The sequence below is a fragment of the Eumetopias jubatus genome, unplaced genomic scaffold (genome assembly GCF_037043125.1).
Source record: "Eumetopias jubatus isolate StellerSeaLion01/CBP00866 unplaced genomic scaffold, mEumJub1_p1.0 scaffold_11, whole genome shotgun sequence".
Taxonomy (NCBI): Eukaryota; Metazoa; Chordata; class Mammalia; order Carnivora; family Otariidae; genus Eumetopias; species Eumetopias jubatus.
Window position 1 is genome coordinate 101,167,379 of NW_028274817.1, and position 144,179 is coordinate 101,311,557.

At 40.5% G+C, this 144,179-nt stretch overlaps 1 protein-coding gene, 1 non-coding gene and 1 pseudogene across 5 annotated transcripts; 1 reads left to right on the top strand and 2 right to left on the bottom strand.

Moving 5' to 3' along the window:
• Positions 1-16,557: 16,557 nt before the first annotated feature.
• Positions 16,558-89,897, bottom strand: GK (glycerol kinase). 4 transcript variants are annotated; one of them, XM_088028844.1, is made up of 20 exons: positions 89,703-89,897; positions 79,099-79,172; positions 76,875-76,981; positions 67,740-67,817; positions 54,698-54,774; positions 52,625-52,762; positions 49,858-49,967; positions 49,338-49,404; positions 46,516-46,551; positions 46,076-46,143; positions 41,038-41,080; positions 40,482-40,562; positions 27,557-27,635; positions 26,501-26,597; positions 25,891-25,975; positions 24,993-25,113; positions 24,738-24,881; positions 22,523-22,600; positions 18,646-18,732; positions 16,558-16,745 (listed from the first exon to the last, which is right to left on the bottom strand). In XM_088028844.1, exons 1-20 carry the CDS (start codon positions 89,778-89,780, stop codon positions 16,735-16,737), a joined length of 1,659 nt encoding a protein of 552 aa, XP_087884970.1. In that variant the 5' UTR covers positions 89,781-89,897; the 3' UTR covers positions 16,558-16,734. The 4 variants fall into 4 exon arrangements, with proteins under 4 accessions (XP_087884970.1, XP_087884969.1, XP_087884972.1 ...); XM_088028843.1 differs by having other exon boundaries at positions 22,520-22,600; XM_088028846.1 differs by lacking the exon at positions 18,646-18,732 and having other exon boundaries at positions 89,703-89,896.
• A 31,619-nt stretch (positions 89,898-121,516) lies between these two features.
• Positions 121,517-121,620, top strand: LOC114197611 (U6 spliceosomal RNA). Its single transcript, XR_003606928.1, has one exon. It is a non-coding gene; the product is annotated as a U6 spliceosomal RNA (small nuclear RNA).
• A 9,840-nt stretch (positions 121,621-131,460) lies between these two features.
• On the bottom strand, positions 131,461-131,972 carry LOC114197584 (translationally-controlled tumor protein-like; annotated as a pseudogene).
• Between the last annotated feature and the right edge of the window lie 12,207 nt (positions 131,973-144,179).

Consider the following 144,179-nt stretch of genomic DNA (forward strand, 5'->3'; position numbering starts at 1 on the left):
AGCTGTTCGCCACCTCAGAAGCTCTCCCAACACCTGCCTTTTGGGTTTTTGTGGAGGCTTCAGGACGCAGGTGGAATTGATTAAATCATTGGCCATTGGTGATGGAGCTCGATCTCCAGTCCGCTCCCCTCCCTGGAGGTCTGGGGGTGGGGCTGGAAGCTCCAACCCTTTAAGAACATGATTGGTTCCAATGGCAACCCCATCTTCAAGGGTTTTCCCCCAAATCGCCTCATTAACATAACAAAAGACACCTTGACCACTCTCCTCACAGCAAGTTCCAAGGGTTTAAGGAGCTCTGTGCCAGGAACCAAACATATTTGTCTTATTATAAATCACAATATCACACTACTGACTTGTGAGAGAGGGAAACAAGACACTTTGTTTTACATAAGACTTGCCAAGGCAATCCGGGAGGAGGCTGATGTGGTGTATCTGTAAGCTTTTGCTGGGTCATAAACCATCCCCCCCACCCCCCACCCCCAACATAATGGCTTAAAACAACAATCATGTATGGACTCACAATTCTGAAGTTTGGCAGTCTGGGCTATGCTCAGATGGGTGGCTCCTCTCCTGCTGCGGTCTGGGCTGTCGCTGGTCAGCTAACTAACAGCCCTCAGCTGAGGTGACTTGCTAACAGTCCCACGTGCTCTCCTCTCCTGTAGGCAAGCCCGCCTGGTTGACATGGTAGTCTCAGGGCTCCAAGCCAAAACAAGAGAAGATATCCCAAAGTACTATCACTTTGGGAGCTTTTACTTGCTCCCCATTTACTCTTGTCTCATGGGTGAAAGAAGTGACATGTCAAGCCCAGAGTCATGGTCCAAGAGGATCACTCAGGGGCGTGGATAGAGGGAGCTGGAACCAAGCTGGTGGCCAAGTCCTGAAACAGACAGCTACGTGCGGTTTGGAAGGGAATGAGAAATTCTTTCTCTACCCTCAAGGTCTTCCAGCTGTAGTAAGAATTAAATGTACACGACATGCATTAACAGGGGAAAAAATCCCCAAGTTTTATTAAGTGTGCACGGAGGCCCAAGAATGAAATTGAGACCTAAATAAATGACCAAGGCAGGCAGTTTTTATACTTTGTAGAGAAAGACACAATAAATCTGTGAGAAATTGACAGAACAAAGAAAGCTTAACTTTGGGAGTGTCAATTAGCCAGGAATTCCAAACAGAATTTGGACTGCGGTAGTAAATTAGTAAAAAGTAACCAGGGTTGTTTATACAGCCTCTGGACTCTAAATTCCCCATGTCTGGCAATAAGGATGTCTCTTTACCTCCCAGTACAGGGGTGGCACCTTTCACATGGAAGACTTATTTCCTGCTTTCCTGGGACAGAGGAGGGTCTGAGTGTCCTTCCTGCATAGGCTGTCTCCTCAGTAACTTTTATTTAAAATCATCAAGGGGCGCCTGGGTGGCTCAGTCAGTTAAGTGCCTGCCTCTGGCTTGGGTTATGGTCTCGGGGTCTTGAGATTGAGCCCTGTCGGGCTCCCTGCTCAGGGGGGAGGCTGCTTCTCCCTTGCCCTCTGCCTCTCCCCCTGCTTGCTCTCTCTGTCTCTCTCTCTCTCTGAAATAAATAAATAAAATCTTTAAAAAAAAAGAGAGAGAGACGCTCAACTGAGTCTCTCAGGTGCCCCTGCTTGTTTTTTCATTTGCTTCTCTATCCCCCACTCTCTTTCTCAATCTTTGTCTCTCCTTCCCTCTCTCCCCTTTTGCGTTTAAAATGTGGTTTTTAAAGTCTTAAGACACAGTAAATTATTTCTTTGGCTTATTTTCATTTTTTTCCCTGAATGTTGTTTATATGAGATGCCTTTTTTTGATCCATTCGTATATTTATGAAATTCATAGAGATATTTTAGCTTGTTTATTATTTCCACACTCGTCACTTGCCAGAACAGGTGGGTAAGAAATTTGTACACCAAACTAAGTTATCAAGTGGGTCACTCACTGTGCCCTTTTTATCCCAAGTATATCAAGACATTCTTTCCTTTTCTGGTATTATTATTCACAGAGGAATGATCACCATCTGTCTTTAACTTGAAATGAAAGTTCTAGACATTTATCAAATATCCAGCACTTTCAAAGGCTGCTCAGGCTATTTTGCCAGTTATCTGAGAAGCAATGGCCATGAAAAGAGGCTCTGAAATCCCCCCAGAGAATCAGTGATAAAAAAAAATGAATTACTCCTGGAACCAATAAATCTTCTGCAGTTGATGGGCTAGGAATTTGCTAATTTAGGGTCACCTACTTAGGTCTAATTATGTGTGCTTTATGGATTAATAATAAATATTAATGGCAGAGGTTACTAAAGTAGAAAACAAACACTTGCAAGTAAATACACTTGAAAATAGTCATCATGGCGACTTTATAGAGTGAAAGTGGAAACAAGCCTGTGTCATAGATTAGAATGTGGAATCAAAGCTAACCCAGTAGGAGTTCAGGGCAGACAGCTGAATTGCACATGACTGTCTCCTGTGCCACTACCATTTCTTGAACGTATACATTAACCAGTTTGGGGGTCCAGAAATGCATATGGCAGGACAGCAGTTCATCATGACCGGAAGAAAGTGAACGATGTTAAGAAGTCTGATAGAGTGGTGAAGAGCTTTGGCTTTGCAGCCTGACACACTTGGGCTTGAATCTCAGTTCTTTTTTTTAAAGAAGTGAATGCATTTCTTTTACATTTTATTTATTTATTTGTCAGAGAGAGAGCGCACGAGCGGGGGGAAGGGCAGAGGGAGAAGCAGGCTCCCTGCTGAGCAAGGAGCTGGATGCAGGACTTGATCCCAGGACCCTGGAATCACGACCTGAGCCAGAGGCAGACATCCAACCAACCGAGCCACCCAGGCGTCCCTTGAATCTCAGTTGTTACACATTTGCTCTTTGACCTTGGGCAAAGCATTCAACATCTCTGGCTGCCTCTAGGGATTTGGGAAGCTTGTCTAAGAGACTCACTCACTACCTACTCCTTGCCACACCTGCTCACCTACAAGGCTTCTGAAGTTTTCTCCCCAAATCTTGGTAGGGAGAAGAGCCTGAGTCTCCCCTCTTGTGGAGATTCGGGGCTTGGCCCCCTAGGTTTCCTTTCTTTCCTCACTGGCCTTAGAAGCACTTAGATCTTTCTCCTCCTCCTGAGCCTAAAGCCCTCCAATCATTAAAAGGAAAAAAGCGTACAGCAGGGAGGAAACACACTCTGATAGCTCAATAAATTATCTAGTAGAATGGAAGTAGTATAAACTAACTTAAAGGGTATTTTTGAGACTTAAATGTGATAATGTATGCTAAAAGATGTAAAGCACTTAGTAAGCTGGATATATAGTAACAACTCAATCATCATCATCATCATCATTCTTGTTGCCTGCCTGTCATCATCATCCCATGTGAGCAACATTTTATAAACCAGAAGGTCAATATTTTATATTAAACCTCTTAGGCATTTTGCCTTAAAGGAAGACAGATCTAGATTCAAATTCTGGCTCCTCTTTTTTTTAAGGACATGCAATATTTTTCAGGCTTTGGTGACCCACCTCCCAAGAGCGTCTGAATTTAAAGTAGTCTATTCTTAGGTCCCCGGTGTCTATTTCATGTGAGTTGGATTATGCTGATGAAGATATTGCAACAGGGGCTGTCGATTCCCCTATGGCAGCAACCCCCATTCAGGCAACGTCTGTAGTCTTTCTACAGAGCTCTGTCTTTCCCAGCTTGCTCTCCTTCTTCCCTCTTTATATTTCTTGGCTGGCCTCTGCGGACATTTGACATTTTGAGATGGGCCCAGGGCATGAAGGGACCCTCTTCTTTTGTAGACCCTCCTGCTTTTGTAACATCTTATCATTACTATTTTCCCTTTAAAAATAAATGATCATACCAGTTAACATTTATTGTGCCGTCGTTCTGTGACACCCTTGTTCTAAGCAATGTGTATGTATTATTTAACTTAATCCTCATAACTCTAGGAAGTGGGGATTGTTATCTTTATTTTCTAGATGAGGGAATGATGCAAACAAGTTAAACAACGAGACGAAGCCCACACGACTCATTACTGTTCGTCAAACCCAGGCAGAGAGCCCAAGACCTTAGCCACTATGTTCTTTCCCCCATTGATTTCCTCTGATGTTTTCAGGATGTATTTTCTTTTTCTTCAAAATTCCTGCAAATTTTGATTTGCTTTCAATTTGTTCTCTGTAGTTGTAATTCTTTACTAAACCTTTTAAAAAAAGTCTAACAATAGGGGGCACCTGGGTGGCTCAGTCATTAGGCATCTGCCTTAGGCTCGGGTCATGATCCCGGGGTCCTGGGATCGAGCCCCGCATCGGGCTCCCCGCTCGGCGGGAAGCCTGCTTCTCCCTCTCCCACTCCCCCTGCTTGTGTTCCCTCTCTCGCTGTGTCTCTCTCTGTCAAATAAATAAATCTTAAAAAAAAAAAAGAGGTCTAACAATACATATGTATATCCAGTAGAAGTGAAAAGTCCCTGTTCCCATAGTCCAGTAGGAAAGCACTGTTAATAGTGTGGTGTAGGGCGCTTGGGTGGCTCAGTTCTTAAGGCGTCTGCCTTCAGCTCAGGTCATGATCCCGGGTCCTGGGATCGAGTCCCGAATCGGGCTCCCTGCTCAGTGGGGAGTCTGCTTCTCCCTCTGCCCCCATGCCCGCTCATGCCCCCCCAAATAAATAAAATCTTAAAAAATTATTAAAAAATAGTGTAGTGTAGACCTTTCTTAGGAACCTCAATAGTATTCTCACATGGTCACAGCAGGAGAAAATCAGTATCATGGAGTTTATAAGAGGATGACTGTAATATGCTGGAGCTATGTCCCAGAATTGCTCTGAGTTGTGGTAATTTCTGTTAACCTTTCTCACTTTACCTCAACCTTTAAGGAAAATGCATAAGCAGAAAAGTGACAGCAAAGGCAACTCCTAGGATATAAAATGGCCAACGGGCCATCCTACTCACCAAACTCCGTGGGAAGCTCAACACTCCAGTGACTGATCACCAGATACATGATGAAAAATCATTATCTAAGCCACCAGGAGGCCCATCATTCATAAAGTGGCATTCTAAAATGGCCATTCACAAACCACCAGAACAGTCTCTCTTGCAGCAAAAGGTTAATTCTTAGAATGCTATTCATTCATTCACTGATTCAACACATACATATTCAGCACCCATTACACTTCTAGGCACGGAGGATTAAAAAGTAAACAAATAACAAAAATCCTGTGTTCATGAAAAATATATTCCAGATGCAGGTAAGGGAACTAGACGACAAAGTCATTTCATAAAATCCATAATGTGTCAAATGGTGGTAAGTGCTATGGACGAAACATAGCAGGGAAGAGAGTGAGAGTGTTGGATAGGCTTGTGATTTTGCTCTTGTACTTTTCTTCCTCATTTAAGGTATTTTCATCCATGGTCTCTGTTAGATATTTTATATGTTTAGCCCGTTTTATTGTGAGATATGATTTATATGCAGAAGAGTATATAAAACATAATATGTAGTTGAAGTAGCTACGTATTATTATAAAGTGAACACCCATGTACCCATCATGAGCTAGAATGGCCATCAACCTGTAAGCTTCCTGTATCATACCATCTGCCATACACTGAATGCTTGTGTCCCTCCCAAATTTATAGGTTGAAGCCTAATCCCCAGTGTGATGGTGTTTGGACGAGGGGCTTTGGGGAAGTGATTAGGTCACGAGGGCGGAGCCTTCATGAATGGGATTAGTGCCCTAATAAAAGAGATCCGGGAGCTTCCTTGCCCCTTCTGCCTTTTGAAGACACAGTGAGAAGTATCTAGGAACCAGGAAGCAGGCCCTCTCTAGACACCGATTCTGCCAGTGGGTGCCTTGATCTTGGACTTCCTGGCCTCCAGAACTGTGAGAAATAGATGTTTGTTGTTGAAGTCACCAGTCTATGATATTTTTGTTATAGCAGCCTGAATGAACTAAAGACATTGCTCAACCATACCCTCTCCACACGCTCTCAGATGTAACCACTAATCTGACCTCTATGGTAATCATTCCCTTGCATTTTTAAGTTTTACTACCTATATATGCTTCCCTAAAAAAGAGAGTATAGCTTTTTGGATTTCCTCTTCGGTAGTCTCCCATGCAGCCATGGATATCTGATATACCCAGCTCACTATCAAAACCTGCAACTACCCTAACTGAAATATTCACACTGAAAACATCACTAACTGAATTGTTTGTTATTCACGATTTTGAGAAGATATTTATGTACATTTTGGTAATAATCTAAGTATGTTTTACATTACTAACCAAATATTTAATGGCAGAATTGGATTTGAATTCTTCCCTTTGATGTCAGAAACATCTTTAAGCCTATGTGGCTAGAATGGCCAAGTTCACCTGCTTATTCTAAAGTCAATAGATGACTCAAGCCTGGTAGGAAAAACCACACCTGCCTTTCTCTACACCTTTCTCCAAGGGTACTAAAGTGAGCTCCACTAAAAACAATTTTAGAAACAAAACTCATTATTCCTTAACCTAGAAACCTGAGTGCAGAGATAGGAATAACATAGCTCTAAGGCCATTCACTTTATTTCAAGTTAACATTCTACTCACCCGGTTTGGATAAAAACCTTTTTAATGTCTTTCTATAGCAGAGCTCCAAAAAAGAGCGCTGGCGTCAGTCTTTTGCTATGTTTTCCTGCTTATGCATTTTTAGCATCTATACACCCCCAACGAAGTTTCTAATAGGACAACGCAAAGCAAAATACCATTACTTCTCGAAGCTAAAAATTAATTTGGATTATGTGATTCCAAAGTTGTTTATGATTCTTCTTAAAGTAGTATATTCACAGAAATTTCTTTTAAAAATGTCTTATTTTAGGGGCACTTAGTTGATTCAGTCAGTAGAGCATGCGACTCTCTCTCTCTTTTTTTTTTTTATCATTAGACTCTTAATCTCAGGGTTGTGAGTTCAAGGCCCATGTTGTGTGTGCATCCTACTAAAAAAAATTAAAAATGCCTTATTTTATATAAAAATATTTCAATTTAAAATATACTTTACTCGGGACACCTGGCTGGCTCAGTCAGTGAAACATGAGACTCTTGATCTCAGGGTCCTGAGTTCAAACCTCACACTGGGTACAGAGATTACTTACATAAATAAAATTTAAAACAACAAAAAAATACACTTTACTCAAAAGATGCCAAGGAATTAGGGTGTTAAAATTGTTGGCTCGGGGCGCCTGGGTGGCTCAGATGGTTAAGTGCCTTCAGCTCAGGTTGTGATCCCAGGCTCCTGGGATTGAGCCCGTTAGGCTCCCGACTCAGCAGGGAGTCTGCTTCTTCCTCTGCCTCTCTCCCCTGCTCATGCCCTCTCTCTCTCTCCCAAATGAATAAATAAAATCTTTTAAAAAAATAAAATTGTTGGCTCAATAAATGTTTTGTGATTAAAGGAATTTAATCCTATTTGTAGCTGATTAACATTGATATGAATCTATTGATTGCTTTTTCTTTGTCTCATACAACTCGGAAAAGTTTTTGTTTTTTGCTACAAAATATTCTATAAATTAGATTTTTCACAATTTTCTATAGTAGTTAAGTTTTATTTTATTTGGATGCTAAAGTGCTTATGGTGCTTAGAACATATGATCTAAATGCTGATGGATTGTAGTAAGATTATTTTCTTCATAACTTTGTAAAGCTCAATATGTAAAAAGCTAATGACAACCATAAGAGTTAAAAAAGGTTTGGTATTGAGACAATAATCATATCAACATATGGCACAATCAACAAAATTTTGTCTTGATTTGATCATGTTTGTGGACTGTTATGAGATTATTTCTTTATACTTTTCTAGAACCAAACAGGTGTAAGACAAAAACAATAGAAAAAAAAAGTAATTTGGTTGGTCCTGGGAAAAGGGGGCACAATTTTGTTTGGGAACTGGTTGCTTCTACCATGTCATCCCAAAAGTCAGTTATGAACCAATGTGTTTAAAAATAGCTTTCAGGGGCACCTGGGTGGCTCAGTCAGGCCACCTACTCTTGATTTCTGTTCAGGTCATGATCTTAGGGTCCTGAGATTGAGCCCCGTGTTGGCTCCACACTCAGCGGGGAGTCTGCTTGAGATTCTCTCTCCCTCTCCCTCTGCCCCTCCCCCCCCCACTCAAGCTTGGACTCTCTCTAAAATAAATACATAAATCTAAAGAAAAAAATACCTTTAAAGAAAACAGGCTGTAACCTAAGATCTTTTTTGAATAAATTTAGAAAAGCATATAATGTGTAATTACCAGAGCTATTCCAGTTTTTAAATAATTGATAAATGTTAAAGTATAGATTGTGAAGGGAATAATAAGTCTAATTTTATGATGACCTGAAAAAACTAAGGAAAATCAAAACTGCAGGCAAGTGTAAATGCATTTTTTTTTAAGTGTAAATGAATTTATGGCTTCGTTTAAGCCTTTGGTTTTTATGATCCTCGCATGAAGGCATCATGGACATCTCCCAAGATCACCACAATGCTTTTATTTAACTAGGATTACGAGCAACGAGCAACGAGTACCCCAGCAACTTGGGCCGGACATTACAACAGATGGGAAAGATGCCTGAGATGACAGAAAAGCCTGACTGTGGATAGCAGCGCCACCTAGTGGTTAAATTTGTTTCTAAAAAGAAACCAGCTTTGCAAGAGATAGCCAGGTTACTGGATCCTGTTCTACATGGTTTTTAGCAACGTGATGAAAGATGTGACTACAAGTGATGGACTTGGAAGAGATAAAGGAATCTTGTATGGTACACATGGCTTCGTAAATTGTGATTGGATGTTTGAAACATTTCAGCAGAAATGGTTCAGCCTCTATCCGTGTTAGAATCACTTAATGTTGGCATTATGGTGTCTAAAATATAACTCAATAAAAACTCGTTATATTTGAAATCCTGCCTACTAAGATCAGGTGAAAGAAGTCGATGTTAACACTTGTAGCCTCACCAGTTGTTATTCCAGTTGTGGGAAACAAATCTTTGGCTTGAACTGAACAATTGCTTGGCTCAACCAAAGAACCTGGGGTTGCCTACGAAGACAGGATTTTCTTTCCTTGGTTTTGAAAGGCAACCTTCTTTCTGGGACGCCCATGCAGTTACCAGGGAGTGCAGTTCAGTTAGCCAGAGTCACTGAAGTTAATTAGGAAGCAGTAATAAGCTGCAACAGGCTTCAGAGCATACAAAGTCCTGTGTACTATACTCACGGCCCCGTCCAGGCCTGGCATCTATTTGTGCCTCTCTCTGAGGGAAGAAAAGGGCTTGGAGTAGTTGTGCCAGAAGATCGGTAAGACTTCAGCCCTTTTAAGTGGGAAGTCTTTCAGGATAAACAAAATTGTACTAACAGACAGTGAGGGATGGGCTTAAGCATGCACAATTGGGAGAGCGATATGCCTTATCTTTCTATTATGAAATATTTCAAACACAGAGAAGATAGTAAATACATGTGTATCACCACTCAGAAGTGTCAGATCTTAAGATTTTGCTATATTGGCTTTAGCTCTTTTAATTTTTTGAAGAAACACAACTTTTCACGTTCTCTGATTCCACCGTCTCCCTTCCAGGGGTGACCACCATCCTGAACTTGGTATTTATCATCCCTATGCAAGTGTTATACTTCTAGTTCACCTGTATGTGTCCATACACATGACACCTCATGTTGTTTTGTGTGTTAACGTTTTTACATCAAGTTTATGAACATTCAAGATCTATGAAAACACTCCCTTAAAGTTTGGGAAAAAAATAAAAATAACCACAGACATCAGTTTAGGATTATGTATTAGTTTCTACTCTTCTTTCTAAGCTATTTTCCAATTTTTCTAACAGCAGTATTATTCTTACCTATTTCCAAAAATAACTATTTGATCTGAAAAAAAAAAGCACAGGAATGCTCGGGTTTTTTTGTTTTTTGCTTTTTAAGATTTTATTTATTTGAGAGAGAGAGAGAGAGAGAGAGAGAGAGAGCACGCATGAGGAGCACAAGCAGGGGGAGTGGCAGAGGGAGAGGGAGGAGCAGGCTCTCCACTGAGCAGGGAGCCTGACAGCCTGATGCAAGGCTCAATCCCAGGAACTTGGGAGCATGACCTGAGCCGAAGGCAGACGCTTAAACAACTGAGCCACCCAGGCACCTGTTTTTGTTTTGTTTTTAAAAGCAAGTACTAGGCTCAACTTAGAGCTTGAACTTGGGACCCCGAGATCGAGTCGCATGCTCTACCAACTGAGTCAGCCAGGTGCCCCAAGTAATGGTCATTTTAAAAAGAGCTCCCTGGGAGGTACCTGGCTGGCTGAGTCAGTAGAGGACGTGACTCTTGATCTCAAGGGTCATGAGTTTGAGCCCCACGTTGGGTGTAGAGTTTAGTTTAAAAAAAAAAAAAAAAGAGCTCCCTGAGCTGGGAAACCAGTGAGTGGAGACTGTGAACTGGCAAATATTCACTGTCCTTTGGATTTGATTTACAATTAATTGAAGAGGTAGATTACAAACAGACCTATTGTTTCTTCAAGAAAAATGTGGTGGTAAATTAGTAAAGGGCTGAAGCTTTAAAGTTTGCAGAGAAAGAGGATAATGAACATATGAAATTAAAACTGTTTAGAACCTGGGGCTCGTGGGTGGCACAATCGGTTGAGTATCCGACTCTTAAGTTTCAGGTCATGATCTCAGGGCCATGAGGTTGGGCTCTGAGCTCAGTGCGGAGTCTGCTTAAGACTCTCTCCCTCCCCCCTTCCCCTCCCCTCTGCACTCTTTCTCTCGAATAAATCTTTTTTTTTTTTTTTTAAGAACTATTTAGAACCTTAAGAAATGACACAAAGGGTTCCACTTAGAGAAAAATCAAGTTACTGGTAATTATGGTAATATATTTTGGGTAACACTTTTGGAAGACTGCTTTGGGGCAAACAGGTTAGATGCATCCTTTAATATTAGTAGAGAGTATATTCTATTGGACAGACCATGGAAACCTCTGGGAAGGTGAATGGAAGGCCAGATCTTTCGTTTCATCATAGTCTTTTATGTATTAGTGACTAAAGCATTTCCCTTATTTCCAATATTAGATGCTTAAAAAAGTTAATGAAAGTGGAATAAAAAGGAGTTAAATTTATTAATCTCCATTTTTTCAAGGAGCCTTCCTTCCGAGGGCTCATTTCAGAGATTACAAACTCACATGCCATCAGGGACTGGTCATAGGCTGACTTTACATTAATGCAAATTAAAAATAATATTGTTATTTTAAACAAGCCTGTGGGCTGAATTTGGTCTGTGGGTAACTAACTTATGACATCTGAGTTCTTAAAGTTATATATTTTATTGAGATATAATACATATGCCATAAATGCACCCCTTTAAAGTGTATAATTCAGTGGTTTTTAGTATATTCACAAAGTTGTACAACCATTACCACTAATTCCACAACATTTTAATCACCCCCCAAAAAACCTCATACCCATTAGCAGTTACTTCTCATTTCCCCTCTCCCCCCAGCCCAGACTCAAGCAAACATCTTTCCTTCTATGAATTTGCCTATTCTGGACATTTCTGATAAATGGAATCATACAATATGTGGCTTTTGTGTCTATCTTTTTTCACTTTGTACAGTTTCCAAGGTACAGTCATGTTACAACATGGATGTATCAGTGCTTTATTCATTTTTATAGCTAAATAATAATATTCCACTGTGTGGATATACCACCTTTGGTTTGTCCATTCATCAACATAGACATTTGTTCGTTTCCTCTTTTTGGCTATTATGAATAATGCTGCTATGAACATTCATGTACAATGACCTTTGAACTTAAATTCAAAAATTTTAAATTAGATTTTTTTTAGGTAGGCTCCACACCCAGCATGGAGCCCAATGTGGGGCCTAAACTCACCACCCCGAGATCAAGACCTGAGCTGAGACCAGGCACCCCTTAAATTAGATTTATAAACAGCTAATACATTAACACGGTTCAAGATTACATACGCTAACAATTAATGTAGTTTAAATGTATATAAACAGTGAAAAGGTTTTTCTCACCCTTGTCTCCCATATGCCCAATTATCACTGCTTTCTGTCCCACTAAGTAAACACTATTAACAGCTCCTTAGGTATCCTCGTTTTCTTTCTTTTTTTAAATAGAAAGAGAGCACACTTAATGCACTCCTCTGCACCTTGCTCTTTCATTTTTCCTAGATAGGTTTCCATGTTTCTACAGTATTCTTTTCTAAAGCCACACATCTTCTGTTATGTGGTTGTACCAGTTTATTGTTAAACATCTTAAAGTAATTTTTATACCCAACATGGGGCTCGAACTCACAGTCCTAACATTAAGAGACGCACATTCCACCAACTGAGCCAGCCAGGCACCCCTTGAGCAACTTGTTTTGACCATACCTTCTGCTTCTCAGAGTATTTATCTTTATAGTCCCCACATGTAATTTAATGGGTCATTTTCACTAAATGTGATGAAAGGAAAACTTCAGGAAATACTTTTGAGGGTTTTTTCTCTATGGTGTTTGGCACATCTAATATTTTATCATAAAACCAGAATTAAGATACATACCTATAGGGGCGCCTGGGTGGCTCAGTCGTTAAGCATCTGCCTTCGGCTCAGGTCATGATCCCAGGGTCCAGGGATCGAGCCCCGCATCGCGGTCCCTGCTCAGTGGGAAGCCTGCTTCTCCCTCTCCTGCTCCCCCTGCTGTGTTCCCTCTCTTGCTATGTCTCTGTCAAATAAATAAGTAAAATCTTAAAAAAAAAAAAGATATGTACCTATATAAAGTACAGGCCAAGTAGCAATGAAGTTGATTTAAAGGTCCATTTTCAGGGTGCCTGGCTGGCTCAATCGGTGAAGCGTGTGACTCTTGATCTCAGGGTTGTGAGTTTGAGCCTCACACTGGGTGTACAGATTACTTAAAAAAAAACACAATCTTTAAAAAAAGAGGTTTTTTTTTTTTACAATTATTTATTTTTTTTAAGTAAGCTCTATGCCCAATGTGGGGCTCAAACTCATAACCCCAAGATCAAGAGCTGCATGCTCTGCCAACTGAGCCAGCCAGGCACCCTGAAAGTCACCCAGTTTTCTAACTATTATGTGACCTTATGAAAGTTTCAGGAAAAAAAAAGTTATTAGGTTGCAAAATAAAGGATCAAGTAGACTTCATTATTTAAGTATTTTTAGTTAAAATAAGCTATTAAAATTAGTCAAAAAATAATTTTGGGAACCCTTGTACACTGTTGGTAGGAATGTAAAATGGTGCAGTCACTACAGAAAACAGTATGGAGATTCCTTAAAAAATTAAAAATAGAATTACTACATGACTCAATAATCCCACTTCTGGGTATTTATACAGAAGAATGGAAATCAGGATCTCTAAGAAATATCTACACTCCCATGTTCACCGCAGCACTATTCACAACATCCAAGATATGGAAACAAAGCAAAAGTCCATCGACAGATGAATGGATTAAAAAAATGTGGATGGATTAAAAAAAGGAAGAAACCCGACCATTTGCAACAATATCACTGGACCTGGAAGACATTATGCTAAGTGAAATAAGCCAGACACGGAAAGACAAATACTACATGATCTCACTTATATGTGGAATCTAAAAAAGAAACAAAAATGTCAAACTCATATAACATAGAATAGATTGGTGGTTACCAGGGGTTGGGGAAATGGGGAGTTGCTGTTCAATGGGTTTAGTTAGTTATACAAGAAGAATAAGTTCAAGAGATCTGCTGTCTAATGTACTGCCTATAGTTAACAACACGGTGCTGTGCACTTAAAAATTTGTTAAGAGGGTAGATCTCATGTTAAGCATTCTTACCACACACACACACACACACACACACACACACACACACACACAGCTAAGGGACACAAGGAAACGTGTGGAGGGGATGGCTATGTTTATTACCGTGACTGTGGTGATGGTATAATGGCTGTTTGCATATGTCCCAACTCCTCGAAGTGTTTACATTAAACATGTGCAGTTTTCTGTGTATGAATTTTATACCTCATTAAAGCTGTAAAAAATAATTTCTGTACTTCTATTTACTATTAGGTAGATACTATGAGTTAAACACTACCTACCATCAATGCTGTTAGTTTCTGTGCTATGACATCTTCTTTTGCTGGTTTCTCATAAATAGCCATCATTCTTCATTCCCAACATGATACAAAACACTCAGAAACCAAAGAATTAAGTTTGGGTGCTTCAAAAGAAACACTAAAAATTCTAAGATATTGTTACAGAAGCAAAGATGCATTTACTTTTTTTTACTGATTAAAGAACAAAAGATTGAGGTATTGGCATGAAATTGAGAGAACAATGGCACACTTGACTCCACCGGCCAACCCAGATAGAAGGAACAGAAAGAAACCAGTAGAAAGGCATGGCTAGCCATAAGAGACCCTAAGTGATCATGATTTCTGACCTCAGCGGGTATTTTCTGGATGCTGAGATGAAACAGTGTAGTCTTATCCAATAGAATGATTAAGGTGCTCATCATTACAGAAACTACTTCTTAGGCTCTTGGTTAATTCTTCAGAGTGTGCCTGATCAAGTGCTAACAGCTGAGTTACATCCTTCTGGATTTAACTTTGATCTTAAGTTCTAGCCTATAAATGAGAAATGCAAGTAAGAAACATCCTTCTGGATTTAACTTTGATCTTAAGTTCTAGTCTATAAATGAGAAATGCAAGTAAGAATGAGGGGTCAATTTATTTTAAGTCAATTTATCATTAAATACCAATGTGCACAGTTTCAAACATTTATAAATATCGCAATTTATAGAAAATTAATGGAATCTTAAAATTATTTTGAACAGTGATTTAACAATTATTTACAATTAACTCAACCTACTTTTGTAGAAACATAATTATGTTTAAAAGTACCCTCAACACAAAGTAATAATTTCACAGTACCTTTCTATAATATTTTTGTCACACAAGCAGCAGCTGCATCAATAAAACCCAAGTAGACTGAATAATTTAGGAACAGCACAATCAGAATTGCAAATGCAAGCTACCATTAATTCCAGACAAAACAACACCTTTTATACTAATATATAAATATTTTCCATTGTCAGCCCTGGTTGAAGAAAATATTAGGAGGCAGTATTTTCTTACTTGTAGTAAACAGAAATTAATTTTAAGATTTAAAAAAATTGACATTAAGTGCTAGATTAGGTAGGTTTTTATAACATGTAATACTAACCATTTCGAGAAATTCTTGGTTTCACTGGAAGCCATTTCTAATTGCAAACCTTTCTTCAGCTGTACTAGAACAGTAAGTGGACATAATTCTCTGTGATCCCAAATAGAAATTATACTTGCTTACCAGCAATTAATAACGTATTTGGATAGAAAGAGATTCTTGGCTTTATTCCTAAGGTTTTCTTCTACTTAAGTGTTTAACCTTTTTTGCTATTCCCTCAAAAAAATCCCTAATATGTCTAAATTATGTCAAAGGAAGACAACTTTATATGGACTAGTGCTTGTTTGAAAACAATATTTACCATAGTATTCCACAGTTTTGTCTTTTTCCTTTTTTTTAAAGACATATATCCAGCTAAAACAATTAAATAAAAAGATAAGGTATAAGAGATATAGTTGAAGTCACAATAAAGTACATTTTCTTTTATTGACATGGAACATATACTTAAGCTTTAAATGCTGGCTCTTTAAGAAAAAGTTTCTCCTTGTAAATATGCATAACCGTTGCCCAAAAATGTATACAGTGTTTTCCCCAAAATATTTATACACATAGTGGTCCACTTAAGACCAGCTCCGTTATAACCTACTGAATACAATGTGCTCTGAATTTATAAACGGGCTACCCTCTGTATATAAAATATATAGGCATGTATGTTATACATACAAAGTAAGAAATATAAAAAGGAGAGATGAAAAGAAAAAGGGTTCTTCCCTGTAAGATCCAGACAGAAATTCAGTGTAATTAGTGAGGTCATGTAAAATGTACTCTTAATTTATAAATGGGTTGCCCTCAGTATATAAAATATATATATAGCCATGTATGTTATACATACAAAGTGAAAAATATAAAAAGGAGAGATGAAAAAAGAAAGGAAAAAGCGTCCTTCCCTAGAAGACCCAGACAGCAATTCAGTGAATTAGTGAGACCATGTAAAATGTCCGACGAATTTCAGTTTTGGCAAATACCTTTCTGGAAAATATCTAAGTTTGAGAGTACTAAATTTCCATTTTAAGGATTTAGTAGAGGTGTCCATTTAAACATTCAGGGAAGATGTTGTGGTCTCCTTAATATGCAGAAAAGAGGACTTTTAGGGTCTATTAAAGAGAAACAAAAAGCCACTCATTTTTAGCTGGTTAGTAATCACCCCTTAGTCAAGTGTGTGCAGTGCAGAGAGTCAAATCCTAGACCATCAGCGTTTGAGTGTGTCTGATGAAAGATTCCAATGAAGGACCTGAATTCTTCCTAGATCTCAGAGGGAATGGGGCAGGACGCGATGGCAAAGGAGGGGTCAGCCCCCAAGGTGGCTGGTCCAATCTTAACTCTTGATGTTAAAAAACACACCAAATGTTTCTATAGCATTCTTTCTGCTGCATTGTCTTTATTTCAAGCCACAGGTCTACTTGGAGGGTCATGCAGCAAGTGGCTTATAAATAAAATCAGAGTCTACGAATAGTGTCATCACATTAAGAGACAATCGCTGGATTCTCTCATTAGGCAAAGAGCTTGCATCTTTGGAATCCATGAGTTGGTATCATTTATGGGATACCTAAAATGGGGGACAAAAACCACATATATCAGCAACAACATACACGCAATTTAGGAGTTAAGGCAACGAAGACTATTTAATCATTTGAGCTACACATTCCACATGATTTCTAAATACTGCTTCACAGTTAAAATGCAACAAATAAAACTAGGCCAATTCCAAAATTAGCAAATATTAACACTATTGCTAATTGTTTACCAAGGCAAGTGACTCCCACTGTTCTCAAATCTCAGCATATGTTACCAAGAGAGAGAACCTAAAGATGGTAGCCATATCCCTTTGGGAGTCTAGGAATTTAGACAAGTAATGTATCCCTTAGCTTAGAGATAAGCTGTATGTCTCAATTTTGACAGAGAGTAGGCCTTTCCCTCCTTCACAGTACCAAGGGGGAAACAGGAGAAAAAAAAAAATCAGTGAAAACATTCAGGTGCAGTATTTTCCCTCCTTTTCCAAACCATCGTCATGCAGCCAAAAAAACAAAAAACAAACAAAAAACAACAACAACAAAAAAACACCTCAGGATAATGAAAAAATGATATAACTTTTCCTAAAACAACTCATAAGTTTCTTTATAAATCTAAATGACTTATTTTTGGATTATCACAATATTTGGAAAATATTTTTGGATACCCATTTTGGGTATTTTGGAAAATTACAATATTTGGACTTTTCCACTAAACATTCCCAAGAAGCAGAAAGAAAACAGACATCTGTGAATTCTGTATAGACTTGTGTATACAGAAGCCCTTCATAAGGTGGAAAGCACTAATACCAAGATAAGGTATTGTTTTTATGAAAGCAGATTTGAATAAACTTATCCCAAATATGAAGGATACGGAAAATGGAAGTCTAGTTTTAAGTTCTCATGCAAGTAACTCATATTTTATCATTAAAAGATAATCTAATGTTCTGCTGATGTAAACGCTTTTCATTCCATATTTATATATAGCGCTAAACTAATGACGTCAAGCTGAGTTAAGGCTTGTCAGATTTCTACAATCAGATGCTCCCTCCATATCAATAAAGTTTACATTTTACATGTTAAACCCAGGTCAACATCTGATTAATTACAAGAAATAATTTAACTCTTTCCCTTGTTATGAAGATTTAAAAAAATTTTCACTTTCTTGGTAACATATGGAACAAGTCATTGCCATGTAGTCCCTTAAGCCTCAATTGGAAGAAAAATCGAGCTGTCATCAGGAATAGCTCCCCAAAACGATTATTACATTTAAATCATCACAGGTTATGCGATGTATTTCATAACATGCTGAGCAGTTTTATTTTTCTAAGAATAAGCAGAAGTTAATGTGCAAAAAAATAATTCGGTTTTAAGTTTGACTCCCCTTATTTTAGCAATAATTTTTAAAACTTCATCTCACAAAATATATTCTTTTAACTAAAATAAAAGCGACTATACATGTTGCCCAATTTTAGAGTTTTTCCAGACTCTGCTAACATACTCTGGTGGAAACTCTTAACTGAAATATTTAGACACGCATGGCAAGTTTTCTTGAGTATGAAGAACTTACATACGTTTGAAAGCCAATTGAATTAATGTCAAAAATTAGACTTTAGCATCCACCTGTCACCCTGAAAGTCCTCTCATGGAAGCTTTCACAGCACGCTACTTTCACTTCTGCTTCCTGCTGCGGCTGACAGCAGAACGTGGCCCCTCAAAGAAACTGTCATCTACCAACAATAAGAGAATTAAGCAGAGCCACAGGCCTCAATTCTGACTGCTCCGAAAGATTAATTGGTCTCACAAATTAGACCTTTCATGGATTTTCCAGGTTCCTCAGCACAGGAAGAACGAAAAACTCTAAACATTTTCTGCCAAGTTATACACAAATACATTAGTGCTAACTAATAAAATTGTCTAATTTAAAGAGTAACTGACCTGAGATGTACCTTGCTCCGATTAACATTACCATGCTACTCACTATAAAAAAGCCCAAGGGTAGACTACAGAAGATACTAGGGTCACCTGTGGTCATCCAAGTAGAAGGGAATTCCAGTCAAGCAAACCAAAAGAGAGACACATAATTACAATATTTGTGTTAAGAATCACATGACAGCAAAACAAAATTAAGTTATAAAAATAGTATATTCATAAAAGCTAGCAGAGTTATTACTTCAAATCAAAAATATAATCAATATTGAAGGCTTATGACAGTTAACAAACAATATGGGTAGCATGCCACAGGTAGCCAAGAACATAATACATATATAAACCCACATAAGCCTTCCACTGGCAAAGCTGAAGAGAGTTGATGGAGAACTTTTTGGGAGGCTGTTGATTTTAGCTTTTTTGATTCTTACCCCAAAGATACTAAAGGAGCAATCCAATTCCCCCAAGATTCAAGGTAGAGATCCTTTAGTTATCAGAGAAGAGTTATATTGGTCTACTAAAAATGAACTTCAAACCCTATTTTTGCTAAGATATTGGTTTTGTTTTCTTTTTTAAACAGAATTTGCTATGTAAGGAAATGCACCTCATAATTAATATTACTGTAATTTAAAAACTAAATTGTAAAGGGGCACCTGACTGGCTCAATCCGTGGAGCGTGGGACTTTTGATCTCGGGGTTGTGAGTTTGAGCCCCATGCTAAGTGCAGAGGTTACTTAAAAATAAAATCTTGAATAAACTGTATGAATCCATATATTTTTAAAAATATTTTATTTATTTATTTGAGAGACAGAGCACAAGCGGGGGGGGGGCAGAGGAAGAGGGAGAAGCAGATTCCCTGCTGAGCCCACGTGGAGTCCCATGCAGGGCTCCATCCTAGGACCCCAAGATCATGACCTGAGCCGAAGTCAGACGCTTAAATGACTGAGCCACCCAGGCAGCCCCATATTTTTTTTAATCTATGTATGTATGTAAACTCTACACCCAACGTGGGGCTCAAACTCACGACCCCAAGATCAAGAGTCGCAAGCTCTACCGACTAAGCTAGCCAGGTGCCCTGTGAATCCACATTTTTAAAAAATTGCCTGAGAATAAGGTTGTGTTGGTATTTTCTAACTAACTTCTGTCAAAATCCCTTCCTTTAAAGAATATTCTTTATATACATGTGCTTTTCTTGAATTTAAAAATTATGTATCTCCATTATTTAATGCTCTTTTAAAAAGAAACATATTCAAAATTAACCTCCAAGTTTTAAGAATATGCAACCACTGGATGAAAGGGCTTCACTGAAATGCAGCTAGTTAAATATTTGCTATGGGCATAGTTTTTGATATAATAAACTGACAACAGTCATTTATTTGCCTTTTTGGGAAAGGATTTTTTTTTTCCCTGCACCATATATTTCTTTCCCTTAGAAGGTAGATTAAAAGAGGGGTACAAACCATTTTCCTCCATTTTACCACTGCTTATGTTATTTTTCAGATAAAACCAAGGTTTCTTTTTGTTTCCATACTTGTGGAGACCACATTTTAATTTGATTTTAGGAAAGGGAACATATATTCTTGTTCTTTTAGAGCAAACCATCAGTTACACTAAGTTCTTTTTTTTTTTTTTTCCAGTTAGGCTAAGTTCTAATCACTAATTTCCTGATATGGCTACAGTGAGTTCTAGTTTGCAAAGAAGACCCTGAGGACTATCTGCATTTACAAGTCCTTACCAATTTAGGTGGCATTTATTTATTTATGTATTTATTTTTAATTTTATATTATATATATATTTTTTTTATTATGTTCAGTTAGCCAACAGGTGGCATTTATTTAATGAAAATATATCCCTTTTGGTCACACACACACACACTTACTTGTTATTTGATAGCTGTGCATTTTAAACCAATTTGACCTGTTTTCAAAATGTTGTTTTGGTGTGTCTGGAGTGCAAAGCCAAGCTTATCATTTATGATAAGCTCTCTCTAAAAAGTATCAAACTCCCAATCATTTCTGCATTTTAAACACATGTCAAAATGCATATTAAAAATTATAATATATTCAAATATAGTTAGAAATAAGAAAATAAATATGACTGCTTCAAAGTGGCAAACTGCTTTGGAGATGAAGCTAACATAATATTTTCCCCATAAACTAAAGCCATTTAAAGAGCATAAAGACCAGGTAGCAATTCTAATATCCTTTCAAGATTATTAAAATAGGATTCTATCTGTACTGCTACTATTATAGAGCTTATTGATATATAGTCACATATAGTTTATACTGCTTAAATAAATACAATTAGCATGTCACTAACTGAATATAATTCTGAGTTTATTACACAGCTTAGAGACTCAGTATTATACATTAGAGTGTGTTTCATAAATCTACTGGAAAACATCTTCAAACTCTTAAATGCATCGCAGTCTGAAACAAAAACAAAATGCGAAAAATCTAAACCTCTCAATAGCAGAAACTAAAGAAATCATGCAATTTTCTTTCATCAACTTTTTCTTATGTTTTAAATTCACTGACAGTGAGGTATTCAAACAAAGTGAAAATGATCAGTTGGTTTTATGGGAATTTTGCAATTAAAATTTGATCTTCAACTGCTTGCTAGTAAGATGTGTGTGTGTGTGTGTGTCACTGTGGTGCAGGGAGGGACAAAGGGATGACTGTGCCGTTTAAAAAAATCCAACAAGTCAGCGAAAACATAGGACTCAACTGCTCATTAGCCATTGATTAAGGGCAACTAGAAAATAAATCAGGGTCCACGTTGTTGTATCTTGCATAGCAACTAGCACCGGGCTAGGAAAACACTTATGATTGAGAAGTTTTGTTATAAAGGGTCTCAAAATCACAAAAGGTCTTAGTAAGAAAAGCTTTGCCACCATTTTGGAAAGAAAATGGAGTCTCAGAACAAAAGATTTAAAGAAAAAGGATATTAAGCTTATTTAGGAGGTAAAAAAGCTTCAGGTAGGAACCTCCAGGACTGAAAATACAGATCAGGGATCTGTGGTAACGGATGGTTCCAGAAGTGTCTCCTAAAAGCCAGATACATTAAAAGTAATTTTATATTCACTTTTGGCTTGGAAGGCAGGTAATATTCCATTTATAAACTCTTCTCCATTAAAGTGTATGCTTCAATATATTATTGGACATTGTTCTATTTATTATGTTCTAAATCTTCATTTAGCAAACAATTAATATATTATGGCATATCAAAGGCACGTTTAAGTCTGTCCAATTATCAAGTGCATAGTAAAGGCAGCTTAAGGCTGTCTATGACTGAATGGCTAACTTAAGCCCAATACCTTCCTACTTAAGTTTTCTATTTTCTGCCAAGAGCATTTCCCAATCGATTATGACACTTCTAATTTACTATTTGGTACATTTCTTCCTCTCTGATTCCAATGAGTTCTTAAAATGTACATTCACTAAGAACTTGGAATCAGCCTAGGAAGTAGAGAAATAGATTCTGAAATTCATGTAAGTTTTGGTTGGTTCAGGCCATGAAGACAGCCCCCCAAAAAGGTAAAAGGAGACACTTAAAAAAAATAAAGAAAAGGAAGACTCTAGTTGATTTTCTTTTTCATTGAGAAGAAAGAAATAATTTTACTTTTAGAAAGCTCAGTTACCCACTGAAGTACCAGGAAAAAACTAATAAGGAAAAGAGAGGGCAGGGTAGAATTAAGTACGTATCTATCTGATAATTTACATTTTATGTTTAGAACTTTAAAGTGTTTTCAAAATGTTAGAAACTCTGGACATATGATAATGCTTTTCTTCAGAGCAGCCTTGCTAAGTGTAAATAGTTAGATACTTAAATAAGTTATTTAACATACTAGGCAAAGCGGCAAGAATAATAAAAACATTTTTACCACTTTCCGAAGACTGAGTTGTAACCCAACCCACTGACTTCATCACAGCTTTCTTCCATGTAGAGTAACGAATTTCACTTTCTAGAAATAGAAGGTAGGAAAAACACACATCTGAGAAGTAGTTTACGGAGATAGTCCAAGCACTGTACTTATGTTCGCTCAGCATTTTCAACAAACTGTGACACATATTCAGCTGGCATGGGGCTTTACCAGAACTTGGATTTGGGAGAGATACCTGCTGGAAGGTGGAGGGGAAATTCAGCATGGTGTTCGGGGTGAAGGGAGACTGGGAGCCAGGCTACCTATGAAGACCAGGCCATTCACAAACAAGTGGTGATGAATTAGAAAGGCATTCACATTGGACCTGTTCTCTCTTTCTTGTGGGGAGGAAGCGGGGGAAGCTTGGGATATAGGGAAGGGGTGTACTGTGAATGTGGAAAGACTAGAAGGAGAATTGTTAGTCAGTCTAGCCAAAGGATTTAACAAGTACTGATTCTTCATAAGATTCAAATTGCATTCCTGTGATACAGGATTTTTTTTTTTACAATGGAAATCCACAGTAAGAGGACTAAACAAAAATGGGCACCACTGGTGCGTCCACCCACACGCACTCCTCCTAGTAATGGGGAGGCTTGCAGGAAGGTGTCCCTGTCGGGCCTCCTGGCCTTGCCACAGCACCTGAAGCCTATGACACCTGAGCGACACTGCTCAAGCATCACTTGCTTCAGAAAGTTTCCAGGGCCCCACTTCTGCCCCTCCTCCATCTTCCCACACCACCTCCCACACGTCTCAGGTGACCAGCCACCACAGTGAACTGTCATGGCTTTGTCTGCCTCTCCCAACATACATGAGTCTCCTGAGGGGCAAGGACTTCGTCTTAATCATCTCTATATCCCCACAACAGGACAATTTCTGGCCTGTACTCAGCTCTAAAAAAAGTTTGCTGGAGAATGAACTACTTATACCTAGATGCCTGTTACACATGTGCGCGTGCGCGTGTCCGTGTTGTGTGGGGAGGCGTGGGGCTGGGGAAGGGAAGGACGGCTGACATAACCGACCAACTCTGGGCTAAGGCCTTAAAAAATGGCAAAGAAGGCTGTCCTCAGAAAACAGAAAACCCTTTGCACAGAACTTCCTTGCTTTAAGAGTGGGATTAGCATCTCAAGACCATATATTCACTCTGAACGTTATTTATTTATTAAAAAATTGATTTTTTTCAGACGTAGACATTTTTTTGAGCCCCCATTTAATCCAATATTAACAAATAAAAATTACCTACAGATAGAATATCAGATTTTGAAACACATTTCTACATCAAGTTGCGTGGTATACTGACTATAAAATTACTAGTGTTACAATCCATTTTCTTGTATGTGAGAAGGAATAAAATTAAGAAGTGCTGGCTTAGTCTTCCAGAAAATTAAAGAGAAATGCATTTGAAAGCTTATTTCCCAGTAGTGCAAAATCTACTTTGATGCGATTTCATACATAGGTTTTTGAAAGGCTATAAAATCAAATTCAGTATATATAAAGCCTTATTTTTGTACTCACATTTATTTCAATTTAAGAGATGCACCACTGTATTTTAAAAAGGTGTTGGTCAGAGCCTGTGGCTTAGCTTAGCTGGTTAGGACAGTGAATCAGGTATTTGAGGCTCGCTTATTTACACTGTTGCCGCTTTTGTCAGGCTAGCTCTGCTGGGCTTCAAGGTTACCAGGATGTCCCTTAGGCCAGCTAATCATGTCCTAAAACTGGGCCACTGGCACCACAGATGGTCAGTTCCATGGCTGATCTATCTCCCTTCTCACTTTTAAAAAAGGCTATGTTAGCAAGTTAGAAGCAGTGTTATCCTTCTGCATGAAAGGACTGTAAACAGTAGAAGTAGATGGCAAAAAAAGTGATTTTAGAAGTTTTTTTTCTTATAATAAGGAACTTTTCCCCTCATTCAGACTCAGTGTACCCCAACATGCTTAGTAGCCAATCGAAAACAGTAGCATTTGCTATTTTGCTTAGTTTCTGAACTTACGAATAAACAGAAAGGCAAACTCTCTCTCTTTTCCATGTATACCATTAAATTTCATTTTAAAAGAAATTTTATCTTTAAGTAATGTCTACACCCAACGTGGAACTCAAACCGATGCCCGCAAGATCAAGAGTCATGTGTGCTCTACCGACTGAGTCAGCCGGACGCCCCTTAATTTTCATTTTCTAAACATACCCTCAGCATTGATCTGGGGTTCAAAGCGCTCCATTGTGACCGCGGACAGATCCTCGGGTTCGAGACTCCAAACGCCAACTCCTTCTGCGGCCCCTGCGGCCATGGCAGCTCCCAGGGCGGTTGTTTCGGGCATCGAGGGCTTCACTGAGGGAACACGGCAACATCAACATCTTTGCAGTTAGATATGCCTAAAAATACCAGTTCTTCCGAAAGAAATATTCCTCTCAGAATGCAAAGGAATGAAGGCTTACTGACCTACTGGGATATACAGAATGTCTGCTTGCAACTGCATAAGAATTTTGTTGTTGGTCATTCCTCCGTCTACCTGCAAATGACTGAGCGGAATTCCACAGTCGCGGTTCATGGCATCCAAAATCTTAAATGAACCAATGCAATGCACATAATTAAACTACTACTCCATAATGACATCTCTGAAAATGGCAGTCTTCTACGCAAAAACCCTCAAGAGCTTCCCAAAGCCTACAGAATCAAACTTAGATTTTTTTTAAATGCTTTTTTAAAGATGTATTTATTTATTTATTTGACACAGAAAGAGAGAGACAGAGAAAGAGGGAGAGCACAAGTAGGCAGAGTGGCAAGGAGAGGGAGAGGGAGAAGCAGGCTCCCTGCTGAGCTGGGAGCTCTATGCGGGGCTCGATCCCAGGACCCCGGGATCATGACCTGAGCTGAAGGCAGACGCTTAACCAACTGAGCCACCCAGGTGCCCCTCAAATTTAGATTTCTTATTCTCATCTTCCAAGCCTTCCTTCAGGGATCACACCAGCCTTTCTTCTCACTACACCTCTGCCCTCACCCGAAGAACCAGCCATGCCAAAAACCCCAACTTTGCACCCTGGTTTCCTGCCCTGATGCGTATACTTGTGCTATTTATGTCCTTTACCTAACATGTGCTACCTAACATCCTCCCAACTGTAAAACACTCAGCGCCTGGTGGATGACAGGAACTCAGAAGGTAATGACAGCTAACAAAAAGAGAAGAAACTTGTACTTATTAGAAGAGAGCTTAGGCGGGCTTAATTTTTGATTAGGTATTTAATAATGAAGCATTTAATAAATTTTCAGCATTAATATATAATTTGTTTGAAAGTGATACAAGTGGACGAAGTACAAGAAAAAAAGCCCTTATTATTACCTCCCGGGTTTGGAAACAAACAGCTTCCAATGCAGCAAAAGCAATATGGCATTTATTGGTGAACTGAGTGAGCCCACAGATGATCCTAAAAACACACACAAAGATTTTTAAGATTAGAGTGGAGTACACGAGTCAATCTGAAATGTCCTGAATATGGAAAGGTTGACCTTGGTAGACAGAGAAGTTCAGGGGAAAAATGCATATTAAAAAAAAAACGACATAAACAATGAGCAGCTTGGAAAGTCCTTATGGTCCAGAATCTTGCATCCGCATAGGGAAAAGTCCAGGATCCAAATGAACAGATGACAATAATTTAACACCAAATCAGAATTCATCTAGACAATGTCCCCTGGATACATAATTGGCAGAGGCCTTGAAGATAAAAGACCATAACACTGACATGGATGTGGCAGGGGCTTATTGTCAGATGATTTATAACTTCTTGCAATTTAAAGGTCCGGAAATTAATACTCTCCAAACAGAAAAGATTTCCTCAACACTTTAAGATCATTTGAAAATAGATAGGTAGGAAGCTAGAAACTATAAGCTATTAGCTAATTTAGTAAATAAATCAAGACCCGTAAAAGCATACCTCATATTCAATTCTTACCCTCTCGCACTGGGCTCCCAGTAAGGTGCGTATAACCCTGAGAACGCGGGGACGAAATAGCAGCCGTAAGAAGTACCTACTTCTTTAGCAAGTTTTTCTAATAATAATAAAAAAGAGAGAAACAAAAATCATTCTAAAATATTCTATTACTCTAGTCAATAAACACATCTGTATAAATTAGGATAGGGCTTTTGATTTCTTATTTACTAGTAGAGCAAATTTTCCGAATTAAAGATGTAAGCTGGGAGAAACAGAAACAAACTTCCCCACATTGAATACCTGCCACTACAATGTAACCCAGGCCAAGAAATAAAGGAACTGGATTAGTTTCATTAAGGTATTTTAACTCATTTCCACTATTTCTAAGGTGGTTGACTATGAGATGGAAAAGTAGCCTCCAGTGTGTCCCCAGTAAGAAATGTGCTTCTGATTGTCTCACCTTCAGGCTGAAGTAAACAAGTAGATTAAAGAGTGGGTAGATGAGTTCAAAAATAATTATCTGGGGGGCGCCTGGGTGGCTCAGTCGGTTAGGCGTCTGCCTTTGGCTCAGGTCATGATCCCAGGGTCCTGGGATCGAGCCCCAAGTCAGGCTCCCTGCTCAGCAAGGAGTCTGCTTCTCCCTCGCCCTCTGCCCCTGCTCTCCCTGCTTGTGTTCAAAAATAATTATCTGTACTGAAAATAGTCATATTAATAGTTAAATGATAGGCACTGGGGTTTCAATGCTCTAATCTAAGAGTTCAAGTTCTTTCTCATCAGGTAAATGTAACTGAACTACTTTACCTACAGATTCTGGCCATCTTTGCTGTTCGATTTTACACTTGGGTAATTTTTATGCCCTACCTTGCCAGTTTGTTAATAGCCACCACTAATTATGTCAATTTGTTGTTTTATAAATCTTCACAAAATAGTCTTTTCTATATACATCCAACTCGTAATAGGAATCCATATCATTTAATGTCACATATGGCTCAAAGTACAAGTATTAACAGACTGCAAAGGTAAAATATTAAAAATTTTCATTCTTTAGATTCTAGCGCTGTGTGAGAACATACTCACCAATTTCCTCTGAGGTCTGTATAATTCCAAGATTGTCTCTTAGCCAACGAATAACAGCACCGGCTATCGCTACAGAACCCTACGAAAGAAAAGGAAGCCCAGAGAGAATACATGTTATCACTATAAAAAGATGTCGTTGAGCATTTCTAAATGAATGACACTCCAAGATGGATACAATTTAAAACTATCGACTTTGGGGCTTTTACAAATATCATAAATGAGGTCTACTAATGCAAACATAGTTTTATCTAGGTCATTAGAGACGTTTTTTTCATGAGACAGGGCAAAGAAGTGAACCCTCCAGCACACCCTTGGACCTATCCAATCTGCTGTTCTATGGACTGCTGCTGAACTATGAGGTAGATTATCACCCAGAAAACATTCCCACCGTATCTCCCAAGTTATCAGGAAAGGCCACATTAAAAGTTTTTTTCAAAACCATTTCCTGTATCTAACAGCATATTAAATCAAGCAACAGTAACAAAAAAGCGAAGAAGCTAACTACAAAGTAATTATTCAACAAAATCACTAAGGGATGGGGAGGCAGGGAGGAGGCTGTGGCAATAAGGAAGAAAACGTATGATTTGGAGTCAGATGAACAGGCTGAGTCCAAGTTCTAGTTCTTAACTGCTATGTGATCTTAGGCCCATTAGTTAGGCTTAGTGAGTCTCCATTTCATGACCTATAAAATGGTGGTGACTATCCCAACACCTACTTAAACTACTATGAGGCTCAATATGAGCATGGAGGGGAAAGTTATTACCAAATGTAAATATTAGCTTCATTAGTTTTTTCTGTGTTGAAAAAGTATAATCCAAATTCCACTGACTGATGAATGGACAAATAAATATAGTATATTCACACAATGGAATATTATTTGATTACAGGAAAGAATGAAGTTCTGCTATAACGTGAACCTTGAAAATATTACGTTAAGTGAAAGGAGCCAGTCACAAAAGACCATCAAGTGCACCATTCCATTTATATGAAATGTCTGCAAAAAGCATATCCATAGAGAGAAAGAATAGATTAGTGGATGCTTAGAGTTGGGGTGGTGTGGTTATTCTTTGGGGTGATGAAAATGTTCTAATGTTAGGCTGTGGTGATGGTTGCATGACTGTGTATACTGAAAACCACTGAACTGTATACTTTAACAGGGTGAATCATGTGATATGTGAATTATGTCTCAATAAAGCTATTATAAAAAGATCCTGAGGAGAAAAAAAAAAGTACCAGCACAAACCATTAGGAATTTCAAAGGTTTTTTGGTTCTGATGTTTTATATTCATACAGATTATTAATGTAAATTACTTCCAGAGTCACCCCAAACCAAAACATCAGGTGAGATTAAGTACAGAAAGCAGAATGTTTTTTAATCTGTTGCCTACCTCCTTGTCTCCAATTCAATTCACTGAATTACAGATGGTCACCCCTTCTTGCTGTCAATTTCCAGGATATAACAAGCTAGATGTGGAATATGATGATTCATTCTATCATTCATAACTTCTATGAGAATAAGTCACTATATGTTACCGGAAAGCTGCAGACTACCACAATTGTTCTCTTTATACGGCAGCTTTTTGGCTATAAAAAATTACTAAGGAAGAGATCTGACATCACTGGGCAAATTTAACCAGGCTTTAAAAATGGGGAAAAACCCAATTCAACAAATACCTTGAAGGGACTCTAAACCCACTGTCTCTCTCTGGAGAAGTTTTCAGTACACTTCCTAACTTTGATATGTTATGTATTTAGGTACTTAGTGGAACCATCAAGGAAAACTAAAGACTTTAGAATTTTACTCTCAAATGTCCTTTGGAAGCAAACAATTTAAAGATGGTAGCTGTTAAAAACAAGTAAATGTGTAAGATTTTCTAGACCAGCACTGTTCAGTAGAAATATCATGTCAGCTACATACGTAATTTAAATTTTGTAGTTATCATATTAAAAAAGTAAAATGAGACAAGTTAAAGTAATTGCAATATATTGTGTTTACTCCAAAATATTAAAAATACTATCATTGCAACATGTAATCAATATAAAAATTATTGAGGTATGGGGATTTTTTGGTACTAGGTCTTTGAAATCAGGGGTATGTTTTACACTTACACCACATGTCAATTTGGACTAGCCACATGTTCCTAGTGGCTTACCATACTGGAGAGCACAATTCTAGACCTAATTAAAAAAACAGGTGTCCCTTTCTCCTTATATTCTCAAAAGACACTGGGCCTGAACTGCATCTAACCAAGAAATGCAAATATTTTCAATATTTTTAGGTGAGTAAACTGATACCTTCAAACAGCTGCTGGGCTAGAAGTCTGGTGGAATGGTTTTGTGGTTATCAGCTAGCGGAACTTTATACTTTGGGAAACCAAATGCTGATGAACCTCATTTCCATTGAAAAGTCAGTATGTTATAGGCTTAGATAAATTTTTTTTTTTTTTGGAGAGGAAACGATATTGTTTTAGCAAAAGGAGTATCAAGGTTTTCATGAAAAAGTAACTGGTTGTGAGCCAGAGGGCATTACTTTGATTGAAACAAAAGAAAAAAAAAATACAAAGCCACTCTCAAGGCTCCAGAAGAAAATTATTCTAAATGTGGTCATCAGGAGTATATAGGAGTGTTTGGTTGTAAGTGAAAAAATAAACTGAATATAAGAAAATAAAAGATACATTAAAAACACTCATCTGAAATAAGAATTTTGGTACCCAGATATAATACATGGTATTAGCTAGCCTTCTAAAAAATTAATAAAAGTGAAAGAAACCTCCAAATTCACAAAAGATGTGGTCTTCTGAATTCAGAGGCAGGGGATAAAGTGGAAAATGGCATAATGCTTTCAAGGTGGGCAGGAAAGAGTACAGGAATGGAAACCTAAAATGATAGAAGGTGATGGTCTACTTGCTATCAAAGAACTTATTATCAATTATATCCTAAATATAAAGATCCAATACTTCAGTGTATCGTCTACATATATGAATGAACTCTCATTCGAAGGCATGACCTATATGGGAAAGGCGCATGCAAGCTGAAGAGCTGTACTCTAAGAAAGACATAAGAGAAATGAGAAGGTATAAAGAAAAATAAATGAAATGATGAACAGGACAAGAGGAATAAATAATTTAAAAACTAGGGGTGCCTGGGTGGCTTAGCTGGTTAAGCATCTGCCTTCAGCTCAGGTCATGATCTCAGGGTCCTGGGATCAGGCACACATAGGGCTCCTTGCTCAGTGGGGAGTCTGCTTGTCTCTCTCTCTTTGCCCCTCCCCACCCCACTCGTGCTTTCTCTCTCTTTCGCAAATAAGGAAATAAAATCTTAAAAAAAACCCAACTAAATACATAGCCTGGTAATCGGAAGGCTAAGAAACAGGCTATGGGAAGAGCAGATTAAAACTAATGAAGTAGGGGGCACCTGGGTGGCTCAGTCAGTTAAGCGTCTGCCTTCGGCTCAGGTCATGATCTCAGGGTCCTGGGATCCAGTCCCGAATCGGGCTCCCTGCTCAGCGGGGAGCCTGCTTCTCTCCCTCTGCCTGCCGCTCCCCCTGCTTGTGTGCCCTTCCACGCAAATAAATAAAAATCTTTATAAAATAACAAAAAAAAGATTCTTTCTCTCCCTCTGCCCCTCCCCCCACCCCTGCTTATGCTTGTGCGTGTTCTCTCTAAAAAAAAAAATAAATAAATAATAAAGTAGATCTGATGTAATGTCATAGAAGACAAATATACTTTTCCTCAAGAGCTCCTTGCCATGAACAGTATCCATATAAAGGAGACATTTCAGGATGTGGGGTAGTTGTATGATACAAGGCAGTTACGGTTAAAATCAGTGGGTATGGAGAAAAATTATGTAAAATTAAGATTATCCTCAAATTGCTTAAAATCATCTATTAGGCACGGTAAACATAGCTTTGTGTATGTGACAGTAATATGCATCTCTGTGTATATAATTTATACTGTACTTAATTTGTGTAAGATTACAAATGCAAAATCTAACTCTATAGCATTTTTAATTGCATAGAAGAAAGAACAGAAACCTAGAGTTTAATTGGGCGAGCATTATTTTTAAAATGTAATCTATATTATCAATACTTCAGTTAACAAGTTAGGGAATTAAGATAAAAAGCATTTACTGCTCAGAAAGTATACTTTTCAGGAAAGTACATTACAAAAGTCCAAGAACAACGTTTACAAAGGCTGTGGCAGACAGATTCATAATTAAGGTGGCCTCCATGGTCCCCACCTCCTGGTGTTCGTGCCCATGTGGGATCCTCTCTCCTTGAGCACGGTGGGACTTAGGACTTGCTGCCAAGCAGCAGCACATGTCAAAGGTGATGGATGCACATGATGAAGTATACATGATTAAGCTACATAAGATTATCATGGCTGTTGTCTGGACTCTCTCTGTTCCTTGCTGGCTTTGAGAAAATAGAGGGGGTCCTCTGTTGGGGTCTTCATGTGAGAAGAAACTGCAGATGGCCTTGAGGAGCTGAGGGCAGCCTCTGAGCTGACAACTACCAAGAAACTGAAGACCTCGGTGCTACAACCACAAGGAAGTGAATTCAGCCAATAATCTGAGTGAGTGGGCCTGGAAGGAGATGGAGGATTGGATGAGACCACAGTCTTAGCCAACACCTTGACTGCAGCCTTGTGAGACAAGTGGTTGTAAGCCACTTACATGTGTGGTAAAACTGTTACACAGCAATAGATAACTAACACATAGGCTTATACCAAAAATGGAACATCTGGCTTAAGAAGGGTGAAAACCTCAGGGCGCCTGGGTGGCTCAGTCGGTTAAGTATCTGCCTTCGGCTCAGGTCATGATTCCAGGGTCCTGGGATGGAGCCCTGCATCAGGCTCCCTGCTCTGCGGGGAGTCTGCTTCTCCCTCTGACCCTCCCCCCTGCTCGTGCTCCCTCTCTCTCTCAAATAAATAAATAAATAAAATCTTTTTTAAAAAAGGATGAAAAACTCTAAAAAGGAAATGTCAACACCATCATCACAAATCATACCAAAGAAGAGATGGGAGAAGGGACATTTAAAGAAACTAAGAGGGCCTACACAGAAGACCTCTTTGAAACTCTTATTTAAAAAGACAAAAATGGCATAAGATTGGTTATGTAAACGGTATTTACTGGGTACCTACTCTACACCAGCCTGCTCCAAAAGAGTGGTGAAGTGGACAGACAAGTAGCATGGCCTCAGGCAACTTGCGTCTCAGTGCCACAATACAGAACATGGAAGTCTCAGGTCCTAAGTAATCTCAACTTCATCAGTAATTAAAGCCCCCCAAAGGATTTCTGTTTTGTGAAGTAATATTTGGAAAACATAAACAACAGAAGGGAGAAGCACAGCTTAAGGAAGATGGCATCCTATTAACAGATGGCAGAGAAAATGCAGACCTACTCAACTGCTCTGTTTTGCGTCAACCTCTTCCACCACTAAGAAAAATTTTCTAGTTGGGGCATCTGGCTGGCTCAGGTGGTGGAGCGCGCTACTCTTGATCTCAGGGTTGTGAGTTTGAGCCCCACATTGGGTGTAGAGACTATTTAAAAATAAAAAAAAAATCTTTAAAGAAAAAAAGGAAAATTTCCTAGTGAAAGAGTGGGACAAACTGAAGCAGTTTAATAGGACATTAAAGTTTTAGAACAACTCAAGGATCATGTGTCCCAATTCCTTTTTAGTGATAATGAAAATAGGAACCTAGAGAGGTTAACCTATCAGGCCCGGATGAATCACACGCCAGGGAGGAAGGAGGAAAAAAAAAAAAAGAATTCTCTTGGTGATGTCCACATCAGAAATGGTGAGTCTGCGCTTTAAAAATCCCCTCTCTCTGTTTGAGACACAGAGTATGAGAGGGCAAAATGTAAAAAGGGAACACTAAACCAACACCTGCTGACTCAAAGGCAGAGCGGTCGTCGAGGTGGACAGAAACAGAAATGCACAACGGAGCAGGGCTTGAGACCACAAGCCCAGGAGGTTCTGCTTCGGTTCTCCGTATGCGTCAGGAAGCAGGAGTGGGGGCCAGGAACCCGCTCCTCCAGAGGAAAGGGGTCTACAGTAGCTTGCGCAACACAAGGGACAGAATCAGCTTCAGTGCTTGAAGCCGGGGGCTAGGTGGCGCTCTCCTGCTTGTGTACGGAGAACTATTTGCTGACAAAGGCTGCGGCTTTAATAGAAGATGGGACCGGAAGTAAAAATTCCAATGAAGAAATCCATTATCACGAAATCAGCCGACAAAACTTAACAGATGGAAGAGAATTCACTCCAATCTGACAAGGACTTTAAAAAAAGTCAGTGCTGGAAGAATTCAGAGAAATTAAGGCATGATTTCCATTAAAAAAAAACAACAACCATGAAATTATGAATCAAAAGAAAAGCGAAATAAAACGAGATCAGGGGGATACGAACAAATAGCCACTTAAAACTGGTGGAAATGAAGTTACAGAGTGAAATTTAAGAGTGTAATAGGCGGGGCCAACTCTAGAAGAGACAAGATGAGGAGACATACACCGCAGGTGACTGTAACTTGCCGCCTCCACTGTGAAAAGTGGTTTGCGTCATCCGCCCCAAAGGGAAGATACACATAATCTGCTGCGTACAAGTTCTACTCCTACAGTAGCATGTATACAGGAGAGCTACACAAAAATGTTCAGAGCAGCATTTTTCATCAGAGACGAAAAGAGAGGACAACTAAAAGGTCACCAACAGTTGCATAAATACTAAACCATGGCATTTTCATAAAGTGATGAAAACGAATGATGTCAAAGCTCTATGTAATAACATGGAGAATCTCACAGATGTGATGGTGAGAGAGAAGCCACATTAAAGAATACATACTGTATGACTCAGTCTCTCTCACTTTCTCTTGTCTATTTTTAATATACAAAGTATTAAAAACATGAAAACTCAACTCTGGTGTTGAAGGTTGCACTTATTTTTTAATAAAGATTTTATTTATTTATTTATTTGAGAGAGAGCACGCACCGGCAAATCGGGGGTTGGGGAGGGAGAGGGAGAAGCAGACTCCTTGCTGAGCAGGGACCCCCCCCCACCCCAACGTGGGGCTTGATGAAGGGCTCGATCCCAGGACCCTGAAATCATGACCTGGGCCAAAGGCAGGTGTTTAACCACCTGAGCCACCCAGTCACCCTGAGAGTAGTGTATATTAAGTGCTGGAACTATAAAGTAAAGTAAGGAAATGATAAAAGCCAGGGCACTGGTGACCTTAGGGGAGAGGGAGAAGCTGTGAGTGCGAGGGACGCACAGGTTCCTGGCTGCTGGCCCTGTTCTGTTTCCTGCCCTGGGTGGAGGATACATGAGTCTTCCCTTTATAATCATTTGTCAAGCTGTACATTGATATTTTATGCATCTTTCTGTAGGTGTTTTATATTTCACAATAAAAAAGTTTTGATTTGCTTTATTTTTTTTAAAGATTTTATTTATTGGGGCGCCTGGGTGGCTCAGTCGTTAAGCGTCTGCCTTCGGCTCAGATCATGGTCCCAGGGTCCTGGGATCGAGCCCCGCATCGGGCTCCCTGCTCCGCGGGAAGCCTGCTTCTCCCTCTCCCACTCCCCTTGCTTGTGTTCCCTCTCTCGCTGTGTCTCTGTCAAATAAATAAAATCTTTAAAAAAAATAAAAAAATAAAAGATTTTATTTATTTATATGTCAGAGAGACAGAGATAGCACAAGTGGGGGAGTGGCAGGCAGAGAGAGAAGCAGGCTCCCTGCAGAGCAAGGACCCCCCCAATGCGGGACTCGATCCCAGGACTCTTGGATCATGACTTGAGCCAAAGGCAGGCGCTTAACCGACTGAGCCACCCAGGTGTCACTGCTTTGTTTGTCTTAAAGAGAGAATTTGGAATGTAAGGTAGGTAGGGAGGACCTAGTGAGGGATGCAGGACAGAGAAGCAAGGGGATGAAAATATATAAAAGAACAGTTCAGAGTCGGGGAGGATGGGTTTAAAGGTGCCAATATTCATACAATAGCAATTGTAGAAGAGGCCAGAGGTAATGGTAGAGTAGCAATGCTTAAAGAAATAACTGCTGAGGATTTTCTAGAATTGAAGACAGACTTATATCCAATTTATCTAACAGGGTAAGTAAAATCAAATCTAAACCCTGGCACATCATAGTAAAAGTGTAGAACATCACTGATAAGAACATGTTAAAACCCCCCCATCCCAGAAAATAAGCCAGGTTATCTGTAAGAGAAACCACATTTAGATCAGAGGTCTCATTAGCATAAAAAATGGCCAGAAGGGGGCGCCTGGGTGGCTCAGCTGGTTAAGCGACTGCCTTTGGCTCAGGTAATGACCCTGGAGTCCCAGGATGGAGTCCCCCATCAGGCTCCCTGCTCAGCAGGGAGTCTGCTTCTCCCTCTGACCCTCCCCCCTCTCATGTTCTCTCTCTCTCTCTCATTCTCTCTCAATTAAATAAATAAAACCTTTAAAAAAAAATGGCCAGAAGGGATGTAGGAGAAACAATGGCTTCACCTAAGATTTTATACCCACCGCAGAGAGAGGGCAAAATAAAGACAAATCTAAAAGGAATAGGCTTACTACCTGAGGCTCTTATAAGAGAACCACAAAAGGATGCCCCTCTGCAAGAAAAAAATGGGGGGAGCGCCATAAAAGGTTTGACCCCAAAGAAATGATACTGGACACAAAAAATGATAAAATAAGCCATTAAGTATGATTTACTATCTACTGATAAGAAAACAACTAATTACCGCCTGCTTAAGAAAAAGGGGAGGGGCACCCGGCTGGCTGAGGCGGTTAAACGTCTTGTGCGTCTTGTGCTGAGACTCCTGATCTCAGCTCAATTTTTTTTTTAAAGATTTTATTTATTTATTTGTCAGAGAGAGAGAGAGAGAGAGAACGGTAGGCGGAGGGAGAAGCAGACTCCATGCTGAGCAAGGAGTCCGATGCGGGACTCGATCCCAGGAGCCTGGGATCATGACCCGAGTCAAAGGCAGATGCTTAACCAGCTGAGCCACCCAGGCGTCCCTGAACTCAGCTCTTGATCTCAGGGTGGAGTTTGAACCTTGTGGGCTCCCCGTTGGGCAAGGAGCCTACTTTTTAAAAAAAAGAAAAAGAAAAAGGGGAAACGAAAACTTTAAACTCAATGACAGGATTGCTGGTGGAGGTGATAGAGGAAAAGCATTTGAGGTTATCATCATGGGTGGGACATTCAAATTACTAAACAACTATCAACACTGCTAAGAAAATATATAGTTAAATAATACATTTATTTTTTTTAAAGATTTTATTTATTTATTTACTTGAGAGAGAGAGAGAGAGAGAGAGAGAAACAGCATGAGAGGGGAGAGGGTCAGAGGGAGAAGCAGGCTCCCCGCTGAGCCGGGAGCCAGATGTGGGACTCGATCCCAGGACTCTGGGACCATGACCTGAGCCGAAGGCAGTCGCTTAACCAACTGAGCCACCCAGGCGCCCAATAATACATTTTTTTAACGTAGGCTCCACATCCAGTGTGGGGCTTGAACTCATGACCCTGAGATTGAGTAGGATACCCTACCAACTGAGCCACTCAGGCACCCTATGGTTAAAATATCTTCAAAATTTAAAGGTACCCAGAAAAGAAAAGAAACCCAAAACAACAACAACAACAGGAAATGCATGATGTTGCTTCCAAATCAGCAGAGGGAAAATGCAAAATTAAAAGACTTAAGATGTGCTGCTACAGTTTCAGTTTTTAAAAAATGGAGAGTAAATTTTTAATACCTCAGATTGCCAATCCTAACAATCTGTCAAATTAAAGAAATGATTATTAAATATACACCTTATAAGCACTTACAAAAAATGGAAGTGGTGTGACCATGTGGGATTACCGGGAATTAACTGAGAAAAAGTTTTACCAATGTAGCTTTACGCTTTGCCCTCTTTTTTGGTTTGGTTCAATTTTTTTACATGTCTATTAATTGAAACAAAAAGTGAGAAGATACAGAAAAAAGAAAAAATCTTATCTCCTACTGTGAACGTGTGTGTGTGTGTGTGTGTGTGTGTGTGTGTGTGTGTGTATAAGTGTGTATGTTGTGGCTCAGGCAGGCTGCTAGGTTAGCAGACGAAGCAAGGGACAAATCTGAGATGCACTGAAAAGAAATGGACTCGGGAGACTGGAGATGGCAGAGGGGTGGCCAGGTGTCTAGATTTTGACGTCCAATAACCTGAATTTGCATCCTGGATCTGCTACTAACTAGCTGTCAAAAGTTACTATGGCCAAGTGACTCCAATTTCACTTCCTACTCTCAAATGCCTTGTGAGGACATAGCGAAGCCTGTTTGTCAGTCTTATCTACTGTCCCTCTCAGCTTTAAAATTCTATGAATCTTTAAAAAATTACATGAACTGAAACAAAATCTTAAAGCATATGCTTGTTAAGTTTCCAGATGAGGCAAAACTGGAAAAGTAACAGAGTAAAGAGTTAAAAAGAATCTAGACTGTGTCACTGTAGGTTGAAATCACTATCATGAAATTTGACAGGAAGAAGCAAAGACATGAATATAGATTAACAAAAGATCTGCAGGGGCACCTGGCTGGCTCGGTTGGTAAAGCATGTCACTCTTGATCCTTGATCTCGGGGTCATGAGTTCAAGCCCCAGCTTGAGTGTAGAGATTACTTAAGAGGAAAAAAAAAAAAAAAGATCTGCACAAATACGGAATGGAGAGGACATGGTATGACAATGAGTCATTTGAAAAAGAGCCAGATATTTTAACATCTGCTTCTGGAGCCAATGATATGATGGGGTTATTAGACTAATTAATGAACTCTTAGGCTAGAGTAGCAGAAGCAGTGTTTGTGGTCAGAGAGGAATAAATCACACCAGTAAGTACAAGTCAGATTACATGTAGAATATTCTATTCCATTCTGGAAGAGTCTGACAAATTGGAGTGCATCTAATGAAGGGAGTCCAGAACTAGAAAGCATCCAGAAACCATATGACGTCAGGGCACTGGGGAAGTTTTTTCTGGAGTAGAAAGACCCAGAAAAAATGACAGCCATGGGGCACTTGGGTGGCTCAGTCGTTAAGCATCTGCCTTCGGCTCAGGTCATGATCCCAGAGTCCTGGGATCGAGCCCCGCATTGGGCTCTGTGCTCGGTGGGAAGCCTGCTTCTCCCTCTCCCACTCCCCCTGCTTGTGTTCCCCCTCTCGCTGTCTCTCTCTGTCAAATAAATAAATAAAATCTTTTTTTTTTTTTAAAAAGTGATAGCCGCCTCCTAGTATTTGAATGCTCTTGACAGCTGATCCAGGTCTAGTGGTAGAGGTGTTAAGAAGCAGTTTTTGGTGCTATCTTCAAACAGAAGTTGTAGGGCTATCGGTGAAGGAAAGAAGAGAAGGCTCTTTGTATTGGGAGGGAAGTTAAGACCTGGTAAGCCCTATCCCAGAAGCCCTTTCCAGGTCTAAGGCATCTCTAATTCTAAACGACTGACTGTCTCCAGTATAAGGAAAAAAGAGAGCAGCTTCCTCATTTGCTAAAGGTAACTTTTAACAGACAGTACATATTCGATGTGCCCAGCTCTGTACTAAGCACTTTGCACAGGGGGAAAGAGAGCAGGACAGGGCTTATAGGAATTCACCTTTTGAGAAATGATATGATACCATTATTACACAGACCAAGTGTTTCCCAAATGCTTCTATTATCCATAGAGAAGGGGTTGGGGGAGAGAGAACACAGTGCTTATGTCAGGAGGGGTCAAGAAAAAAATGGAAATAAATTCTTCATGCTCTAGGCAGAGCAACTAATAAAATGTCTGAACTATAAACAGAAGTCTAATACTTGTGACCAAATTATTATCGACACTTTAGGAAACAAGCCTCAGTAAGCCTTCAGATCAATTGGATATTTGTACATTTCAAGGGAACCATTTAAAATGAATTGTAAAGAGATGCCTTTAAGAAATGTATCTAAGGGGAGGGGTGGGGAATGGGCAAAATGGATGAAGGGGAGAAGGAGACACAGGCTTCTGGTTATGGAATCAATAAGTCACAGGAATAAGAGGCACAGCATAAGGAATACAGTTAATGATACTATAATAGCTCTGTATGGGACATATGGGAGCTGCACTTGTGGTGAGCAGAGTCCAATGTGTAAGCTTGCTAAATCACTAAGCTGTATACCTGAATCTAATGTAATATTGTGTGTTAACTATACTCAACAACAACAAAAAGAATGTGGGGTGCCTGGCTGGCTCAGTCGGTAAAGCATGTGACTTGGGGTTGAGTTTGAGCCCCACACTGGGTGTAGAGATTACTTAAAAATAAAATCTTTAAAAAAAAAAGAATGTATCTGATTTGATAAAAAGAATACTGCTTCTTTGACCTTACCAATAAAAGTTAGTAATGTTTCTAATATAAATTCATCATGCCCTACAGACTTAAGACTGATATATTCCTACTAGAATTTACAAATGTGTTTGAAACAAATACTTCCACTGAAAAGAGGCATAAATCTCCTCACTTTCTTCCCCACACCAAAATTGGATGCAAAATTTATTTTTATGGGGAGACACGTGAAGAGAGTCCCTCTGCTTTTGTGCCCAGTGGTTCTCTTTGAACACTGGGGTACTGTAGTCATAAAAACACAGAATTTTCCAGCTGACAGAAATACTTGGAGAGCAAGTCAACACCTTCATTAAACTTCAGAGATAGAAAACCTTACACTGCCAAGCGACTACAAGGTGCCACAAGGGACTGGTAAAGAACCAAGGAGCCCATACACTCAAGATCTCCTGGGAGTCCTGACCCCAGCTCAGTCCCAGGTTCCTTCCACTCAACCAAATGCCAAGAAAAAAACTGAGTTTTTTCAGTCCTATATATTAAGATTTACCAGAAAAGGTATTAGAAAGCATCATGATTTTCACTGGCTTTGATTGTTTGCCATACTACCCATGTTGATTGAAAAGTACTTACTTCCAATGCATAATACACTGGTTTGTCTCTGCCAAGCTTGTAAGCCACTGTGGTCAGAAGGCCATGCTCAGAAAATACACACTGCAGGAAAGACAAAAATATTTCAGTAGCCAGGAAAATAAAAAGATAGCAGAAGAATATTTTTTAAAGCTAAGATGACCTAGGTACAAAAATAATTCAATAAATATGTAACAATTAAAAAATAAATCTTAACAGTCAAAATCACCAGTATTAAGGACAATACATTTAAACAGTACAAAATGTTTATCCCTTGTTCCAAATTAGATTTGCATTAAGAATCTGACATGGTCCTAGCATAGATATCCCACCAGCAATCAAAATCACACATGAAAAAATTCAAAGAACCTAAAACAGTTCTTACTAGAGCCACTTAAGTTTACTGATTTTCATCATTTTTACTGAGCTCTAAATTAAACCCTAATAAAGGGTAAATAAAATCTATAGAAACAAAAGTAACTTAATAGCAAATTATGCTCAAGCATTATTTATATGAAGTTAAAGAAGACTTTCAATCGTTTAATTAGGAAAAACCAACCTTGCGGCCTGTATTACATAGTAAGAAACAGCCTGTTCCATACCTATAGTTGGGGGAAGAATGAACAGTGTGACAATTTTATTAAAAATAAATCACAAAACATCAATAATACAAGTCATTTAAACTGATGTACAATAAGTCATTATCTTAAAGTTTTAGAAAAGTTCCAAAAGTTAACAAGCATCACACACTCCTTTTGGAATAACGTTTTAAAGACTAAGTCTAGAAGAAAACGTACTTAGTGCAATCCTAAAGGAAAAATGCAAGCGTGGTATTTAGTGCCTAGTCACAGCCCAGGACTGTGTTTATAAAATATCACCAGATGACAACAGATTCTACGTCCAGTCACAGTGACATTGCTACTAACCCACATGGAATGAAGCATTTCACTGATGGGGTAGGCTACTTAGCTCTCTCATTAGTACAATCCAATCATGAACTGAGAAACACTGCTATCTTCTGGCATGGAGGGGAGGTTAGGTCCAGAATGCGGGAAACTGGAGATGTACCTCAGAGAGGGGAAAGCTACTGAAGGCCTCGCTTTCCTGTTCTCTCTGCAGGCTAGGCTATTCTACCAGGTGGGAGAGTCGGAATGAGAATGGAACATGGCCGCCATGGAAGAACTGAATTTATCTTATGGCAGCCTTAAAAGTATAAGCTTTGGACTCTGCAACAAGTCTGGACATGAGTGAGGAGTTTTGACATGTGCCAGGCAGAGAAGTAATCCGAAGTGATACCAGTGAGGGTCACAGGGAAACAGTTTTCCACCGTGAGCTGTGACTGTCCACCTTGGCTCTCTACAAACCGTTCTGCCCAAGCTTGGGATTCCCTCCCCACGGGCCTTGCTGCTGTGCTCTTTGATATTCTGGCAGGTGGGAGAACAGGGAGCACTCAGTTCAGGGGCAGGCAGAAGGATCCCAGCAGAAGCCACTACCAGTAAGCACGAAGTCAGCAGGTCCCATCATGTGGGTGTGAAGCAAATAGAAACCGAGGGCAATTTTTTCTTCTAGCAAACATTTTTCCAGGCACCGCTGTTGTGAATAAGAATTAACCCAAGACATCCTATCTCTTTTCACTCAAATATATATTCTCTGCCTGTAGACAAACAGCCAACACATTCAGGGAGCATGTGATTAACGAATACCTACGTTTTTAAAGATAACAGTCAACTAACACTAGGTACAGGTAATAATACATTTATGAATGAAAACACATAAATCACTATACCCTTTTACTTCCACAATGCTGAAAAAGCTATATATTTTATGTTAATCTCCTTTAATAAATATTCTTAAAAATGGATTACCTGTTTCATGCTTTAAAAAGTTAATTACCCGTTTCACCGCTTTTTAAAGGAGAAATCTGTGCCAATTTAGCCCCCATATAAACACCCTGCATACCGAAGAGTAGTGTATGAATCTTAAGGTAGCAAACTGACACAGAGGCTCCAGGCATTTAATAAAAGTGAATTTTTAAGTGAGTATACTTCACAAGTAATTAATGAGCATTATCAATGTATGAAGAGACTCTTGCTACCTACGGAGCACAACTTTCAAGGCAGTATACAGGCAGTTATTTTCCTCTGAAATTTTATTATTTTTTCTTCCCATACATCAAACCTATATGGAGCTTTCAGCGTTTATATGGTCGACCTATCCTTTCTCAAGACTGCAGTGTGTTTGAACATCCCGGAAAGATGCCTGCTTTTTCTAACCTCGGTGAAACTGAAGGCTGCCCACTACCCCTCAGGGAGGAGTGTGAGTGGCCCCGGCCGAAGCCGTGAAGGTCAAGGCCTCCTTTAGAATACTTTATGCCTCTGGGGAGGGAGGGCATCTATCTTAGGTTCTCGTCCTTGAAAGCAAAATTAAATGTTCAAATAATCCATGTTCACTCAAGAAAAATCAGAAAATATAGAAAAGCTGAAAGAAAAATGAGAATCACCATAATCTGTTCCTCGGCACCAAAACAGAGGCAGGCTTTCCACTGAATTCTGAGCTGGCTCTCATGTGTTCCTTGCTGAGGTTTGAAGAGACTGACCAATTCTCAGTCCCACCCTCTCCAACCTCTTAGGACTTCATCTGGCCCATCACTTCTTTCTCATTCATTGTACAACTCCCATCTGGTCTCTGCTCAGACTCCAAAGAAATATTCTCTGCTCCTGTTGTAACTTAGAAGCACAAAGAAAATCCCCCACACTTGGCATGATCCTGTCAACTTAACAAACTGCCTACTTGGCTCACCATTTCTGGATGGCCATTTTTGCAAAGTACATTCTGTCTCGCTGTCTCTGTTTTCTACCTGCTCACATCTCTTTTGGCCATTTGCAACCCGGCTTTCATCTTGAGCATTGCCCTAAAGCTTCATTCTGAGAAGTTACCACTGAAGGCCTACTTTCTGTGTACAATGGTCTCTTCTCATTCTCAGCCTCCGTAACCTTTTTGTAGCATTGTGCACCTCTGACCAAGCCCCCCTCTCTTAAGTGTCTCTACCCCAGATTTCCACATGAATGAATAATTGCAGTCCATTTTTATGAATTTCCCATCCCTGTGTCTCTTACTTCTCCTAACTTTTTCTTGGGAATTGTGTCTATTCCTATTGCTTCAAAAATCACCTCTAAATAAGGAAATTCAAAATCTCTACTTTCATACTGACCTCATTCCATATTTACAAATGTGTACAATGCACAGCTTATCAGAACCCCAGACGTGTCCCAAACAGAAAGTATACTATTGAGACCTGTTCCTGACAGTGGGCTCAGCCTACACACTGGGCCGAGGCGACTAGACTCCATACCTACTTTCTGCCTCTTGTCCCTCCACGGTGCCACGAACACCCACCTACGGCCACCCTCTCTGTCCCCACCCTTTTTGGTCCCTGTCTTTGTGACCAGGATGCCTGCATGGCGTTTTTGCCTCTAGTCTCTCCACACTTTGGAGGAGGACTTCGGTATTATTAATGAACAGTTCTAGTCACTCCGAACACCAGCTCATAAACCTTCAGAAGTGTCCCACTGCTGCACCAAGAAAAAAACTCCTCAGTCTGAAATTTAGGGCTTCACGATACGACCCTAGCCTTATTTCCTCCTACCGCCCTACTTGAATGTTCTCTACGTTCTCTAAACAAAGTCTTATTTCGCTCTTGGCGTATTTTTCAGCCTTCCGTGCACTCACCAATATAGCTCCTTCTTCAAAACACCTCGTTATTAACATAATCTTTTGCGATTTTTCTCCCCGTCCTTTGAAACCCAAGAGCAGTATTTCAAAGTTTCTTACGGCACGTAAGTTATGACTTCTCAGATGATTAAGTGTATATTTGTCTTCTCTCCCCTCAGGAAGAGAAATACAAGCCCAAAGAACTTATGATTTTCTATTTCCCTCCTCCAACCTGCAGCGGCTTGGCTTAAATTCATCATTCCAGGAGTTGGCTGATAATGCTTAAGCGGGAAGGGAGTCGAAAGAGAAGGAAAAGCCAACAATTTTGGTGGAAACGTCCCATGTGCTCTACACCGTGTTAGGTACTTGACAGAGAGAGAGAGAGAGAATCACTGATTTACTAGCACTAGCGTGCCTGGCAGAGGAGGAAAGGTGGAGGGGAAATAGCCTAGTTTTCCATTATTTCTCTTGACTCCTGGTGCAGCTGTCTGGAAGCCAGAATTCAAAGAGTATGTTTTCCAGACCCATGCCCACTCAAGCTCACTTGGGCATAACCTCAGGATACCATGACCTCCAAAGATTACATATCTCCCCTGTTCTCACACAGATGATGTCACACTCTTGTATGAGGACCGAGGACCATGCTGGGCCACAAGAACATTTCATTAAAAATGGGAGACATTTCATTATCCACAAAAGAAGAATTTAGTCACTGAGGTTAACACTGCTGAGAGAATTAGGAAATCCTCTAGAAAAGAATAAATGTAGATAGTCTCCCACACGGTGGATGGGAATCCTTCCTACACAGGGTATAGTAACGCAGAGAGGTTCAGAGCCCCGGCTAAGTGGAATCAGATGGATCTGGGGGCAAAGACTGCTCCTTTCACTTAACTAGCTTCACCACTCTGACATCTGTCTTCTTATCTGAAAATGCAAGAAATCTAATCACTCTTAGATATAGGGCTTTTTACAGATGCCCCAGGTCTGAGTAGTAAGGAGACAAGATTAGGAAACAAATGCACCAAACCTCTACTTCCATCATTCCTTCTACTTCTTGTCCAAGGAGAAATACCAGATAATGAGGAGAAAGCACAAGGCCAGGAAAACAGCACTGGAAATCCCACAAAAATATAACTTTACAGTTACAGTGAGAAAGTCTAGGGCAGGAATAGTATGTTGAGAAATATAGCTCATTTTTAAAAATTTTTAATTAAAAAATATTTTTTAAAGATTTTATTTATTTATTTGAGAGAGGAGATAATGAGCGAAAGAGAGCACGAGCTGGGGGGGGGGGCAGTGGGGTTTGAGGGCCAGAGGCAGAGGGAGAAACAGACCACCCCCGACGCTGAGCAGGGAGCCGATGTGGGGCTTGATCCCAGGACTCTGGGATCATGACTTGAGCTGAAGGCAGACGCTTAACCAACTGAGCCACCCAGGAACCCCCAAACATTTTTTCAAGTATTCTCTACACTCAACCTGGGGCTTGAACTCACGACCCTGAGATTATGAGTCGCATGCTCTACGGACTGAGCCAGCCAGGTGCCCCTGAAACTTAATTTAAATCATGGTTCTTCCTCCCATCTGCTCTGCCCTCCTCCACTCCCCGCCCCCCCAACCAAAACCATTAACACTTTAAACCAAAATTTAGTTTCTGGATGGAAAAGGTATTGAATTTTATAAATTAAGGTCTTTACAAGCCTTAGCATTGTGTTTACATTTATTTGAAGGAGAGAAAGAAAACTAAATGGCAAAAAACTTATTGGAACTCCTAAGCTATTGATTTTCAGCCTGGAGGAACTTCAACAGATTTTCCTCATTCAAAGCACCAAAGGGAGAAACAAACAAACAAAACATCATTGGTTTTTGGGTCTGTTTCTTAAACTCACGTATTTTTGGCTTGTCCATCCTGGAAGCACATTTGTCCCACCAATGCAGCAGACTGGTCCCCCAAACACTGAAAGCACAAGTGACAATAAAGAACACTAAGACAATGTTATTAATTTCCCTTTTAGAACAGCCATAGGATTTATTTTTACTTTCTTTCATTTATCAAGGAATGAACTATCTTGATTTTTGCATTGCTTCCATTTGTCCATTTCCCCATTTCTTAATATCCCCTACAAGATAGTAGGTATGGGAAGGAAGAGTTAGAATTTGGTCAAAAGGTTCTCAATGGCCCACACTGTGTCACCTAAGAATCAGCCAATTTTGCTGCTTTTACCTTTTTTCCATAGTTTTGGAAGGGGCAGACTGATTAAGATAGAGGAAGAAACGCCTCACATGGAAGCGGGTAGGGCTGGGGAGGTAGCAGGGAGATGAAACTTACCCCAGATATTGGCACACCTTCCAAGGCCCCAGCTTTCTAATAAAATTTTAAAAAAGGATTATGAGTAATTACCAACTATTGTCTCTACTAACACAACTGCAACAGGAATGAACACGAATAGCAGCAACATGCCAGAGCATATGGGCAGACAAGACAAAGCAAGTGTTTCAACTAGACGTATTTCTAGAATGACAAGAAGACACATGGTATTGGAGAATGGATGTCAAACACTGGACTGGGAATCAGGAGACAAGGGGTCTACTCTTGGTGGGTTAGTGTTAAGCCACTGAGCAGGCTGCTGAAACTTCTCTATGCCTCAATTTCTTGATGTATAAAACGGAGTCCGGGTAACATGAATGCCTAGGTCTGATAGCTCTTTGTTATCATTGCCATTAATAAGGAAAACTAACACATCCTTTAAAACAAACATATGAATAGCTATCAAACCAGCATGGAACAGCCTCATTTTGGAAGGCGGTATTTTACCACCTATCCTTCCTTACCCAAACTGCTTTTAAGAGAAGTAAGAAACCCAAGAGTGTTTGGGTACTGGGTATTACTTGTTCATAGCCGACATCATTCTTCAAGTTTAGATAAGCAAGAGTTAATTTAGGTCACGAATACTGGTTTTTATTTGGATCAGATATGGCTAGCATTCTAGGGAGAAAAACGAGATTTAAGTGGCTGTGTATTTTACCAAACTTCATTAAAAAAATACTCTAATACAAAGCAATTTGTGCTGGTATTAAGGAATTAGGGGGAAGGAACGTGATCCATGAAGTAGTGTGATGTGCTAGGAACAGGGCCAAACAAAAGCTTTCCACTGAGTGCCCCCTTGGTCTCCCATTTGCGATCCTCTAGGAGCTTCGGGTTCCCTATCTAGAAGAGTAAGGGAAAGAACAGAGGCTGCCTCACATGGCTCTGATGATAAGGAAGTAATAGAATGTATGTGGGAACCCTGTACAGAACAGAAAACATCTTCTAGATGGTGGATATTATTTTATTTCTTTCATGCTTTCTGCTTAATTCAAGACCTGCCTTTTTTATTTACTGGATATACTCTTAGGAAACCTGAACCTGGATAATAAGTGAAGGGTACACTTCATAAGGAACTGAAAGTGAATCCGTAGGAAACCGAGAGGCTGTCTGTCTTCATATACTTAAATATATGAGAAGAAGCCTTTGCTGACACTATTGAAGGTATTATCAAACTACCAGCAGGATCTACTGATGTGCACTCAGGCACATAAAGCGCTCCTTTTCCATCACAGGGAGGGGTCTCTGGAGGATTCCTGGTAATGTCCTCTGGTGAAGCATGCAGAAAAAGTGACAGTGCATTTCCAACTAACTAGTCTGAAAGGTTGGTCAAGTATCATTTAAGATAGGTGTTTAGGACATTTAAAAACTACACCTAATTTCCCTGTTACGCCAAAGCCCAAAGCACATCACAACTGTACTTTGTCACAGGGAACATCAGAATTTCTCATTCCAGAAAACTAGTTTAGTCTTTTATTTTGAAATATCACTTTCAGTCTTATGGGAAACTTAAAAACAGACATGACTGAGTTCAAAGAAAACCTAGAGCTATTCTAGAGCTTACAGCAATTTGGAGGGTCATGGAGATTCTAGATAAATCTGCTTAGTAAATGGACTTCTGCTTGTCTAAAACTACATGGAAATGCACTGTATCTTTTCCAAATGAATGGGTAGCATAATTGGTGGGCAACCTACTCACCAGGCTATGAGAGATTTTCTATAGTCAGCAAGGGGAAAAAAGGAGGACAGAAGCATAATATTTTAAACGCAAGAAAAAAACTAGGCCAGTAAATGCTTTTTCAACCATTCTCTAAAACGGTTTCTCAAGGATATTTTTTTCTCTGACCCAAGGCAGTCTGTAGACAGCTATGAAGTCATCCAAGCACTTTTATTGTAGATGAGCCGTGCTTCCCTTAAAAATTTCCATGATGCTTTAGAAGACTTTATTATAAATATTTAAGAACTCTGCTCAAGCTTTATCCAGAGCACTTAGTATTCAACTCTATTACTAACTCTGTAAGTAGTTTCTAATATTTGTCATGAAATGTCTAAACAATATTTTTTTTTTGCAATTGACCTTAGATGTATTTTTAAATTTTATCATAAATTCTAGATTTTTGTGCTCAATACCAGTTCAAATCCTCCTGGAGGTTTTCATCCCTGATGCGTAATCAGAGATACTCAGTGATGCTAATCACACTTTTTGCTGAAAGTACTTTTTCTCTCAGTTTCAGTGAAAGCAGCAGTAAAATGTCTATTATGGAAACCAGTTTAATTAGCAATCACAAATCAGAAACAGACTCTTTGTTTTCAGTTTCTTTGCTAAAGTTTTGCTCAGGCTGACAAAGAATCTAATATAAAAACGTGGTTTAGCCATTAAAAGAGATTCAACAGGAAAAAGAACACTAACGTGAAGAGTCCTTCCTATAAATTATAAGCACACACCACAACTACTAAAGTTATTTCAATTAAAAGAATAAACAGGCTCAAACATTCCCATGCCACCTTCTGTAGTTAGATTATTGCATAAATACTTTAAAAGTAGAATACTCAAAGAACAGCCAATGAAAGTTTATAAAATATAAAACCAACTGGTAAGAAGGATTCTAAAATTTAAGTTATAAAACTAAACAGCACTAATTTCTTATTTTATAGACTACCAACACTTACAGAAAAGTCACAATTCTCAAACTAGAAAATGTAACACAACTGACTTTTGAATTCTGAATAGTAAAGCTTTTTTTAAAATGAAATTAATTTTTTTTTTTTTTTTTTTTTTTTTTTACCATTAGGCCATAGATCTCAGAAGAACTCCGGACATTTGGAAGAATTTTCATCGGAATTTCAAAAAATCTGAAAAACAGTAAGATAATATTGGGTATATAACACTATTTTAAATAAATATCTAGAAACATTTATATGTATTTAAAGACAAAATTATAAATAGCAATTAAAAAATGGATGTATTTGAGTGCAGAGTTAAATAATAAGCCAGCAGAACATAGTTGTATGTTTGGGTATTTATCATTCTAACTTTATACAAGCCGATGAAAAATAAGAAGCACACAGAAAACAAAGTACTTTTCTAAAGAGACCTAATCTTCCTAATCAAGACAATTAATTTGGCCTGTTCGCTATATATCCAACAATAGTCTCTTCTTTGAATACACAGTATAGACTTGTATACAATAGTTGAAATATCAACAATTAAAGTTTGGTGCTCCACTAACATCTGAAAATAGTAAGATTTAGGTTATAAATAGCTAACGTATTGGGAAGTGCTTTTTAGGGCAAAACACAACTCACTCGCAGAGCTCTTTATCCCATTCCAGAGAATGAATGTTGAAAAGCATTGTCCTACTTGCATTTGTTACATCTGTACAATGGACACCTCCATTGGCCCCTCCTGTCAAACTCTAGACGGAATAAAAGGACATGTTGATTTGTACTCATTTGCTATTTATTTAATTTTATTTTTAAAAAAGATTTAATTTAGTTGAGAGAGAAAGAGTATGTGAGTAGGGGGAGGGGCAGAAGGAGAGGGAGAGAATCCTCAAGCAGACTCCCTGCTGAGCGCAGAGCCCAATGCAGGCTCCATCTCAGGACCTTGGGATCATGATGTGAGCCAAAATCAAAAGTCAGATGCTCAACCGAGGCACCCCCTAATTTGCAATTTAATTTACATGTTGTCAAGGGCCATAATCAGTAGCAGAGGACATAAAGCAGGAGAATGGAATGTGTCAATCACTTAATTTTCTAGTTTTCAGCAGTGTCTAATAGAAATACAATGCTAGCTACATGCATAATTTTAAATTTTCTAATAGCTACATTTAAAAGGTATAAAGAAGCAGGTAAAAAGTAAAACTCTTGAAATTAATTTTAGTAAATTTTGGTAAAGAGTAAAACTCTTTACTCTTGAAATTAATTTTAATAACACTATATATTTTATTTAACCCAATATATCAAAAATATCCTTTTATTTATTTATTAAAGATTTATTTTTTAAAAAACTTTTAAAGTAATCTTTACACCCTACATGGGATTTGAACTTACAACCCTGAGATCAATAGTTGCATGCTCCACTGGCTGAGCCAACCAGGCACCCCCAAAATATCCTTTTAATATAAAAAAATTACTAGTGAGACATCTTACCTATGTATTTATTTATTTTATTTGTAAGTAATCTCTACACCCAACGTAGGGCTTAAACTCACAACCCTCAGATCAAGAGTCGCATGTTCTACTGACTGAGCCAGCCAGGCACCCCAACATTTTACCTACTTAAGTACAGTATATATTTTACACTTAAAGCATATCTTGAATCACACTAGCCATATTTGAAGTGCTCAGCCACACGTGCTTAAGTGGCTACCATATTAGACAGCAGAATTCTAGTAAACTGGTCATTAAACAAACAAAAAAAATCAGTTTTGTTTTCATCCGTTATCTTTGGAAAAGGCAGTCTTAACTACATTTGGCAAAGTGAAATATATCAACATGTCTGCCGCTTCAGGATCTCACATGCTGTGTCTCTGTGATTTAGTTTTTTGGAGTAACAATTCTCATTGGGTTGTACCTACCCAAGCACTATCCTGAAAGCAGAGTTTTAAATGCTCCCGTGTTAATACCCTCGGGCACTGCTGCTTTCTCCTGTGTGGGAGTGATAAGAGGTAAGAAAGGAACAACAGCGGAGGAAAGGCATCCCAGCATCCGGGGAGTAGGTCCCCCACCCCGCAGCTAACTGAGCTCCCTCCTGCAGCTCACAGGTGCCACACCCTGCCTTCCTCTGGTTTCAAGCAAATGACTGTCAGAACTATTTCAGCTGTGACAGGTATGAAAACTGTGGGCCAAGAGAGCACCAAGCACAGCGTGCCCTGGCCAAGCACAGGGAGGGGTGAAGAAAGTACTGCTTCCTGGTACTGGTTCTGGAAGATCTGCTCTGTGGATCTGGCAAGTGAGAATGGGGACAATATTCCTCTGAAGCTCTCTTGAATGTTGGAAAAGATAATCACATACTTACTGAAGTTAATTACAAATGAAATTATATGTGTGGGGATTTGCTTTACATTTATCTGTGGGGAGAAAGGGTATGTGAGTATAGTTGAAACAAGATCGGCCATACTTGATTGCTGTAGCTGGCATGTTGTTGCCAAGGTTCATTACACTAGTCCCTCTACTTTTGGGTATGTTTGAAAATGCCCATAAGAAAAATAACAGAGAACAAAAAAGAGAAAGGGGGAGAGAGAACATGTACTTTTAAGAAAACATGTACTTTTAAGAAAAACATGTACTTTTAAGAAATGTCAAAAATGTTAGTTTCTACTCATCTGTGTTCAGCTTAGGCAAAGAGATTATACATCGAAATTCTATGATTTTTTCATATTATGGCTTAATAAGAGACAGCTGTGTCATGCTGAAAGCAAATGCTAAAACTCACACAGGTGTTCTCTTAGGTTAAATAGTTACTTTTAAGAAATGACCACTGGAAAAGAGCAAATGATAAGCAAGAGAAAAAGACTACCTAAATTACTAATTACTAATTAATTACCTAAATTACTTATTCTAAAGATAATAAATATGAAATGTGGTTTTGGTAATCACCCTCCATTTTTATTGAAATAAAGCAAGAAAAATAAGGAGGAAGTAGGCAAAAATGCCTCTTAAATGGAGGTTGAAATGTTCTGCTGTCTCGAGTGGGAAGTTTCAACTCGGGGTGCCTGGATGGCTCAGCTGGTTGAGTGACAAACTCTTTGATTTCGGCTCAGGTCACGATCCCAGGGTTATGAGATCGAACCCACATCAGCTCTGTGCTGGGCATGGAGCCTGCTTAAGATTCTCCCTCTCCCTCGCCCTCCGCCCCTCTCCCAGCTCATGCATGCACACACGTGCGCTCTCTCTCTCTCTCTCTCTCTCTCTCTCTCTCAAATAAATAAATAAATAAATAAATAAGTAAATGAATAAATAAAACCTTTTAAAAAAAGTTGGAACTCTTGGTAGAAAATAGAGAGCAGGCAAGCCAGTCTAAAAAAATTCTGAAAAACTTTCTCCATTCGTACATTATATTTAAACGTACCCAAATAAGCCATGAATCAATGGTCCCAAAAAGAGCTCTATCTTCTTCAACAGCCCTCTGAACTTTCCTCACATTGTCAAGGAGCCAACGAAGTTTCACGGCACTGAAGTAAGTGCTAAGTGGAAGGCCTGTCTTGGACTAAACACAGTTATGAAATTCAGCCAGCAAATTAAGTTACCAACTAGTCTAAAAAATAAAACACCAAACTGAGAAACTCAACAAATCACAAAATATTCAATGGCCCTAAAGTCAACCCCATGGTATTATGGATAAAAATAATTTTCCTATCTCATGGCACAGGAAGGCATGTTCATGAACAAAGATCAGCGTGATATGTTTGCAGTTCAAAGAGCATCCACGTTGCAAGGTAAAGAGAAAATTGACACAACATCCTGTAATCTAGATGGTGAACACGTAGACGTTAGCTTTTGTGATGAGTATTATGTGCAGAACCTAGTCTGAAACTCTGCCTTTTCATTTTATATTTCATGAATGTGATATTTTAAACTATTAAGAATCAGAGAGTATATCAAACTATAACCAGAAAATTTTAGGTTTTAAAACAGGTAAGACTTAATAACAATATACTTATATGTGTAAAAAATATATTATAAATATGTACATATACACATACATATTCAAATAACATAAAATAAGTGGAGAATAAAGTAGAGCTCAAGGACATGCCAGAAGAAAGCAACACTGAGTTGCTCCATATTAAGAAAGTAGTTGCCTAAAAACTCAGTGAGGACATTAAACAAAGGGAGTTGTATACTGAATAAACGATAAATGGTAAATATAAAACATATATGGGCTTATCAATCTTCTTTGAGAATCGATCAGCTCCAACTCTTATTTTTGTTAGTATATTAAATACCAAATATATTTATAAGGGCTGGTGAAAGTGGTTAAGAAGATACATACATCAAAATAATGCAACTATCTTTCCCCTCCCCTAATCCTTAGTTTCCTGATTTACCACCTACCTACAGAAAGTGATACCGTTTTCCTTCTTATCTGCTATGGATATGTTTGGTAAGAAAATTCAAACCAAACCATTTAATACTTTACTGCACCCTGTAAGTTATGACTAACCCATGGTTTTCTAGCTTTCCTAGAAAAAAAGTAAGATCAATACTCAAAAATAATGAGAGGAAATAATTTATGGGATAATTCCTCTTTGATTTGAAGGACCAAAGGTCATCCCACAAAGGCAACAGTGAGGTAGTCGATAATATCTCATTTTAATGATTTAGGTAGCAAGTGTAAAAGTTGCCTAAAATGGCCCTGAAGAGAAAAACATGCATCACTTGAAGCAAAGTGCAGCTGGAGGTGGGGGTGAGGGTTATGCATGGTGACAAAGAGGAAGAGAATAGGAAATGGGTAAGGGTATATTTAGGAGTAGCCTGAAGTTATTTGGGGGGTGAGGGTAGGGAATGGTTTGTTAAACTGCTACAGTTAATGGGATTTGAACCCTAGTTTCAGAACGAAGAACCACTGTTTTAAGAGTCCCACTGACAAATACAAAGGGGATATGCTAAAAAACAGAACTTCCTTTGGATGCTAGAAGTGGGCCTTGACCTTAATAAGAAAAATACTCTTTCAAAAATTCTCTCTCCCTTCGTTTAACTCAAGAGAGCTCTACAAATGGACTGAAATTTAGGCACTTTTTATCAGCCTCCTTCATATGAAGAAAGAGTTCAGTGAGGAGCTGGAGTGACTTTTAATTTCTCTCCCTAAGTCCAGATGCCTAAAAACTCAAAAGCATCCAGAACTTTCTTTGACAGATAGTAGAAAACAAGAGGGAGTATGGTTTAAGCCACTGGGACACTTTATAATCCCCTCCAGCCTATCAACCTCAGAATATGAATCCTCTAATCCACCACAGGGCAAGAAGACAGAAAGGTAAATACTTGAGTTGTCCTCAACTGTCTGCAGAGAAATAGTCTATCAAACATATCAAATAACTATTGTGCAATAGGATGGAAGGCCCGAATAGTCTTTCAGGTGAAATCTCTAAACCTTTTTTAAAAACAAGTGTTCTTACAGTATACTTCTGAAGAGATCTCTTACCTTGACAAAGTTATTATTTCCTGGAATTCTTTTACTAAGATTCTCAACGGTAGACTGGGTTCTCAGATCAAGCCACACTATAGACCAAAATATAATAACATATATGAAAAACTTCATTTAAAAAATCAGATCTTAATGAAATCACTGTCAAGTATGGGATACTGATTAGTTTCCATAAGCAATTAAAATGCTAGAGCTTTCAAAAGATTGAAATTAGAAAATTAGAAATGAAGGGGCACATTGTTAGAAAAAAGAATAAATGTATGAGGAAGAATTTAAAGCTTTTATGCAAAATTATAGACCAAGTTAGGAGAACAATACAAACCTGAGGGCATTTATTTTGTAACCTTTTTATAGAAAAAAAAAAACCATGAAAAAATGTTTTGGATAAGCAGTTTCTCAGAATACATGAGTACAGAGAAAATCTTACATTGCTCGGCAGGCCAGTTGCCAAGGGCAGAACACACCGCTCAGGATCACCGTACTGGGTATAAAGCAGGTACCTTACAAAACTTGGGAGCAATTTGTGACAAAGCAGAGAACCCAGTACTATTTATTGAAGGAAAAAGTAAGATTCAGTCTCCCATGTCTGAAATGCTTATGTACATTAAACTCTTCCATTTCAAAAGCAGGCTAGAAGCCAGATTGTTAAAAGAATTGTTTAAAGGTCACCATTCTTGCTCCCTGCTGGATTATAAAAAATTTATTTTAAGAGATCAACATTATTTACACTAAGTAAGTTTTGTCCACTTTCTGATCCTCTAGTAGAAAATATTTCTGCTCTGCTTCAGGACAGAAGGCCTGAGAAAGAGAAGGTATCACATAATACATAAAGCAACTGCGAAAGGTAACCAATAGGTCAGCTGAGTTTTATGTGTCAGCTTTAAGTTCTCTGCTTAACTTCTATCACTTTTAATGTTAGTGGTCACTTGCTATTTTTAGGCACTGACTGTGCTCAGAGGCCTCCTGAAAAGCCTCAGCCCCATAGTTTATTTAAAGGGCACCAGGGAAGATAAAACAGGCTTGTCCACTACACACGTGAATGCTGGCCACTTAATTGCAAAGTTCGGTTCACCCTTTAGACTATTCCTTTCTGTTCATTTAAAAACCACTTCTTGGGGCACCTGGGTGGCTCAGTCATTAAGCGTCTGCCTTCGGCTCGGGTCCTGAGCCCAGGGTCCTGGGATCGAGCCCCGCATCAGGTCCTTGCTCAGCGGGAAGCCTGCTTCTCCCTCTCCCACTCCCCCTGCTTGTGTTCCCTCTCTTGCTGTGTCTCTCTCTGTCAAATAAATAAATGAAATCTTTAAAAAAAATAAAATAAAATAAAAACCAGTTCTTTTCGGTAGTGAATTTTAATCAGTTCTTTCTATTTACTTAAACTGTCATTTCTCCTGAGGGCTGCCTGAGCTTGATTTTGACAGTGGCTACTTCAGGACAATAGACTGGTTTCTGCAGGTGTGAAAAGCAGCAAGAAAAGGCTCATCACAACTGAGGGAAGAGGAGGCAGAGAGGAACACCAGGGGAATCCGTGGCCCGTAGCGCACATCTGCATTTGCTGCCCGCCACATATTCTTCTTGCTCTTGGGAACAGTATCTCAAATTCTCTTCAGGAAATTGTCCCTCCCTCATTCTCAGCCATGTGGCTTGCTGGAGATTCGATCCTACCCCCAGCTGCAGGATCATGTCCCCATCCCCATGACTGGTTCAGTAGACAGTGTGTGGTCTAATCAGGCCAACGGAGATTTGTGCTCAATCTGCCAGAGCCCCTCTCCTCAGCGCCACTAGGCAGTGTGTGGCTGGGCCTGCTGCCCCCACGAAGAGAGAGAGCTGAACTGGCCACATCTGGAGCCATCCCAGAAGACTTGGGGGGAATCCAGGTCATATTGTCGAGTCTAGAGACAAACAGCATCTGAACTAAGCTATTGTTGCACTGCTGGTTCCATGAACAAAAGAATTACTTTTTAAAAAAAAACTTGCACTTTATTTAATTAGGGTTGAGTTTTCTATTACTTGCACTGTGACTGATACAAGCCATTGGCAGCAGCAGCATGGAGTTGGCGAGAACTCCCCTGTCCAGGGCGCCAAGGCAGTCCACTTCTCACAGAGGGGCTGTATTGCAAGACTGTGACCAAAGCAGACCTTCCTCATAGGCAACCCCAGTAGGTGTTAACAGCAGTAATTGGGAAAAGGAGAGGAATTCAAGAGAGAAGTTTTGAGTCTGTGACAGGTAGAATTAACAAACACGTCTCAATTCTCAGTGTTTCGAGCTACACCGGGCTGGGGGTTAAAAATCAATTGAGTGTGTTTTGACTACCTACTCTTAAAAAATGAAATAGGATGGATTAGAATGGAAAATAACAGAGTTCACTGAACTCAGTAAGGTAAGTACAGACTTGTGAAACTTTTTAGCTATGTGAGTTTGATGAATCATGATGGAAAATATATTTCTCATCAAGGGACATGAACAAAGGACCTGAAAGTCATTGTTCTGGGCTGTTTAGTGACTCAAAGCCTCCTAGATCATGGCTTTTCTGTATTTTAATGTAAATAATCACTAGGGAGCTTAAAGATGGACCCCATTCCCTGAAATTCTAGAATACTAAGAAGGTCCAGGGAGGGAGCCCAGAAATACGCCTTTTAAATAGGTGCCTGCCTTTTAAGAAACACTGCTCGACTCCACAGCAGTGGTCCTTATCCAGAAAGCACAACCAGAATCCCCTGGAAAAATTTGAAATCACCCATTCCAAGCCCTACCTTGCAGGATTCTGGTTGCAGGTCTAGGCCAAGAAGGCCCAAGTCTTTCTACTTTTGCTATAAGCATCCCAAGTTATTCAGTATTATATACTAGAACTTGAGAAGCTATTTTCTAGGGCATGATCTTTAGGATATGCAATTTGTTCCAGTCATTTCTTTAAAAACCAAATGACAGACAAACTGATGACCAGGTGGCTCCCCTGAGTCCCAGTGGCTCTGTGACTCAATTGCTCCTGGACAGTGACCACTTACATAACTGGGCACTTCATTCCTCACTTGAGAGCTTGCAAGCATCCACAGTGGAATCCACAGAATCAGCCCCTCAACAAAGTGAGTCAAGACACCGGACATGAAATCAGGAGACCAAAGTTCTAGGTCTTCCAATTTTGCCACCAACAAGCTATCTGACTCAAGCAAGTCATTTTACCCCTCGTGGCTTAGATTTCCTGACTATAAAACAAGGCAGTTGGACTAGATGGTCTCCGTAGTCCCTCTCCTGCCATTTTTCCATGATCACAGAAGGCTGGCAGATTCACTTTGTTTTTACAGCCCAAGAGTTTAAGGCAATTAGAATACATGGAATGGAATTAGTATAACTGTCAAGGAGAAAAATGTCAGTGGTTGATACACTACTAAACAATTCACAAATGCTCAAAATTAATTGAATTAAGAACAAAAACATTAGAAAACTCATTAAAGAAGCTAAGATGGCAGAATTAGATTTGCAGGAAAAGAGACCAAAAGCCAAAGAGAAGACCCCAAGCTGGAGGACCGAGCCCCTTGCGGAGGTAATTTCTGAGAACAATCAAAAGGAGTGCCAGATCCACATCCAGCAGCGGTGGTCAATTTCCCCCATCATATCTGAGTCAGAAGGCCGGGAAGTGAGCAGGAGCCGGAGCACCAATACCTGAGGAAGTGCCAGCAGCTGGAACTGAAGAGCCAGAGGGAACAACGGCAACTGGATCTGAAGGGCCAGGAGAGACTGGAGCGGCTGGAGCATTAGGAGAAATAATGGCAATTCATGCTAGAGGTGGCCCGATTCGAGGTCTGTGTTCTCTTGTGGACCACTGGGAAAATGGGAGACCACTCGGGCAAGTTCCCCAGGATGAACATTTTCTACGCGTGCGAGCACAGAAAGAGCAAAGGAAGAGACATGGAGTGGACAGGAAATGAAGGCAGGGCAGTCTGAGGCTCTGGTTTGGTGGACTTCATCCATGTGGACAAAGGCCAGGGAAATACGTGCTTCTACTTCAGGATGACTCTTCCCTACCTTGCCACGTATCCGCGCCCTGCTTAGAGAAGTGGCTCAGCTGGTTACTGACCGCTCACCCAACCCGTGAATTGAAAAAGGCTGTGTGCTGTAGCGAGTGAGCCTTCCCTAGAAAGGGACGCGAAGGAGCGTGCCACAGTCTCTGTTGCGGTAATTTACAGGAAGACGGGAAAAGGCTGGTCTGGGAAGGCATGGCCCCGAGAAAGCACTTCCCTGGTAGGGTGGCAGGAGGTGAAGCCCACCACCACAGACAGGAGAAGCATGTCCCGAGGGAACAGGGGATTGCTAAGTTCCAGAGTCATTTGGAAAAAAAAAAAGAAGAAGAAGGAAAACAGATGCTCGGGAGTCCAGAACACTATACAGCCTGCTTTTGTAAGGCATGTCCCTTATTTAGACCTAGTAAATCTGATTTAAATGGTTCAAACCATGAAGTAAGTAAGTTTAAAAAAACCCAGTTGGATGATGCGATAAACTTTCATTTGTATTAAATAAAGTCACATCCAATGTAGGTCCATTAGATTTGGTCTGGTCTGAAAAACAGTTTTAAGAGTGAAGAGAAATGCAGTTACCTCAATGCCCACAGACCAGGGCCAGTTTGGTGAAGTAGTTACAGTCCAGAGGAGGAGATGATTTTGGGAATATTTAGAAATTTGTATCGTTTTTGGTTAGAACAATAGAAGGGAAACGTACCTAAGAAAAAAAATTTTTTAATTAACTAGAAATAATCGGAATTATTTTCAATGGACTAGAAGCAAAGGCAAATAATAATCTCCACTGGGAGGGCTGACTGTGACCAGCTACAGGGCTGGCAGGAAGGGAGGTGAAAGCGAGGCCTCAGGTTCCGGAGCACACCCTGAGCCAAGGACTGCTGACAGTTACACAAAGTGTTATCAGGTTGCTTCCTCCACAAGAGATAGAATAATAGTCAACCAGATTGCATTGCTATGTGTTATCACTTGCCAAAAGTTAAGCTATTAATTAAGCTGGGTAAGAGGTCACTTGCAAAGGAGAAGAGGCTATAATTGATGACTGTCCCTCACCTGATGACATTTTCAGAAATCACATGGGGCCAAAAGAAAAACGGAGAGTTAGGGAGGGGGGTGATTTAAAACATATATATGTCCCAATGTGGGGGCCGAAAACTATTTCAGCTCTTAGGTGTATAAATGCCAGAATGCCAATGATTCACATGAGTGTGTGTGACCCAGGTAAGCTCTGCATTTCTCCTAAGAACACCCGTCATGTATACATCAATCATTCCATCTGGCATTCCTGGATTAAAAAGAGTATCAGCCCATTCAGGACACTGGCCATGGCTAACACTTACTGAAGCCTTCTAATCTGCTAGGCACTCCAAGTACTCTACATGTATTAACTCACTCATTTTTACCTCACGCCTAAGAACTCCACACTTTTAATTTCTCCAATTTAACTGTTGAGGGAACAGGCACAGAATGGTAGTAAGTGGAAAAGCCACGATTTGAACCCAGAGTCTGAATCCAGCATGAAACCCCTACGACGCAGGTAAGCCAGAATGAATTCCAAGTCTTAAACGGAATATAAAGAAATATTGAAGATCAGAAACCTCAAAGTTGAAATCAAAATCAGTTTCTTTTTAAATTGGGCAGAGTTGAAGAATTCATTAATTGCAAACTACACAGAATTTTTTTACCCCGGATTGAAGGAAATGTAAGACATTCAAAGAATCTTGTAATAAAGGACTTGAAATAAGGAGAAATTAAGTATATCTGGATCAAGCTGAATATTCTAGATCTTACAAAAGTAAAAAAAAAAAAAAAACCCTGCTCCCTTCCAAAGCAAAACAATAAAAACAAAACCACACTGTTGTTGTTTAAAGACAAGTGTGCTTCCAAGTTTTAGGTAGCCTGTCATTTACGGTTTTCTTTCATGCTGATACTCTGAAATATAATCCAGTCCCAGAAAAGGTTAAAAAAATTGATCTCAAGTTTCCTTCAGATCTTGATAAATGATTACACAGGCTTAATCACTGGCTCAGGGTTTAACCAGTACATAAAAAGTAAAAAAAAGGCCAGGTGCCTGGGTGGCTCAGTCGGTTAAGCGACTGCCTTCGGCTCAGGTCATGACCCTGGAGTCCTGGGATCGAGTCCCACATCGGGCTCCCTGCTCAGCAGGGAATCTGCTTCTCCCTCTGACCCTCTTCCCTCTCATGTGCTCTCTCTCTCTTTCATTCTCTCTCAAATAAATAAATAAAATCTTTAAAAAAAAAAAAGTAAAAAAGGCCAAGAGGATGATCAATGTTTACAACTGCAATACTCTGTGTAAACAGTTATATGTCATAGGGAACTGTATTTTTTTAAAGATTTTATTTATTTATTTATTTATTTATTTATTTATTTATTTATTTGAGAGAGGGAGAGGGGGAGGGAGGGAGGGAGAGAGAGAGAAGAGGAGCAGAGACAGAGAGGGACAAGCAGACTGTGCCGAGCACGATCCTGAGATCATGACCTGAGCCAAAATCAAGGGTCGGACGCTCAACAAAATGAGCCACCCAGGCACCCTATTTTTATTTTTATGTTTTTAATACTTTATTTGAACTAATCTCTACACCCAAGTGGGGTTCGAACTTACAACCCCAAGATCAAGAGTCACAGACTGAGTCAGCGAGGAGCCCCACAGGAAACCCAAAATCCAACATCTTAGAAAAAAATGTTTGCCATACCATTTAAATAAAAATGGATCCGAGACAAATGATTTTTGTCGGTGCTTTTCTTTCATATACTAGAGGTCTTAAGTCAGTGACTCTTGCCTCCCTGTGTTTTAGTCTTTAATAGGACTACTATTTTTATATTAAAGCATGAATTGTGCTCTATAGAAAGCTATTGGAGCAAGGGTCATATGGCGCTAGGCTTGGTATGCACACCCATCAACTGTAATAGAGAGTGACAAAACCTGTCCAAGAAGGAGGGCAACAGTTGGGCCATTGCTGTTAGGCCAGAATGTTTTACTGGTAGTGTCAGTGAAACGTGCACATGAAGATCTTAAACATCACGGAATCAAGCCTTTCCCTCCCACTTCAGTGCTTCTGGCCTTGGTTGGGCCATTGTAGTTGTGCTTGGTTTCCTCTGTGGTGTATTTATAAACCCCAACCTTTCTCTCACTAAATACTTAGCAGACCGCAAGGTGTGTAGACCTTAACTAATAATAAAAGTTGGTTTTAGAAGGAAAAGGCTTACAAAAATGGCAGCATTTCGGGGTACAGGGAAGTCCGTGGAGGGGCGCCTGGGTGGCTCAGTCGGTTAAACATCTGCCTTCGGCTCAGGTCACGATCCTGGGATCGAGTCCCGCATGGGGCTCCTTGCTCAGTGGGGAGCCTGCATCTCCCCCTGCTTGTGGTCTCTCTCTTGACAAATAAATAAATAAAATCTTAAAAAAAAAAATACTGATGAAGGGAACACTAAGAGGGGGAGAGAAAAGCACCACCACGGGGGTAAGGATGAGTGAAGCCAGGCGAGAGAAGCCAAAAAACCCAGGGCCACAGAGTTCTTGCAATCCAGCCGGGAGGCCCATCTGAGTCAATGGCTACATCAGGGCCCAGTGACAGCAAAGCAGTGATGCCAAGTGACACTGCTCTATTTTAGGTACCACACCAATGTTTACCTCACTCACCATACAATACATACATTCTCAAACTATATGAAACAGGCCATCTGTGCCTCAATGGACCGATTTAAACTTTTTTTCTGTGCTTGTAACGGTATCTTTTACAAAAGACATCAGTAAACACACGCACCTTTACTGCAAGCAAGAAAAAAATTGCCTTTCTCAGTCTTCAACTTCTACACCAAATGGATTTCAGGTCCAATAACAGGACGGGTACTGGGGGTGAGTAAGCTGATTGCTTATTAAGGACCCCAGGGCCATAAACCAGCAGGCCACATAAAAAAGCAATTTTTTAAAAAAGAGAAGTGTAGACTGCTTCTCTCATTGGCTTGTCTACAACAAACGCTGCTAATCAGTTACATAATTGAGTGAGGAAAGAGAGAGATGAAGAGGACAGGCCTAGAGTGATAGATTTATGACGAAGAGACAAAGAGGGGAGAGAGAGAGAGAATCAAACCCACAGACTGCTGGGTTTGATTTATTCTTTGATATAAACAAAGAAGCTCAAAGACAAAGATAAGTGAAAATCTAATTCTGTTTCCGCCAGTCCCACCCTGTGTTAAGAGAAAGCTGCTGGAGATTTAATATTATGTTGATAGTCTCAATTGCGACCTGCATGGAGATATGACACCTGAGCGTTTTCCTGCGTGACATAAAATTGGAGGCAGAATCTATCCTTGTCATGACCAAGTGGCTTCCCTTTTCAGCTACTTACTACTTCTCTCTCCTACTTTTCTATTGGCCTTCCTCCTTCTCACTTCCAGATTCCTGTCCTTAGCCTTCTGAGTCACAAAGACAAGCACGGTGCCCGCCTGGTTCGTCACTAGCTGCCCAGGGCTCATCATAGAACCTGTACCCAGACGGGCACTTGAACTTTTGTTGAATAATTTACATTCATTCCTACAGTGAAGTCATCTATAATAAACTGGGAGTCTCACCTCTCTGGTACTGACTTTAAGTCTCCATCTTACATTTGAACAATCTCCTTATACAAGAGCCACAAGCCTAATTGCCCAGAAATGAGCTTTGATTACAAGTCCAATACTCACCTTGTTCGAAGAAGCAGGCTAACACCCCTTAAGGTTTATTAAGGTTAAATTAAGATTTAATCTTAATTTCCTTCTGTTCTCGGAGGCTAAAAATCTTGCAGCCCTGTTTCCGCACCCCCCCCCCATTTATCTTTATATCCTATCTGATTTACAAACATACAGGTTGTGACTTTCCTCTGAAAGGTCTCTCTGGTTTGCCTTCTCTCCACTGTCTTGGCACTAATCCCACCCACTGATTAGTAGTCTCAACACCTTTGCCAGATTTTAGCAGAGAAATGAATCTCGTCCTTTTTAATATACTTACTTACATATTTGGATTTAAATGCCTTCTATTTGTCCTTCCTTCCTGTTTCACATTGCTTTTTCTTTCCTTTTTTGCCTTTTTTTTTAAATCATTCAATATTCCCCCTTTATAAGCTTGTTAATTATACACTATTTTACTCATTGCTTGGAGATTATTACAACATGCATCCTTGACAATACAAGGACCTCAAAACAGTTTAGACTCACCTACCCTAAATTCCTTTCATGTACATCTGTTGTCGTGTATTTTAATTCTTAATAAATTTTGAACATTGTAAGATGTTATTGTTTTATGCCATCAAAATTCAGTTTTTGTCTGTCTTTGCCTTTATATTTCACCTTAATTACTTAAGAATATTTTCACGGGTTTAGAATCCTAGATGGAAGATAGATTCATTTAGCACTTTAAAGATTTCATTCTACTGTATTCTGATTTACTTTGTTTCCACTGAAAGTCAGTGTAGCTCTCTTGAAGGTCATATCCTCTGGCTACGTAGAAATTTTTCTTTTTATCTTCAGATCTCCACATATGTTTACATATGGTTTTCTGTGTATTTGTCTTGCCTGGGAAATACAGTGCTTCTTGAATCTGTGATATCTTTCATCAGTTTTGAAAAACCGTATCATTTCTCTTTCCTTTTCTCCTGGGGCTCCAATTATAAGTATTCTAGACCTCCTCACCTTACCCCATCTTTCTCTCAGATTCTTTTCTGTTTTCTAAACCTTTGTCTCCCTGTGCTCCAGTCTGGTATTTACTTCTGATCTCTCTTCCAGTTCACTAATTCATCTTGAGCTGTGTCTAATCTGATGTAAAACTCATCAACTGAGTTTTTAATACAGTTCCAGAATTTCTATTTTTAAATTCCCAACTCTTGGCTAAGGTGACCAAACTTGTCAAGGCATTCCTTGAACATGTTGATCATGATTACTTTGAAGTCTGATAACTCTAATATCAGGATTTCCTATGGGTTGGTTTCTAAAGTTATTTGTTTCTGTTGGTTTTTAGTCATGTCTTGTTTTGTATGCTTGATTATTTTTTTATAGAAAACTAGAAATCATATATGAAAAACTCTAGAGATAATTTTCCTCCAGAAAGGGTTCATTTTTATGTCTGAAAGGAAGTTAGGCTAGGAGCATTAGCAATCTTAGATCACCATAATCCACTCAGTGCTTTAAATTACTTGAATCTGGGCTTTAACTCCTGTGATGGGTAGTGTAGTCCCAGTTTACCTTACTTCTAGGGTTGGCCCTACACAGTTGCAATCAAAAGTCTAGGATTTTGCCCATATTCATCTCTACCCCCGGCAGCCTGACTACCTTTTGCCTCCCTATTTCCATGAACCTATGAAAATGCTGCTTAGCCTCAGATACTCCTCATAGAATCTACGAGTATTTCTAGGGAATAAGCAGCACCGAATGCCAGGCTTACTTCTCTGGGCTTTCCTTCTCTCCTGGATCTTGGTCCCATAATTCTTCACTGCCTTGGTAGCCTTCCAGTCCCTCAGACAGTTTTATTTTGTTTTGTACTTTTTGAGCTGTTCTTGGTTGACAGGTGCATTTGAAACAATCCATTCCACCATATGGGAAAGTAAACTCTCCTTTATTACTCACTTTGTCCCACGTTACCCAGCGTATGGCTTTCAGCACTCTCTATATCCTCACCAACCCCTTTTTATCCAAACAAGAACATAGGCTTTGGGGTTGGAGAGGTTTATGTTCAAACTGTGGCTTTACCTCTACTTACAGTTATATGGCGTTGGACAAGTTATGTAGCTGTTCCCCCCATAATTCATTTGTAAGATAAGGCAAGTAAAACCTGTTTCAGGATCATTGAGATTAAATAATATGGGCAACGTGTTTAGCGCAATCCGTAGCACACAGTAATGTTAGCCCTTATTGAGCATTATTATCACTGCTAGTTCTATTAAAACTAATAAATAAGTCACCCTATCTGCGAATCTGATCAGTCTCTTCACTCTTTGGTGAAATATGTGTAGACATTTTCACCTTCATAGCTTGTTCACACTAGCCTTCATTTTCCCCTTTTCCTAATGTAATCCAACACATTCTTCAAGCTCTAAGATGGAGTTCAAGCTCCCCCAAAGGTATGCCCAAAATTCAAAATCCATGCTAATATGTATTTGCTCTAATTCCTATTCATTTTAGCAGCATAGTTTATCAACGATTCCCTAATTCTGTGTTAGTCTCTTACCAAAAGTAGATTACAAAGTGTTTATAAAACTGGCCAATAACTCATACCCTCCGTAACACACTCAGTATAGCACCAAACACATAAGAGTTTCTCAAGACATGTGCATGGTTCAGTACTGAAAAAAGTTCTTCATATGCCATAGATGCAGTAGAAATTAATACTGGAAAGCACATAGGATGGGGCACAGAGGGACAAAGGTAGAAGAAAAGGAAATGAGTATATAAGCACATCAGAAAAGAAAATATTTCTGGTAAAATATTAACTTAAATCTTCTACCTTACGTATAACTTCAACTAACCTAGTTGCATTATTTTAAAATGACAACTCAAAGTCCAAAGTTGCATTTTTACAGTTCAAAGTTTAGAGTTTAACAGGAACTTTTTGGTTCCTTTGAGAAGGTCCTTCCTTTTCCCTAAGGGGAAAAAAAAAAGTAAAACCCTAACTAGTTCAAGAAGTTGGCAAATAGTGATCCATGAAAGAATACCCCCTAGGTATCAGTCATTAAAATTGTAATATCCTGCTTTACTTGTATTCAAAATGATTTGCTCATGAAAATGAGAACAAAATAAATATTTAAAACACATACTTTTGTGTAACAGGACCTATGGTTGCAATTCCTTGACATTTTTTGAGTCTTTAATGTTTTTTTATCACAAGTACAAAAGACATACTAAATTGTCTCTGATAACACAGTAACTTTAACTACCTTAATTTTTTATAAAGATTATTTCTAAAGGTTTCATGCTATTCTTACAAGGCACCGTTTTAGTATATTTTCTGCTTGAATATCACTTTCTTCCAATCAATACTAAAGTAACTATACTACTAAAATAACTATCAAGTAAAAATAGCTCACTCTAGAAATCATCCCATCTCTGACAATTTCTGCCTCCATTCCCCATTTTACAACCTGGTATTTTATTGACAAAAACTTGTGTTTTGCCATTTGTGAATAGAATAATGCATTTTAGTGACTGTATATTTACAACAAAATTTTCCTTTTAGCAACTGACAGTGTCATTTAGTGCCCAAATATCATGTGCGAAGAGTATGCTACATTATACTCAAGGTCATTTACATTTAAGTAAGATGTGATACCTAATGTTGGTGTATTTGAGATTTTGAGTTTTTGAACCCCTGCTGAAATAGCCAAATGTGTAGCAGAAGGAGCTAAAATGTTGAGATTTTATTTTATTTTTTTTTTAAGATTTTATTTATTTATTTGACAGAGAGAGACAGAGCAAGAACACAAGCAGGGGGAGTGGGAGAGGGAGAAGCAGGCTTCCCGCTGAGCAGGGAGCCCGATGTGGGACTCGATCCCAGGACCCTGGGATCATGACCTGAGCCGAAGGCAGACGCTTAACGACTGAGCCACCCAGGCGCCCAAGATTTTATTTTCATAACCTCAGATGAGTCAATTCAAATTACTAGATGGAAAGAACAAGTACCCAAGTACTTTATAGACAAATGACTGTGCACACGAGTAATTTTGATTTTTGAGGGGAAGAGGCGAGATCTCTTTTAGGTGTCAGAAACAGCAGGGACTATGAAACAATTGTGGCAACACTGAACCATTTGTATAATACAAATAATCAGGAAAAGGAGAAAGCAAGGGAAAAACTTAATTCAAGATGTGAATAAACACCTGAAGATGGTAAATACAGAACAACTAATTTCTTAGAGGACTATTCTGGCCATCCCATCCGAGTATAGGAAACACGACTACATGCTTTCTCAGCCAGACATTTCAGGGTGACAATGTTTGCAAGTGGAGAAAGGCCTTGCATTTGACATACACAAACAACAGCTTACCCACAGCATTGTAGAGAGGCTCTCCGGTTAACTTGTCCCAGACTACAGTGGTTTCCCTCTGGTTACTGACACCAATAGCTGGAAAGAGAAGATTAAACAGAAGGGAATACAAGTCAAACAAGTAGAAAACTACTTCAGGAGAATAATTCTCATGTGTTTTGTTTTGTTTTGTTTTTTTACAGGCATAACTAAACATAACAATTCGAGAAAACATCTGGCACTTTTATTGTGGTATTGAATATACTGTCTGTGAGTGGCTCCGGGAAAAGTAAATACCCACTGTCGAAATACCCACTGTCAAGTGCTTCTTTTTATTTCTGCAAAACTGCTTCCCACTTCACTATGAGCACATGGACAACATGGATTCAGATCAATATCTCCCAAATGAAAGGCTCCCAGGTTAGCTTATAAAAAAGGGAATGCACTAATTCCAAATTTACAATACCCAATTTATAATTCTTCGGAGACCAATAATCACCTCGTCCATTTATTTACGAATTGCTATAGGCAATTTCCGTCTGGGGGCATGCACGCGCACCTGCATTTTAAGAAAACAACTACAGATCAAATCCTTCGCGCTGGGCAACCTCCTACTGTGGTTCTTTAGAAATTGTTTTGTTTCCATATTGGAATATGTTCTAAGACATATGAATTTGAATAAGGCATAAATACAATATGTGATGGCATTTACATTATACTGACCTTCACATGACTCAAATGCTGTAGTTACAGTTATTTTAGGTAAAAATACTAATCCATTCCATTTTATTCAACAGCTTGATTCAGCTAAATCAGAGGTTCTCAGACTTGGCTGTACATTCGAATCAACTGGAGAGCTTTTAAAAAAAAAGTATCCGTGCCCAGGCCATGACCCAAACATTACAATTTAACAGACAGGGGTAGGAGCTGAACGTTAGTATTTTTCTTTAAAACTCCCCAAGTGATTCTACTGTGCAGCCTGGGTCAAACACACTGGCCTGAAGGATCGAACTCTCTTCTCTCAGAACGTAAGATGAGGACCGACTTTAAAGGCTATATAATCAATAACAGGTCTTCCACTTAAATTTCCCCCAAAACCATTCGTCACGTGACCATTCAGACAGAGCTTCCAGGGACAAAATACTCACTACCTCTCGAGGCAGACCAATCTTTATTCACAACTTTGTTATTTAAAAAAAAAAAAATCCTACAGATCTTAGCTGTAGTCTTTGGAGATACATGGAAGAAGGTTAATACTTCTACATGAGAGCCTTTCACAACCTTGAGGCAGCTATATTGTCCCCCGGGGTCTTCTCTTCCCATGTAAGCTAAACAGTCCAGTTTCCTTCCGCTACTCCCACCATATGGCATGGTTTATTTAGTTTTATTTTAAGTAATCCCTATGCCCAGCATGGGGCTCAAGTTCACAACCCCAAGATCAAGAGTCAGATGCTCTCCCGACTGAGCCAGCCAGGCACCCTTCCATGTGGCATGATTTAAAATCCCTTCACCACCCCTCCTAGGAACACACAATTTTGTCCATACTGTTCAAATTGTACACCCAGAATAAAACACAACAGGAATGTTCGGACCAGCACAGAGCTGAGGGGGACCAATAGTTCCTTGTTCTAAATAATCTTCTTTTTAAAGCTCAAAACAACAGTTTATTTTTAAAACAATACATCAAAATCTAAATAAAAAACATAATTACTTAGATTTTACTTTAAGGAGATTTTATGTGTAATAGAGAACAATGAAAACTGGCCTACGGAGAATGAGCAATATGTATTTTTTTGAGGTCTATAATTGACATTAGTTTCAGGTACATAACATGATTGGGTAGGTGTATACACTGTAAAGAGATCATAGGAAATCTAGTATCCTCCTGTCACCATACAAAGTTACATAACTTGCAATACAATATTGTTGACTATAGTCGCCATACTGTACAGTATATCCCCATGACTTATCTATTTTATGACTGGAGCTTGTATCTCATCCCCTTTCTCCCATTTTGCCCCCCTCCCACCCGCAAACACCACTCTGTTCTCTGCATCTATGAGTTTTGTTTGTGTTGTTTTTTAAAATTCCACATAAAAGTAAAGTCCTACAGTGTTTGTCTTCCTCTGTCTGACATTTCACTTAGCATACGCTTAAGGTCCATCCATGTTGTCACAAATGACAAGATTTCATTTTTTAATGGCTGAATAATATTCCATTGTATACTCCACTCATCCGTCAATGGACACTTTGGTTGCTCCTATCTTGGCTATTGTGAATAACTGCAATGAACATAAGGGTGTATCTATCTTTTCGAATTAGTGTTTTCATTTTCTTTGGATAAATACCCAAAAGTGGACTTGCTGGATCATGTGGTAGTTCTGTTTCTCCTTTCCTGAGGAACCTGCATACCGTTTTCCCCAGTGGCTGCACCAGTTTGCATTCCCACCAACAGTGCACGAGTGTTCCCCTTTCCTCCACGTCCTTGCCAACAGCTGTCACGGTCTTTTTGAGAACTGACATTCTGACAGGTGTGCTGGGATATTTCACTGTGGTTTGGATTTGTATTTCCCTGATAATGCGTGATGATGAGCATCTTTTCATATGCCGGTTGGCCATCTGTAGGACTTCTCTGGAAAAATGACATTTGGGTCCCGTGATCATTTTTTTAATCAGACTGTTTGCTATTGTGTTGTAGGAGTTCTTTGTAATTTTGGATATTAACCCTTTATCAGATATAGGATTTACAAATACATTTTCCCATTTAGTAGGCTGCCTATTTTGTTGATGGTTTCCTGTGCTGTGCAGAGGCTTTTTAGTTTAGTTTTTGATTACTGATTCAAACTCTGTGCTAATGTTTGGCCTATTCAGATTTTCTATTTCTTCATGATTCGGTCTGGGAAGATTGTAGGTTTCCAGGAATGTATCAGTTTCATCTAGGTTGTCCAACTTACTGACCTAGAATTGTTCATAGCATTCTCTTATGATGCTTTGTATTTCTTTGGTATCAGTTGTAACTTCCTCCCTTTCATTTCTTATTTATTTGAGCCCTTTTTTCCTTAGGGAGTCTAACAGTTTATCTAAATAACCTTTATCAAATGCAAATTTACTTACTAGAACACCTTTTCTAAAGGTATAAAGATGACTGACGGTCTACTTCAAGAAACTTAGAGTCACAGGGTAAAAGGAAGAGATTTGGGGGCATTTCCTTAAAAACAGAAGACACTAATGTTTGTAGGAATAAAGATGGAAGACCAAGGAGAATGTGCAGAAGGGGCAGGGGAGCTGGAAATCAATGGGACATGGTCTTGATTCTTGTAGTGACAAGAGGGGATGAGATTAATGCATAGGTGGAGGGAGGAGCCTCCAGAAGGACAGAAGGCTATTGCTTTCCTTGTGATGTGGGGAAGTGGGTAAGAGTTTTAGGTATTAAGTACAGGAATAGGAAATGAGGAATTAAGCCCTCAGAGCCTCAGTGTTCTCTGTGAAGTAGCACACAAGGTTATCTGCTCAAATGGGCTCAGGCAAAATAGGATCATGAGTTTGGGGCACTATTCAATTAGAGCTCAGGCTCTGAAGCCAGACTGTTAGGGTTCAAATTCGAATTCCTGTTTCCTAGCAGCATGATCCTGGATCTCAATCTGTTTTATCTTCTGTAAAACGGAGGTAATAGTTCCCACCTAACAGGGTGAGAATGAGGAATCCCTGAGTTAACGCGTACTACGACAGTGCCCGGCACATGGTAACTGCTTACTAAATGTTCCTTTTTGCTTCCATTCATTGTCATCAATATTATTATTTTTAAGTAATTAATTTATTTTAGAGAGAGAGAGAAAGCACGAGCAGGAGGGGCAGAGAGAGAGAGAGAGAGAGAGAGAGAGAGAGAGAGAGACTCTAGAGCAGACTCCACACTGAATGTGGAGCCCAACTCAGGGTCGATCCCACGACCATGAGATCATGACCTGAGCCGGAACTAAGAGTCGGTCACTTAACCGACTGCACCACCCAGGTGCCCCTCATTGTCATCAATATTATTGAGGAGAGGTTGGACTAATAGTTGCAGAGAATGGGACTGAGCTAAGCAGGACACATAAAGGAAGTGCCCAGGAGTACTGGGGGCACAACAGAGGCCAGAGAACTCAGTGGGACCTCAGCAATGGACTGCTAAATTGGAATACTGTGAACATGATAGTTTTAGTGACAACTTCACACTGTGGGATCACAATGAATTCATGGTCCAGTAGAATCTCCCATTCTTCCTCACTACATTAATTTTCCATCAACAGACCGGCGGGGCTCGCTTAGCTATAGTCTCTGAATCACTTTCCTCTGCCCTTTGGGTTACCCTTCTTTATTGGCTCATTTTAACTTATATTCAGAATATAATCTAGGGCTATTTTCTATCTGACTCATTGGTCACAGGTTCCTCCCTGACCACTCCTTCTTTCCCTTCTATCTTAATTCAGTTCCTTTGTGTGAAGTAAAATTGCTTTTCTTGCAGACAAAGTCCAGCAAGAGAGCTTCTCAGGGTTCTCCCGCAGCCATAAACATATCTCCATTACTGGTTTCTCCTCAGGGCACACAGGCCTTATAAGGTACCTCTGAACTTTTTCAGTGTTCCAACTTCTTGTCATTTTTACCCTGAAGTCCTCTGTATTTTTTTAAGATTTTCTTTTTTTTTTTTTTATGTGGAGCTTGAACTCACGGCCCTGAGATCATGAGTCACATGCTCTACCTCACTGAGCCAGCCAGGTACCCCTGTGTTTTGTTTTTAAAGAAAACTTTTCTAGGGCATCTGGGTGGCTCAGTCAGTTGAGCATCCGATTTCGGCTCAGGTCATGATCTCAGGGTTGTGAGATCGAGCCCCATGTTGGGCTCCCTGCTCAGCGGGGAATCTGCTTCTCTCCCTGTCCCTCTGCTCCTCCCCCCACTTGTGCTTAAAAAAAGAACAAAAACAAAATTTTACTAAATTCTACCTCTGAAACTAGTAATACAATATATGTTAATTAAGTTGAATTTAAATAAAAGATAAAAACAAAACAAAAACAGAACTTTTCTGACTGCTGATTCCAGCACCCATGCTTCTCTTAATAGTGCCTAATTTTCATTCCCTCTTTCTCAGAAGTACACATTGAGGTTCTGTAATTCTCCACCTTGGGTTTATCTCCCATTTAGGAGCATATGAGAAGTTACATGCATAAAGTATATATGATTTCCTGGCCCCACAGTCTTTTAGTTATAGATACTATCATCATTGACATATATAAAACCCAATGTAGTACACTGTATCTAGGAGGTTCATGCTTCACCTGTACATTCCTTCTCAAGAGGTATTTTTCTCAGCTATGAGCACTTCCAGTAAAATTAACTAGTTAAATGCTAACCTCAGAATCTCTGGTTCAATTTTGCTTAACATTGCCTGTGAAAAGTTATAATGACAGTTAAGAAAATATACTTAGAAAAAGCCTTTGGAAATACTACAGGGTGTTATAACTGTTGTTGGTAGAATTATGGACGGTAGGCATCCTTATTTAAAAATAAAATCAGGAGCACCTGGCCGGCTCAGTCAGTAGAGCATGCAACTCTTTGATCTTGGGGTCGTGAGTTCAAGCCCTGTGTTGGGCCTAGAGCCACTTCAAAAATTAATGAAAATAAAATCGTAACTTATAATTGGAACATGTTTTTAGGGGGAAAAAAAAAAAAACCAACCCTAAAATCACCCAAAGCGAAATAGTAAGAGCCCCGGAGGGAGACTCTGGGGCTACTAAAAATGCCACGTGGAAAGAGGTCTAAAGCTTTGTAAGAAAAACAGTCTCTGGAAAATGTGTGCTTGAGGCATCTTATAACAATTGGAAATGAGATGCACCACAGCTGGGAAGCTATTTTGGAGAATAAGATGTCTTTCTGAGACCCCCTGAGAGTAGATAGAAGACAGAAATATGTGTGGATATGTTTGGCAGGGCGAGGTAGTGGATGTGGGGGGTTTCCCTTTTCTCTAACAGTGTGGTAATGACTTTTGATACAAGAGAATTTAATCACTGAAAATTTTATGCTCTCGGTTTTTTTAATTCCTTTTTAAAGTAATCTCCATACTCAACCTGAGGCTCGAACTCACGACCCCAAGATCAAGAGTTGCATGCTCTACCAACTAAGCCAGCCAGGTGCACCTATGTTCTCAGGATTATAGCGGCGTATGTTGTGTTTTGCTTCTATCACATGAGGATGAATGAGGGTATCTGGAACTTTAATTCTTTATATACTCTGTAGCTCCTTCAGCCCAGTCACAGGCAAACAGAGCTTCCCAACTCTTTAAGGAAAGAAGCAGCCTATTTACTTGTCTTGGACTCCTGTGTGCGGTTGAGCTGGAGAGTGAACTTTAGTTTTGGTGACACTGTTCATCCAGACCTGAAATCCACAAAGTTTCTGGTGCAGGACAACTAACACCAATCAAACTAGAATTTGCAAAAGAAATACAACCAGCTAGGGGCACCTGGCTGACTCAATCAGGGAAGCATGTGACTTGATCTCAGGGTTGTGAGTTGGAGCCCCATGCTGGGTGCAGAGAGGTGTAGAGATTGCTTAAAAATAAAAATAAAATCTTTAAAAAAAAATAAATAAGGGACACCTGGGTGGCTCAGTCAGTTAACCATCTGCCTTCAGCTCAGGTCATGATCCCAGGGTCCTGGGATCAAGTCCCGCATCGGGCTCCCTGCTCAGCGGGGAGCCTGCTTTTCCCTCTCCCTCAGCCTGCCGCTCCCCCTGCTTGTGCTGTCACGCTCTCTCTCTCTGACAAATAAATAAAATCTTTAAAAATAAATAAATAAATAAAATCTTAAAAAAAATACAACCAGCTATGATAAACTCTTAATGATTTTTTAAAAGATTTTATTTATTTATTTGAGGGAGGGAGGGAGGGGGAGAGAGAGAGAGAGACAGAGAGACAGAGAGAGAGAGAGCGCGTGCGCACAAACAAGGAGAGGCAGAAGAAGAAGCAGGCTCCGGGCTGAGCAGGGAGCCCGACGCGGGGCTCATCATGACCTGAGCCGAAGGCACACGCTTAACCGGCTGAGTCACCCAGGCGCCCCTAAACTCTTAATGATTAACAGGTAAGACTATAAATAAATTGCTCTTCAGCTGGAAAATCTGATTTATTTGCTACACAGGAAGTAAAAAGTGAGGTGGTTTGAAAAACAAAAAGTGAAGTGGTCTGTGAAGTTACCAGTGTGGCTCAGGAAAATGAACACCGTTATCCAATAACAGACAGCTACCTGACCTCCAATAAGTCCTTTTCCCTCATTTGCAGCTAGGTTTAGGCTGCAAAAGCTGTGAGAACAATTCAAGGACACAACCAACCACCACTTTGATGCACGACTCATCTAAAACTTGTTGAATGCAGCTCTAAAAGAAGTCTGAAGCACTTCCACATAGATGTAGGGACAAACAAGGGTAGGATATTCCATTCATTTGTCATTGCATTATCACGTGTCTCCCTCACTTGGCTGTTAGCCGCACGACCCTATTCGTGCTCCATTGTTTCCCCAGCATAGCCAGCACGTGAAGTGTGCTGAATGAAAGGTTTTGATAACATTGTCTTTTTTTTTTTTGAAGGTGTATCCGTTTATTTGAGAGAGACAGAGAGCACAAGCAGGAGCGGCAGAGGGAGAGAGAATCCGAAGCAGATTCCCCGCTGAGCACAGAGCCTGAAGCAGGGCTCGATCCCACGACCCTGAGACCCCGACCAGAGCTGAAACCAAGAGTCCGACGCTTAAACAACTGTGACCCAGGTGCCCCTGGTCCAGTCTTTTTTAAGTAAGTTTTATTAATACAAATAGAGGAAAGTCTGAAAACAAATTCAAAGGTTCTCCTCAGCATCTCCACCAAAATAAATAAATAATCAAAGTTTCAACTCAGGAGTGTTGGTAAATCTCAGAGCCAACAGGATGTGAATCAAGGCACCCTCACCACCAACTGATGGCTGCCCTTATGTAGAGTCAAACTAGCTAAGAGGGCGCCTGGGTGGCTCAGTGGGTGGAGTCTGCTTGAGATTCTCCCTCTCCCTCTGCCCCTCCCCCTGCTCGTGCTCTCGCTCGCAAATAAATAAATCTTTAAAAACAATAAAACTACTTGGAATTCATAGGGATCTGTAATAATCTGACACTCTCAATTATTTCGGGGAGATTCTCTTTGTGACATGCTTTGATTCCAACCGCCCTCCCCCAGCTGTTCCCCAGTCTATCTGGGAGCTCCAGCAAAAACCCCAAGCATCATCTTTGACCCATCACTTCCCCTGACAGCACTACTCTATTACCCTGACTTCCCATCTATCAACTTCTGCCCCCTCTCTTCACCTCCCCCACTACCACTGTCAGTCAAGTCACCATCCTCTTTCTCAGGACTTCCACGGCAGCCTCTACACCGGTCTCCCTGTGTCCACACCCAGACCTACACGACTTCACCACACTGTAGTGAGGAAGTTGTCTTCAAACTGCAGGTCAGATCCTGTCATCCTGTCACCTTGCTTCAAACCTTCTCACGGCCGGCCCCCTGTAATACTAAGAATAACAACACCCAAACTCCTAACCATGGCTGACAAGGCCCCATCCGTTTCCCCGATTTCTGCTCCTACTGAAACCCCTGCTGCACCCCTGCCCTCACCCTTCTTTTACTCCACTTTTGACACGCTGGCCTTTTTCTGACCCAGAAACAGGCCAAGCGTGTTCCCACCTCAGGACCGTTGCACATGCTGCTTCCTTTTCCTCAAACATTCTTCTCCCAGCTATTTGCATGGTTGGCCCCCTTTGGCTTGTGAGACCTCGGCAAAAGTGTCACCTCCTCAGAGAGGCCTTCTCTAGCCATCTAAACTAAAGTAAGCCTCTCTAGGCACACCCTACTGTGTCACTCAGTTTCAGCTTCTGCATGGTACTTCTCAGTATCTGAGATCAGCTTGTATTTGTCTGCTCTTACTGTTGGGCTCACACCCACCGGAATAAAAGCGTCATGAGAACAGGGACCTTAATCTTCCCATTTATTGTTGCATCCTTGGTTCACAAAGAATTGCTTGCTACTGCACAGGCACTCGGTTATGTGCTGAATGAAGGAATGAGTGAATTTGATTGAGATAATCATACATGGAGAAAAATATTTTCTTAGAAATACCTTTTATGTTGGAAATATCAATATTGAGTTGTCCAAGTTTCTCACATGTTTTCTCTATACACTCATAGACAGACTGCAGAATCTCCTTAGGGTCTTGTTCCACCCATCTTTGAACAAAAGAATGTATCTGGTTAGTCCACAAGAAAGCAGTACAAATGTAATTTACTTCTCTAGAAATGTGCACTTATGAGGGTGTGGCTGGCGCATAAATCAAAGAAAATTACATTAGTAAAGGAAAGCATCGCCAATATTCTAAACAAATGATTTAAACAAAAGCCCATTTCCCTTACATTTTTCTTATTCTTCATATAGTAATTAATCATTTGAAAGAAGGCAAGTAATGACCGCAAGTAGCAGATACTCTACCTACTTTTAAATAATTTTTTCAAATTCAATAAGAAATGAGTTCCCCAATTCTTTATATCCTGTGGCTTTGATGAATTTTGATAAACCGTTCGCAGGCATTCACTAGTCACTAGCTATTTCTAAGTAGATTGAAATATATATATTACTCTTGGGATGGATGGACTGATTGATCTACTTATTTACTTATTTGTGTATGTACTTATTTATTTATGAAGCAAAATGAATTCTGAAAAGTCAAAGAAGTATACTAATCTCTTTTGCCATTTTTCTCCCGAACGATTTTGTGAGAATTTAGGGGAAAAAATTTAAGTTTCTTCCAGTAATTATTTCATGTAGACAAGGGCTTGCTCCCAGTTCTCAGACCCAATCCTGGTGCCATTTTGGTAAGGTACAAGGACCTCAGAAAGATCAAAGGCTCATAATAAATGACAAGGAAGAGAAATGTGGAAAAAACAAATGGCAATTGAGGAAAGCCACAAGTAGAAAGGACCCAAATTTTAAAAGTCCTACCCTACAATCTGCAAGTACAAGGGAATTCCAAATGCCTTTCTTCTTGGCCTTCCTTGAGCCTGACTGGCTTTCCTGAGCTTTGAGTCGTCTCTAAATTCTTTTTCTAAAAACCTAATCTCCTTCCACATATTTCTAACTTCAGTCCCTTCAAGACCCAGGTGCTTTCTCTCCAAACTGCACTGGGATTAGGTCTGTGGACAGTCATTCTAATGCTAGTACCACATCAATAGCTTTTATTATTAAAGTAATTCTCTAAAATGCAGGAGATCATTTTTCATGGAAAGAAAATACCAAAACTTGGTAGGGCATCAAGTTTTTTTTTCTTTCTTAAATTGAATTAAATTTTAAAGTAAAACAAAACAGATTAAAAGTATACAATTTGTTGAATTTTAACAAATGTATGTGTCCATCCAACCAACACCCCACTCAAGATATAGAATTATTCCTGTCACTCCTGAAAGTTCTTTCATGCCTCTTTCCAAGTCAATCACATACTCCACAGGCAACCGATTTTTGGGTTTCTATCATCTTCGATTACTTTCGTCTCTTCTTATTATCTCAGACATAGCCATGTAGTATGTACTCCTTTGTGTTCAGCTTTTTTCATGTTTCATGGTATTAATACGACTCAACCATGTTGTTGCACGCATCACTTCATGTTTTAAAATCTGCCTCATGGTATTTCACGGTTATTCATTCTATGATGACCGACATTTGGGTTGTTTCCAGTTTGGGCTATTATGAATAAAGCTTCTATAGACATTCATGTATGTCTTTCTACAGCCATATGCTTTCTTCTTTCATTTCCCTTGGATAAATTCCTAAGAGCAGAACCTGCAGATACATGGCTGATTTCCTAAGAAACTGCCACAGTTTTTCGAAGTGGGTGTATCATAAACATCATTAAATTTTAAATAATATACTTAACATCCTATTCAATTACAACTAACTACATATGCACATTATTCCCAAGAAGGATGACTTTAGCATTCGATGGTAAGAGATGTGAATGCTTATACTCCAATCAGCAAAGCAGTGTTCACCAAGGATGGACACAGAACTAAATGCCTTCAAAGTCACTGTGGAATTTCCGATATTTAATACTCCTTTGCCTTACTACTTTATTATCCCTTCCTTTCCTGTCACTGAATTCCCAAGCCATCAATCACCCACGTGTTTTTGCTGAGCCACCAAGGTATTGTTTCTTTCCTTGACTAAAAACCTATCTCTCGAGTCTTCTCAGGAGGGGTTTGGTGAAGTTTGCTTTACAAGGCCAGAGGGCTGGTAAGGGGAGATGGATTAATAAAAAACATGAGGTATCTTTTACATATTAAATCAGGAAACGTACCCTTCTCTTGGAAACTCTTGTTTTATTTCCACTTGATGATGACTAAGTAGTTCAGCTGTTTTTGAATTGAAAACCTGAAAAACATATTGCAACGTTAGGGTGAAAATGCATGTAGAGAGCAAAGGTGTTCAAAGCTATTCAGCAGCTTAAGTTCTCAGTCACTGACAGAAAAAGTCCGATCAGATGAAATGCCACACAGGATGTTTTACCTTCTCTTCTGATAGAATCACGATAAAGAGAAATCTATTGAACGTGAAGCTAAAGGGACAATTCCTTATTCTTTAAAACAACAACAACAACAACAACAAAAAGACTGGCTCCAGGTGTAGAAAATTGAATACATCAAGCAATTAATAGCACGGATCTCAAGGGAGAAAGGAAAACCAAGAATAAGAGAGAGGCGGCAAAATGCTGATGATAATGGTGTAAGGTTCCATTCTGCTTCCATCTTGGATATAGAGACACAAAGAGTCATAGATGCCCAGGCAGAGAAGGGCACTGCATAAATTCTTTCAGAGGGAAGTGCAGCAATGCATCTAGCTCTTTTAAAGGTAAGCAGAACCCTATCAACAAGGGGAAAAGTGTTTCCTGCCATCCATCCGGCTGAGTGTGCTCCCTGTGACATATAGTGTCATGGATTGTTGACTTTTGGTATAAAACATTTAAACCAATGGATGAAAGCTACCAAAGAAGTGCTCTACAATCCTCTACAATTTTACTACTACTAAAACAATACTTAAAAAAAAAAAAAAAACAGGGTGACTGGGTGGCTCAGTCAGTTAAGCATCTGCCTTTGGCTCAGGTCATGATCCCAGGGTCCTGGGATTGAGTCCCACATCAGGCTCCCTGCTCAGTGGGGAGCCTGCTTCTCCCTCTGCCTCTGCCTCTCTCTCTCTCTCTGTCTCTCATGAATAAATAAATAAAATCTTAAAAAAAAACTTAGCCACCCTTTCTCATAGACATTCTTTTTCACCTGTGTGTACGTATACTTGAGTACCAAAGTCCTTAGGCTTTCAGAGTCAGGATTCATATTTTAATTAAACTCAATTTCTGAAATCACTGTAATTACAGTGGTAAAGTTACATCCAATTAGGTAAGAAAGTGTGTCCATGGCTAGGTTTCCTGTGGGAGAAAATTACCTGCTCAATGCAGTCTGTGAAAAGGAAAGTAAGAAGAGAAAACACACCATGAGCGGCTGCCGCCCTCCCTCCCCAGCACACTATCTCCCTTTCGGGAGGAAGTGATAAATATAATGAACGCAAGAAGGTAAAGTCTCAAGTCCTTGGAGGAGATAAAGTATCTTACAAGTCAAAGGTTAACTTGACATGTCGTAAATAAAAGGCACTTGACAGAACCCCAAATAATATCCCCCTAATTTATTTATTTATTTTTAAAGATTTTATTTATTTATTTGACAGAGAGAGACACAGCGAGAGAGGGAACACAAGCAGGGGGAGTGGCAGAGGGAGAAGCAGGCCCTCCCCGCAGAGCAGGGAGCCCGATGCGGGGCTCGATCCCAGGACCCCGGGACCATGACCTGAGCCAAAGGCAGACGCTTAACGACTGAGCGACCCCGGTGCCCTCCCCCAATTTACAACTTAGCATTGGGGTGTATCTCTAGGATGTTCACTCCATTTGTCCTATTTTTAATTATCGCTAGGGCCTAGAATAGTGCCTGGCATAGGGCTGACAATAAATATTTGTTGAATGTCTGAAAGAAATATGGTCTACCAGATACTTTTTGGGAGAAAAATTATCAAATCAAATGAGAAATGGTTATGTGACAGAAAATCTCTAATAGGAAACCACAGTTGTATTATTTTTATCCATACTACTTCTGCGCCCAGGGTCTACTCACAAATCCCCAAAGGACTCTGAGTTAAGAGACAAGGTGTCCCTTGTCGGCTGGATTCATAAACACCTCAATAGCAGACCTGGAGTAGGATCCCTGTTCCATCATCTAGTAGTTTTTACTAGGCTAACTTCAGGACCCTTATACTAATAATGGATTTGTAGGCCTTTGGAATAGGCAGAGAAAAGGGAAGAAGTTTGGTAAATTCCATTTGGCTTATTAGACCATGATGCTGGTGATCACACAGCATTTGGATGTAACAGGATGGAGCCTGGACCTCCTTACTTTTTCAGAGTTCTGAAACTGTGCAGAATATAGACACCACCTTTAGAGGTTTAGGAGCTGACCCTGTGCAACACTTCCAAGTTTATGGGACACTTTCTAGGTATTTTTAGAATCATCAACTTTCCTACTGCAGCACTGTCCAACATAATGCAAACCACTTATGTAATTTTAAGTTTTTTCATAAAAAAAAAAAACAGTGAAAAGAGGCAGGTGAAATTAATTTTATTAATGTTTTATTTAGGCCAATATACCTAAAAAAATTATCATTCTGACATGTGATCAACAGCAAAAACTATTAATGAGACCTGCTACTTTCTTTCGAAGTAAGTCTTTGAAATCTGGTATATATTTTATGGTTACGGTCCATCTCAATTTGGACTAACCACATCAAAAGTGGTCAATAGCCACATGTGGCTAGCAGCTATTGTACAGGACAGTGAAGTTCTGCAGTACTGTTTTTCTTGTACATCCAGGTTCCTGTGAAGAGTCTTAATGGCTGTCCATTTGTCTGCAGATGGACAAATGTACAGAGAAGGCTAACGATGCTTCCACAATACTTTCTGCCTGGAGGGTTACGAACTCTATATGAGAGCACAGTGCCCAGTAGCGAGAATGGTAGTCTGATGTTTTCCAGCAGATTTCAAAAGCCACTGTCAACTAGAGATGGCGGTGGCTATATAGTTTTATAAAAGTTCTAGCATGCTCATTGTTTAAAACTCATTAGGTGGCAAAGGAGAAAGACCTCAAAATTACACAGAGGTTCCTCACTTTTTTCTCCCTTTTCAGATTTGAAATTCACCAAATGTAAAAGTCAGTTAAAACTTCAGATGCACAACAGCACAGAATCGAAGGCTCTCTTTAAGAAAATTAATTAAAAGGCATATTTGAAGGCACAAGGAGTCTATGCTTCTTGGAAGAGATCTTTGGGATCCTGTGGGCCAGCATTTTCAAAATGTGCTCCTTGCATCTCCAGGACCCTTCAGATGCTGGGAAGGAGGGACAGGGAGCTCCAGCTGAGCCTCTGGGCCACGCCATACCTCAGAGTTCACATTTTATCGATTTTAGCTTCCAGATTTAGGCCCTTTCAGAAAAGAGCTTAACAATGGAGTCCTATGGTAAAAAACAAATGATTACACAAACTGAAACCCATGGCCCTAATGTAATGCTCTCATACATTCCAAAGTGAGCTCCAGAAGACTGGATAATACTCACAAACAGGACTAAACTCTTAAGTTTTCTGAATGCCAGTTCCGTGCTTTTCCAGTACAAAACCATGCTAATATGAATTATGATCTTTTCATCCTCCATTAAGTGGCAGCAAATATGGAGTTTTAGGACATAAAAGGAGAAAGGACACCTCACCCAGACTCGTGGGAGTCAGAGAGAGGGGCTATCAAAAGAGGAAAGCTCTAGGCTAAGACTTAAGGTGGACTGGAAGGGGGTGCGTGTGGGCCTGGGAAGGGATGGGAGGCGAGGCTGAGGTGGGGGGGGGGGCAGCTACCACGTGTGTGGGGGGGTCCAGGTGAGAAAGCTGAGGGCTGCAGTCAGAGGGGGAGCAGCAGTGAGAAGCTGAAGTGCATCGCTGAGAGAGATTTAATTTAGGATATAAGCAATTAGATGCATCAAGGGCTTGAAGGGGGAGGAGTAAAGGAAAAGGAGGGACATTCAATGGATGACGGGACAGGCTGGCAGAGGCAGTGTTTACAAGACACGGGATAGGGTAGGAATGGTCGTTGTGGCACACAAAGGGGTTAAGGAGATCGCAGAGTTCATTTTAGATAATGTGTTGTTTGGGGTGTTATTCAGGCATAGACGTAGAGATGCCCAGTGGGCAGTTGCTTATGTTGTAGGTCATCAGCTTAAAGAAGGAGATCTGTTCAGGTCACAAACCTGGAACTAGTAGATAGGTAAGTCCTGGAGATCTAACACACAGCATAGTGATTAGAGCCAACAACATTGTATTATAAACTTCAAAGTTGCCAAGAGACTAGATCTTAATTGTTCCCACCACGAAAAAGAAATGATAACTCTGTGACATGATAGAGGTATTAATGCGACTGTAGTCATTGTATTACAATACATATGGATCAAACAACACCTTGTATACCTTAAACTTATGCTATGTTATATGTTGGTTATATTTTAATTTTAAAGAGAGAGAGAGATCTGTTTGCAGAATTTTGTGTTGGGCAGAGAGGCAGATGAGAACTTCACGCTTGGTGTAACACGGAGGCAAAGAGCACTGGCCTGGGATGCACACAGAGCTGGGGGTGCGGGGTCAAGCTCCAGTCCTGCTCACATCAGCGGTTTGACTTTAACTTTTCTGAACCTTGACTTTTCCAGCTGTCAAAGGATTAAATGGAAGAATTTATGGAAAGTATTTCACACAGGGCAGGCACACAGTATGCATCCAAATGATGAGACCACTGCTGGTGCTGCCATGACTATTTTCATTACTGTTACTGCTGTGGTTTTTTGTTTGTTTTTCAAGATTTTAATTTATTTGTTTGACACGGAGAGAGAAAGCACAAGCAGGGGGGGAGCGGCAGGCAGTGGGAGAGGGGGAAGCAGGCTTCCCGCTGAGCGGGGAGCCCAATGCGGGGCTCGATCCCAGGACCCTGGGATCATGACCTGAGCCGAAGGCAGTCACTTAAGGACTGAGCCACCCAGGCACCCCCGTTACTGCTGTTACTACCACCAGCCGACAGCATGACTGACTGGTGGTAGTGAGGGTTCAAAGCCACCCGTGCTATATTCATCTCTAAGCCCAAATCACTTATCAGTTCTAGACCGTTTTATGGGGAGGGCAATTACAAACTGAAGAGAGGTTAAAAGAAAAGGGAATCGCGACCATCTAAGTTCTGAATGATACTGAAGGGACACCTGGGTGGCTCAGTTAAGCGCTGGACTCTTGTTTTCAGCTCAAGTCATGATCTGAGGGTCCTGGGATGGAGTCCATTGCAACGGGCTCCCTGTTTCACGGGGAGTCTGCTTCAGATTCTTTCTGCCTCCCTCTCCCTCCCCCTCTGCTCCTCCCCCATTCCTGTGTGCACACATGTGTGTGCATGCGTGCGCGCGCTCTCTCTCAAGAAATAAAATCTTAAAAATAAAAAAAAAAAAACAAAGAAAGAAGTGAATGTAGGAAAGGAATTTAGCAGTGCAGGTACACAGCACACACCCCCAAAATGTCATCACTACTGCTGCTGCTACTACTAATGCTTATTATTATTATTATTATTATTATTATTATTATTAGGGCTACTACTACTATTACCTTCAAGTGGTAGAATAGTCACCAGCTCTCTAGTCACCACTAAGCCTAATTCATGACTCAATTCCAGCTTTAGGGAGAGGGATGGCTTAAAAAGCAAAGATGCAAGGAAAATTGTCTTTATAAAAAACTATTTAAGAAGGACTTTCTGAAACAATGCAGGCCTTCCTTGTCTTAGAAGGAGACCAGTAAAGAAACGACATGCTGTCCTGACTAAGAAACTGTCCCTTGGGGTTCCAAAATGAATTCACTTATCCTTGCTCACTCATCCTATGACTAATTCAGCCAGCCCATCATAAACATGCACATTCATTTCCCTCCTCACGTGATTTCCCCACTAGCCTACGCTTTTACACCACACTCAGCTTCACTATGTGACAAAACATTTTTCAGGAATGTAAACTCCCTCTAGAACTCTATGATACTACATAAATTTGAATGACCTAAAATAAAAATACTAGCTACAAATATATCACATTGACAACTTGACCACAAAAGGCACATTGGCATCTTCCAACAAGCTACAAAAGTAAGAAAAACATGGCAAATGACATATTTTTCTTAAAAAATGAAACCATATTAAAAAGCATATACTATATCTAACACAGCTATGGTTCCCAAATTAGACTTTTTCCAAGACTCCACAAATTTTACCCTTCCTAAGTCTTCCAATCCTAGAGTTCTAGTCAACACATGTGAAGGGCTCGGCTGTCATCATGTAATGAGCACCCACTACATGCGAGGTGCTGTGTTAGGCTTTGGGGAGGAAAAACCAGATACTGTCCTGCCCTCTACGGAGCTCAAAATTGAAAGCTCTTAACATGCAATGTTTATGGGAGACAAGAGAACTAGTAGTATAGGGGGGTGGCAGCCTGTGATGAGATAAGTGTTCTTGCCATTTGCGTAAGGTGATGGGCTAGAAAATAAGCCAACCTAGTGGAAAAAAGAAAACACAAAAGAAATACAACTGCAGTGATCACAACAGTGGCCTCATTCCGCCTAGGAGCCAGATTAGTTTTTACCAAATTTACTGTTCATTAGTTCCCGGCCCCTCATGGGTGCTTAATGAATATGTGTCAAATAAAAGAAGGAAAGCGGAGGGGCGCCTGGGTGGCTCAGATGGTTGGGCGTCTGCCTTCGGCTCGGGTCATGATCCCGGGGTCCTGGGATTGAGTCCCGCATCGGGCTCCCTGCTCAGTGGGAGCCTGCTTCTCCCTCTGCCTCTCTCTCTCTCTCTCTCTCTCTCTGTCTCTCATGAATAAATAAATAAAAATCTTAAAAAAAAAAAAAAAAGGAAAGCGGAAATCCGTCCCTAAGCCTTACGAGATCTCGAAGTATGATGGAACAACTGGGGCCAAGACAATGATTCCGGCCACAGCAAGCACAGAACTACAGTTTGAGCCATGCTTTGGAGATGCTGGCTATTGGAACAAAATGGTTGTGCAACCATTATCCATGGTGACTACACCTGAGCCCTGCCCAGGACCCATTGAATCTGAGTCACAAGATGATCAAAACCAGCAAGACTTATTCAAAGACGATGTTTTGTTTTGACATATTGCGAAACCAATGTTTGCATATGTTTTTCTTGGTGAAGATTCATCTGTGATTGTAATCAGAACAGACACCTGAAAGGTGGGTAAGTGGCCTTCCCCAGCCAGGAAGCCTAGGGCAGGAATTAGGAGGACCGGCTTCCGAATGTCACAGACCTGGCCTTGAATCCTAGTTCCACTGGTTACTCTGTGACCTTGGGCACCATCTTCAGCACAGTCCAATCACCTAGGGAAAGGAACTTAATAATACTACCTACAACACGGTTGTTAGGAGGATTAAATGAGATAATGCTGGAAAAAATCCTCAACTGCTGCATCCAACACATTTCAAGTCACAACACATTCCAAGCCTTTGCTTTTTGTAACATCCAGCTTAATGGGGGAAAAACAAAGTTACCAAATTAAAGAAGGAAGTTGACTGTTTCAAGTGAAACTTTGGTCTTCTAAAGAAATGGCCCCTCCTTAAAACCTGTTACACTGATTCTTTTTCCAAGAAGTTCCTATTCTGTAATCTGAGTAATCATGTGCCAACCCCAGTTCACTTTCCTATCAGACAAGTATGAAATTTTTCCTTTGGCACAAAGCCTACGCATAGGGTGCAGGGGGGACTCTGACAACTAGAAATGAGCATGTTCTAAAATGGCAGGTCTACTACTAAAATAGAAGAAATTAAATAATCAAACATACCCAAGTCAGGAAGTTTTAAGATTTTTTAGCAAGGTTAAAAAAAAACAACAACCTGGAATCAAAATTCAGTTAACCTATTAAAGAGAAATAAACATCTATTCGATAACTATGTAGCAAGAGCTCCCTGCAGACAAAACATGCATTCATTTGCTGTGTTGACCAAGATGTTTCAAGGAATACAGAGACCTAGACTTCAAAAGAGGTCTCTGCTCCAAAGTACAGGCATGTAATTATAATACAGAGCAGTGATAAGAGCTAGGACTAGAGGTGTAAGAAAAGTAGTATAGGAAGAGGTGGAAATTCCAAAGGTTTGAGGAAGACCTGCTAGGAGATGGCAGTTGAGGCATTATTTGGAATTTCAAGCAGCAGATCTGGGGAACAGGGGAGGAGGCAATTCGCTCGGATGAAAGAGCATGAATAAAGAAATCTTGTGTCCATCATGGGAGAAAGCTAACATTGTTAGCGCTGAAAAAGGAAGAAGAAAGCTTGCAGAGGTTATGGGTCTTGTAAAAGTCGAATGAGGTATGCAAATTTAATGAATAATGGTCAGGAAATTATTCAAACACCTTTAACTTTATAAGGTTCCTTATGACAGTTCATATCCCCGTATTCTTTCCTGAGAAGGTAAGCAATGAGTTTTGAGTCATAATTATAACACGGAACAAAACGACTGGAACAATTCCTGGGAATCACCTTGGGATTGAAGCACTTATTCGGCAAATCTATTATCTGCATTTTGCAGGGAGTGGTTTAGCAACCACTTTCCTTATAACCAAAGAAGAAAACACCTCGCTGAACTGTTCCTAAGTTCTGTTTGACTTCACACATGATCTCTAAGTCTTTTATGTACCTGTGAGGCATGCTTTCATAGTTGTTTCTCAAAAAGCAGAAAACTTAATCGATCAACTTTTATGCATCATTCTATAAGCAGGATGGGAATCTTCTGAATTTGCCACCTTAGCTTACTCAATGGGATCATGCCATAACAGAGCCCAGTAAAGAGAACCCAACTTCGGGGGGGCTTGTGTTGTTCACGTCACACACTGAACAAATGAGTGTGATAACATGAAGTTGATGAATTCTTCCCCTACCAATGCAGAAAGATGCCTCTTGGGCAGAAGAATCTGAGGAACAACCTGCAGTAGATAAAGAAGATTGCGGGCTACATGGACAGCAAGAGTGAAGAGTCAAAAGGAAGACAAGCACAGTAAGGCTGGCTCCTAAAAAGGAAGCCTACAAAGTTATGAAATACTTTACCCATATTCACAGAGGGCAAAAGCCATATAAACTTGAGAACAATCGCCATGTTGAATTTGGCCCCCACCGTGCTTTATGAACTAGTTGCCAACATTTAAGAATAGAAGGATTTCACTGAAAACTCTAGACTATCAGCTTTTCTTAAGGAATTGGAACATCTGGCAACACTGGGCTGGTGTTCCTGCTTGGCAACTGTAGGCTGTCCCCTTGGCCTGAGTCTGCTCTCCAACTTCTACCTGGCTGGAGCCTGCGGGCATTTGTGTGGGCAATTCTTGAATAGGATTTCAAAAGTTAACCCACAGTTAACACACATGTCTTAATGGTCTTTCTTAATTTGGGGAGATGGTAATGATGATTGTGTATTTTATATATTAATCAAATCCAGTTACACAGACTATCTTACTTATGATTCAGGATTACTTTACAAACAATTATATGAAAATAAGACAAAGTGAAACCTGCCCTGGGTGATCAAAAGATAAGCAATGTAAGAGACAGTAGAACTACAGCTTGGCAGCTCAAACCAGGGTAAGTCATTAAAGAAGATTCAAACTAAAATTGGACTGAAAGCTTTTCACTTTATACAAGAGAGACAAGTATCAAAATGAAGGCACAAATGCAGGTTTTAGTCAAGTGGTCAGCTCAACAGGACTTGGAAAAAAACGTATAAACTTTATATATAATGTATACATATATGTACATATATAAATAGTGCACGAAAAAATGATTTGAAGACAGAGCTAAATAATCATTCAATAATTACATCAACCTGTCAAGTGAGTCAAATGTCCCCTGAAAGCTTGAGTTCTTAACCATTTATTTAAATTACTTGTAAATTATCTTACTAAATTCGGTGTGTATCAGTTTAAGAGCAAGTTTCCTAATTGCACAAAACATATTAATAAGCAGAGTCCCTTAAATAGCACTCCGTTGTGATAAAACTGCTGTCATCCATGGTAAATAAAAAGAGAAACAGAATTTTCCCGTCACTTTATGCTGTGAAGCACGGAGAAAACCATCTGTTTGTAACCCGCAAAGTATCCAGAACTGAAATTTTCGAGTCTCCGAAATTAAGTAAAGATGCTGGTAAAAGCAGTGTAGTGTGACTTTTTCCTAATGTGTTCAGCGCCCCCCCACACACCCCCACCCCACCACGCCGGCATTCCACCTTCTGCAATTTCTGTGGGAGAGGATGACAACGCATCATCACGCCAATACTATATTCGTTTTACTGCTCCAAAGGACGCTGTGTTAGGCTACCAAAGCCGTGACACAGCTTTCGCCCCATCCAAGGACGTCCTGCGCCCCGCAGGCCAAACGCTCCTGGGGAAGCCCGCAGTAGCGGTCAATGTGGCCACCTGTCCCTGGCTGCAGGCGGGCCGCTCTGCACGGATGCTCGGCGAGTCCCAGCTCCCTTTGGGGGTGGAGTCCCCTATTAGTAGGTGACCCGGCTCCACCACCAAGGCCGGGGCTGCTCAACTCGGCCGCGGGGGTCGCGAGAGGCCGAGGTCCCCCAGGCCCACGCAGGGCAGCTCCAGCGTGGCAGGTCCCGCTCTGGGGGCCTTGGCCTCCACCCTTTGCCTAGCTACCGGGGGCCCGGGGTCGGAGAAGGCTCAGGATGGGGACTCGACAGCCAGCCCCGAGGTCCCTGGGCTCCCGCCTCGGCTCAGCGCCTCCTCAAATGTCACCCTGGGCTCACCAAAAAGCGCGTTGAGCTGGTGCCCTGGTCCACTGCCCCCACCAATGGCCCCAAAACTGCTTTCTTCGCGGCTGCCATGAAACCAGCTTCGGGTCAGCGGGCTATCGCGGCCCGTTTCCCGGGTGACGGCGGCGGGCGGGGGAGGGGCAGGCGGCGAGCCGGTAAGGCGAGACAGCGTGCGAGGGCAGAACGCTCGGACCGCGCTCCAGGCAGCCCCTTTACCCGCGCGGAACCTTCTCACCCCGCCCCTCCGACCCAGGCCCCGCCCCCAAACGCGTTCCCCACGACTCCGGGGGCGTGGCGGGGGGGGGGCGCTGCCTGCTGGGCCAGCCAATTAGCGAACGCGGAAAGAGGCGGAACGTTCCGACAATCAGAGGGCGGTGAGACGTCACGGGGGCGGGGCCTGGGCGCGGCGGAGGCGGTGGCCCGCGCAGCAAGGTCACGTGGGCTCCTGCGACCCGGCGGCCGAGCCATCCAGCTGCTGGGCCGAGGGCGGAGGCGGGTGCTATCCTTTAGCTGGGAGCGCTGCTGGCCGGTGAAAAGGGCACAACTCCCAACCCGCGCCCTGGGGCTTCCTCCCGCGAATGGGTCCCAGAGTCCAGAACTGCTGGTTCCTCTGGTGGGCTGTGAATCGCTCTTAAGACTGACCTGGTCAGGCCTTCCCGCGCTTCCCACGCCCCGCCCACCTCCCCTCTCCTTGCCCTGAATAATTCCCCGTGCGGGAACTGGCCCAATGTAGTGTGACATCTGGGAGCACGGCGAATCCCCATCTTTGTATGCTTTTCAGGGACGAGGAACGCGGAAGTTCTTTCGGTTTAGCATTTAAGGGAAGAGTGCAGAATCAAGCTTCCCGGGTTCCTCAGTTGACAATTAGGCATCCGGCACCTCCCTGTCCTGATGCACCCTTCCTCCTCGCTTGACCTCACTCGGGTGTCCCCTCCCTTCCACGCAATTTCCTCTCCCTCCATTAACTGCTCTACATTGCAAAGGGAGAGGAAAGGGGCTCTCTCATTTGACCTTGAATTTACCTTGCCAGGATCCTTTTGAGTCCTATGTTTCAGGGGCTTTTCAAACTTTGAATCAAGACCCAGTGAGAAATAGTTGACAACTCCAGGTGTGGGTGTGTGTGTGCGCGCGCGCATACATTTATATTTAATATATATTTATACATAAGTATATTTTATGCATATTTACATTATTGAAAAGTATTTCCAAAACAATTTCTCCTTCCATGCTATGCATTCTGCATTGTCTTATTGTATTGCATATCATTTTATCAACTGAGTAAAGGAGGCAAAACTAAAAAAGAACAGAGGCCTTTATTTGGGGTCTCAGAATTGCAATTCAGGTGCACAGATTCTGGAGAAATCAGAAAAGGGTATTGGTCATGTAGGGAAAGCAAGGGGTTTTTATGAGCAAGAAGGAAGGGGTGATTACATTATTTAGATAAAGAAGTGAAAAAAACTGCTTCTTTGGTGCTAACCAGTGGAGCCACTTCTGATTATTATCTTATTATTTTATTGGTGCCATCAAACAAACCTGTCTCTGGTATGTATTAATTCACTTGATTGGCCGCGTAGGATCTGAATGCCAGTTCCTGTTTAAACTTTATGACCAACTGTTTCTAAAACAATTGCTGCTCCTAGCCTAGCTCAAGAGTTCATGAGTTGGGAAGAAAAAATGGGAGCTTCAAAATGAGAATTTATGTCCAGAAATTTTATACAATCCCCCCTTTGATCAAGATTTTTTTTTTAAATATCAGAGATCAATATTATTCCCTGCTAACCGGAGTTTTAATGTTCTGTTCTGGATCTTAAGAGGTCTGCTCCATATCTCAGGAACTAGTCTTTTGAAAATAGGTCAATTCAGTTAAAACAGTTGTGTCTCATTTCAGGAGATGGTCTTGCAACAGGGTTCCCAAAGTTAGGCCCATATTGTGCAAGCAATCAGGTAATTAAAAAGAGGCATCTCTACGGAAACAAAAGAAAAACAAAGTCAACAAATGTTATTGGTTGAAGCAAATTATAAACCCAGTGTGGTCCTGAGTGCGGCCACTGAGATTGCTAGATGTCAGGCTCATAGCATCTTCAGAGGGAGTGCGAGCAGGCAGTGGTAATCCGATAAATTTTCCTGGTTTGCAGTCTGAATATCTCTGGTGATCTTTCTGAGTGGCCCATACAGCAAAAGGCACGAAGATTGTCTAGACATGGACTGTTGTGGCGATTTCTCTGAAGTTTAAGTTGTCTAGCTTCAGTGTGCAGGGCTTCAGGAAAAACGGCAATTTTTTAAAAAAGATTTTATTTATTTATTTGACAGAGACAGAGAAAGCACATGGTGGGGAGAGGCAGAGGGAGAAGCAGACTCCCCGCCGAGCAGGGAGCCCGATGCAGGGCTGGATCCCAGGACCCAGAGATCATGACCTGAGCTGAAGGCAGACGCTTAAGCGACTGAGCCACCAGGCATCCCCAAAACAGCAATTTTAGTTCTGACTGACGCCAAGTCAAAAGAAGGAAAGAAAATTGGAAACCTTAGTTGGAGAGTCACAGCCAGATATTTGAGGATACCAGAATTTAGGATCCAGCCCAGTTTTATAGGGAAACAACTCTCAATCAGAACTAGAATCTAACATCCACACTGTGTGTTATGAAATATAATTCTTTTTCTCTTTTTAAAAAGAAAACCACAGGCCCAAAATGGTGTTACTTAGGCCGAGTTCCCAAACTGGAACTTAGTACCTAATTTAATTTCAGTTTCAATCTCCCCCAGAAATGTAATATTTTAAATTTAAATTCAATTAATTAATATATAATATATTATTTGTTTCAGAGGTAGGGGTCAGTGATTCATCCATCTCATATAATACCCAGTGCTCATTATATCACCTGCCCTCCTTAATTGCCATCACCCACTTATCCCCATGCCCCTACCCCCCCTTCCCTCCAGCAACCCTCAGTTTGTTTCCTATGATTAAGAGTCTCTTACCATTTGTCTCCCTCTCTGATTTCGTCTTGTTTTGTTTTTTTCCTCTTTCCATATGATCCTGTTTTGTTTCTTAAATTCCACATATGAGTGAGATCGTATGATAATTGTCTTTCTCTGACCGACTTATTTCGCTTAGCAAAATAGCCTCTCGTTCTGTCCGCCTCGTTGCAAATCCAGAAATGTAATCTTAACTGGTCAGTCAGGAATTTTCCTCATCAGCGCCAGAGTCTGTCACATGGGGCCTCTCCAACCCCCAAAGGAACATGAAGTAATCTGCATGATAAGACCCCCTGCTTCTTCCCCGAAGGGAAAGTGACCTTGCCTAGAACAATCCTTTTCTTTCACTAATAACTTTCAGGCCCCACCCTCTTTCCTATAAACACCTTCCATTTTGTACAATTTCTCAAAGCTTCCCTCTATTTGCTAGATGGGATGCTGCTTGATTCACGAATCATTTAATAAAACCAATTAGATCTTTAGATTTATTCAATTGGGTTTTGTTTTTTAACTCTAAAATCACCCTCATTTCTACCAAAGATAGCCAAATGAATACTAATTTGTTTGTGAAATAAGTCCAATTTCAACACCTTGGCCTGATTATTTATTTTTTTTAAATTTTTATTGTTATGTTAATCACCATACATTACATCATTAGTTCTTGATGTAGTGTTCCATGATTCACTGTTTGTGCATAACACCCAGTGCTCCTGGCCTGATTATTTTAAAAGTGTAGCAAGAAGAGTGATTGATTCTATAGCTTCTTTTAAATCTGCTTTGCTGAAACTTTTCATAAGGAATTTTAGATTGAACTTTCAAAAGCTTCCTCAGGCTAAGAAGCCAACCCAAATACTTACCATCAGAATTTTGTGTAATTAATAGTTACGGATTTGGGTGAATCCTCCCTTCTTGAGGTCCCCCAAATATCCTGAGGTTCCTGCCCGTGCCAGGAAGTGACCTTCCTTACTCATCTGGTAAGGCTGCTGGGAACCCTGTAAGCAAGGTATCAGGCTTACTGTTCCAAGGCGCTTTGTTGGCTCCATGAAGTCAACCTTAGTTCCCTAAAGCTATTTGGTCATATCTAGTCTATGCACTTCTCTCTCAAATATAACATTCCAATCCAAGCCTTGGTAATATAACCAACGTTTGCAATGGCGTTCTGTTACAAGGAGAGCAGATTCTTAATAAATTTTGCAAATAACTACAATTGCCATGAAAATAGGACTATTCACCGAGAGTTTCTAAACTCTGGAGGGGTCAGGTAGGGAAAAAAAGACAAATGTTTCATATTTATTCACAAAGGAATATTTTATCAAATTTCTGTAAGTCACAGATAGCTTAAGAGAGAAAGTTTCCTTAAATCTGGAAGAGCAAACATTAGAAAACCAGCAACATTTCAAACAAGAGTCATAAAAACTGTGATCATCTTCCTCAGTTTATTCAGGCCCATGTTACTAATTCTTGTTGTTGGAATCCAGGTTTCTCACTAGTTACAGACATTCTTATCCGGTTCAGTTTTCTGATCTTAAGGTTATCAGAAACCTGTATTTGTCAAAAGTCCTTTCCATGAATCTCCTTGAAGCTGAAACACAATTGCAAGAGCATCAAGTATAAAACAAGAACTGTAAATGACAAAAGACTCAAAATGGCCATGGTTCAAGATCCCATGAGAGTTCATTACAATGCAACTGACAAAGAAATGTGGTTATTTCTGTGACACACAACACTTCAATAATTTGAATTACAAGTGATAACACTGTACCAGAACATATTAAAACTTTAGGAATTTCCTATTATTTCTAGAGCAGTTATATTAATAGCAATTCACCCATACAATATAACCTAAGAAGGTTTATCATCACTTACCTGACAGTGCTTTGGTAATTTGACAATTTATTCAAAAAGACTTCATTTAGAATTTGAGTTGGGGGAGGTTTGTTAAAAATATCAGAATTTTTTAAAGCACATGTCTAAATAGGATCACAGATAATTACAAAACTTAATACTCTTTTATTTATTATCCAAGGTGACAATAAAAGATTCTAAAGGCAAATATAGAAGGTTACATAGTTGTTAGCAAAACTTAGCTCTCTAATTATGGGGAGATTCAGTTTACTTAAGTAATCAAAGACCTGATAAAGACAAAACATCTCGAAACTTCGGTTTTCTTACCTGGAGTACGGTAAAGACAAAAATCTTTGTTTATAATTTCTTAGTAAGAGTGGACCAATAATCTAAGAAAACTTTGTTGTTTTAACAGTGAGAGGAAACCAATTCTAATCTTGACCAGTGTACCTGTGACATTAAAACTCATTCATTCTAGGGGCACCTGGCTGGCTCAGTCAGTAGAGCGTTCGACTCTCTATCTCAGGGTCCTGAAAAAAATTCATTCATTCCAACTGTAGTCCCGACCATGCATACAACTGTTTTCAAAGATTCCCTTTTCACAAACTTTCTACAACATTCATTCTTAGATTCAGATTTTGTCTGTTTTCCCTCTTTAAATAACCAGCCTTGCTTTAGGACAAAACTTTCTTTTCCCTCAACAAGAAACACATCTCTATTTCTCTTATCTTTTCTTACCGAACACATAACATCCTACTTTCTTGGCATATGAAAATGTTTTCTTATTATTTCTAGTAGCTTAAATTATGTTTAGAATTCTTAACCTTTAAAAACCTTATTTTTCTTTTTTAAGTGACCTCTACACCCAACATGGGGCTCAAACAAATGATCCCAAGATCAAGAGTCACATGCTCTACCAATTGAGCCAGCCAGGCACTCCAGGAAACCTTAATTTCTTTTCTTCTTCTTTTTAAAAAATATTTTATTTATTTATTTGACAGAGAGAGACACAGCAAGAGCGGGAACACAAGCAGGGGGAGTGGGAGAGGGAGAAGCAGGCTTCCCGCGGAACAGGGAGCCCGTTGCGGGGCTTGATCCCAGGACCCTGGGATCATGACCTGAGCCAAAGGCAGATGCTTAAAGACAGAGCCACCCAGGCACCCCCCCCTTTTTTTTAGAGAGAGTGTGCGAGTGAGGGGTTTACAGGGGGTGGGGGGCCGAGGGAGAGAAGAGAGAGAATCCTTTTTTTTTTTTTTTAAGATTTTTTTATTTATTTGACAGGGAGAGAGGGAACACAAACAGTGGGAGTGGGAGAGGGAGAAGCAGGCTTCGAGCAGGGAGCCCGATGCGGTCTCCATCCCAGGACTCTGGGATGATGACCTGAGCCAAAGGCAGACGTTTAATGACTGCACCACCCGGGCACCCCAAGAAAGAGAACCTTAAGTAGGTTCCACACCCAGTGCAGAACCGGATGTAGGACTCTATCTCACAACTCTGAGATCATGACCTGAGCTAAAATGAGGAGTCAGACACTTACTTAACTGAGCCACCCAGGTGCCCCTGGAAACCTTAATTTCTAATGAAAGCTAAGAAGTAAGCAATTGTGAACTGTTATACTAGCATTCTTTTTCTTTTAAGATTTTATTTATTCTTTTATTTTTTAAAGCAATCTCTACCCTCAATGTGGGGCTCGAACCCATGACCCTGAGATCAAGAGTCGAGTGCTCTACCAACTGATCCAGCCAGGTGCCCCTCTTTTTTTTTAAAGATCTTATTTTTAAGCAATCTCTACACCCAGCGTGAGGCTTGAACTCACAACCCCCAAGATCAAGAGTTGCACGCTCCACTGACTGGGCCAGCCAGGCACCCCTCTATTAGCATTCTTTAGACTGGCAAATTTATGAATACATTTCATAAGTTTTAGAAACATATGCCTTCTTATAGTAAATTTCTCAGTATGGCACAAAACATGTTTACCAGTAGACCTAAATATCTTTAGTTTCTCTGTAACAGGAAGTCAAAATTAAATAAGCTTATGTTTTAGTAATTAATGTTTTAGTATTTTATCTGATTTGGAAACGATCTAGGTATTTAAAGACTATCTATCATGTAATTTAACTTAACAAAACTCTAAGGTTTTAAGTTACCAAAAAGGATTTGGGGAAACTATTTAAGTAGACATAAATATTGCTGAAAAGTTCATTTACAAACTTTTATCTTACATCTGTTTAATTCACTTGTTCTTAACAATTATGTTTAGATTAGTCATGAAAATTTCACAAGACACTAAACAGTTAGCCATCACTTTTAAGTTATATTCGTTGCTGACAAATTCTGTAACAGAGATAACATGAGCTAATTTGACTTTTAGCAAACCCATGTAGAATAAAAGTTTTATACTTAATGCTAGCAAGTCTAAAAACATGACTGTTTTAATTAAATCAACCAACTTCAATTAGCTTTTATATATTAAGGATTAATCTTAGATCACATGAATTTGAAACATATTTGGGTTTATTCCTATTATATCTCTGAGAATTTAATTTATATAAGCACCAATTTTCTTTAAGCCAACTAAACAGAGCTCTTTTTATTTTTTTATTTTTTTAAAGATTTATTTATTTATTTTATTTGACAGAGAGAGACACAGTGAGAGAGGGAACACAAGCAGGGGGAGCGGGAGAGGGAGAAGCAGGCCTCCTGCTGAGCAGGGAGCCTGATGTGGGGCTCGATCCCAGGACCCCAGGATCATGACCTGAGCCGAAGGCAGATGCTTAACAACTGAGCCACCCAGGTGCACCCGAGCTCTTTTCAAAATTAATTTTGGCAATACCATTCAGAGGTAGTAAATCCCATACATGTATAACATCTATGATCACAAAGACAGACATAAATGGTAACCTTAAAGCTACTTTTTTAAATTTCTTTTTTTTTTTTTAGCCATGAGGGGCACCTGGCTGGCTCATTCAGAAGAGTGTGGGACTCTTGATCTTGGGGTTGTGAGTTTGAGCTCCACGATGGGGGTAGAGATTACTTAAAAATAAAATCTTTTAAAAACACAGAATAAATTTTTTAGCCATGAGACAAGTAGGATAATTCAGAACTCACTAATTTACATAAGAACAATTGGAACCATAGTGTTTTTCTGGCAGATGGAATCAGTTAACACTTCCTGCTCAGATAACTAAAACTTTTTCTACTAATATTTGTGGAGAAGGCACTTATCATTTGTATCTATCCTTGACAAGTAACGTTATGGAAGCTGCGGGCTAGATTTTGGGCCAGGGTGCTTCTATAGCCATTTGTAATTTAAAAAAAAACTCTCCCCTGCCCTCCCCACCCAAGTTTTAGGAATAGAGGCTGATCTACATCTGAGTTCGCAGAGACATTATAAGACTTTTGAGATAAAGAGTGGATGTTTGGGTAGCCGGTGATGGCATGTATTGCATGGAGCACTGGGTGTTATACGAAAACAGTGGATCGTGGATCACCACATCAAAAACTAATGATGTACTGTATGGTGACTAACATAACATAATAAAATTAAAAAAAAACAACTAAAAAAAATAAAATAAAATTAAGAGTGGATGTTTGGGGACTGGTGAAAAGGAGAGGTTGAAGGATTTTCAGTTGTTTCTGGGGCTTTATTTCTAGTTTTGCAAAGATTTGTAGGATAAAGACAGTAGCTTTTAATCCCGCAAGGAATTGGGTTGCAACTTAAATGATATCATAGGTTGGTCTACCCATCTGGCTATGTTATCCTCAGTTTGCTTCTTTCCCTGTGGGTATATAGTTCTAATTTTAACTTAGGGGAGAGGCCTTAAAAACATTCCTATCAGACGCTGAATATCAGCTTATAATCCGGCCAACTTTTGACTACAGAGCTACTTTTTCTAAAATTCTTGCTCGTTTTCAGCTGGGACAAACAGTAAATATTTCTGACAGTATTAAATAACTACCCTTTGAGTGTAAGACGTCCCCAAAGAGGGTGCAAAGATACTACCTTCCCAAGAGCCCGAGTCACTCCCAAAGATAGCCAAAAGAAAGAACTGACAATCTGCATGTCGCAGAAAGGCAGACAAAATGAGCGGAGCAGGAAGGTAACGGCTATTTCTCTTGAGCTCACAGGGTCTCAGTTGCCTTCAGCTCAAAATAATTCACATGCTGAAGTGGCCCACCCTGAGGAGACTTGCTCTGAGCCCCCTCAGCGCCCCCTTCAGTCTTAAAGAAGTTTCGCAATCCAGAAGCTAAGTTGCATTTTCTCTGTGCTGTTCGGCTATTGCCAAAAACATTTGCCCCTTCTGGCTATTGCCAAAAACATTTGCCCCTTCTGAGGGAAAGAGATGTGCGCCTGATACATCTCAAGAAAACTGCAGCTGAATGGGTGAGTGGGGTCTGTAGGGACCAGAAGGAATGGATGAGTGCCTTCTAAGGGCCCCAGCTGAAAAGGGATAGGTAAGAATTTCAAAACTGTCCTAGGGTATTAGACACTCCCACCACTCACAGGGTTTCTGTATTCCGAGGAGGGGGAAAAGGAAGGTTGGTGGGGCTTAACACTGACACTGTTGCTCCCATGTCTATAGGGTGCAGGGGACTGGGAGATACAGGCTTCCAGGTATGGGATGAATAAGACAGGGGAATGAAAGGCACAGCAGAGGGAATACAGTCAATGGTACTGTAATAGCATTTCATGGTGACAGGTGGTAGCTGTATGTGTGGGAAGCACAGCATCATCTCTAAACTTGTTGAGTCACTATGTTGTACGCCTGAAACTAAAGTAACATTGTGTGTCAACTTCACTCAAAAAGAAAAAAAAAAAGAGACCTCATCTCACCCCATTCCCACTAACCTCCATTTCCCCTAAGGTATGGGTACGAAGTAACGGGAAGACCCCCTGTTGTCCTCCCGGCTGCCCCACTCTGTTATATGAGCATTTGTTCCCCCCATTGTTCACGTCCTTAGAAGGGAAAGTACTCTTAGGCTGTTTGAGCCAACTTTGTCTTTTAGGTAACAAAGGCGGAATTAAATTTTTTTAAAAAGGGTTTTCACAATTAATTTTGTCAATACCAAAGTATTGTTTAAAAGTTTTAATCTGGGGCGCCTGGGTGGCTCAGTCGTCAAGTGTCTGCCTTCGGCTCAGGTCATGATCCCAGGGTCCTGGGATCGAGCCCCGCATTGGGCTCCCCGCTCAGCGGCGAGTCTGCTTCTCCCTCTCCCACTCTCCCTGCTTGTGTTCCCTCTCTCGCTGTCTCTCTCTGTCCAAGTAAATAAAATCTTTAAAAAAATAAAAATAAAAAAAATTTTCTCTAACATATCATAATAATCAAAAACCAGATGCTTTTGGCCATTGAGTACATTGTTGATTTGCTTCTCCAATCTTTTGGAGTCTTTTGAAAAATCTTAGGGATAGTTTTATGTAAATCTTCAGCTAGCTTAAAAGCTTGTTTTAACTATAGCTTTTCACTTGGAAAGATCATCAAAAGGCTTTGTCCAGCCTACTTTGCCCATTCATCCCTCTATATTCCCCTCACTTATAAGCATGTGTATAAGTTGATAAAGGTCAAAATTACTAGGTTTACAGGTCTGAATAACTAAAATGAATTCCTTAAGTGAACCCTAGAGGGTCTTCAAGGGCATTGGGAAGGTCCTTGGTAGCAGCTCACAATCCTGCCTTGGTTCAAGGAGTATAAATGACTGATGAAGTCTTAGAACCTCCTTCATTAGGTTGAAGTTTAGAAGGAGTTTGGATGACTGGAGGATCCAGAGGAACCTCCAGATTGATATTATAGGATGGAAGTTCTGTGAAACTAGGATATACAGGACAGCCTGGGTGGTACAGTGGGGTAAATCTCTGACTCTTGGTTTCAGTTCAGGTCATGATCTCGAGGTCCTGAGATCGAGCCCTGCATCGAGCCCTGTGTTAGGCTCCATGCTCAGCGGGGAGTCTGCTTGAGATTCTTTCCCTCTGCCTCTCCCACTCATGCTCTCTCTCTCTCTCAAAATAAATAAAGCAATAAATCTTTAAGAAAATCCTAGGATATACAGGTGAAGAGCAGGAGGGGGAAGGTAGAGGAAGAGCAATAGCTGTAGCAGTTTCTGATAAATTTTTTTGGTTTAGATCATCTCCGAGGGAGGTCAGAGTCGGCTTTAGAAAGTTTAGTTATTTTTGTGTAAGGAAGCAAGTTTAGAATGATTTAATTTCTCAGAGGCCTCCAAGTACTAAGTGAACTATGCTTCCTACTCAAGCTGCTTGGTTCTCTTTTCTTTTTCCAATTGTGCATGCAAATAAACTAATTTTGGAATCTCAAAAGATCCCCGGAGTGGCCACTGTAATGACAAGTAAGATTGAGCCAACAAGACAGAAACTTACAAGAAATGGACCCATAACATACACCCAGCTGGGGTGCCAGGCAGAGGCTGCTCTCCAGCAGCAATTTTCCAAACCAAAAACCCCACTGAGCATTCACCAGACAGAAGAGAGTAACTCTGTAGTGCAGACACATAGACAGACAGACAAAAGCCCACACAGGAAAGACACCCCAAACCTGGGCCTGAGCCTCAACCAAAAAGAGGAAGTTTGGCAGGGGGTGGCACTCCCGGCTGGCTCAGTCGGTAGAGCATGTGACTCTTGATCTTGGGGTTGTGAGTTCGAGCCCCACGCTGGGCATAGAGCTTACTTAAGCTTACTTAAAACAAAATTATGAAAACAGTGAGGTTTAGAACTAAGAGAACTCACCAACAGAACCCCGAGCCGCCTGCTCAGGCAGGTACCATGTTCGAGTCCAGAGTCAGAGGGGTGCATCGCTTTGGATCCCATGTTATTCTCACACCATTTATGTCCACTGAGAAAAGGAGGCAAAACTGAAAAAGAAGACAGGCCTTTGTGATCTCAGAATTGCAATTCGGGTGCACAGATTCCAGAGGAATGGGAAAAGTGTCCTGTTCATGTAGGGAAAGCAAGGGGTTTTTATGAGAAAGAAGCAAGTGGTAATTATATGATTTAGACAAAGAAAAAAAAAAACCCTGCTAATTTGGTGCTGACTGGTGGAGCTGCTTCTGATTACCATACTATTGATTATTTTATTGGTGCTGTCAAACACACCTGTCCCTGGTACGTATTAATTCGCTTTACTGGCCTCATATAATCTGAATGCCACTTGTTCTGTTGAAATTTTATGAGCAATTGCTTGTAAAAGAATTGTTGCCTCTGGCCCAGTTCGATAGTTCCTTAGTTGGACAGAAAAATGGAGCTTCAAAAGGGAGTCTCTTGTGTCTAGAAATTGTACACAATTCCCCAATTTTTAAAAGATGCTGATTGAAAATCACTAAATTAATTATGTAAACCACCATGCTATCTGTCCATTTCAAAAGCACCCTACTATCGTCAATCTCTCATTTCCTTCCATCCTCTTCCCTAATCTCTCAGAGTTCTGGAACATCATGTCTATTTTTTCCCCTCTAGTCCTTACTCTACACCATCTCTGTGTTTATAGTTTAACCACACTTACTCCGGAAGGAAATTTTCCTATACTCTGTAGATAGCAGACTCTGGTGTTCCCCATGAGGCCTGCTTATAGAAATGCCGGACTTAATAACTGTTGATAAACTGGCCTGCTTAGGAGAGAAGGGCAGATGAATCAGTATTTCTGAATTTCCTGGAAGAAGACACAGACAGGCGTTCCGGCAAGCGTAAAGGAAGTAGGCTAACTTGCCTCTAAACACCATGAAAGGCATGGTCTATCTATATCATTAAATGATATAGATAAGGATTTCCTTGATTCTAGAATGCAGTAAAAAGAAAGCCACCAGACCTGCCACATCGATCCATTTAAACAAAACAACAAAAAAAGTGACCATGTTCCAATTCTCACACACTTTTGACTCTCAAGATTCTAAGAGGACAGCAAATTATTTGCTTACCAGTATAGTGGGATCCGAATTCAAACATTTCAGAATAAGTGGGGTTAGATGTACATGAGAGATTATTAAATATATTGATCCTGTGGTTCCCACAACAGTCTGTATTTCACATCCCAATTACTTTCACCAAAACAAAACTGAGAGGCCAAAAGATGATTTAAGGTTTCAGGAGTCACACACATCTAAGCTCCCGCTTGGAGATGAGGGAAGGGCCACGGCAAGGGTCTTGAACAGAAGAGTCTCACTTGCCTTATCTAATCTCCACACCTTAAATATTTACTCTGAACCTCCTAGTCCTGTTTCCTCTTACCCAATTGGAATTACTCCCATCTGCCTGCTCTTTCTCAACCCTTCAAACCCAGGCTGCAGTCTGAAAACTCAAATTTATATAAAGGTAAAGATCAACCAATAGATACTCCAATTTCCTTTTCCATACTATTACTGAGGCAGAGTTGGAAGTAACAATGGGGCACGTGAGGCCCAGAGAACATAAGTGACTTGTCTGAGATCAGCCAACCTTTTGTGGCAGAACCAGGACTAGAATTTCTGGCTCCTGACATCAGGCCTATTGCCATTTTAGAGCAGTCTGAGGGAAGTGAAGCCAGGAAAATAAATAAAAAGGAAGAAGGTAGGATGCTGGCCCGCCTTGCTCGCCCCCCCCCCCCCCCATTCCAGGTCTGAAAGTACAGCAGTGGAGGAAACACTGGATTGGAAAGCTAAGGATCTTGGTCTGATCTTGGCCCTGCCATTCAACACTTGATCTTCCTGACCTTGAGTAACTAATTTTCTCCCCTGGCTTCCTTTTGCTCATCTGTCAAATAGGACAAATGTCATTGATGTGGATGGGAGGATGTGTGAAATGCGCTCTATAAGCAGAATGGTTAATCATGAAAGGCAAGATGCTCTCACTGGCAAATCTGTTTCCACCAAAGAAACCCAGAGGTGAACACCAAGGCACTTCAGACAAATGATTTAAGTCGCTTGAGTTCTTTCAAGTTCATGGTGATGATTTCTGACTGGTAGAACAAGAAATCAAAGTCAACTCCCACTGGAGAGTCTCTAGGTGTTTCAATGATTCCTCCTCTGGTGTTCCTGTTGTTAATTTATATAAGCAGGAAGATGACATTTCTGTTGAGAATCTTTTTTTTTTTTTTCTTTTTGGTGGGAGTGGGAGGTCCAGTAATGCTTCTTGGTCTTCCCATATTTGCCCTATTTTTTCTAGTCTACTTGGAAAGCTCCTTTCCTTATCTCTTCTTGCTATTCTAGCAACTATTACTTGGATAGGAATTGACATGCGTATGGAAAGCACAAGAGGGAAAGTTAGTGATGGAAAGGATTGCAATGAATAGCTCAGACATTCTTTTATTTTATGGGTCTGGAATGATTTAGGCAGATATAAGAGGTGATTTGCCCAAGATAATGGAATTAAAGACAGATTCAGAATTTAAACATACTTTTATAAAAAAAGATTTTATTTATTTATTTGACAGAGAGAGACACAGCGAGAGAGGGAACACAAGCAGGGGGAGTACGAGAGGGAGAAGCAGGCTTCCCGCCGAGCAGGGAGCCCGATGCGGGGCTCGACCCCAGGACCCTGGGATCATGACCTGAGCCAAAGGCAGACGCTTAACAACTGAGCCACCCAGGCGCCCCCAGAATTTAAACATACTTGATTAAGGAAGCCAGATTAGGAGTTTTCCTCTCCCCCCATGCAAACTAGAAAATCCACTCAAATGCATGTTAATAATCTTATTGTAGCTACCTAAAACTATGTATCACTCTATGCAATGTCCCAACTGTAATAGAATTAGGATATGGCAATGATTTGCTAATTCTACCCATATCAGAACCACCCATAGGACTTGTTAAAACCCAGGTTGCTGGACCCCAACCCCAGAATTTCTGGTATAGGCGAGATCTGATAATCTGCATTTCTAACAAATTCCCAGGTAATGCTGATACTGCCGATATAGAGACCACACTTTGAGAACCACAGGACTATGGGTATGCTAGGGTCTCCATTTTTCTAGGATTTGACAAAACTGTGTTAAGAGAAATCTGTCTTTTATCTTGTGTTAGTGCCCTTTTCTCCCAAATCTTAGTTCTTTGCTAACAAATAATACACTTAGAATATTGGTAGAAAAAGGCTTAAGGCAGAGGTTCTCAACCATTAGTCTGTCCTAGTCATGTAAGGTGCTTGTTAGAGATGCAGATTCCTGCCACCTTCTCCCTACCCTGACCCCTCAGAATGCAATGACCTAGGCTCTTTGATGCCAGGGATTTTGTCCTGACCATTGTTTTAGCACTAGGGTCTGGGTGTTCTATAAGGGACTGTTGGAATGAGTGAATGAATGAATGAATCAATCAATGAAATTGTACCTTCTGGTAATAACGTCATTGTGCTGTACCCTCCCACATTTCTTTCATTGTTTTAAGGTTTTACTGTAGGCTTTGCTGCTAGATATAAAATAAACACATACAACTGTTACAAGTAGGGTAGTACGCACGGAGTCTCAGCTGTAAAAACCAATTCAAAATATAAACTTGTTCTTTGGAGTACATTGTGTCAAAGGCTGCCCATATTAATAGCATTGTGATAAAATAGTAACATTTCCTTTGATAAGCAGACAAAACCCATCCATGATCTTACACACATTTCCATCTCCTTGCAACAGTTCCCATCTCTACCCAGTCTAGGCTTAACCACCCATATCCATCACAAGTCACTTGTATTCCTTCACAGGTGCAGAAGAGACTGGGCTTGAGCCAGGTGACTTGTATGGCCAAGAGGACATCAGCAAACATGATGCAGAGACTTGATAAGTGTTTGCACAAAAGTGAGCCTTTCCTTCTTGGAACCCAGCTGCCATGCTTTAAGAAAGCCAATTGAACCTGCCAGCAGATGAGAAACCATGTGGAGGAGAATGATGCACTCTAGCTGACCAACACCAACTTCCAGAAATGTGAATGAAACCATCTTGGATATTTTGGCCCCAGGAGAGCTCCTAGCTGATTGCAGCTACTGAATGAACCACTCAGTTGAATGAGTGACCTTAGTCAATATCACCTAGAGCAGAAAAACCACTCAGCTGAGCCCGGCTAGTACACAGAATCATGACAGATAATAAATGGTTATTCTCTTTAGCCACTTGGTTTTGGAGTTGTCACGCAGCAACAGATAAATGACACGAGGAGTACATGTTGGTGTGATGTCTCTTCCTCACAGAATTTAATTTTTGGTCGTATTTGGTTCTAACCAAGACACTGGGTCTTTTGGAAGGATCAAAATAGGAATATCCAGGAGTTTTCTCATTTTCTAAACATGTTTGGAAAACTTGCAGTTGATGCAAGTTGACAGGTTTTCAATTTGAACACCTGTTCCTGATAGGGTTCTGAGGCAGGGGGGATGCTGGGAATGCCCTGAGGTCTCACTTGCTTCCATAAAGGGCAAGGTGATGCGTAAGTCGGACCACTGTCACTTGACTGTTTTTATTTTCTTCCCTCAGCACCCATTTTGCTTTCCATTCTCACATTCCTCTTATTTTCTTCATGCTTTCTCTTTTGTGTGCCCGTTTGCCTTTCCCTTTCTATATGCCCACTTTCAAGTCTCCAATGGCTAACAGAAGAGAGACAAAGACGTATGTTCCTTTTTATAGTTTGCCTTTTGCCACTGTATATAGAGATGTAAAAAATAGGGAAACCGACAAAATTGAAGCCAAAGTACCCACAATTATGTTCACCATTATGTTTAAGTACGTTCATGATTATAAATTACGTGTTACATTCGTAATCATGGGGCACTGACTTTTCAAGGGCTGCATTCACACAGTCATATCATACAAAGAAAAGAAAATGTATTTAGTGCCTTCTTGGGGCACCTGGGTGGCTCAGTCTTTAAGCGTCTGCCTTTGGCTCAGGTCATGATCCCAGGGTCCTGGGGTCGAGCCCCGCATCAGGCTCCCTGCTCAGCGGGAAGCCTGCTTCTTCCTCTCCCACTCCTCCTGCTTGTGTTCCCTCTCTCGCTGTGTCTCTCTCTGTCAAATAAATAAATAAAATCTTTAAAAAAAAAGAAAATATATTTAGTGCCTTCTCTGACAAGTCTCTTAGTCGGCACAAAATAGATGTTGAATGAGGGAATTCACTACTTTCAATGGGATTATAATCATTCATTTGCAGATTCTTTTTTAAATTTAATTTTATTTTTAAAGATTTATTTATTTATTTGAGAGAGAGACCACACGAGGGGCAGAGGGAAAGGGAGACAAACTCCCCGCTGAACAGAGAGTCCGACATGGGACGTGATCCCAGGACCCTGAGATCATGACCCAAGACGGAATCAAGAGTGAGATGCTCAACCAACTGAGCCACCCAGGCACCCCTTGCTGATTCTTTTTTTAAAAAAGTATGCTTTTGAGAAGAAAAGGTAACTATAATTTACTTCTTTAGGCTCCACAGTTAAACCTGATTAGGAAAAATTTTGGAAGAAAATGTATCAGTTATCACTCAGGAATGGCATGTAAGGAAAGAGGAACGACGATCTTAATTTAAGTAGATTCATTGCCTTTTTAATGGGAAACCCTCCTCTCTTTGGAAACACTCCATTGAAAGCACATATCTTGGGGCACCTGGGTGGCTCAGTCATTAAGCGTCTGCCTTCGACTGAGGTCATGATCCTAGGTCATGATCCCATAATCTTGGGATCAAGCCCCACATCTGGGAGGAAGCCTGCTTCTCCCTCTCCCACTCCCCCTGCTTGTGTTCCCTCTCTCACTGTGTCTCCCTCTGTCAAATAAATAAATAAAATCTTTAAAAAAAAGCACATATCTTTGGGGGCACTTCTTATTTGTGAAGAGACATATGGATGTAATTTCTTAAAGGACTGGGAAGAAATTTTCCAATTGTCTAGCTCAACTCCGTGTATTAGAACTGAAGAAAATAAAGGCAAGGATCTGGGTTACTTGTCCACGGTCACTTAAATGTTTGGGGCTTTTTTCATCAATAGCAGTGATTCACTGCTATTGATGAAAAAAAAAAAACAACTCAGAGCATAAGTCAACCTACAATGAATCAATAGTGCTCTTTTCTGAAAGATACTGTAAACATATAAACATTATGTATATATAAATAATTAGGCCATCACTGAAAAAAGTGCTGTAGTCTTTTAAATTTTATTTTGTAAAGTAAGCTCTATACCCAACATGGGGCTTGAATTCATGATCCTGAGATCAAGAGTTGCATGCTCTACCAACCCAGCCAGCCAGGTGCTCCTGTGGTCTTTTTTCAGAGTTTTCTACTATACTTTTGTACTCCATTCTCCCAAGGCCCCATTCCTCACCACTGTGCACGAAACCTAGGTCTTTATTTCTGTCATCAATCTCTCTGTGTTAGAGAATGAGGAATTAAAAACTACAGAGAAACACCAAATGCTGGCAAGGATGTGGAGCATCAGGAACTCTCATTCATTGCTGGTGGGAATGCAAAATGGTACAGCCACTTTGGAAGACAGTTTGGGAGTTTCTTACAAAACTAAACATACTCTTACTGTATGATCCAGCAATCATGCTCCTTAGTATTCACCCAAAGGAGGTGAAAACTTATGCCCACATAAAACCTGCACCAGATGGTTATAGCAGCTTTATTCATAATTGCCAAACTTGGAAGCAACCAAGATGTCTTTTAGTGGGTGAATGGATAAATTGTAGTCCATCCAGACAATGGACTATTATTCATTGCCAAAAGGGAATGAGCTATTAAGCCATGAAAAGACATGGAGGAAACTTAAATGTGTATTAGTAAGTGAAAGAAGCCAATCTGAAAAGTTTGCTTACAGTATGATTCTAACTAAATGACAGTTTGGTAAAGGCAAAACTACAGAGACAGCAAGATCAGTGCTTGCCAGGGGTTGTTGGGGGTGTGTGTGGGAGACTTAGGGATGAACAGGCCAAGTAAAGAGGATTTTTAGTGCAATGAAACTACTCTGTATGATACCATAATGGTGGATACATGTCATTACACATTTCTCTAAACCCATGGAGTGGAAACACTAAGAGTGAACCCTAATGTAAACCAGGGACTCTGGGTGATGATATTTTAATGTAGTTTCACCAGTTGTAACAAATGCACTACTCTGGTGGGGGATATTGATGATGGGGGAGGCTGTGGATATGGGGGCCAGGGGTATATATGAAATCTCTGTTCTTTCTGCTCAGTTTTCCTGTGAACCTAAAATTGCTCTAAAAAATAAAGTCTATTTTAGGGTGTCTGGGTGGCACAGCTGGTTGAGCCACTGAGTCTTGGTTTCAGCTCAGAGTTGTGGGATCAGGTCCCATATCGGGCTCTGCGCTCAGCACAGAGTCTGCTTGGAATTCTCTCTCCCTCTCCCTCTGTCTCTCCTGCTCATACTCTCAAACAAATAAATCTTTAAGAAAATAAAGTCTATTTTAAAACCTGTAGAGATAGTTTCAACATATTTGAATGGTTCTGTCCTCTACTCATGTTCCTTGGCTGACTGTGCATTAGTGAGCATTCATTACCTAGGTTGAGAAATCACCTGCTTTCCTCCCATGGCCATTTCAATTCTCTGATCTAGACCTTCTTTACTTTTGACCACATGGCTTGTGTTGGCCTATTTCCTTGCTTATGATAAAATAAATTTTATTAGAATTCTTTCTGGTTGTATTTAAATCAGCTCACATGTACAGTTTCTTAAAAGGTCATTTAAAATTTTGTAAAATATTGGCACACATTAAATCACTAACTTCTGGGGAACAGAGTTTTTTTTCTCCTTTTTAAAAACAGTTGGTCCCTTGGCGGGGGGGGGGGGGGGCTGGCTGCTTCGGGTGGTGGACCATGTGACTCTTGGTCTCGGGGTTGTAAGTTTGAGCCCCACACTGGGTATGGAGATTACTTAAAAATAAAATCTTAAAAAATATATAAAAACAGGTGGTCCACAAATCCCTGCTCTTCAGAAATTTGTCGTATATACTTTGTACTTATATTTTCAAATACCGTATACCTTAACTTCTCCACTCCCCTTCATGTCCTTTTCCCTAAGTGCTGGTTAATAACACTGCAGTCTACAAATGGAAATTTTCTCTTTGTAGCTTGTGTCTGGCTGCCTGGAAATGATTGTGATGTCACAACTGTCAGTTTGCAGTTAGGCAACATAGCAAGAGGAACCTAGTTAAAGGAGAAATAACCTCGATTTGTAAGTTAGCGTTTGTACAATGAGGAAAGCATAAATTTGTATGGCTCTCCTTTCATGACTCCCTCTTCTTTCGGATGGGGTGATATGACACCTCTGCCTATTCAAGAGAACTTGCTGTAATCTAGTGCCGATGTCTAAACAATTTGGGAAGCTTGCATATTCCACGGGTGACAGAGTCCATACTGCTGGGTGACCTTTGGAGGTCTCCAGTCTGCCAACCTTGCAGATATGGACACCCAGGCTGGCATATGTGTTCAGGAATAAGGAACAGAGTGATCGCTTTTAACTTATGATTCACAGCTATGTGGTTATGATACTTAAAGGGACAAGCCCCATTTCAAGTAAGGCTTTGGTGCCTTTGTGGTACCCCCAGTGAAGTGTTTGCAACAGAATAGTCCCCCCCCCCATAATTATGTTTATTACTTGGGAGTCTTCTCTGCTATCAAGAGAGCTTATTATGTAAACTGTGTTCAGGAAACACTTTATTTTCAATCTTTTGATTTTTTCCTCCTGTTAAAATTCTACTGAAACACTTCTTTTCTAAAGGAGGCAATGGAGATTAGGCATTCCAGCGAGGATGAAATACTATAGATGCTTATGGTATATTTTATAACTATTTAGACCAATGTTTCCATGACTGTAGAGTAACAGTCCTCGGCTTAAAGTCTTGTACTCTTCCAAAGGTATATAAGTCAAGTTAAAGCAAACTGGAGGTTTTCCTAGACTCATTCCCTTAAAAATACCACACCCCTGGCTTTTGGCCCTTGCACTCAGGCCCTTCCTGGCAGTATTCCTTTCTCCCTCCCTGTCCATTGTAGTTTTGCCATGTTGTTGCAATAAGGGCTTCCAAAGTGTTCACTCCACCCTGCATGTAAACCCTTGCTTAGTCTCCATCACTCTGGGTTTATACTCCGTGATTTGTCTTGGCTAAGGGGCACTAGTAACCATGACACGAGCAGAGACTTAAAATGAGCTTCCTCATTTGGACTACTGCTCTTTTGCTTCTTCTTTGGTAGTCCACAAACCACCATGTGGGGAAGCCTGGGCTAGCCTGTTGGAGGATGAGAGACCCCATGGAGGAGAGACAAGTCATTGCCACTAAGGCCCTCTAGAAAAAGCAGCTTAACAATCACTAGACATGTGAGGCCATCCCAGAACACCCAGCATCAGCCCAGAAGAGCCATCATTAATGTCCCAAATATCCCAGCCATCACATTCCACAAAATTGTCAGCAACATATTTTGTTGTTCAATGTCCTTCAACTTCAAGGTGGTTTCTTATGCAGCAAGAGCTATGTGATACACGGTCCCACCTGCGGTCGGTGTGGTTTTCTATCACGTGCGGGGAAGCCGACCACACAATTGGCTGCTCTTCTTTCTTCTTCTTCCTCTATGGAAAATACCTTAGTCCAGTTCTTTAGTCACAAGGAACAAAATCCACTTGAGCTAGCTAAAAATAAAATGCTATGTGTGCCTACATGCATGTGCGCATGTGCACACACTGAGTAGGAGATGACAGATGGTTTTGATGACACGACTGACAACTTAGACTCAAGACCTGCAGCTCAATGAGTCTTCGTGTCTGCTGGTGCTGGAGGCCTCTGGGAACCGAGTTTACTCAAGCATCTTTTTGTTTTTGTCTTTCTGGGACTCTTCTCTGAAACTCTTTGAACATGTGCCCTGCTTTCTTACTTCACTCTCAAGACTGGCTTTCCCTATCTATTTATCAAGTTGCCCAGGGCTCTAAATGATACCTCAGACTCCGAGGCTACCTGGCTCTGTCCCTTACCGATTACAATTTGCTTCCATATACAAACCCTCGAAAAGATGCTTTGATTGGCTCATCTCATGTACCTTTTGCTTCCCTTTAATCAAGTGGTCACCCTGATCTGGTCAGCAGTGGTGACACAGGACAGATAGGGTAGGCAAGAAGTCTTTGTGCATCTGCTGTTTGCCTGAGGTCCTGCTGATCAAGGCCGGGCTCAGCTGGATGTCACAGCTTCATGATGTGGCAGCTAGGGTGGCCCTTTTTCTCACTGCATGTCGCATACTGGGTAGGGTGGTTCTGCTCCATGTGTGTTCTTTTTTTCCCTTGGTCAAGATGGCTTGTTCTCAGGCATGTTCATCTTATGGAGATGGCATAAGTGCAAGAGAACAAATGGAAATGTGCAAGGCCTGTTAAGGCCTAGGCTCAAAATTGTCACAGTGGCACTTCCATCCAGATATCGTTCACCAAAGCAAGTTACATGGCCAAGCCCAAAGTCCAAGTGGCAGGAAATTACTCCACCCAAGATGAGACCATAGCAACTGCCCGCCTGCTGGTAGGGGTGAAAAATTGGGGCCAGCACTGCAACCTAGTACGCTTTTCCCTTTTCATGTCTTTGACATGCTCATCTTTGGCCCCACAAAGATGATTGTGGTGGTGACGATTGGTGATGAGCTGGAAGAGAGGAGTCCAAGGGCTAGAGGAACTAACTTATCTATAGGAATCTATAAGATTGTCAGCAGTCAGAAGGGCAGTTTAAAGAGAGATGGCAGATAGTGGCTGGCTCTGGATCAAAACTATTATTCCAGAACATCCGATATGGTGCCACAGCTGCAATCTTTAGGCCATGTTATGGCCCTAGAGTGGAGAGGGCCAGCCAGGTTGTTCAGGGAAGAGCTGTACTCCCTGGAATGAGCAAACTGCTGTGCACATAGAAAAAGCAACACAGATATACAGTCATACATCTGGCCAACATTGAAGAGGTCAGAGGCAAGGTGTTAGCATGACAGCAAGCATTGGCCCAAGGCGAACAGGACAAGACTACTTCTGGCCCGAGGCCCCAGAAGGTCTGCTTTGGTCAGGCTTGGCTAGGGTCAGAGATACAAGGTTATTGACGGTCCTCCGGGCATGGCAAGAAAGAAAAAAAACCCATGGACCGATCCTGCTAGCTCGCATGGCTTTTTTGTCTTGCAAACCCACTGCTTGCTGCACCCAACCCACCATACCCCTTGTCCAAGTGACTCAGTTGGCGACTTATCATGTTTCACCTTATCAGTTGATTCGTCATGTATGGATCACGTCGAAATCATGTCACCATTAAAAAAAAGTAAAATTCAGAGCAGCCTGATGTCCATAGATTCTGAGTGTTTAAATCAAGGTGACAAAGTCAGAAGACCTAGTAAGTAAGGATAACAACAGAAGGGTTTTTTTTTTTTTTTTTTTTTTTTGATGCCAAACAGATGGTAGGAGGAAAAGGCAATGAGAGTAAATCACTGGCAGGGGTTTACTCTGATAGTCCCAGAAGAGGCTCCTGATGTAAGCTAGTTACTAATGGCAGAAAGGAGGCTGGGGCCTGACTGGAAGTGTTAGGGGTAAAGGGGGAGGAACTTGTTCTGAGCACTTAGGGGAAGGCATGGACAAGGGCCCAGCAGTGGTGGGAACTCTTTCAACTTCCTCATCTGGGAATTCAGAGTAAGCTCTTGTTTACCTTTCCAGCCACACCCCCCACAACTTCCCCATCTGTACTCTACCCCTGCCAATGAGTGGGCTTTCCATTCCCCCCAAAGACGGCCTGCTCCTTCCCCGATTCTGTGCCTTTGACTGGGCTGCTCCCACCATCTAGGACGCTGTCTCTTCAGTGTTTGCCTGTCAAATTATTATCATCCTTCAAAGCCTATCTCTAGTTCCACTTCTTCCATGAAGTGGATTCCTCAAGCAAATAAGACCCGTTCCTACTTTACCTCCCAGAGTGCATCTCATAGTCTGTCTTGTATTATCATTTTACCTATATTTGTCCTATCCATTCTTATTTCTCCTCTTCCCTGTGTGCTCAGTATCTATTGGATGTCCCGTATTTTATCTGGACCTATGAAAATGCATGTCCTCAAAGTGTCTGCTCTCAAAAGACTTTAGTTTGTCTAGAGGGAGACGCAGACTGGTAAATGGGAACTGCAACATGTGATAAAGACCAAACAGAAGTAAGCATAAGTGCTACTGGAGCCTCTAAGAGGGGAATTCGAACCAGCCTTCTAGAACCTGAATCCTGAGGGTAAAAGGCAGAAGTCATTCCAGCACGGCCAGCAGCATGTGCAAAGACCCTGGGGTTATTCACAAATTACTTGTAAGGAGCAATACATAAAATGTTTATGCTCAGATCTTGGTACATTAATAACCGAAATGTGTAAGTTACATAAATACTTCCCTATTTGTTTTATTTTCTGGCAACCTTCAATAAGCGATCATTCATCCTCGTTTATCATTGAGGAAACCAGGTCAATCTGGGGTCAATCAAATTAAAAGTAGCAGAGTTTTTTGATGCCAGAGCTGAGCTCTTTCCTCTACATTTTGCCTCTCAGATCTGGCTCCTCCCGATAGAAGGAAACTGGGCAAAAGGTCAAGGAGAGGATCTAGAAGAAAAGATAGGAGCTGGAGGATAAATGACACAACCTTCACAAATTTTCCCCCAAGACTACCTCTGCTTATGAAAGTACACAAAATCCAGTGTCTAGCAGGTAGACCAGAGCATCTTAATCCTTTCCATGGACTGTACTTTTTTTTAAGAGTTCACACTGCTGGAGCCTCTGGGTGGCTCAGTTGGTTGGTTGAGCACCCGACTCTTGGTTTTGGCTCAGGTCCTGATCTCATGAGTCGAGGGACAGAGCCCCCCCACCCCCCGACAGACTCCGTGCTCAACAGGGAGTCTGCTTAGATATTCTCTCCGTCTGACCCTTCCCTCACCCACGCTCTGTCTAAAAATAAAATCCTTAAAAAGAAATAAAGGTTCACACTGCCATTCACATAGGCAATAAAAAAGGGGGTGTCTATGCGCAGCATGACCTCTAACCTACTTAAAGAACTGACGTGGATGCAGTGATGGCAGCCAAGAAGAATGTTGTAACATTCCTAGTGTACAGAATTGGCTCAGAGTTGCACAAATCACCTGACAGGAACTCTAACTTCAGGGCCAGGGCCATCCTAACGGTGCCCCTTAAAAAAAAAAAAAAAAAAAAAAGGCTATTACTATATTCTAACGTAAAGTAAAGTTTCACTTCATTTCCACTTACAAAATACACACGTGCCTTATACAACTTGTAGCAGACCTAATAAAGGTTTTGTGAAATCTAACAAGATTGTTCTAACTCCAAAAGTTTTGGTGTCTACAGAGACAAGCACTGCCATCATCAGTAAAAGATGGAAACTGCAATTATCAAACAAGAATATTGTACCTTAAATTAAATATAAATTGCTCCCCTAATTCACAGCCTCGAATGATGGAATATTTGCGTAGGAAGGAAGCTTGGAGGTCACTCCTCACTCTCTATGTAAAAATTCTGACTAAGGGAAATTTGGTGATTTTTGCCTTGGGAACATTTCTTTGGGGTTTTCATACACATGCTGCCATTTTATCTTTAAAACCTCGCAAAATGGACATGACAGGTGGTATTCCGACTACACAGAGAAAATAACAAAGCTCAAGGATTTTAAGCCTTGCTTATCAGCACAACAGTAATAAATGGATGCCAGGATTTCTGTGCTTTTTCCTGCACCATGTGAGCCTTCATGAATTTTTACTGATCTAAAGGAAATGACAGTAAGGAATAATAATAACAAAGAAAACATGTGGCATTTCACTGTGTTCTTTTTAAATCTTTTTTAAAGATTTTATTTATTTATTTGAGAGAGCATAAGCAGGGGTGGGAGGGGCAGAGGGAGAAGCAGACTCCCCGCTGAGCAGGGGCCCGACCAGGGCCTCAATCCTGGGACACTGAGATCATGACCTGAGCCGAAGGCAGATGCTTAACAGACTGAGCCGCCCAGGCGCCCCTTCACTGTTTTCTTACTCAATCCAAAATGGAAATGGAGAGGGTTCTAGACTGGAGCTTGAGACTTATTTTCAGCAGTTACTGGCCTTGGGCTAACTTCTTACATGTGTTCATCTCTGGAGTCACAAGTCTGGAACTTGACCCGTCTCACAGGGTTGGTGTGAGTCTCAAATGAGATGATGGATAGGAAACTGCTGTGTAAAGAACAAAATGTTAAGTGACTGGGTGGTGAAAACAAAGTCTGCATGATCCATGCTTCAGAAATGTTGGGGATAATAAAAACGTTAACTGTTTGCTACTAATCTGATGAGGGACATCTGTAACTTATAAAAGAGGAATGGACAACTTTAACAGCAGAAACAAGAATCCTGAGCACAAGAAGAAATATATGTGCTCTTGTTTGGGAAGATAATATAATAAAAAAGGTATCTCACAAGTTAATTTTGAGATTTAATTCATTACTGATTAAAATTCCAACAGAGTGCTTAAGAGAACTTGACTATCCGTAAACTTTTTACGGAAAAACATGCAACCAAGCAATATTCTTAGAAGAAAAGATAACAGTGTAGGATTTACTCTGCCAAACTTTAAACGATTGTCATAAATTTCTGGTACTATCCTAAGTAGAGAAAATAGAATGATAAAGTAGAATAGCATTAAAGAGTAGACTAACATTTTTAAGATGTCAATATATGGCATGTCAAGTGACACAAAGTAATAAAAATGAACACTAGTAAATGTGTTACAGAAAAATAATATGAAAACGGAGAAAAATAAATTCACAGAAATAACCTGTATCACATCCTAGATATTTCAAATTAGTTAAAGAGTTAAATACTAAAAAGCCATCCACAGACAAAGCTAGAAGAAAGTGCAATCACAGATCTTAAGTCAGTTGTAGAAGGGAGGTAATTTTTTGAGAATTAAAGTAATAAAAATACTTGTGGTGAAATAGACCTAATAAGAAGTGAAATGTTTTCCCACAATGAAGAATAATAAAATGAAAAACAACTGAGTGAGAAAGATACTTGTGACTGATGTGTAGGAACAGAAATTTTAGCCCCAAAATACGTAAGCAAGAGAGATACTGGTTTATAAATGGAGTAACTACTTTCTAATGGAAGCATGGTCTAAGAATATGAATGTACGGTTATGTAAGAAGAAATAAATCAAATGTTATTCAAAAGTTAAGCTTCCAGAAGAATTTCAAATTGTGTGAACTAGAGCAACTATGCAGTGTCATCTTAACTGTATTTAATTAGTAAAAATAAATCAATTGTTGACAGAGTTGCGTGAAAAAAAGCTATTTTTATACTTGGCTAATAGAATTCTAGTTGAAATTGGAAAGCATCTGAAAAACCACCGCAGGGAAATTTCTAGGCCAACTGCGATATGTTTGGGCAATGAATTAATATTCCCAATAGAAATGACATGTCACAACTATATAAATCTGTGGAAGTAAATACATAAAATAATGTTATGTAAAACAGTTGATACAATTGAACAATGTTGGTACCAGCCTTATAAAACTAATGAATCATTGAATACTACATCAAAAACTAATGATGTACTATATGTTGGCTAATTGAACATAATAAAAAAAAAAATCACAGTATAAGCCACCGAGTTGGAAAGGACCCTGTTGCTAAAGAAGAAATAATTTTTAAACGAGGGTTTCTCCCCTCATTTAAACATTTTGGTTTGGCTCTATACCATTTAACTGTAAAGTTAAAACATAAAAATATGAAAATACATTTAAAAAGTCAGGGATAAATAAGACTCTCCCTGGGGCTGTGCGTTATTATTCTCAATTTTTTAAAACATCTATACATTGTGGCTTATTTATTGCTATAGACTGAATGTTTCTGTCCCCCGCCCCAATTCATATATTGAAATCTAATCCCCAATGTGATGGTGTTTGGGGCTGGGGCCTTTGGGAGGTGATTAGGTCATGAGGACAGAGCCCTCATAAATGGGACTAGGGCCCTTATAAAAGTCCCCAGAGAGCTCCCTTGTCCTTCCTGCCATGTGAGGTTTTAGTGAGAAGACATATGAACCAGGAAGCAGTCTCTTACCAGACAATGAATCTTGGTGCCTTGATCTTGAACTTCCCAGCCTTCAGAACTGTGAGAAATAAATGTTTTTTTAATAAACTATGTCTATGGTATTTTGTTATAGCAGCCCAAATGGACTTAGACATTTACTGTTTGTAATTGTGATACCTTTGGTCCTTTTTTCTTTTTTAAAAGTTTTATTATTTTTTTTTAAGTAATCTCTACACCCAACATGAGGCTCAAACTCACAACCCTGAGATGAAGAGTCGCATGCTCTACTACTGAGCCAGCCAGGTGCCCCTGATCCTTTTTTCTTGTATCGACTCAACCCGTAGACTTGGAACTAGATGTATTCTTAGAGATCATCTAGTACAGTCTAATTGTGAGAATGAGGACATTGAGGCCCAGGGAGATTTGCTCAACGTCACAGAACTTGTCAGTTGCAAATTGATTTTTAGATTATATACAAACAGTACTTATTTTGTTATAAACAGATTTGTCATTCCTCCCAATGAACGTGTGAATCATCAAACAGAGCAACTCAATGTAAGAAGTATTATTACCTCAATCCTGTTCATAAAGAAATGAAGATCAAAACAATGAAATGCTATGTATCACTTATAGGGTTAGTAATAAATTAAAAATATATTATGGTATCTAGTGATGGTGAGAGTTTGGGGAAATGGGCATTGCATACTGTGATGGAGCGAGTGTCAGTAGATGCAGTGATTTCTGAAGGGCAGTTTGGCAATAGCCAACAATCTTTTAAATGTACTTTTCATCCAGAAATGCCACTGCTAGAAACATACCCTAGATGTATGCTTGCAAAAGTTCTTCAAAGTGTATTCAAAAGGATGTTCGTTACAACATATTATAGAGGGAAAAAAGAAATCATGAATGCATTCATTAATTAGAAACTGGTTCAATAAGTTGGGAATAGCCTTCAGATGGAATACTATATGACCACTAAAAATGAAATTGCGTATGTCACATTGGGAAAGATCTGTAACATAAACTAAGAGGAAGAAAGCAAGATACACAATCATGAATGGTCTCCGATATGTGTGGGAGAGACACATACACAAACACACACACGTACATAAATCCTAAAAGAAAACACAAGAAACCCTGAAGAGTAGTTACCTTTGGAAAGACAAATATGGAAGAAGGAAAAGAGGAAAGCTTTTACTTAAGTATCTTGTACTAACCTGTACAGTATGGATTTTCTACCTAGATATTTACATCTATTAATGACATTTAAAAATTATCAGCAGACTTTACACAGATTGTAGAGTCATGGGTTAATATTTTTTTATGTTTCTTGTCTCAACTTAGTCCTTTTCTGTATATTTTCTTTAATTGCTTTGATAAAAAGAATAAACATTTAACTTTTATATTGAGTTACATCTGAACTGACCTGGAAAAACATCCATAGAATTTTAAGTGAAAGAGGCAAGTTGCAAAGTGAAATTTTTCATTTAAAAAAAAAAAAAACCTGGGGAAGAATACGTATTACATTATAACCTTAGATGGGCAGGATTGGTGAAGAAGGACAGAAAACCTCTTTTTTAAGTAAAAAAATCTAATAAGGTAATAAAAGTAAATAAAAAATGTTGCCAAGGAGCCATATGGGGCCTGTTTTACTTCCCTATTGCTACGCTAACAAATGACCACAAACTCGGTGGCTTCACATTTCAAGGTCACATTTATGACCTTACAGTTGTGAGGCCAGAAGGACAAAATGGATCTCAAGCTGCTGTCAAGGCTGTATGCCTTTTGCGCGCTCTAGGGGAGAACCTGTGTTCTTGCTCTTTCCAGCTTCCAGAGACTGCATGCATTCCTGGACTCGGGCCATTTTTACCCAAAGTGAGCAATGCCAGTCCTATCTTTCTCATATGGCATCATTCTGACACTCTTTTTTCCCCATTTTTAATGACCCTTGTGATTACACTGGGCCCACTGAATAATCCAGGAAAATTTCCCTATCATGGTGTCAACTGATCAGCAATCTTAATTCAACCCCCAAGCTCAATTCCCTTTTGCCATGTAAGGATACACACGTGAAGACTCCAGAGGTCAGGACATGGACATTTGGGGACAACCATTATTCCGCCTACCATAGAATGTCAGGACACCGGCCACTTCCGGGACTACGCAAGGATGGTCCCAACATGAGCCACAGGGGCTGGAATGCTAGTAATTTAAAGATTTTTTTTTATTTATTTATTCATGAGAGAGAGAGAGAGAGAGAGAGAGAGAGAGAGAGAGAGAAGCAGGCTCCCAAAGAGCAGGGAGCCCGATGCGGGACTCGATCCCAGGACTCTGGGATCATGACCTGAGCCGAAGGCAGACACTTAACCATCTGAGCCACCCAGGCACCCTGGAATGCTAGTAATTTATCTGGAGAGGATGAATGTGGCTTTATAATCTCAGTCCGACCATATGTCTATTATAGCCTGAAGGAAAACCTGTTAAGCTAGTTTTGTACCTACGCTGTTGAACCTGGAAGCAAAGAGGACTCCCAATTGTTCAAATCCTTTACCTCCCCTCCCCCACTTAAAATTTTTCAGATATATTCACCAGCCCTATGTCCGCATCAGTGCTTCTGCTCTTTTGTGGAGTTCTTCATCCACCAACACAACCACATTCCTAGGGTGAAAATAGGTCACCGCAGTACTACATCCCCAGCACGCTTCCTGAGAAAATTCTACCACTCACGAGCACCCCGGCTGAAATACTTCTCATCACTCTTCACTGATAAATGGTGTGAGTGAGGAACACTTTTTTGAGGTGTATATGTGTGACACACACAGAGACACACACATACAATATCTACTCTGGAGGTTTAGGTAGGAAAAGAGACAGAGAATACAATTTGACTTCAAACAGAAATTCCATGCAAAATTAAGCAGTAAAAGTTAATTTGAAGATAATAAGAGAAACCACCTGTACAACAAAACAAAACCATACCACTTAGGAATATCCATTCTTTTCTAAGGTCTCAAGTGCACATTTTTTTTGTGAACAATTATATAATAATTTCCCCCCTAAAGTTAATCATCCCTTCTAATTTTGTGGCATTGGTAATATTCAACTCGGAATTTGAAAATGAGGTCAGAAAAAAAATCACCATCTGAAATGGAGCAATCAAGATGGGAAAGATTAATCATGAACAAGAGTGATCTGCTTAGAGAAGTGGTATGGGTTATGAGGGAAGTAAGCCAGAACTTAAGTACTTATCTTTGGACTCCCAGTTCCAAAAGTTACACTCTTTAAAGTGGAGACAAAATGCTGATTAGTTGCATTTCAGAGGGATGGGCAAAGCTTCAAGGCTCGGGTGGCTGTCCCAAAGAGGAGATTCCCTCTTTGGCAAAGAACAGGATTAGAGTCTCCTGTTTGGGAGGGCACTTCCTGTATTTGATCTACGTGGTATTGGGTAAAGGTGTGGGCTCATCACAGTCTCTTAGCAAATACTCACTTGCTGACTGATGTGGGGTGTTTGCTCTGGTGTAATGTTCTTTTTGATTTGGCTTAAAGGTGAAAAACATTAGAAACCTCTAATGTTTCAGGTGACAGCCTCCACAGTAGTAGATTCACAAGGAAATGATGTCAGGAGAGCAGGGGATGAAGAGGGATTGGAGTGGGCTAAGGCGTGGAAATTTTGCATGGCTTTGGGCACGTAAATCCGGGGAAAGGCAACTAAGAAACACACAGTTCCTATGTCATTTTTTAGGGCAACATTAAGAGCTCCTTTCATCTGCATGGGGCTCTTTATGTAATGTGGGTGTGTGTACTGGGTTGGGACAATGAACAGGGAGCACATGTGTGCCTTTCTCCAAGCGGGCCTACTAGAACATTCCCGTCACCCCTGCCTCTCTCTCCCATTTCCTCCCTCTCTATCCATTATATGGAAAGAAGGGAGGCAACAAAGCCCGAGTCAAACTGCACTTAGTAAAAAGCCATGTATCCTTGCGCAGTTAGCATATATTATTTAAATATGTTGTGCTCGCTTCAGCAGCACATAGACTAAAATGGGAACGCTACAGAGATTAGAATGGCCCCTGTGTAAGGATGACAGGCAAAGTCACAAGCTGCTCCGTATTTTTGTATGTTAACTAACTGGAGTTAAAATAAAAACTAGGGGCACCTGGGTGGCTCAGTCGGTTAAGCGTCTGCCTTTCGGCTCAGGTCATGATCCTGGCCAGGGTCCTGGGATCGAGCCCTGCGTTGGGCTCTCCGCTCAGTGGGGAGCCTGCTTCTCCCTCTGCCTCTCCTCCTGGCTTGTGCTTTCTTTCTCATTCTCTCTCTCTCAGATAAATAAATAAATCTTAAAAAAAATCAAAACTTAAAAAAATAAATATGTTGCTGGTGCTGATGACATATCCCCAAAAGGTTATATAATATGCTTGTGAAATGCACAACAAAGAAAGGTTATATCTTTATTGGCAATTGTAAGTTACACATCTCTTGTTCGCCCCCCCCCACACTCATAGTGACTGTATATCAACTTGTCCATCAACTTTGGAGTCCAGAACAAAAGGCACATCAACTAAAAGAAAGAAGAGTTTTATTCTGTTAAAGAATAAAAGAAGGTCAACCCTAATGACTCCTCTAAAGCTTTATTTCCTGAGTTAAGAGCAAAAAAAAAAAAAATCTTTAGCGTTTGAAATTTAATGGTGCCATGCTTTGTTTTCTCTTTGCCAAATAAGGTTTAAGTCAAGGCTTATCTTTCTTGTCTGTGGGTCCTTATTGTTGGAAATTTTGAGTGTGCACTAAGCTTATCCTGACTATAGGTCAAAACTAGTTAAATGTCCTTCAGCAAGAAGGAACATGTTGAGAAATCGCAAATCATTGCTCTGTTTACATTTCTATTATAAAAGTTAAATATTTGTTCTAAGTCAAAGATGATTACTTTCAGTCACTTTTGTTTTTTTTAAAGATTTTATTTATTTATTTATCTGACAGAGACACAGCGAGAGAGGGAACACAAGCAGGGGGAGTGGGAGAGGGAGAAGCAGGCTTCCCGCAGAGCAGGGAGCGCGATGTGGGGCTCGATCCCAGGACCCTGGGATCATGACCTGAGCCGAAGGCAGACGCTTAACGACTGAGCCACCCAGGCGCCCCTCAGTCACTTCTTTTAATGAAAGTCATTTAGTGAAGCTACTCCAAAGCTAGGGGAACAGGAAACTTCTGTCTTTTTTTCTTATTCTATTGTACAGAAGCAATTAGAATTTAGTCCCTGCTCTAACTTGCAGAGATCCCTAACTTAATACAGAACTAGATTTTTTGGTGTATTTTGTCTTTGTTGGACAATACTAATGGATTTTTAAAAAAGATTTTATTCATTTATTTGACAGAGAGAGAGAGAGAACACGAGTTGTGGGCAGAGGCAGAGGGAGAGGGAAAAGCAGGCTTCCTGCTGAGCAGGGAGCCCAACACGGGGCTCGATACCAGGACCCTGAGATCATGACTTGAGCCAAGGCAGACACTCAATCAACTGAGCCATCCAGGCGCCCCATGGATTTGTTAATTATTCTTTGGAAATCAAGAGGTAGTTATAGAAGACCGAGTGGGGGGTGGGGAAAAGAATTACTCAGGTGAGGAAGTCTGCAAATTTAGTTTGAAGGCCATAACTTATTAACTGGATAACCTTGGGCAATAGATTAATTTGAATCACCTCTCTGATCTGAATGATATGAATTGCAGATGATTTGAAGGAACGGTAACTGTAAAACCCTAACATGGAATAATTAGTATACTAGTATACTAGTAATTAGGTCCTAAAAAGGAGTTAGACTGCCTGGGTTCAAATCCCAGCTCAATTGCCTAATGCACTGTGAACAGGAGTAAGTTACTTAACTTCTCCGTGCATCACTTCGCCATCCATAAAATGTAGACGAAAATACCACCTACCCACAGAGTTAAAATGATTAAATGAGCTAGGATACAAAGAGCACATAGAAAGGACTACACAAGAGCTAGTTATTATGCTGAGTGGTCTTAATATTGAAATTGGTTAATGATCATTCCATTAACAGAATAATTTGTCATACATCATGCTTGAATGTGACCATCAAGAAAGAGAAAAGAAAAACCTTTATGGATGACAACCTAAACCATATACACCCAAAGAGCTTACTGTCTACACTCAGTAATGTGACTTTATTACTTCATACTTTGCTGTCTTCGCCTTAACTTGCTGTCTCAGCAGATTCTTGCCCCAGAAGATAATAGTTGCAAATAACTTTATTGCTCATTCCAGGAACTTCCTGAAAGACACATTGCTCCTTGCCAGACTCTGAATTCCTTGCCTTAAAAATCCTCACCTCGTTGGGGTCACCAATCCTAAATTATGACATCACCATCCTTACCTAATCCTAACCAAGACTTCCTCACTGAAAGGCCTTCCTTAAGCCAGACTAGAATATCTCCTAACATCCTGGCTTCACCTCCCTACCCAAAGTTCTGTCAAGGTTGCTGTCTTTCACTGCAGTAAGGGTAAACCCAGCTTTATCTTATCAACAAGCTATCTTGGTGATACCTGTGGAGAGCCAGTATTCCATGTGGGTTAGTGAACTGAACTCTGGAACCGGAATGAGAAGAGAGGAATTGAAGTCACAGTCCTACCACTTGGACAAGTCAATAATTTTCAGATGCCTCTTCTGTAAAATGTACGTGTATAAAATGTATATGTACACGTCCAGTGTGTACACAAGTGCTCACCGGGTAAGGAACGCTTAATAAATGTTTCTTACATTGCCCCTCTTCTTTTTGGTTGCCTGCTGGGGAGGGGAAAGTTGGGTAAATGACTATACTGTTAGTCTGCTCAAGCTGTCACTTTTGGGTAAACCCTTCTCGGCCCCTCCTCAGCCACCTTGTAAATACAGCCAGTGAGGTGAAGACCGTGGAGGATGGGGATACTCCTTCCCACCTGAGATACCATAGTTTCCTTTCTTCCTTTCCTCCTTCTGTCCTCCCTCCTTCCCTCCCTTTCTTTTTTCCTCCCTTTCTTCCTTCCCCCTCCCTTTCATTCTTCCTTCCTTTCTTCCTTCTTTAAGGTTTATTTATTTTAGAGAGAGAAAGAGAGCACGCACACATGAGCAGGAGGGGCAGAGGGAGAGGAAGGGAGAGAATCTCAAGCGGACTCTGCACTGAGCATAGAGCCCAACGCAGGGCTTGATCTCATGGCCCCGAGATCACAACTTGAGTGAAACCAAGAGTTGGATGTTTAACCGACTGTGCCACCCAGATGCCCCACCATAGTTTTCTGAAGGGAATACAGGTGGGACCCAGAGCAAGTATTAAACTGTATTTAGGGACACCTGGGTGGCTCAGGCAGTTGAGCATCTGCCTTTGGCTCAGGTCATGATCCCAGAGTCCTGGGATCGAGTTCCGGGATCGAGTTCCGGCATCGAGCTCCTACCTCAGCTCCTACCTTTGTCCCTCCCCCTGCTTGTGTGCTGGTGTGTGCACTCTCTAATAAATAAATCTTTTAAAAAAATAAACTGTTTTTATCTGCAGAGAGATAGTAACTGATCCAAAATCCTAAGGCTGGAGGACCGAGAAGGACCAACACTCAGCTCCTTTGTTCTTCAGAACCTTGCAGGCATGTGGGAGGTGAGCTATATGGTCATCTCCCAGGTCTTCATCACTTTGTGCACTGCCTCCTCTCCTCCTCCTTTCTCGCTTCCTGTGCCAGTTATTGCTTCCTTGATGTTCAGGTCCAAATTTACCCTTTTCACCTGCAGGTGGGAAAATGGGTCAGGACTCTTGAAACTCCTCTGCTAGCTGCAGTGTTAAGCTTTGTAAGGTGTTTGAGGAGACACTGCAGGAGGAAAGGATTTCCCATCATGCTCTGATGGGCTTGCTCTGCAGGACCATTTACATGCTGGGCTTCACTAGTGCACAGGTCCCACAGTGCACAGAAGCTGGCAGCATCTATTGTCCTGAAGTTTCCCCTGGCACCCATCGGGAGTGATTTTATAGCAGGGTGCCTCTTGTGAGACACCTCCCTGTGAACAGCTTCCCAGGAATCCTAGAGGACAGATATTCTCTAGCAAGTTACCAGTGGGTTTCTGGCAACTTCTACTGGCTTGACACCACAATGACTTTTCTTTCATCCACTTAGTCATGACCCTGACTTCTCAAAAAGATTTGGATTTCAGCCTTCAGGGAGGGGTATCTTCCTTGGGCACTCTATGTTGAGTCTAGGGGTTTCGAATGCCCCTGTATCTTCTATTCCTATCTTTTGTAGCATTCTCTTCACCTTTTAAAAAAGTTTTTATTTAAATTCCAGTTAACACAGTGTTATATTAGTTTCAGGTGTACAATATAGCAATTCAATGCTTCCATCCATCACCCTGTGCACAACACAACAAGCACACTCCTTAATCCCCATCACCTGTTTAACCTTCCCCTCTGGTAACCCTCAGTTTGCTCTCTATAGTTAAGAGTCTGTTTCTTGGTTTGCTTTTCTCTTTTTCCCCTCACTCACTTGTTTCGTTTCTTAAATTCCACGTGTGAGTGAAATCACATGGTATTTGTCTTTCTCTGACTTATTGTGCTTAGCATAATATTCTCTAGTTCCATACTCATCGTTGCAAATGGCAAGATTTCATGCTTTTCCATGGCTGGGGGGAGGGGCAAAGGGCGAGGAAGAGAGAGAATCTTAAAGGAGGCTCCACGCCCAGCCTGGAGCCCATTACAGGGCTCAATCTCATGACCCTGAGATCACGACCTGAGCCGAAATCAAGAGTCAGACACTTAATTGACTGAACCACCCAGGCCACCCTGAGCTTCTAAAGAATTTAAAGTCATTGATTTTATGTCTTGCCACTTTACTGAATTCCTGTATGAGTTCTAGCAGTTTTGGGGTCGAGTCCTTTGGGTTGCATTTCTGTGCACCAACAAGAAGATAGAAGAAAGAGAAATTAAGGAGTTGGTCCCATTTACAATTACACCCAAAACCATAAGATACCTAGGAATAAATCTAACCAAAGAGGCAAAGAATCTGTACTCAGAAAACTATAGAATACTCACGAAAGAAATTGAGGAAGACACAAAGAAATGGAAAAACATTCCATGCTCATGGATTGGAAGAACAAATATTGTGAAAATGTCTATGCTACCCAGAACAATCTACACATTTAGTGCAATCCCTATCAAAATACCATCCACTTTTTTCAAAGAAATGGAAAAATAATCCTAAAATTTGTATGGAACCAGAAAAGACCCCGAATAGCCAGAGGAATGTTGAAAAAGAAAAGCAAAGCCGGTGGCATCACAATTCCGGACTTCCAGCTCTATTACAAAGCTGTCATCATCAAGACAGTATGGTACTGGCACAAAAACAGACACATAGATCAATGGAACAGAAAAGAGAGCCCAGAAATGGACCCTCAACTCTATGGTCAACTAATCTTCGACAAAGCAGGAAACAATGTCTAATGGCAAAAAGACAGTCTCTTCAACAAATGGTGTTGGGAAATTGGACAGCCACATGCAGAAGAATGAAACTGGACCATTTCCTTACACCACACACAAAAACAGACTCAAAATGGATTAAAGACCTAAATGTGAGACAGGAATCCATCAAAATCCTAGAGGAGAACACAGGCAGCAGCCTCTTCAACCTCAGCCGCAGCAACTTCTTCCTAGATACATCACCAAAGGCAAGGGAAGCAAGGGCAAAAATGAACTATTGGGACTTCATCAAGATAAAAAGCTTTTGCACAGCAAAAGAAACAGTTCACAAAACCAAAAGACAACTGACAGAAATGGGAGAAGATATTTGCAAATGACATCTCAGGTAAAGGGCTAGTATCCAAAATCTATAAAGAACTTATCAAACTCAACACCCAAAGAACAAATGATCCAATCAAGAAATGGGCAGAAGACATGAACAGACATTTCTGCAAAGAAGACATCCAAATGGCCAACAGACACATGAAAAAGTGTTCAACATCACTCGGCATCAGGGAAATCCAAATCAAAACCTCAATGAGATACCAGCTCACACCAGTCAGAATGGCTAAAATTAGCAAGTCAGGAAATGACAGATGTTGGCGAGGATGCGGAGAAAGGGGAACCCTCCTACACTGTTGGTGGGAATGCAAGCTGGTGCAACCACTCTGGAAAACAGTATGGAGATGCCTCAAAAAGTTGAAAATAGGGGCGCCTGGGTGGCTCAATCGTTAAGCGTCTGCCTTCGGCTCAGGTCATGATCCCAGGGTCCTGGCGATCCCAGGACCCTGCATCGGGCTCCCTGCTCGGCGGGAAGGCTGCTTCTCCCCTCTCCCACTCCCCCTGCTTGTGTTCCCTCTCTTGCTGTCTCTCTCTCTGTCAAATAAATAAATAAAAAATCTTAAAAAAAAAAGTTGAAAACAGAGCTACCCCTACGACCCAGCAATTGCCCTACTGGGTATTTACCCCAAGGATACAAATGTAGGGGCGCCTGGGTGGCTCAGTTGGTTAAGCGACTGCCTTCGGCTCAGGTCATGGTCCCAGGGTCCTGGGATTGAGCCCCGCATCTGGCTCCCTGCTCGGCGGGAAGCCTGCTTCTCCCTCTCTGACTCCCCCTGCTGGTGTTCTCTGTCAATTAAATACATAAATAAAATCTTTAAAAAAAAAGATACAAATGTAGTGATCCAAAGGGGTACTTTTACCCCAATGTTTATAGCAGCAATGTCCACAATAGCCAAACTATGGAAAGAGCCAAGATGTCCATCAACAGATGAATGGATAAAGAAAATATGGTAAATATACGCAATGGAATATTATGCAGCCATCAAAAAACCCCCCAAATCTTGCCATTTGCAACGACGTGGATGGAACTAGAGGGTATTATGCTAAGAGAAATAAGCCAGTCAGAGAAAGACAAGTATCATATGATCTCACCAATATGTGGAATTGAAAAACAAGACAGAGGCTCATAAGGGAAGGAAGGAAAAAATGAAACAAGATGAAACCAGAGAGGGAGACCAACCATAAGAGACTCTAAATCTCAGGAAACAAACTTAGGGTTACTGGAGTGGTGGGGGTGGGAGGGATGGGGTGGCTGGGTGATAGTCATTGGGGAGGGTATGTGCTATGGTGAGCTCTGTGAATTGTGCAAGACTGTTGAATCACAGACCTGAACCTCTGAAACAAATAATACATTATGTGTTAAAAAAAAAAAAAGAGAGAGAGATGATAGTAGGAAGGGAAAAACGAAGGTGGGGGGAATCAGAGGGGGAGACGAACCGTGAGAGAGTATGGACTCTGAGAAACAAACTGAGGGTTCTAGAGGGGAGGGGGGAAGGGGGTTGGGTCAGTCCGGTGATGGGTATTAAAGAGGGCACATTCTGCATGGAGCACTGAGTGTTATACGCAAATGATGAATCATGGAACACTGCATCAAAAACTAATGATGCAATGTATGGTGACTAACATAATAAAATTAAAAAAAAACTCTTATATTTTTATTTTCGAGACAAAGCAAGAGAGAGAACACGAGCAGGGGGAGTGGGAGAGGAAGGAGGCTTCCCGCTGAGCAGAGAACCCGATGCGGGGCTCGATCCCAGGACCCTGGGATCATGACCCGAGCCGAAGGCAGTTGCTTAACCGACTGAGCCACCCAGGCAGCCCTCTACTGATTACTTTTTAATGTTAAACCAGCCTTCTAGGGGGCGCCTGGGTAGCTCAGTCGGTTAAGCAACTGCCTTCGGCTTGGGTCATAATCCCCGGGTCCCGGGATGAAGCCCCGCATCGGGCTCCCTGCTCGGCGGGGAGCCTGCTTCTCCCTCTGCCTCCTATTCCACCTGCTTGTGCTCAATCTCTCTGCGTCAAATAAATACATAAAATATTTAAAAATAAAAAAAAAAACAGCCTTGTATTCCTGGGTGAACCCAACTTGATCATGATGTATTATCCTTTTTATATATTATCAGATTCAATTTTCTGGGGCAGTCATAGGGCTTACGTAGCATGTTTCCCGTTTTTCAGGGATTATTGTCCTTCATTGTCTAATGTCCAATGTTTTGAAAACTGTTGTTTCATAACTTTGTTCCTGTCAATCCAGACCCTGTTTGTTATTCCAGCTTTGCTAGCAACAGAAATCCAAATGACACATTAACATAAATGCTAAAGGGATCATGGCAAAAACTGTCTCTTTTAGTCTGCAAGCCAAACAAGGTGTGTGTTTCCATGTTAAGTCACAGATGAGACTCAGGAACAGAGTAAATGGAAATAAAAATCCAAGGCTCAGGAGGCATCTTCAGGTTTGAGGAAGTTAGACTTTTTTGGTGTTGCTAACACTTCTATTTAAAAAATAAATTACACATGTAAGGAAGGTAGAAATAAGTCTTCTTCTGTTGGTATTATGTTTATTTTAAGAGAAGATATTGTTGGTGTGTATACACACACATACATACACAGGAGTGGGGAAACACAGTAAAATTAAATTAAGATTAAAAAAAAAACTTTCTATTGGTGTACTTCACACTGAAATCCTTTAAACTGAACCTAGGCCCTCCAAAAAAAAAAAAATTAGTCAAGGGTGGTATCATATAGGTTAAAAGGCATTCAATATTCATAGAATTGCTCATCACAGAAGCTCAACTTTTAAGATAAGTATACTTGTTACTGGTTGTTCCATAAGCTCAGGAATACTTCAGCTTTGAGAATATATTCCAACTACTCCAATCTTATTGAACTGCAAGGCAAAATTAAACCTCCCCAGTGAAAGTAGTGGTTCCAGAAACATCTGGTGTTTATAAACAGAAGCTTGTGGGTGAAGACCATGTCTCCCCAATTTGTTAGCCATTCAATACTGCATTGACAGACAAACTGGAGTGATCTAAAAGCTAGAACTTAATTATGTTGGCCAATTTAGCTAGAGTCACTCTCCTAGGGTATTCATTTTCTTTTCCTAGGGCTTTTAGTTTAATTTCACTTTTCAATGATGTATTTATTAATTCACATAATGGTGCTTTTAGGAAGGTCTTGAGATACGGTCTCAGGATCTGTGTGAAGGCTCAGACCCAGCAGGAAGAAGACACTGCTTACAATGGCTTCCTCTAGACACATTCTTTTTATCTCTGCAGTAACTCACTTTTCACAATGTGAACTGAGCTCCCTCTGAGAGGGGTGTATAAACCCTTTTTGCTTCAGTCATACTTGACTGTTTTATTAGGCAAAGATCCAAGGGTAGGCTACCATCATAATTTTTTAAATCTTAATCTCCTTTGAATACAATGAAATCTCAGCCACTGTAACACATTCATTAATCCAGCACTTTATACACATCACAGCGTGAGATCTCTTGGCTCACATTTTCCTTCAGCGAACTTTCCATTTTTCCAAAATGTAATATTTATGAAGCAGCTAAATTTCTCTGCTCAAAAGACCATTAGTAGAATGACAACATAGTTTAAAGAGGTATTAACAAGATTGCATACTTTGAGCTCTGGTTTCAGATTGACCTAAATTTGAATCTTGGCTTTATTACTTAACAGCTGTATAAGTGCTTCAGTTTCCTCATTTGTTTATTTTTTTCCCTGAAGATTTATTTACCCATTTGAGAGAGAGAGCAGGGGGAGGGGGAGAGGGAGAGAGAGAATCTCCGGCAGACTCCCCACTAGGTGCAGAGCCTGACGTGGGGCTCGACCCCACGACTCCGAGAGCATGACCTGAGCTGAAATCAAGAGTTAGCCGCTCAGCTGACTGAACCACCCAGGCACCACCTCATTCTTTTAGCTTAAATGAATTTTATTTGTAGACAACCTACCTGACACATTTACTTTTTTTTTTTTCAATAAATGGCTCCACCCCAAATAGGTCAAGGTCGAAATAAATGAAGAGCTCAAGGTGGCATCAGTCCCATTCATCTAGGTCCTGGTGTCGTGTGGCTGAAGAGCTGCAGCTTCTTATGGCAACAGGTGATACATCCAAAGTCATAGCCAAGTTCATTAACATGTTTCCATTTCTACACCATCCTTAAAGGGAATCCTATATGGGGTCACACCATCCCCAGAATAGTCCAGCAGAGCAACCATGCCATCTCGGTTCATGTTTTCATCAACAGAGAACGGGTAGTTTTTGCACTTAGCGAGGATGTGCTTGATTTGTTCTGCAGCCCCTGTCATAAAAGGTTTTACTCTTTCTGGCCTCTGTTCTTCAAGTTTGCCTTTGATCGATTTCATGTCATCTCTGACGTACTTCTTGTAGGCTTCTTCGGTGCAGCTGGTTTCTGCCAGTGATGGTTCAGGACAGTATCAACACCAGGCATGACTGTGCTTTCTGTACCTCCACCCTCGGAGGTGGAGGCATTTCCCCCAGTGAGCGAGTCATCAGTGTTACCCTCCGTCCTCCTGACCATCCTTCCCTCCACCTCCAGGCACAGCCCCTGTGCCATCTCCCAGATCTTGTAGATGGTGGACAACATCTCATCCTAGCGGATGAGGTCCTGGGAGATGATCATGATGGTGGCTGGAGAGGAAGGATGGTGGTGCTAGCTTAACAGGAGCCGGGAGCTCTGAGCAAACGTGGTGCAGCCAGAGCAGTGCTGGGAAGAGGGTGGAGAAGGTGAAAAGAAAGCTCAGTTTCCTCATTTTTAAAAATGGGATATGACTAGTATCTAATTCATGAGGTCGTGGAAATGAATAAATGAAATAAAATATGTAAAGTGCTTCGTAATGTGTCCAAAACATGGCAAGTGCTTAAGGAATTATATTTTTGTGTCAGATTAAAAGCAAAATAGTGAGAATGTTTTCAAGGGAATGTAGATCTTTTAAAAAAGACAAAAAATTTCCGGTTTTCCTGGGAAAATAACAAATGGAAGTAGGCTATTGGAGTTTGGTGACCTTGACCCTCTGAGGATGATCCTACTCAGTTTCTTTGCTTCTAAGTCTTTGCCTGGCCAACTGCTTCTCCTGCATACACAATCATAAATGGAATAAACTGACTTTCATGTGCCATCACTTGCTTCCCTAGGAGGATCCAGAAAAATCCATGTCACAAACTAAGATGTAAACGGCACCCTTGAGTGTGCAGAGCACACAGCTGCACAGGGAACCAGTTGACATTCATGTGACCATCACTCCTTCCACACTGACCACATCAGGGATCCAAAAACTCCATGGTGAAGACCAGGATGTGAATGACTTATCTTGAGTACACAGTGCCTACAACCATACTCAGTCTACTTGTATGTGCCCAAAATTTACCTGTACATGAGCATGGATAGAAAGGTCCGTGGTGCAGACTGTGTTGTGAATGGCACTAAATGAGTCTGGAGTGCAATCAACAGCAAATGGAATAGGTTTAATTTATTGTGGCCGTTACATACCTCCATGGTACGAAGCAAGGAGTCCACGAATATCCGTGGAATAGGTAGGTAGGACAGTGAATTGCCCTCCTTCAGGTGTGCACCGCACTGAACTGCACGTGGAAGAAGTCTACTTTCGTGTGGGCATTACTTATTACAACTTTAAGAATAGAGGAGTCTAGAAAAACACCATGAACTAGACCACAGAGTCAATGAAATCCATTCATTTGTGCACTGCATGCGTATGTGTATTGAATATATCTACTTTCATTTGGTAATTTCTTACCCCTATATGAACCTCAGAAATACACATTGTATGTAATATATATAATAGTATATGAATGGCACCCTGTGAGTTGTGCAGTGTACCCAAAGTTCAAGGAATATTTTTTTATGATGCCCTTGGTTATCTCCACATTGACCATATCAGAAGTCCAGAAATATCCATGGCACCAGACTGTTGTATGAGTGGCAAAGCTTGAACATGCTGGACAAAGAACCATTCATGGGATAAATCTAGTTTAATGAGACCCTCATTTTCCCTACATTGGGAATATAAACAGGAAAGATCCATGATATAGACTGATAGGAATATGGCGGCCTCGGAGTGTATAGTGCACACAGGTTTTCATGGAATGGTCCTTTTTAAAAAAATTGATATAACATTAGTTCCCAGCGTAGAATGTAATAATTTGATACTTGTATATAGTGCAAAATGTTCACAATAAATCCAGTTACTATCCATCACCATACATAGGTGCAAGTGTGTGTTTTTTTTTTTTTTTAAGATTTTATTTATTTATTTGACAGAGAGAGAGAGCACAAGCGGGGAGAGCGGCAGGCAGAGGGAGAGGGAGAAGCTCAGCAGGGAGCCCGATGCAGGGCTCGATCCCAGGACCCTGAGATCATGACCTGAGCTGAAGGCAGAGGCCTAATGTACTGAGCCACCCAGAGCTCCTCTCCTAACTGCTTTCAAATATGCAATATAGTATTATTAATTATAGTCACCACACTGTACACAATATCCTCATGACATATTTTACAACTGGAAATTTGTACCTTTTGACATCCTTTACCCACTTCACACACCACTACTCTCTACCTCAGGCAACTACCAGTCTGTTTTCTATATCCATGAGCTCATTTTTTTTTTTTTAAAGAGTCAACATACAAATGAGATCATATGGTATTTAACCTCTTTGGCCTGACTTATTCCACTTAGCAAAATGTCCTCAGGGTCCAGCCACACTGTCATAAATGGCAAGATTTCATTCTTTTTTATGGTTGAATAATATTGGGTCATATATATATATATATATAGTATTCATAATATATATACTATATGAAAAGATTATATATATGCATGCATATTATATGTATATGGAAATACATATATAGCTATATTATATATAATGTATATATACAAGACAAATATATAATACACATTATATATATACACACACATACATGCACAAACATGTAGATACCATATTTTCTTTTTTTAAAGTTTTTAATTCCAGTTAACCCACTGTGTTATATTAGTTTCAGATGTACAATATGGTGATTCAACACTTCCCTACATCACCCAGTGCTCAACACAACAAGTGCACTCCTTAATCCCCATCACCTGTTTAACCCTCCCCTCTGGTAACCCTCAGTTTGTTCTCTATAGTTAAGAATCTGTTTCTTGGTTCGCCTCTTTTTTTTCCCTTCACTCATTTGTTTCGTTTCTTAAATTCCACATGAGTGAAATTGTATGGTATTTGTCTTTCTCTGACATATTTTGCTTAGCATAATACTCTCTAGCTTCATCTATGTTATTGCAAATGGCAATATTTTGTTTTTATGGCTGAGTAATATTCCATTGTGTCTGTGTGTGTGTGCGCGCGCACACACACACACCACATCTTCTTTATCCATTCATCAATCAATGGACACTTGGGCTGCTTCCATATCTTGGCTATTGTAAATAATGCTGCAGTAAACATCATGGTGCACGTATCCCTTTGGATTAGTAGTTTTGTATTCTTTGGGTAAATGCCCAGCAGTACAATTGCTGGATTGGAGGGTAGTTCTATTTTTAACATCTTGAGGAATCTCCATACTGTTTTCCAGAATGGCTGCACCAGTTTGCATTCCCACCAAGGGTGCAAGAGGGTTCCCCCTTCTTCACATCCTCGCTAACACCTGCCGTTTCTTATGTTGTTGATTTTAGCCATTCTGACAGGTGTGAGGTGATAGCTCACTTGTAGTTTCAATTTGCATTTCCCTGATGATGAGTGATGTTGAGCATCTTTTCATGTGTCTGTTGGCCATCTGGATGTCTTCTTTCGAGAAATGTCTATTCACGTCTTCTGCCCATTTTAAATTGGATTATTTGTTTTTGGGGGCTCAGTTTTACAAGTTCATTATATATTTTGAATACTAAACCTTTATTGGATATATCATTTGCAATTATCTTCTCCCATTCAGTAGGTTGCTGTTTAATTTTGTTGATTGTTTCTTTTGCCATGCAAAAGCTTTTTATTTTGATGTAGTCCCAATAGTTTATTTTGGCTTTTGTTTTCCTTGCCTCAGGGGACCTATCTAGAAAAAAAGTTGCTATAGCCAATGTCAGAGAAATTACTCTTTTCTAGGATTTTTACGGTTTCAGGTCTCACATTTAGGTCTTTAATCCACCTTGAATTTATTTTTGTGCATGGTGTAAGAAAGTGGTTCAGTTTCATTCTTTTGCATGTTGCTGTCCAGTTTTTCCAACACCATTTGTTGAAGAGACTTTTTCCTAATACCACATCTTCTTTATTTGAGTCACCCAGTGATGGACATTTAGGTTGTTTCTGTGTCTTGGCTATTGTAAATAATGCTGCAATGAATATGAGAGTGCATCTATCTTTTCAAATCAGCACTTTTTTAAAAAAAAGATTTGTTTTATTTTTGTGAGAGAGAGAGTATGAGAGAGAGAGAGAGAGAGAGCGCACAAGCAGGGGGAGTGGCAGGCAGAGGGAGAAGCAGACTCCCTGCTGAGCAGGGAGCCCAACACAGGGCTCGATCCCAGGACCCTGGGATCATGACCTGATCCAAAGGCAGACGCTTAACCGACTGAGCCACCCAGGTACCCCTAAATTAGCACTTTTAAAAAAAGATTATTTATTTTAGGAGGAAGGGGCAGAGGGAGAGGGAGAGAAAGTCTTAAGCAGACTCCACACTGAGCACAGAGCCTGATGTGGGGCTCGATCTCACAATCCTGAGATCACAATCTGAGCAGAAATCAAGAGTTGGATGCTTAATCAACTGTGCCACTGAGGCACCCGTTTTTTTTTTTTTTTCTTTTTTCCAGACAAATACCCAGAAGTGTAATTGCTGGATCATATGGTAGTTCTATTTTTAATTTTCTGAGGAACCTCCATATGTTTTCCATAGTGGCTGTACCAATTTACATTCCAACCAACTGTGTACAAGGGTTCCCTTTTTTTACATCCTTGTCAATACTCGTTTTTTCATCCTTTTGATAATAGCCAGGTGTGAAATGCCATCTCACTGTGATTTAGATTTCCATTTTGCATAATCCTTCTTTGCTGTAGAAATCACTTACTTCCTCATTGAGCATATGAGGAGCCCAGAAAGATCTATGTCACAAACTAGGATGTGATTGACATCCTTAAATCTTTTAGTGCACCAAAATTTACGCAGAATATATTTACTTGAATGTGGCATTTATCCCCACAAGTATATGGGCCCAGAACTCATCATGTGATTGGCAGCCTTTAAATTGTGCAGTACACTCAACTGTATATGCAGTAAAACTAATTTTATAAGGCCATCATTAACCTCCACACTGACCATAAGAAGTATCTTTCTAAGATCCATGGCATAGACTAGAATGTGGCTTTCAGTCCTTGAATAGCACAGTATATCCAACTGTAAGTGAAATAAGTATAAGCTGATATGACCATCACTTATCTCCACATTAACATATGACAAAGCCAGACATAACCACGGTATTTACCAGATAGTGACTAGCACCTCTTCAGTTGTATAGTGTCCCCGAATGTACAAGGATGATTTCTCTTTTTTTTTTTTTTTAAGATTTTATTTATTTGACAGAGAGAGACACAGCAAGAGAAGGAACACGAGCAGGGAGAGTGAGAGAGGGAGAAGCAGGTTTCCCGCTGAGCGGGGAGCCCGATGCGGGGCTCGATCCCAGGACCGTGGGATCATGACCTGAGCCGAAGGCAGACGCCCAATGACTGAGCCACCCAGGCGCCCCAAGGATAATTTATTTTCACACGACCATTATTTACCCCCACACTGAGCATATGAAGAGATTAGAAAGATCCATGGCATAGACTGGGATATGATTATCACCACTTCTTTCAGTGTACTTAAAATACATAGCACAGTCTAATTTCATGTGGCCAACACATACTTCCACATCGAATATATGACAAACCCAGAAAGATTCATGACATAGACTATAATATGAATAGAATCCCTTAAACTGTGGAGTATGTCCACATTTATTTTTACGAGACTGTCACTAACTACACCATATGATGGGTCAAGAAAGTTACATGGTATATAAAACATAAATGGCACCAACTGAGTTGTGCAGTGCAATTATCAGTACTTACCTCTATTTTGAGCATGTTAGGAATCCAGAAATAAACCTGGCATAGACTGATTTGAATGGCAACTTCTGAGTGTGCAGTACTCACAACTGAACACGGAATAAGTCTTCTGTTACGTGGCCATCTTTTACCTCCACAGTGAACATATAAAGAGTCCAGAAAGATCTCTGATTGCTTCTTGGCCTTTTGGCTAAGATTGAGTGCAGAAAAATCTGTGGAAAAGAGTAGAATGTGAATGCCCCCTTTAGCTGTGCAGTGCACCCAGCTGTATATGGAATGTCTACTTTCATGTAGTCATAACTTACCTTCATGTTCAGTACATAAAGAATTAAGAAAGATCCATGGTATAGACTGTGAGGTGATTAGTGCCCTTGGATCTGTCTAGTCTTTTCAACAATATATAGACTAAGCATATTTTTATGTCATTCACTAATTTACATTCACATATGAGTAGCTCTGAATAATTTATGGTGTAGACCATGGAAGAAATAGCATCCCTTCAGTTATTCAGTGCAGTGATCTGTACATGGTAGATCTCTTTCCAATATCTATCCATTCTTTCTTCTTCCCTGAATTCCCAAGTTCAGATTCCCAGAATTTTAGCCAGGTCAATAGACACCAAAATAAAGACAGTAGTTCTCAGCCTCCATTGTAACTAAGTGTGGCTATATAACTAAATTCTAGATCATGTGTGTAAGACATGGGAAACTCCCAGGAAGTGTCCTTAAAGGGAGGTAGATGCTCTTCTCCTTCCCCTCTTCCTGCAAATTTGAATGAGAATGTGATAGTTGAGGCTAAAGCAGTCATCTTGGAACATGAGGCAGAAGCTATGTGTTGAGGATAATGGAGCAACGAACTGGAATGACTCTGAACACTTAATGATTGTTGAGTCACTATATCAGCTCTGGACGGCTGCTTTTGACTACTGACTTGAAAGCTAACTTGCTTGGGGTTGCCTGGGTGGCCCAGTCGGTTAAGTGTCTGACTTCAGTTCAAGTCATGATCTTGGGGTCCTGGGATCGAGGCCCACGTTGGGCTCCCTGCTCAGTGGGGAATCTGCTTCTCACTCTCCCTCTGCCCCTACCCCCACTCATGAGTGTGCTCTCTCTCTCAAATAAACAAATAAATCTTTTAAAAAAAAGAACGCTAACTTGCTTAAGCCATTAATTTAGGATAAGAGTTACACAAAGCCATTCCAAATTCCAACACACAATGGTTAATTTTATGTGTCAATGTGACTAGGCAATGGTATCCAACTGTTTGACCAAACACCAGCATAGATGTTGCGGAAGGTATTTTTTAGATGAGATTGACATTTAAAAAACTAGACTTTGAGTAAAGTAGATTATTCTCCATAATGTAGGTGGGCCTCATCCAAACAGTTGAAGGCCTTAAGAGAAAAGACCACCTTGAAGGAAGGAATTTTGCCTCCAGTTGGCCTTCCAATTTAAGACATTAATTTCTTGGTGGGATTTCCAGCTTGTCAGCCTGCCCTGCAGATTTAGGGCTTTCTAGCTCCTGCAACCATATGAGGAAATTACTTGAAATCTCTCTCTCTGAGAGAAAGATCTATTTATATACCTATGTCTATATATTCTGTTTCTCTGAAGAAACCCGACTTACACACCAACTAATTCAGTTTCTAATTTATTTCAGTTTAGTATAGCCTGTTTTTACAAGGTGACGGCAAATTTAAAGACCACTGAATGTTGTAGAGACCAGCTCTGAGCCAATAGTGTGACTTTTGAGCAAGCCGTTTTTTATCTCCAAAATTAGGCGCAGATAGGTAATAATTAGGTAGTAATACCCCACATTTATCACAGAAGTGCTTTGAGAACAAAACAGTTGTGTTGTTTGGAAAACAAATAAAGGCCTTTATGAAAATTCTCTTAAGGGTGCCTGGTTGACTCAGCTGGTTAAGCAACCAACTCTTGATTTCAGCTCAGTTCATAATCTCAGGATTGTGAGATAGAGCCCTGCACTGGGCTCCACACTGAACATAAAGTCTGCTTAAGAGTCTCTCTCTCCCCCTCTCTCTCTGCTCCTCCCCCCTGTGCACATGCACAGTCTCTTTCTCACTCTCTCGGAAAAAAGAAAATCCTCTTAAAAATTATAAAGTACTTAATAAATGTAAGACCACTATTTTTGACTTTGAAAACAAGTTACTTGTCAACTGTCAAGTAAAACAACTTATTAAACAGCTAAAAAGAACAGATTTTGCAGCTTGTAAAAGAGCAATCACTCTACTTTTAAGTGCTGCAATAAAAATTGGAAATGTATGTTTGCAAAATTCCATTCATAACTGGGGTATTTTGTCTTGTTATTGGATCTAATAGGATGGGGAATTGGTATACTATGTGCTCATGTCCAAATGCCCACCATCAGGATTTTAAGGTGTTTGGAGGTCTTGTCAAAATTGTATACCAAGATGCATGCCTTCTTCACCTCTACCTGGATCTTATCATCCAAATTTCACTAGCTAGAAAAGCATCCCTTGTCCTTGACCTGAATTGGAGCCTATGTTTCAGGACTGTTCCTATGACTTCCCTTTGTTATAAACAACCACTTTAAAAAACAAAACAAAAATTTTTCTCTTATATGATGTATTCCACATACATAATTATCAACATTTGGAGTTTTGCTGGGGCACCTGTGTGGCTCAGTCAGTTGAGCATCTGCCTCTTGATTTTGGCTCAGGTCATGATCTCAGGGTTGTGGAATCCAGCCCCACGTTGGGCTCCATGCTCAGTGGGGAGTCTGCTTCTCTCCCTCTCCCTCCTCCTCTCTCTCTCTCTCTCTAAAATAAATAAATAAATCTTTAAAAACATATTTGGAGTTTTACCTCACTGTCTTTTTTGCACCCCCAAACTCCTTTTATTACAGGGTTTTGATTATCTCTATCAAGACTCCAACCCTCCCTAACACAAACCATCTCCAAGCATCCTTCTGTTTGCCTTATTGGTTTCTGCCACATAAATGTCTTCATTATTTCTATTAAGTCTTCCTCGATATGCAGCCCCCCAAAACTGATTATGCCTTCATCACATGAAATCTCTTATTCCCTGGAATATATCACTCTTTGTCATCCCTCTTGCGTCTATCTATGTGTTTTTTCTTGCCTGTACATGTTTTGGATTACTGTAATACCTTTTTTTTTATTATTAACATATAATGTGTTATTTGTTTTAGGGGTACAGGTCTGTGATTCATCAGTCTTACACAATACACAGCGCCCACCATACACATACCCTCTCCAATGTCCATCACCCAGCCACCCCATCCCTCCCACCCCCCCCCACTCCAGCAACCCTCAGTTTGTTTCCTGAGGTTAAGAGTCTCTTACGGTTTGTCTCCCTCTCTAGTTTCATCTTGTTTCATTTTTTTCCTCTCTTCCCCTATGATCCTCTGCCTTGTTTCTCAAATTCCACATATCAGTGAGATCATATGATACTTGTCTTTCTCTGATTGACTTATTTAGCTTAGCATAATACCCTCTAGTTCCGTCCACGTTGTTGTAAATGGCAAGATTTCATTCCTTTTGATGGCTGCATAATATTTCATTGTATATATACACCACATCTTCTTTATCCATTCATCCATCGATGGACATTTGGGCTCTTTCCGTAGTTTGGCTATTGTGGACATTGTTATAAACACTGGGGTGAAGGTGCCCCTTCGGATCACTACATTTGTATCTTTGGGGTAAATACCCAGTAGTGCAATTGCTGGGTTGTATGGTAGCTCTATTTTCAACTTTTTGAGGAACCTCCATGCTGTTTTCCAGAGTGGCTGCACCAGCTTGCGTTCCCACCAGCAGTGTAGGAGGGTTCCCTTTTCTCCTCATCCTCGCCAACAAATGTTGTTTCCTGACTTAATTTTAGCCATTCTGACTGGTGTGAGGTGGTCTCTCATTGAGGTTTTGATTTGAATTTCCCTGGTGCCAAGTGATGTTGAACACTTTTTCATGTGTCTGTTGGCCATTTGGATGTCTTTTTTGCAGAAATGTCTGTTCATGTCTTCTGCCCATTTCCTGATTGGATTGTTCTTTGGGTGTTGAGTTTGATAAGTTCTTTATAGATTTTGGATAAACTGTAATATCTTTTAAGAGGACTCTCTTTTGTAGGAGAAATCTGGGTTTCACCTTGCTTAATCTTAGGTGTAATTGTCATTTTTGCTCTTCAGGCCATTCTTGCCATTGGAAAAAGGTCAAGGCTACCTCTTGAAAAGCAGTATTTTGAACAAACTGGCAACAATTTTGAAAATTAAGGTTTTTTGGGGGGGATAACAGACACACATGGTACAAAAGGGGGGAAGATCCCCCCCCCCCCGCAAACTGGTGCAGCCGCTCTGGAAAACAGTACGGAGGTTCTTCAAAAAGGTAAAAGTAGAACGATCCTACAGTCTAGCAATTGCACAGCTGGGTATTTTCCCAAAGTACACAAAAATACTAATCCAAAGGGATATGTGCACCCTGATGTTTATAGCAGCATTATTTACAATAGCCAAATTATGGAAGCAACTCAAGTGTCCATCGACTGATGAGGAAAAAGAAGACGTGGTATACATATACAATGGAGTATTATTCAGCCACACAAAAGAATGACATCTTGCCATTTGCAGTGACATGGATGGAGCTACAGAGTATAATGCTAAGTGAAATAAGTCAGAGAAACAAGTATCATGATTTCACTCACATGTGGAATTTAATAAAACAAATGAGCTAAGGAAAAAAGGAGAGAGACAGACAGACAGCTAAATCAAGAAATAGACTCTTAATGTAAAGAACTGACGGTTACCACAGAGAACGGGAATGAGGGGATGGGTTAAATAGGCGAAAGGCATTAAGGGGCACACTTACAAAGGTGAGCACTGAGTAATGGATAGAATTGATGAACCACTATATTGTACACCTGAAAGTAACATAGTTTATGTTAACTGGATCGGAATTAGGGGCATCTGGGTGGCTCAGTCAGTTAAATGTCTGCCTTCAGGTCAGGTCATGATCCCAGGGTCCTGGGATCGAGCCCCGCATTGGGCTCCGTGCTCAATGAGAAGCCTACTTCTCCCTCTGTCCCTCTCCCTTGCTCCTGCTCTCTGTCTGTCTCTCAAATAAATAAATAAAAATCTAAAAAAACTATGTCGGAATAAAAAAAAAAACAGGAAGGGGGTATACTGCACACACATTATTCAAGTCCTGTTTTTCATTTAACAATATATCTTGAAGATTGTTTTATATCAATAGACATACAATGGTTTCATTAAGTAAATGTATTACACTCCATTATGTAGATGAACCATAATTTATCCTATTCCTTATTGGAAGACACTTGGGTAATTTCCAATTTCTTGCTATTATAAACAGTGCTACAACTTTTTGGATACACCTACACACTGAAAATTGGATAAATTATAAATGAACCATAATTTATCCAATTCCTCATTGGGAGACACTTGGGTAATTTCCAATCTTTTGCTAGTATAAAAAAAATGCTACAGTGGATATTCCTATACACACATCATTTCCCACACATGTGAAGATATCTCTGATAAATAACTAAGACTAAAACTACCTTGTCAGAGGGTTTGTGTAATTAAATTTTTTGTAGGTATCTCTGAGCATTGACCTAAGGGAGAATGGAATCACTTTCCAGTTCCAATTTACATGTCTTTGATTACAGTGAAGTTGAGTATCTTCTCTCCCCACATTTTACAAGGACTTCATGTCAATTGTTTCATCTGATATCCAGATGCAACCTTCCCGACTGTGAACAAACTCTTCAGTGTTCTAGAATATCATCCTCTCTTCAGTGTTCCCTCAAGGCTGGGTGCTCCCAGGCTGGAGGGTCCCTAGTAGTGAGACCCAGATGGTAGAGCACCACCATTGCTTCTGTCTTCAGCATTTCCTGTCTTCTGATTCACTGATGGTTATCTCAGTTTCTTCCAGCCAAGGGCTATAGTATTTTCAGCCTGTTGTGGAAGGAGACCATTAGAAATTCCTTCTAGGGGCGTCTGGGTGGCTCAGTCGTTAAGCGTCTGCCTCTGGCTCAGGTCGTGATCATGGGGTCCTGGGATCGAGCCTGGCATCAGGCTCCCTGCTCGGCGGGAAGCTTGCTTCTCCCTCTCCCACTCCCCCTGTTTGTGCTCCCTCTCTCGCTGTGTCTCTCTCTGTCAAAAAAAAAAAAAAAATTCCTTCTATTCATCTTGGCTAGCCAGGATTTTGACTCTCTGCATTGGTCAGTCTGAGAAGCAGAACTACTAGATTTCTTACACACACACACACACACACACACATGCACACACACAATTTGGTATTACATATAATTGGAATATTATATATAATCTGTATGTTATATACGATATTGTATGTATTATGTATTTATTACAGGGATTTGACCTTATCCAACTGTGGGAGCTAGTTAAAAAATCTACATAAGTCTGTTGTTTCCAAGGCTGTTGATGCAGGAGCCTGAAGGCTCAGGCAGGAAGTTGGGAAGGAAACAAACATGAGTGAGCTGGAACCTCTGAGGCTAAACTGGGACCTGGGAAGGTAGACTGGAATTCTTGCTAGTCTCCCATAGCCTTGAAGCCTCCAACCTTGATGATGGGGCTGTTCCAAAGGAGAAGCTGGTGCCTTTTGCAGAGTTAAACACACAGTTGGCCTGGGTGTCCGAGAAGCTAGGGGGAGGAGGTGACAGAGGTTGGAAGGGCTGCAGACCCTGCTGTTGCCACAGGC

What these genes read in the sequence shown, in the direction of transcription:
- GK (XM_088028843.1), bottom strand. Translation starts at nt 89,780, where the DNA reads ATGGCAGCCGCGAAGAAAGCAGTTTTGGGGCCATTGGTGGGGGCAGTG. An exon ending in CAGTGTATTATGCATTGGAA is followed by an intron (nt 27,636 to 40,481) that starts GTAAGTACTTTT and finishes TTTCTTTCGTAG; the next exon opens with GGTTCTGTAGCGATAGCCGG. An exon ending in ACAGACCTCAGAGGAAATTG is followed by an intron (nt 26,598 to 27,556) that starts GTGAGTATGTTC and finishes TATTATTATTAG; the next exon opens with AAAAACTTGCTAAAGAAGTA.